Here is a 144179-nt window from a genome sequence, read left to right as displayed (position 1 = left end):
TCAAATGATTTCACTCATCTGTGGAGTATAAGAACAAAGTAAAAACTGAAGGAACAAAACAGCAGCAGACTCACAGAACCCAAGAATGAACTAACAGTTACCAAAGAGAAAGGGACTGGGGAGGATGGGTGGGAAGGGAGGGATAAGGGGAAGAAGGGGCATTATGATTAGCACACATAACGTAAACGTAAGGGGTGGGGCACAGGGAAGGCAGTGCAACACAGAGAAGAGAAGTAGTGATTCTATAGCATCTTACTACGCTGATGGACAGTGACTGTAATGGGGTATGTGGTGGGGACTTGATAATGGAGGGAACCCTGTAACCACAATGTTGCTCATGTAAGTGTATATTAATGATACCAAAAAAAAAATAAATGTATGTGGCATGAGAATGTTCTGTCTGAGAGTCAAACTGAGGTTGTTTTCCATTGATCAGCAGAGCTACAGTTTCATTGAGCCCCTGACCACAATGGGGCATATGAATTGGCCCTCTGGAAAAGAGTCAGAAATAATTTGAGGGAGGACTTAACGTTTCTGACAGCCACAAGGTGACAATTTATCATCATAGACAAAAGTAGTAGCAGAAGAATTCTGGTTCATTAAAAGGAATTGAATTTGCAAACATATTCCCTTAAATAAGAACAGTGATTTGAAGCATACGAGATACAGTTTAATGCACAAATGCAAAGGGGTGAATAAAATTTGAATTGTAATAGATTTTAATGAGTAGGAGAGAGTTCTCATAAATGGTACTTTGTTTCTCCAATCCATTATGCTTGTTTATAAATTATGTACTTCATTCTGAATTAAATATAAGGAGCTATGAGTAAGCCAGGAAGGCTTGGAAATACTGGAATGTTACCAGTGTGGTAATGACTGACAGGTTGTGGTGTTCACAATAATGACCAAGTAATATCATTTTCCAGAGCGTGTTCTGAAATGATATAATTATAATAATTACCCTTATATCCAAAAGAGGAGAGTGAACTATGTAACTACATAAACTCAATCCATTATCTCTTAGCAGATGAAACATTTAGATGATCCTGCAAATAATAATAAAATACTAATAAGCAATATACATTTTTAACAAGGCTAAGAGAATAGATAAATATCATGGTGACAGAACAATTATTTATGTGCTGCTGGTCGTAAAATACATACAAGTAAATTGTTTTAGAGAAAGATGCCAGGTACTAAAAAACTAAAATGTAAGTAAACTTATGAATTTAGAAATGCTTTTAACGTCATAGGGAAGATTAACTCTATGAGGAAAATTCATCCAGATGCCCAGATGATTCATTTTCAATTTAGCTTTTATAAATTTTATAAACAGAAATGAATTTATTAAAAAATATAGATTCTCTGTCAGCTTACCTAAGGTGGAATTGTTTATCTCAGTTCTGGTAGGATTACAGAAATCCTAGGAAAATACCAAAACAAATATAGTTGTATCTCTAAGAAGCTGTGAAAACAAGTATAAAAATAACGAAGAAATAAACTGATTATAACGTTGGTATGTAGAATTGGTCAAGTTATAAGTACAGCAATAAATTTTATATGCTTCAGAATTGTGTATATGTTATATTTGTTGTGATGTGTTTGAAATGGCCAGAAGAATCATCCTTCCAAATGTTCTATTATAGTAAATTATATATTAAAATAATGTTTGTGGTCACTCTTCTCTTGTGCACAAAAATGCCTTGGACACTAAAGAACAAGGACATTTTTTTCATTAATGAGGCCTCATGGATGTCTGGTCAATGCTCCCACTACAGAACAAGTACAAATGCTTGATACAAAATTATTTTTAAAAGTTTTTGTTGAGTATACAAATAAGAAAGTCCTTGTGCATATATTGTGGTGAAAAAGATGTTCTGTCAGTGTGATTGCTTTCTAAAGCAGGCATTTGACCTTTGAGCATATCTCTATCCCTGGTGAACTAGAGAGGTTTAACAGGCGGCATATAAGACAGAGGAGACCCACTCTGGAATTTCACAAGGTGGGAGAAAGTACTAGAAAGTCTTTATTTTTCAGCACAACCCCTAAAATAAAACTCTTACTTGGAAAACAGAAAAAATCATATGTACTTTGTAGATTGATTCATTTTGGTGCTTTGTGTTTTAAACTTGCCTACACATTGAAGGGAACATAAAAAAAATGATTTTTAACCACGTGCTGGCCATCATGTGACTTATATGATAGAAACTATCTTAAACAAATACAAGCCAAGTTAGTGTCAGTTTTGTAGAAGCATAAACCAAAATTATCAACTATCTTTTGGAGAAGAATAAACCAAAATTATCTCTAGCAAGACACATTTTATAAGAAGAGTTCAAGAAATTCCCACAAATAAACTTCTAAGGATCAAGAACTCATACTCAAAAATTAAAAAACTTCTGAGAAAATATGCTATCAGTCATAAGAGTGAATTGAAGCTATAGGATCAAACCTCCTGTGATTGTAGAAATTGTCATTATCAAATGCAGAATGTAACACATTCACAGGTATTTAATGAAAGGACACCAAGAGCATAAAAGAAGTACAAATAAAACATCGCATGAATTGGATTTAAAAAAGAAGGACAGTATCTTAAAAGGAGTCAAAGATATAATACAGATTATCTTCAAGGAAGTAGAAGATTGAAAGTAGATTACTTAGCAACAAAATGGTTTAAAAAATATAATTCACCTAGCATATATAACCAATAAAAATATACTTTGGTAGAAATAGTGAAATAAGAATATTTTCATACTATTCTAACTGACATCATTTAATGTTATATCTTCACTAAAGTTACTATAAAGGATAAGTAAAGAGAATGAAGATTTTGAATAAAATCTAACCAGGAACCATAAACTAATAAAATTACAAATATGAAGATATATCTAAATACACATTTATTGTACAAAATAACATACAAATTTCTAATTTGAGGAAACAAACAGAATAAAAATAAAATAGTGGATGAAATAGCAGATAACATGGGAAAAGTTTTAACTTGTTTAATTAATTAATTAATTCTAATGTGCATTATTGCCTGGTGGAAGATTGTAAATATTGATCAATCTTAAATTTGTCAAATTATGCACAAGGAAATGTTCATGCTATCATCTAAAAATTGAAATAGACTACATAACTGAAAACTAGTAGAAGAAAATTATAAAATAAAAAAAAATGTTTTTAAAAGAATGCAGAATAAAATAAAACAGACAAAGAGACAAAAGGTAAAAAAGTATAATTTATTTCATAACACATAATTAGACATGTGAATATACTACCTGGTCACATTACAACCATATTACCATATTAAACACTACAAAACATAAAAGCAAAAACCAGCTAAGTGCTCAGTTGAACCAATATATAAATGATACTAAAAGATGAAAATATAAAATGCACAAATATTCACCAAAAGAAACATTATATTAGTCTCAGAAAAGTAGTGTAATAATCTTATTTACTGGGGAAATGTAATAATTTTAAACTTTCATTAACCTAATTACATAGCTTTAATTATTATTTTAATGTATAGGATGCAAGGATGAATTGACAAATTCACCAATAAGTAGATTTGAGCATACTTTTTTCCGTTCCTAGTAAATGATATGTCAAATTTATAGGAATCATTGCTTTTGCTATAATCAATAAGTTAGAATTCAATACCAGTATTGCAGTAAAAAAAAAACTTATTTTTCAAAACTTGAGACACACTTAAAAAAAACTCAAGATTCAGAAGAAATGTTGACAAATAGAAAACATATGCATATTATTAATAAGAAACATAAAAGATAAAATATATTATGTCTGTTGGAAGTGGTATTAATGAAGAGAGAATAGTCAGAGAAAGAGAGGCCAAATCAATAGACTAGTTATTCTATAAAATAACTATTTTATTATGGAAATTGCAATATTATAAAGCAGACTTAGTTGATAATTAGAAAACAGTAGTGGTCAGGTTGGAGCCAAGATGGCGGCGTGAGTAGAGCAGTGGAAATCTCCTCCCAACACCACATATATTTATGAAAATATAACAAAGACAACTCTTCCTAGAAGAGAGACCAGAGGACGGAGGACAACAGCCAGACCACATCCACACCTGCGAGAACCCAGCACCTCATAAAGGGGGTAAGACACAAGCCCCAGCCTGGCAGGACCCAAGCGCCCCTCCCTCAAGCTCCCAACGGGAGGAGAGGAGTCAGAGCGGGGAGGGTGAGGGAACCCAGGACTGCTAAACACCAGCCCCAGAACGCAGACGGAGTGCATGCATGGGGTCCTGGATACTAGGGAAACAGGACAGTAAGACCTGTGAGCAGATCCCTTAGGCCGGCTCCCTGGGGACAAAGAAAAGTGAGTGGCTTTTTTTTCTTTTTTTTTTTTTTGCGATCGCTTTTTGGAAGTCTTATAGGGACAGGGACACCACTGCTGGACCAAAGTGTCCTGGGACACTTACTCTAGCAGCAGGGAATTGGGCGAACTCTGGGCACTCTAACCCACTGGGCAGCAGGGAGCACGGAGGACCCTCATGGAGATAAATAGCCTCCCAGCCATTTCCCCTCCAACGTGGCTCCACCATATAGGAGCATTAGCCCGAGGCAAGCTATGCCCACAGCAAAAGTGGACATAAACTCCATAGCAGCTGGGCAGGAATTAGAAGCCCTGTATGCGTGCACATGAGCAGCACAAGCCACTAGAGGTCTCTGTTCTCCCAGGAGAGGAAGGCCACAAACCAACAAGAAGGGAAGTTCTTCCAGCCATCACTCATCTCAGCTCTTCAAACTATTTCTGTCACCATGAAAAGGCAAAATTATAGGCAGACAAAGATCACAGAGTCAATACATGAGAAGGAGACAGACCTGACTAGTCCTCCTGAAAAAGAATTCAAAATAAAAATTATAAACATGCTGACAGAGATGCAGAGAAATATACAAGAGCTAAGGGATGAAGTCCAGAGGGAGATCACAGATGCTAGGTAGGAGATCACAGAAGTGAAACAAACTCTGGAAGGATTTATGAGCAGAATGGATAAGATGCAAGAGGCCATTGATGGAATAGAAAACAGAGAACAGAAACGCATAGAAGCTGACACAGAGAGAGATAAAAGGATCTCCAGGAATGAAACAATATTAAGAGAACTGTGTGACCAATCTAAAAGGAACAATATCCGCATTATAGGGGTACCAGAAGAAGAAGAGAGACAAAAAGGGATGAAAAGTGTCTTGGAAGAAATAATTGCTGAAAACTTCCCCAAACTGGGGGAGGAAATAATCGAACAGACCACAGAAATATACAGAAATCCCAACAGAAAGGACCCAGGGAGGACAACACCAAGACACATAATAATTAAAATGGCAAAGATCAAGGACAAGGAAAGAGTTTTAAAGGCAGCTAGAGAGATAAAGGTCACCTATAAAGGAAAACCCATCAGGCTATCATCAGACTTCTCAACAGAAACCTTACAGGCCAGAAGAGAATAGCATGATATATTTAATACAATGAAACAGAAGGGCCTTGAACCAAGAATACTGTATCCAGCACGATTATCATTTAAATATGATCGAGGGATTAAACAATTCCCAGACAAGCAAAAGTTGAGGGAATTTGCCTCCCAAAAACCACCTCTACAAGGTATTTTAGAGGGACTTTTCTAGATGGAATCACTCCTAAGACTAAACAGATGTCACCAGAGAAAATAAAATCACAGCAAAAAAAGCAGACCAACCAAATACTAACTAAAGGCAAAAAAATAAAATCAACTACCCACTAAAAGTAGTTAAAGGAAACAAGGAAGAGCACAGAATAAAATAACCGACATATAAAGAATGGAGGAGGAGGAATAAGAAGGGAGAGAAGAAAAGAATCTCCAGACAGTGTATATAACAGCTCACTAAGCAAGCTAAGTTAGGTGGTAAGATACTAAAGAGGCTAACCTTGAACCTTTGGTAACCACAAATCTAAAGCCTGTAATGGCAATAAGTACATATCTATCGATAGTCACCCTAAATGTAAATGGATTGAATGCACCAATCAAAAGACACAGAGTAACAGAATGGATAAAAAAGCAAGACCCATCCATATGCTGCTTACAAGAAGCTCACCTCAAACCCAAAGACATGTACAGACTAAAGTCAAGGGATGGAAAAACATATTTCAGGTAAACAACAGCAAGAAGAAAGCAGGGGTTGCAGTACTAATGTCAAACAAAATAGACTTCAAAACAAAGAAAGTAACAAGAGATAAAGAAGGACATTACATAATGATAAAGGGCTCAGACCAACAAGAGAATATAACCATTCTAAATATATATGCACCCAACACAGGAGCACCAGCATATGTGAAACAAATACTAACAGAACAAAAGGGGGAAATAGAATGCAATGCATTCATTTTAGGAGACTTCAACATGCCACTCATCCCAAAGCAAAAAAACTGGGCCAAAAATAAGTAAGGACACGGAGACACTGAGCAACACACTAGAACAGATGGACCTAATAGACATCTATAGAACTCTACACCCAAAAGCAGCTGTATACACATTCTTCTCAAGTGCACATGGAACATTCTCCAGAATAGACCACATACTAGCCCACAAAAAGATCCTCAGTAAATTCCAAAATATTGAAATTCTACCAACCAACTTTTCAGACCACAAAAGTATAAAACTATAAATAAATTGTATAAAGAAAACAAAAAAGCTCACAAACACATGGAGGCTTAACAACATGCTTCTAAATAATCAATGGATCAATGAACAAATTAAAATAGAGATCAAGGCATATATGTAAACAAATGACAACAACACCAAGCCCCAACTTCTGTGGGATGCAGCGAAAGCAGTCTTAAGAAGAAAGTATATAGCAATCCAGGCACACTTGCAGAAGGAAGAACAAACCCAAATGAATAGTCTAACATCACAACTATCGAAACTGGAAAAAGAAGAACAAATGAGGCCTAAAGTCAGAAGAAGGAGGGACATAATAAAGGTCAGAGGAAAAATAAACAAAATTGAGAAGAATAAAAAAATAGCAAAAATCAATGAACCCAAGAGATGGTTCTTTGAGAAAATAAACAAAATAGATAAGCCTCTAGCCAGACTTATTAAGAGAAAAAGAGAATCAACACACATCAACAGAATCAGAAATGAGAATGGAAAAAAAATGACACACTCCACAGAAATGCAAAGAATTATTAGACAGTACTATGAAAACCTATATGCCAACAAGCTGTAAAACCTAGAAGAAATGGACAACTTCCTAGAAAAATACAACCTTCCAAGACTGACCAAGAAGGAAACACAAAAGTTAAACAAACCAATTATGAGCAAGAAATTGAAACTGTAATCAAAAAACTACCCAAGAACAAAACCCCCAGGCCAGATTAATTTACCTTGGAAATTTATCAGACACACAGAGAAGACATAATACCCATTCTCTTAAAAGTTTTACAAAAAATAGAAGAGGAGGGAATACTCCCAAACTCATTCTATGAAGCCAACATCACCCTAACACCAAAACCAGACAAAGACCCCACCCAAAAAGAAAACTACAGACCAATATCCCTGATGAATGCAGATGCAAAAATACTCAATAAAATATTAGCAAACCGAATTCAAAAATATAACAAAAGGATCATACACCATGACCAAGTGGGATTCATCCCAGGGATGCAAAGATGGTACAACATTCGAAAATCCATCAACATCACCCACCACATCAACAAGTAGAAAGACAAAAACCAATAGTCATCTTCATAGATGCTGAAAAAGCATTTGATAAAACTCAACATCCATTCTTGATAAAAACTCTCAACAAAATGGGTATAGAGGGCAAGTACCTCAACATAATAAAGGCCATATATGATAAACCCACAGCCAACATCATACTGAACAGCAAGAAGCTCAAAGCTTTTCCTCTGCGATTGGGAACAAGACAGGGATGCCCACTATACCCACTGTTATTTAACATAGTACTGGAGGTCCTAGCCATGGCAATCAGACAAAACAAAGAAATACAAGGAATCCAGATTGGTAATGAAGAAGTCAAACTGTCACTATTTGCAAATGACATGATATTGTACATAAAAATCCCTAAAGACTCCACTCCAAAACTACTAGAACTGATATCGGAATACAGCAAAGTTGCAGGATACAAAATTAACACACAGAAATCTGTGGCTTTCCTATACACTAACAATGAACCAATAGAAAGAGAAATCAGGAAAACAACTCCATTCACAATTGCATAAAAAAGAATAAAATACCTAGGAATAAACCTAACCAAAGAAGTGAAAGACCTATACGCTGAAAACTACAAGTCACTCTTAAGAGAAATCAAAGGGGACAGTAACAAATGGAAACTCATCCCATGCTCATGGCTAGGAAGAATTAATATCATCAAAATGGCCATCCTGCCCAAAGCAATATACAGATTTGATGCAATCCCTATCAAGTTACCAGCAACATTCTTCAACAAACTGGAACAAATAGTTCAAAAATTCATATGGAAACACCAAAGACCCTGAATAGCCAAAGCAATCCTAAGAACGAAGAATAAAGTGGGGGAGGATCTCACTCCCCAACTTCAAGCTCTACTACAAAGCCATAGTAATCAAGACAATTTGGTACTTGCACAAGAACAGAGCCACAGAGCAGTGGAACAGACTAGAGACTCCAGACATTAACCCTAACTTATATGGTCAATTAATATTTGATAAAGGAGCCGTGGACATACAATGGGGAAATGACAGTCTCTTCAACAGATGGTGCTGGCAAAATTGGACTGCTACATGTAGGAGAATGAAACTGGACCATTGTCTAACCCCATACACAAAAGTAAATTCAAAATGAATCAAAGACCTGAATGTAAGTCATGAAACCATAAAACTCTTAGAAAAAAAAGTAGGCAAAAGTCTCTTAGAAATAAACATGTGTGACCTCGTCTTGAACATATCTCCCTGGGCAAGGAAAACAAAAGCAAAAATGAACAAGTTGAACTACATTAAGCTGAAAAGCTTCTGTACAGCGAAAGACACCATCAATAGAATAAAAAGGTACCCTAGAGTATGGGAGAATATATTTGTACATGACAGATCCGATAAAGGCTTGATATCCAAAATATATGAAGAGCTCACCCACCTTAACAAACAAACAAAAATAATCCAATTAAAAAATGGGCAGAGGAACTGCACAAACAGTTCTCCAAAAAAGAAATACAGATGGACAACAGACACATGAAAAGATGCTCCACATCGCTAATTATCAGAGAAATGAAAATTAAAACCACAATGAGGTATCACCTCACACCAGTATGGATGGCTACCATCCAAAAATCAAACAACAACAAATGTTGGTAAGGTTGTGGAGAAAGGGGAACCCTCTTACACTGCTGGTGTGAATGTAAATTAGTTCAACCATTGTGGAAAGCAGTATGGAGGTTCCTCAAAATGTTCAAAATAGACTTACCATTTGACACAGGAATTCCACTCCTAGGAATTTACCTGAAAAACGCAACACTCGAGTTTGAAAAAGACAGATGCACCCCTATGTTTATCACAGCACTATTTACAATAGCCAAGAATTGGAAGCAACCTAAGTGTCCATCAGTAGATTAATGGATAAAGAAGACGTGGTACATATACACAATGGAACATTATTCAGCCATAAGAAGAAAACAAATCCTACCATTTGCAACAACATGGATGGAGCTAGAGGGTATTATGCTCAGTGAAATAAGCCAAGTGGAGAAAGAGAAATACCAAATGATTTCACTCATCTGTGGAGTATAAGAACAAAGGAAAAACTGAAGGAACAAAATAGCAGCAGAATCACAGAACCCAAAATGGACTGCCAGGTACCACAGGGAAAGGGACTGGGGAGGATGGGTGGGTAGGGAGGGATAAGTGGGGGAAAGAAGAAAGGGGATATTATGATTAGCATGCAGAATGTGAGGGGTGGGAGAAAGGGGAGGGCTGTGCAACACAGAGAAGACAAGTAGTGATTCTACAACATTTTGCTCTGCTGATGGACAGTGACTGTAATGGGGTCTGTGGGGGAGACTTGGTATGGGGGAGAGCCTAGTCAACATAATATTCTTCACATAATTGTAGAATAATGATAACAAAAAGGAAAGAAAGAAAATAGGGATTACTCCCTGACAGGCTATAACTACAAATCAATGATTAATGCATGCTTTATATATTCTTAATTTTGGTCTTTGAAAGGGTGTCAGATGATCAGCTATGGAAGTACATTTTTCTGATAATATTCCTTTCACAGAAAAAAAAAAAGCATTTCCTGTGTGGTTATCTCCAATAAGTTCTTCACAATGGTATAAAGGGCATATCAAAGTGTGGGCAAAGGGTTTGTTTGTGCTTATACAGAGGATCAAAGCCTAATTTGGTTTCACAGAAAACGAATTAAGATACGATATGAAGAAGAACTTCCAACATCAACATCCCCTGGAAGAGTCATTCCAGAAGTTGAACATCCAAAGACTTCAACAAAGATCCTGGCGCTGCTGCAGTTGTAGCTGCAGTCATCCCACCATTTCCTGGACTTGCCATTGGAATGAACAAGGAGATATCTAAGCTGGCCTGTGCATACAGTAAAACAACAAATTTGACTGGATCTATACTGTTGGAACTCAACCAAGAATTAGGAGAAGTGCAAGTTGCTGTGCTCCAAAATTGTGCGACAATAGACGATCTACTGTTAAAAGAACATATGGGATGTGAACAGTTCCCAGGAATGTGTTGTTTTAATTTGTCTGATTTTCCTCAAACTACTCAAATTCAGTTAGAGAATATCCATCATATCACTGATAAGTTTTCACAAATGCCTAGGGTGCCTAACTGGTTTTCTTGGTTTCACTGGATATGGCTGGTAATTGTAGGTCTGCTTTGGTTATGTAGCTGTATTCCTATTATGTTAATGTGTACAATTTAATTAGTAGTTTAAAACCTATACATGCTTATGTTACTCTACAAGAAGATATGTTAAAGAAATAATCAATCTTCCCATGTTTTCTTCTGCCTGCTACTTCTATAGCTTTTCTTCTTCCTTCCTAATTACAACCCTTAAGTAGAATTCGTGCCTCATATTGAAATTACTGAGTATCATAATTCTTCCAAGTGGTAAAGATAACTCGAGACAAGTGCTGGGCATAGAAGCCACAGGGCATAAATCTGCAAAGAAGTAAAAAGCTAACCTTTTCAAACAATATTGCTTCTCTCTCACTTACCAACTTTACATTTCCCTGTATGGCCCCGGAAGATGACTGGTTAGCCAGAGACGGGTAAGATTCCTCAAGGGAGGAACAACCTAAGACAGGCACAGTCGCACGGGGGCCATCAGGTGAGAAATTGGGGATTAACAGAGGTGAGGCTTAGAACCTCACCCCCCCTGTTTTGAGAGAAATCTTCTGCTTCTGTGGATGTTTTGTTGCCCTTGTCTAGCTTGGATTAATACTTAGTCTATAGGCATACACCTGATCATCTACATTTGCCCTCTTACAGCACTAAACTATGTTTTCTACCTTTATCTTGCATCTACCTACCACTGCAGCATTTTATTTAAAAAATAATAATAATAATAATAGTAATAATAAGAGAGTAATGTGGGATTCACATATAAATCAAGTATAAAAATCAAATGAATAATCATATTTGACCTGATTGTTTGTAGTTCATGATGCATGATCAAAACCGAAAGTTTCTGTGATGACTGCCTTTGTACTGTTCACCATGTAAGAACTTATTCACTATGTAAGAATTTCTTCACCATGTAAGAACTTGTTTATTATGCTTCAGAAGATTGGAGACTATTGAGCATTAGGCTTGGGGTTGATAATGATTGTGCATTGAGTCCCCTATACAGAATTTTATTGCTTTTAACAACGATTTAATCAATAAATATGAAAGGTACCCTCTCAAAAAAAAAAAAAAAGAAAAAAAAAAGAGAAAACAGTAGTGGGAACATTGCTAAGCAAGTGGAAAAAAGTGGTAACTTAGAAAACTAACTCATATACGTGTGTAGTTTTTAGTAGAAAGTTAATTATCATTCATATATAAAAAATAAATTCTATCACCAGAAAGATCATAGGTATATTTAAGATTTCTATATAAGAATTCATTTAGAAAGGCAAATTGCCAGGCATAATTGAGGAAGATTAAAGTTGACAATATTTAAATTAGACAGTAATTAAACTCAATAACAAATAAAAATAGGCAAACTGAGTAAAAATAGGCAGAGGTTCTGAATGGACATTTTTCTAAAGACACACAGATTTCTCACAGGTACATGAAAAGATACTCAACATCACTAGTCATCATGTAAATACAAATTAAAAGTACAATGAGATACTACCTCATTCCTCTTAGAATGGCTATTATCAAAAAGATAAGAAATAAGTGTTAGCAAGGAGATGGAGAAAAGGAAACACTTCTGCACTGCTAACAGGTATACAATTTGGTGCAGCCGCTACGTAAAACAGTATGGAGGGTCCTAAAAAACTAAAAATAGAGCTACCATATCACTTAGCAATTCCACTTCTAGATATTTATCCAAAGACAATGAGGAAACTAATTCAAAAACATATCTGTACCCCACATTCATTGTACTATTATTTACAATAACCAAGACATGGAAACAATGTAAGTGTCCACTAATGGATGGCTAGATAAAAAGGGTGTTTAATATAAAACACACATATATATGAATATTAATACATATAACACACACACACACACACACACATATATATATATAAATATATATATATATGAAAAAGAAAGAAATCTTGCCATTTATGACAGAATGGATGGGCATTGAGGGCACTATGCAAAATGAAATAAGTCATACAGAGAAAGAGAAAGACAAATACTGTATGATCAGTTACATGTAAAACCTAAAACAAAGCAAAAAGAAAAAATGAACTTATAGTTACAGAGAACAGATTGGTAGTTACCAGAAGCAGGGAGTGTGGGGGTGTGTTTGAAGTGGGTGAAGGGGGTCTAAAGGTACAAACTTCCAGGTATAAGATAAATAAGTCTTGCAGATATAATATAAAGTATGGTGGTACCTACTGTTAACAATACTGTATTTTATATTTGAAAATTGCTAAGAGAGTTTTAAAAATTCTCACCATAAAAAATAAAAATTTTCATTATGTGTGGTGATAGAGGTCAACTAGACTTATTGTGGTGATTATTTTGCAATGTACACATATATTAAATCATTATGTTGTACACCTGAAACTAATACAATGTTACATGCCAATTATATCTCTATTAAAACAGAATTTTTAATTAAAAAGCAGCATTTATTAAGGTAAAAGAGAAGTAACAATCTGGTAAAAATGTTTCACCTTATATAACTAGAAGTAGAATTTTAAGAGAGCCTCTAAGATCCCTGGAGTGCATATTTTGTAAAATCATCTCCCCTTGAGTGGGCCTGACTGAAGGTGAGTTCTTCTGAAAGAGGGTTTAGAAGTCAGAGACAGAAGAGGTCAGAGATTCGAAGCTGCGGAAGATGCTTTCCTGCTGGACTTGAAGCAGCCTGCCGTCACGTTCTGGAGAGGGCTTGCAGAGTGGATCCCATGACAGAGGCCTTACAGTGGGCTGTAGACGATGACAGCAGCCGACAGGTACCAAGGAAGCAGGGATCTCCGAGATGAGACGTCAGGGAAGTGAATTCTGCGAATGACCTGAGGGCTCAGAGGCGGCACCCAGCAGAAGACAACCTCACTGACCCCTTGATTCCAGCCTTAATAAACCCTGCACAGAGGTCCTGGCTAGATCATGTTGAATTCCTAACCTGCAGAAACTTTGAGATAATTTTTTGTTGATTTAAGCTGCTAAAATTTGTGATAATGTGTTACACAGTATTCAAAATCCAATGTAGTAACCAACAAAAAATTAACATTCAAATACACAGAAATTTTACTAAGAAATAGATAACTGGTAAAATAATAAAGTTATGAGCAGACATTTCAAAGAATAGTCAAAGTGGTCAGCTACAAATGAAGAGAGCTTTAACTTCATTTGTAATTGGCAACATACAAATCCAAAGACCAGTGGGATGCCTTGTCAGAGAAACAAATGGAGAAACCGTTGGATCATACTCAGAGTATGTGAGGCTTTGGTTCAAGAACTGTTTTGTACTGCTTGGAGCAGAAATGTGGAACAGAAAACTGAAAATAAAGATCATATTCCTAATGACATATTCTAAAAATCCCTAACACATATTTTGTAGAAAATGCTCTCAAGAATATTCACACAAATTATACTAGTAAAAGCAAAAGAAACAACTGAAATGAACCCAAATAATAATCTTAGTAGAATGCATGTGCAGTATAATAAATTAATAGAAATTCTACACAGTTGTCAAAATAACTATGTGCACTAACAGGAACACAACATGCACACATCAAGTTGAATGAAAGCAAGATACAGAAGTATGAAATAGAGTGTAATGACAGGCATTCATATAGCAGTAACAAAATTTCTGATAGAGTAAGACATGCACATATCATAAAAGTAGATAATTATGTGATACACTTGAAATTCAGAAAAGTTATTATATCTGTGAATTAGGCCAGGAATGCACAGTGTCAAAGGGACTGGTTATATTGTATTTCTTAAGTTGATGATATTACTGCATAAAATTAAAATGCATATCTATTCATGTTGCTTCAATGAAACATTACACACTTCTCAAAAATAATCAGTCAAAATATAAAACATAAGTAGTCACTTACTGAATATAAATCTGTCATGAAAATATGGACAGCAGAAGAGCACTTTTTCTCTCTCAGGTTTCATAACTTTTATTATTGTTTATTATTATTATTTAAAGTTCTTCTTTACAAAATAATATATAGGACATTCTATCTTTTTTCCACAAATTATAAGATAATCACTAATTGGCTATTTTGACTTTTTATTTTGCCTGGTCATATATCTCCCTAATGTAAATTGTTACTGAAAACATGTAGATTATTAGTAATAACAGGTTCCCATTTCAAGAAAATATAAGAAAAAACAACATTTCCAATTAACATAGTTAAGCCTTTCATGTATATGGTGAGAATAACCAGGCCAAGATAATAAAGAGCAGATATCTGATATTTTAATCATTTAAATGCCTAAAGTTTCACAAATGCTGATCTAATTGTGTGAAAAACTGCCATTAACAAATTTAAAAAATACAGAATGTTTTAACTATTTAAGCCTGTAATTTCCAATATTAAATGACTGTCTTGAATTATGAAACTATTTGGTGATATCCACATACTACAAACATTATCCATTTTCAAGTATGTAAATTTATTGCTCAAATATTATATCCTTATTATCTAGAAGAAGGAACATGAATATCTGGAACTCTGATTTCCTGAACAAATGATTTTATTTGTTCCACAACTAATTAAGATATTTAAGGAATCTCTAATACTCTGCTAAATCTCAGATCTGTGCCTTTGTATGTGAGAACACATTAACTAACTACACTGAATTAAACAAGCTAACCCATTGACTGGAGGTGTTTTATGGAAAGCAGTTTATTTACTTGAGAATTAGCTAAATAAATAACAGTTGGCTCCATTTCAAGCTATAAAACTGCATTGGTTCATTTGTGAACAACATAACAACACTAAAGTGATATCATTGTACATGGAGTTGGAAAGAGATACATAGAGTTGGCTGTTTTGAGTAAGGACAAGCCACTCCAGGATATCAGTGCAACCAAGTAATGCTATAGTGGAATGGTAGAATAGTTTTCTATAGTTAGGTGAATATTGTAACAGAAGACTGATATTGTAACAATTATAAAACATACATCAGAATCATATTTGTGTTTTACTGGGAAGTTTAATTTTAAAAGATAAAAAAGAAAGGTTATTTTTACCCTGTCTGCAAGACACAAATAGAAGAATGATTTGACAAATTAATGCAATATTAATTTCTCAATCCTGCCTGATAACAGCACTAACAATGTAAGTGTTCAAAGTCTTTGCAAATTGTGTATCACATATGTTTTTAAGTAATATCATACAATTTTCACATCATGATAAAGTGATACAAAATATTTTTGCATTGCCAAAATTCTAACCTAAACGAGTTAAGGAACAAAAAGTTTAAACAAATACAGTTGATTTGTTAGTGTTTGTTTTTTAAAGGTTACTTATGACTTTAAGATACATGTACTTCTAGAAAGTTGTATCTTTCCAGCTAAATAATTAGATAAATTACTCAGTAAATTATAATTTATTTAATTAGTTAATTTGTTTATGATTTCCTGAATTCAGTGTTTCCTTATGTCATCACATTTGTCACAGTGTACTGTAATCATCCTTTTAACTGTATGTTTTTTCAAGTGTTTCAGGATTTTTGACAGGAGTTGCACATCTGAATGAGCTATGTAATATGAAGCACACACACTCACACACACACCACATACTCCTGATCCTATACCCAGAAACTGAATCAGTGGATCTGGGAAGTGACCAATATATCATACATTTTTTAAATTACCACAGGGTAGTGTGATACAAATCTTGGTTTAAAGCAGCTGCCCTACAGTGTTGTGGATGCCAGTGAAATTATGTACCCATCTTTGTTTTCATGGAGTCCATCATAGTTTTTGAAGCACAGGAGGTGGTTAGTGTGATTTCACTGCATTTCTTTCCACCTCACTTGAATACAGTCCACCATTGCTTTTCGTAAACAATGATTATTGTAAAAGCTTCCTAAATGTTTTTCTTTCATTTATTTCTTGCTCCTGCCTAATAACACTTTTACCCAATGTAAGAATCAACTTAAAATTTATAACTTTACTGAACTCAGAATTTCCAATGCCTTCTTTGTCCAGTAATGAGTTGAAACCTATGAAATTACTGCTTCTGTAATAAAAACAATCAAATATTAACAATTTCATAGGGTTCAACCTAAGAGAATACAACCCCAAATTCTCAGCATGACCAGTAAGCCATGACATAATTTTATACGTGTATATGCAAACTCTTCTGAAATTCTCCTTCTGGCTTCTCCATGGCAAGGATACATCTGCTCCTTATCAGAGTGATTTTATTCCAGATTCACAGATTCAGTAAATACAATTTCTACTCTGTAATATTTTCTTTCCACTGCTTTATGCCTCACTATCTCTACTCTCCATTAGCATCAGCATAAGTAGCAAATTTACTCAGTGAACTTTGTAAGCATTACATTGGAAGTATCTTTTTCTCCCATGAGTCTATCTCAGTTTCTTATTTATTTCCTTTGCAATTTAAAAGATATACCTAATTTTATCATTTGTCTGTTTTTGTGGCTTTCCATCAAAATAAATCATTTGTGTATTTCTATCTATATATAGTTTGGAGATGTTTTTAGTATTTTTTTTACTATATGCTCCAAAAGTACAATGGAGACCTGGCAAATGTTTTAATAGATATTTATTTAGTAAGTAAACTATTTTAAAAATTATTTTGATAAAGATATAATTGCAATATTATTGTATCACAAAATAGTGACATAAACTGTTACACAAAAAAATCCTGGCTATTTGGAAATAGTAATCTTCACAGATCCTAAAAGCCGTTTCACACTTAGCTCTTTCTTTTCTAGTCTTAAAGTAAATACAGACATGATCTGTAGTTGATTTTTCTCAATATCTACATTGTTATTTTTCCAAAACTTGATTGAAAAATCCTCTTAAGGCCATAGATTAACCCCTAAAATGAAATGCTCCCCTACTGAAAGAGAATTGGAAAGTTCACCTACATAAAGTATTGTTTCTATAGCTATAATTATTCCACCAAATGCTACTTCACAAAGTATCAATAAAAAGATGTATAAGTGCATACAGACATGAAATATTGAGATAAAAATAAAATCCAAAGCAGAATATTTCTGTGAAGCTCAGTGATAGTCATAATGTTGCTTTTGCTGGTGGTATGATGGGTTAAAATTGAGACATGCTTAGTTCATGGCCTGCATCTTGGACTGATATGTCTTAATGTAAAAACATTCAGGACATATGTAATTCATATTCAAGTGCCAAAAAAAATCTGTGTTTTCTACCTATAAACAATAATCCATATCCAAGTAAAACATAGCAGAAGGTTTTGTTTTTTTATCCATGTAAGGCCATGACAATTAGTAATCATGAAAAAAACTACAAAAAGATGTTACATTGTGCATGGTTTTACTTCAGCAAATATTTTATTCCTTTACAACAGAGGCAAATGATAACATAACTAATAGTGGTTTACTTCTTCACTGAAGAGAACTCAAAAGAATTCAGCCTTAGGGCCTAAATTTATAATATATATTCTCAATCTAAGTTATATAATTTAGTGCCTGTGTTATATTTGGGAAGTGAAAAACTGGTTTATTAGTAAAATGCTGCTATTCCCCAGAATTAAAAGGAAAAGCCAATCAGTCCTTTTTTTATTTGAAATCAGTATCTGAAGTGTGGAGACCTTCACAACTGATTAATACAGTTTAAATTGCTGGAAACAATAGGTGATCTGTAGGTTTTCCAGATGCAGACTCTGAAAGCAATCCTGTCCAGAACTTACACAAGATGGGTAAAAGAATAGTGGAACTTAGATGTATCTTGACATATTGCCACTTATCATCAAGAAAGGCCAATGGGGAATGATATCAGACTGTCCCTTTGGGAAATGAGAGGTCACCCAAAGAGAACCCAAAAGACGCCTCTGTTCCCTGAGCGTCCTGCAGTACTCAGCACCGAGAAAGATGCTTAAGCTGGTGACAGAAAACAGTCAAAACAATGAATTTTAGCCTCCAAGAGAGAGAGGTTGAGGATTTAAAGGCATTTTAAGAACAAAATTGTACATATTAGCAAAATGAGGGCAGTAAACACTAAAGTGAAAAAGCAGAAAAAAGGGAGTTTCTTATTCATACTGACATTCCAATGGGTGTTATGTCTCCAGATGAAAGCAGATTTTCTACTGGCAGAGCACAAGAGACCTCACTGGGGAGCAAGGACTCACTGAAGACTTCTAAAGTCAGTCTTCTGTAGATCGGTTCTGGAGATGGGGCTGGGACTGAGCACTCAAATACAAGCTCCTGTTTACAGAAAGATGACCCTATAGAAGATGCGAAAGAAAATAAAACAAGGCTACATCAGCTCAAGAGCTTTTCATTTACTTGAAATAACCCATAATTAGAAAACCCACCATTTTTTCTGCATTTATTTTTCATATAATGGAGTTAGAAAAGAGAAATACAAACCAGATGTAGTATAATAGGGATTAATAAAAGAAATAACTTTAAGAAATGTTCAGCAGTACCAAATACAACAAATAGATTAAGGGATGAGGAAAGGGCATCATCAGTAAAGTCCTAGAGTTGTTTTGGCAGAAATCAGTGTGAAGGAAGGAAAGAAATAAATACGTGATTAGGGAATGAGAGCTGTATTTCTAAATTTTGTAATCTGCCACAAATTTCTTGAATTATGTTTGAATATTTTTATCACCAGCGAGCCTACCTTGGTAGATTATATCTTATTTGGTCTGAACACTTAATAGTCTCACTGACCATAAGTATGATATTTGTAGGAAACAACATCAAATATTTACAAATGTTGCAGTCTACATTTATATCCTTAGGCTTCTTGTTTGAGAAAATGCACATCTTAGATGTTTTATAGTTTATGATAACTTATGACACAGGGACGAAATAACTGGTCAACTTTTTCAAAAGCTTGGTGAAAAGTGAAATGTATGCAGTGTAGGAATGAAAGTTGACTGGACTTTCACCTTTGTTAGGCTAGGTGAGTCAGTTCAGGGGTCACAATATTTTTCTATAATGCATTTTTAAAAATTATTCTTTGAGAATTTATTTTGCTTTTTTTTTCAAATCTCTGAAGCTTCTTGGAAGCTGAAAAAGTAATCTAACAACTCCTTAATGTTAGCCTAGGAAGTTGCTTTATTTACTTATAAACTTTAAGCATTGAAATTTAGTATTAAGTACATGTAGAATAAGTTAGGATCCAAACTTGCACATAACATATGAAGGATTTTTCTAACTAGAATTTTTTTTTTCATTGTAACCTATACTTTACAATATCCAAAAAACATCTATTTCATTTCCATCTGATTTTCATCTAGTCAACATGACGTGCCATGTGACCCTGTATTATTTTTATGTTGCACTATTCCATTTAGATTTCCTAGTGATTATATATTTGTTTGTTGATATTAGAAATCTATGATATTGCATAACTGTATTCTTCATTGCTACAATTTTTATTGCTAAGAAACTACATAAAATGGTATGCTTAAATAACAGAATACATATTTTCAAAATCAGAATGTAATAGAAAAGACTTATAAAAATATTTTTATAAAATTGAAATTATCTTATTTTTGACATTTGTCCTCTCAATGAGATTAATACAAAATATTGAATTCTCATTACCAACTTTGCTAGAAGGCTTTATTCTATGTATTTGCAGCTCTGAACAATCCAGCCTTATCACTTGATCAGTTTCTCAGATTCTGTGAATTAAAGGAACTCTTACCTTTTTAGTCCACTAGTTAAGTTCTCAAATGTGGGTTCATAAATTGATCCTCAGAAGTTCTCGCTAGTATAATTATAGAAGTTAAAAAAAACTGTAATGAGATTTTCATGAAGTTAAATGTATTAAATTGAAAAGCTTCTCCTTTGTTCTGGCATTTTATCTTTCATGCACTTTTATTACTAGAATGTCCTTTATAATATGAAAGTATGATATTTGATACCATTTAAAATTTTTCTAATATACTTAATTTGAAGATTGGTAAAAATTCATTTCCCAAGTCAAAAAAGAGTTTGCTTGATTAAATAAAAAACTGTTAAAGACCACCTAGTTATAATCTGGACATAAGTGCATATACTGCATAGAAAAGTTCTTTTCATTAGTCACACAGAGGTGACTTTTTTAAAGTCAACATCAAGCAAGCAATGGAATAATAAAGGGAAGAGTAAAAGAACATTTGCAAGACCAAGGAAAGAGCAAGAGCTTGTGGAATTGTGAGACTGAAAGAGTGTCCTCCAAACTCACCTCGGGGATTACTCTGTCAGGAAATGCGGAGAAGCTTCTTCCATAGTTTGGAAACTAAAACACAAATGTTCCACTCATAGACTTGTGACATTAAGGAAGTGTTCGTAAAATTAGTTAATAGCTCTGTCTTGCTCTCCAGCTACTAAAAGGGGAAAATAAATCTCGACAAGTTGTAATAAATATTAAATGAGCTAAATAATATGAGAAGCCATGTCATATATCTTAACTAATATTAGTTTCTTCCTTGTAAATGTCCTTCTCTCATTACCATTTAATAAAATCATGCAAATTTCTGTATGGGACAAAATAGAATAATTAACTCCTAAAGGTTTGAGGCCACACTTCCTGCCTATCTGTCTATCTATCCGATCATATACACATGATTTTTGAGTGTATATTATCTTATTGATCTTTATTTTTAACTGTTAAGAATATAATACTAATTCACTTTAAATTATTTAAAACAGTAAAATATATAGAAAAAAGTATAAACAATAATCACAAATATTACTTTTATATTTGTATTTTTCTTTGAGACCAAATGTGTTGTACAATATTAAATATTACAACTATATATGATATATCTTTTTTTTTTTTTTTGAGAGGGCATCTCTCATATTTATTGATCAAATGGTGGTTAACAACAATAAAATTCAGTATAGGGGGGTCAACGCTCAATGTACAATCATTAATCCATCTCAAGCCTAATTCTCGTCAGTCTCCAATCTTCTGAAGCATAACGAACAAGTTCTTACATGGTGAACGAATTCTTACATAGTGAATAAATTCTTACATGGTGAACAGTACAAGGGCAGTCATCACAGAAACTTTCGGTTTTGATCACGCATTATGACCTATAAACAATCAGGTCAAATATGAATATTCGTTTGATTTTTGTACTTGATTTATATGTTGATCCCACATTTCTCCTATTATTACTATTATTTTTATTTATAATAAAATGCTGAAGTGGTAGGTAGATGCAAGATAAAGGTAGAAAACATAGTTTAGTGCTGTAAGAAGGCAAATGTAGATGATCAGATGATCAGGTGTGTGCCTATGGACTAAGTATTAATCCAGGCTAGACAAGGAGAGCAAGACATCCACGGATGCAGAAGATTTCTCTCAAAATAGGGGGGGTGAGGTTCTGAGCCTCACCTCTGTTGATCCCCAAATTCTCACCTGATGGCCCCCCTGCGACTGTGCCTGTCTTAGGTTGTTCCTCCCTTGAGGAATCTTGCCCGTCTCTGGCTAACCAGTCATCTTCCGGGGCCATACAGGGAAATGTAAAGTTGGTAAGTGAGAGAGAAGCCATATTGTTTGCAAAGGTTAGCTTTTTACTTCTTTGCAGATTTATGCCCTGTGGCTTCTATGCCCAGCACTTGTCTCGAGGTATCTTTACCACCTGGAGGAATTATGATGCTCGGTAAATTCAATATGAGGCACGAATTCTATATAAGGGATGTAATTAGGAAGAAGAAAAGCTATAGATGTAGCATATGAAGGAAACATGGGAGGATTGATTATTTCTTTGACATATCTTCTTGTAGAGTACCTTAAGTATGTATAGGTTTTAAACTACTAACTAATTTGCACACACATATTAACATAATAGGAATATGGTGACATAAACAAAGCAAATCTATAATTACCATCCATCTCCAGTGAAGCCAAGAAAACCATTTAGGCACCCTAGGCATTTGTGAAAATTTGTCTATGATATGATGGATATTGTCCAACGGTACTTGAACAGTCTGAGAAAAATCAGACAAATTAAAGCAGCCCATTTCGGGATCTGTTCACATCCCATATGTTCTTTTAACCGTAGATAGTCTATAGTCATAAGATTTTGGAGTGCTACAACTTGCACCCCTCCCAACTCCTGGTTGAGTTCCAACAGTACAGATCCGGTCAAATTCGTTGTCTCACTGTATGCACATGCCAGCCTAGACATCTCCCTCCTCATTCCAATGGCAAGTCCAGGAAACGGTGGGGTGGACGCAGCCACAACCGCAGCATCGCCTGGATCCCTGTGGAGGCTTTTTGATGATCATCCCATGGCATGAGTCCTCCAGAGAGTGCTGATGCCGGAAGCTCCTCCTCATATCATATCTTAGTTCATTTTCTGGGTATCCAAGCTAGGCCTTGATCTTCTGCATAGAAACAAACAGACCCTTTGCCCACACTTTGACATGCCCTCTATACCACTGTGCAGAACTCATTGGAGGTCAGCACACAGGGACTGCTTTTTTTTTTTTAATTAAGAGAAAGGAATATTATCAGAAAAGAGTACCTCCAGAGCTGATCATCTGACACCCTTTAAGTGATCAACATTAAGGATATTTAAAGCATGCGTTGATCTTTGATTTACCAATAGTTTTATCCTGTTAAGGAGTAATCCCCCTTTTCTTTCTTTCTTTCTTTTTTTTTTTTAATTTTTAATCTACACTTACATGAAGAATACTATGTTCACAATGCTCTCCCCTATATCAGGTCCCCCTAACAACCACATTACGGTTACTAGCCATCAGCTTAGCAAAATGTTGTAGAGTCACTACTTGTCCTCTCTGTATTGTGCAGCCCACCCTCCCCTTTCTCCCTCAACCCCATGAATGCTAATCTTAATACCCCCCTTCTTCTTCCCCCCTCTTATCCCTCCCTGCCCACCCATCCTCCCCAGTTCCTTTCCCTTTGGTACCTGTTAGTCCATTTTTGGGTTCTGTAATTCCACTGCTGTTTTAATCCTTCAGTTTTTCCTTTGTTCCTATACTCCTCAGATGAGTGAAATCATTTGGTATTTCTCTTTCTCTGCTTGGCTTATTTCACTGAGCCTAATACTCTCCAGCTCCATCCATGTTGCTGCAAATGGTTGGATTTTTCCACTTCTTATGGCTGAGTAGTATTCCATTGTGTATATGTACCATATCTTCTTTATCCATTCATCTACCGATGGACATTTAGGTTGCTTCCAATTCTTGGCTATTGTAAATAGTGCTGCGATAAACATAGGAGTGCATCTGTATTTCTCAAACTTGATTGCTGCGTTCTTAGGGTAAATTCCTAGGAGTGGAATTCCTGGGTCAAATGGTAGGTCTGTTTTGAGCATTTTGATGCACCTCCATACTGCTTTCCACAATGGTTGAACTAATTTACATTCCCACCAGCAGTGTAGGAGGGTTCCCCTTTCTCCACAGCCTCGCCAACATTTGTTGTTGTTTGTCTTTTGGATGGCAGCTATCCTTACTGGTGTGAGGTGATACCTCATTGTAGTTTTAATTTGCATTTCTCTGATAATTAGCGATGTGGAGCATCTTTTCATGTGTCTCTTGGCCACCTGTATTTCTTTTTTGGAGAACTGTCTGTTCAGTTCCTCTGCCCATTTTTTAATTGGGTTATTTGTTTTTTGTTTGTTGAGGCGTGTGAGCTCTTTATATATTCTGGACGTCAAGCCTTTATCGGATCTGTCATTTTCAAATATATTCTCCCATACTGTAGGGTTCCTTTTTGTTCTATTGATGGTGTCTTTCGCTGTACAGAAGCTTTTCAGCTTAATGTAGTCCCACTTGCTCATTTTTGCTGTTGTTTTCCTTGACCGGGGAGATATGTTCAAGAAGAGGTCACTCATGTTTATGTCTAAGAGGTTTTTGCCTATGTTTTTTTCCAAGAGTTTAATGGTTTCATGACTAACATTCAGGTCTTTGATCCATTTTGAGTTTACCTTTGTATATGGGATCAGACAATGGTCCAGTTTCATTCTCCTACATGTAGCTGTCCAGCTTTGCCAGGACCATCTGTTGAAGAGACTGTCATTTTGCCATTGTATGTCCATGGCTCCTTTATCAAATATTAATTGACCATATATGTTTGGGATAATTTTGGGGTCTCTAATCTGTTCCACTGGTTTGTGGCTCTGTTCTTGTGCCAGTACCAAATTGTCTTGATTACTATGGCTTTGTAGTAGAGCTTGAAGTTGGGGAGTGAGATTCCCCCTACTTTATTCTTATTTTTCAGGATTGCTTTGGCTATTCGGGGCCTTTGGTGTTTCCATATGAATTTATGAATTATTTGTTCCAATTCATTGAAGAATGTTGCTGGTAATTTGAGAGGGATTGCATCAAATCTATATATTGCTTTGGGCAGGATGGCCATTTTGATGATATTAATTCTTCCTAGCCATGAGCATGGGATGAGTTTCCATTTATTAGTGTCCCCTTTAATTTCTCTTAAGAGTGACTTGTAGTTTTCAGAGTATAAGTCTTTCACTTCTTTGGTTAGGTTTATTCCTAGGTATTTTATTCTTTTTGATGCAATGGTGAATGGAATTGTTTTCCTGATTTCTCTTTCTATTGATTCGTTGTTAGTGTATAGGAAAGCTACAGATTTCTGTGTGTTAATTTTGTATCCTGCAACATTGCTGAATTCCGATATCAGTTCTAGTAGTTTTGGAGTGGAGTCTTTAGGGTTTTTTATGTACAGTATCATATCATCTGCAAATAGTGACAGTTTAACTTCTTCTTTACCAATGTGGATTCCTTGTATTTCTTTGTTTTGTCTGATTGCCGTGGCTAGGACCTCCAGTACTATGTTAAATAACAGTGGGGAGAGTGGGCATCCCTGTCTGGTTCCCGATCTCAGTGGAAATGCTTTCAGCTTCTCACTGTTCAGTATAATGCTGGCTGTGGGTTTATCATATATGGCCTTTATTATGTTGAGGTACTTGCCCTCTATTCCCATTTTGCTGAGAGTTTTTATCATGAATGGATGTTGAATTTTGTCAGATGCTTTTTCAGCATCTATGGAGATGATCATGTGGTTTTTGTCTTTCTTTTTGTTCATGTGGTGGATGATGTTGATGGATTTTCGAATGCTGTACCATCCTTGCATCCCTGGGATGAACCCCACTTGGTCATGGTGTATGATCCTTTTGATATACTGTTGAATTCTCTTTGCTAATATTTTATTGAGTATTTTTGCATCTACATTCATCAGGGATATTGGTCTGTAATTTTCTTTTTTGGTGGGGTCTTTGCCTGGTTTTGGTATTAGGGTGATGTTCGCCTCATAGAATGAGTTTGGGAGTATTCCCTCTTCTTCTATTTTGTGGAACACTTTAAGGAGAATGGGTATTATGTCTTCTCTGTGTGTCTGATAAAATTCCGAGGTAAATCCGTCCGTCCCCGGGGTTTTGTTCTTGGGTAGTTTTTTGATTACCGTTTCAATTTCTTTGCTCGTAATTGGTTTGTTTAACTTTTGTGTTTCTTCCTTGGTCAGTCTTGGGAGGTTGTATTTTTCTAGGAAGTTGTCCATTTCTTCTAGGTTTTCCAGCTTGTTGGCATATAGGTTTTCATAGTAGTCTTTAATAATTCTTTGTATTTCTGTGGAGTCTGTCGTGATTTTTCCATTCTCATTTCTGATTATGTTGATTTGTGTTGACTCTCTTTTTCTCTTAATAAGTTGAGCTAGAGGCTTATCTATTTTGCTTATTTTCTCGATGAACCAGCTCTTGGTTTCACTGATTTTTGCTATTGTTTTATTCTTCTCAGTTTTGTTTATTTCTTCTCTGATCTTTATTATGTCCTTCCTTCTGCTGACTTTAGGCCTCATTTGTTCTTCTTTTTCCAGTTTTGATAATTGTGATGTTGGACTATTCATTTGGGATTGTTCTTCCTTCTTCAAGTGTGCCTGGATTGCTATATACTTTCCTCTTAAGACTGCTTTCGCTGCATCCCTCAGGGGCTTAGTGTTGTTGTTGTCATTTGTTTCTATATATTCCTTGATTTCCATTTTGATGTGTTCATTGATCCATTGATTATTTAGTAGCATGTTGTTAAGCCTCCATGTGTTTGTGAGCCTTTTTGTTTTCTTTGTAGAATTTATTTCTACTTTCATACCTTTGTGGTCTGAAAAATTGGTTGGTAGAATTTCAATATTTTGGAATTTACTGAGGCTCTTTTTGTGAGCTAGTATGTGGTCTATTCTGGAGAATGTTCCATGTGCACTTGAGAAGAATGTATATCCTGTTGCTTTTGGATGTAGAGTTCTATAGATGTCTATTAGGTCCATCTGTTCTAGTGTGTTGTTCAGTGCCTGTGTGTCTTTATTTTCTGCCCGGTGGATCTATCCTTTGGGGTGAGTGGTGTGTTGAAATCTCCTACAATGAATGCATTGCAGTCTATTTCCCTCTTTAGTTCTGTTAGTATTTGCTTCACATATGCTGGTGCTCCTGTATTGGGTGCATATATATTTAGAATGGTTATATCCTCTTGTTGGACTGAGCCCTTTATCATTATGTAGTATCCTTCTTTATCTCTTGTTACTTTCTTTGTTTTCAAGTCTCTTTTGTCTGATATTAGTACTGCAACCCCTGCTTTCTTCTCACTGTTGTTTGCCTGAAATATGTTTTTCCATCCCTTGACTTTTAGTCTATGCTTATCTTTGGGTTTAAGGTGAGTTTCTTGTAAGCAGCATATAGATGGGGCTTGCTTTTTTATCCATTCTATTACACTGTGTCTTTTGATTGGTGCATTAAGTCCATTTACATTTAGGGTGACTATTGAGAGATATGTACTTATTGCCATTGCAGGCTTTAGATTCGTGGTTACCAAAGGTTCAAGATTAGCTTCTTTAGTATCTTACTGCCTAACTAAGCTTGCTTATTGAGCTGTTATATACACTGTCTGGAGATTCTTTTCTTCTCTCTCTTCTTATTCCTCCTCCTCCATTCTTCATATGTTGTGTGTTTTGTTCTGTGCTCTTTTTAGGGGTGCTCCCATCTAGAGCAGTCCCTGTAGGATGCCCTGTAGAGGTGGTTTGTGGGAAGCAAATTCCCTCAGCTTTTGCTTGTCTGGGAATTGTTTAATCCTGCCATCATATTTAAATGATAGTCGTGCTAGATACAGTATCCTTGGTTCAAGGCCCTTCTGTTTCATTGCATTAAGTATATCATGCCATTCTCTTCTGGCCTGTAGGGTTTCTGTCGAGAAGTCTGATGTTAGCCTGATGGGTTTTCCTTTATAGGTGACCTTTTTCTCTCTAGCTGCCTTTAAAACTCTTTCCTTGTCCTTGATCCTTGCCATTTTAATTACTATGTGTCTTGGTGTTGTCCTCCTTGGGTCCTTTCTGTTGGGGGTTCTGTGTAATTCCATGGTCTGTTCGATTATTTCCTCCCCCAGTTTGGGGAAATTTTCAGCAATTATTTCTTCAAAGACACTTTCAATCCCTTTTCCTCTTTCTTCTTCTTCTGGTACCCCTATAATATGAATATTATTCCTTTTTGATTGGTCACATAGTTCTTTTAGTGTTGTTTCATTCCTGGAGATCCTTTTATCTCTGTCTATGTCAGCTTCTATACGTTCCTGCTTTCTGACTTCTATTCCTTCAATCGCCTCTTGCATCTTTTCCATTCTGCTTATAAATCCTTCCAGGAATTGTTTCACTTCTGTGATCTCCTTCCTGACATCTGTGATCTCCCTCCAGACTTCATCCCATTGCTCTTGCATTTTTCTCTGCATCTCTGTCAGCATGTTCATGATTTTTATTTTGAATTCTTTTTCAGGAGGACTAGTTAGGTCTGTCTCCTTCTCAGGTGTTGTCTCTGTGATCTTTGTCTGCCTGTAGTTTTGCCTTTTCATGGTGATAGAGATAGTTTGCAGAGCTGGTACAAGTGACTGCTGGAAGAGCTTCCCTTCTTGTTGGTTTGTGGCCTTTTCCTGGGAGAATAGCGATCTCTAGTGGCTTGTGCTGGGCAGCTGTGCGCAGACAGGGCTTCTGCTTCCTGCCCAGTTGCTTTGGGGTTTATCTCCGCTGTTGCTGTGGGCTTGGCCTGGCTGGGGCTGTTCCTCCAAAATGGTGGAGCCCTGTTGGAGGGGGAGCGGCCAGGAGGCTATTTATCTCCGTAAGGGGTGTCTGTGCTCCCTGCTGCTCAGGGGGTTAGAGTGCCCAGAGATCCCCAGATTCCCTGCCTCTGGTCTAAGTGACCTGTCCTGCCCCTTTAAGACTTCCAAAAAGCACTCTCCAAACCAAAACAACAACAGCAACAATGAGAGAGGGAACAGAAAGAAAAAAAAATGGAAAAAACACGCAATTTTTTTTTTTTTTGTCCTCAGGTGCCAGTCCCAGGCACACACTCACTGGTCCTGCTGCCCTGTCTCCCTAGCACCAGGGTCCCTGTCCTTTCAAGGCTTCCAAAAAGCACCCACCCACCGGTCCCGCAGGGAAAGAACGCTCAATATTCTTTGTCCTCAGGTGCTGGTCCCAGACACCTGATCACCAGTCCCACCACCCTGCCTCCCTAGCACTGGGGTCCCTGTCCCTTTAAGGCTTCCAAAAAAGCACTCGCCAAAAAGAGAGTAAAAAAGGGGAAAAATGTGCGATTTCCTCCGTCCTCAGGTGCCGGTCTCAGGCACCCGCCCACCGGTCCCACAGGGAAAAACGCGGGATATTCTTTGTCCTCAGGTGCCGGTCCCAGGCACCCGCTCACCAGTCCCGCCGCCCTGCCTCCCTAGCACCGGGGTCCCTGTCCCTTTTAGGCTTCCAAAAAGCACTCGCAGAAAAGAGAAAAAAAAAAAGGGGAAAAACGCGCGATTTCCTCTGTCCTCAAGTGCCGGTCTCAGGCACCCGCCCACTGGTCCCGCAGGGAAAAACGTGGTATATTCTTTGTCCTCAGGCGCCGGTCCCAGGCACCCGCTCACCAGTCCCGCCACCCTGCCTCCCTAGCACCGGGGTCCCTGTCCCTTTTAGGCTTCCAAAAAGCACTCGCAGAAAAGAGAAAAAAAAAAGGGGAAAAACGCGCGATTTCCTCTGTCCTCAAGTGCCGGTCTCAGGCACCCGCCCACTGGTCCCGCAGGGAGAAACGCGGGATATTCTTTGTCCTCAGGCGCCGGTCCCAGGCACCTGCTCACCGGTCCTGCCACCCTGCCTCCCTAGCAACGGGGGCCCGTCCCTTTAAGGCTTCCAAAAAGCACTTGCCAAAAAAAAAATGCTCCAGTTTCTTTCCACCCGCCGGGAGCCGGGGGGAGGGGCACTCGGGTCCCGCCGGGCCAGGGCTTGTATCTTACCCCTTTCGAAAGGCGCTGGGTTCTTGCAGGTGTGGATGTAGTCTGGATGTTGTCCTGTGTCCTCTGGTCTCTATTTTAGGAAGAGTTTTCTTTGTTATATTTTCATAGCTCTTTGTGTTTTTGGGAGGAGATTTCCACTGCTCTACTCATGCCGCCATCCTGGCTCCGCCCTATATGATATATTTTAAAAACATATTTAAATAAATTATGCATATACATGTTTATGGTATAGAGACATGTTTACATATACATATATATTTTAGATGAGTTTTATAAAGGGCTCAGGTAAAAATGGAGTATCATAAGTTCCCAAGTTATAGATGTATTATACATACTCTTTGAGATAGAATCTTTCATGTACAGCACCTCTAAATTTATTTTAAAATTTTTAACTGCTAAGTTCGGACCAAATCCATTAGGAAGAATCCATACCCATTAACAAATTTATACTGTGTCTGTGTGTATGTGCTGTTTTCACATAATATCATATCTAAGAATTATGAGTAGACTATAGACTCCTTTCTAATTCTTAAACTACAAATTAATTACTTATTTTCTTTTATAGGATTGTAAATGAAAGATTTGAATTCCAAGAAACTAATACCAGTTAAAATAATTTTCAACAAATCTTTTAGCTTATGCTAGAAATGAGGTAAAGCAGCATTCACTTCAAGCAATACTTTTTATTAAACTTTCAACTGGAGAACAAACATACTCCTTATTTTGATGAGTTATGTATTGGCGAACAGAAAATACATTTCCCTGGAGGAATACAAAACTTGAAGTGAAGTGAGATGGCCACATGGTGGTCCAAGATGCAGCGCTTCCCAGCAGAGTCCCCTCTGGAGTGCACACTTCCTGAAGGGAGTACATAGCAGCAGCCGATACCTCAGCACAAGCAAGGTTTTGCTGAGTCTGAGAAGCTCATTTCTCTCTGTGTGAAGTCCTTTCCTACTGCTGGCTTACATGTGTATTTCACATGAATTTATTTACAAAACAGTTGCCATCTCAAATAGAAAGTAACTGTAGGTATCTGGAGCTTCCTGTCTCTCCTGGATGGTCCCAGAGTATGTTTCTGCTCATAATTGAAAGTTCAAGGTAGTATTAAATCCAGATTAGAATATAAAAACTGGTATCAGGGTGGATTTTTTAGTCCAGGCTTATTATAATCAAATAATTAACATCAGAGATACAGGGATCCTGGTGGGAATACCTCGGTGTACAATTTTAGCATATGAAGCACAAAAACACAGGAAGGATCATGTCCACGAAGGCACAGAGAGCCTCAGTCAGGTAGGCCACAATCCAAAGAGCCACCCAGCAGGAATGTTAATTGGATCCCATCCAGGACACACTAAGCTAGAACTCCCTGCATGTTAGTTCGCTTTCACCATCTTTGTAGAAGACTCTGATTTTGTAAATGTTTTTATTCACTTTATGTGGATATTAATTCTGGTGGTGTGAGAGATAGTCTCTTCCTTTCCTCATGTACAAACCAAGGGTTCCAGATTTCCATATTAGTTAGGAAGTGCTATATACACATTCTTAGAGGGTCCAACGTGGTGGTGAACAAATGAAGGAAAATAAATCCTGTTATTTTTGTCTGAAATGGATTCATGTGATGATCCTTCTATTAAGAAGGGAAAATTTTCTATTTGGGTTTAGGGCCCAGAAAAATTAATAATAATTGTTCCTAGTTTTTAATCTGCTTCTCCATATAACATTACTTTCCCTAACGCAACAGGCAGATAACAGAATTCATTTAGAAATAGAAAATCTTATAATTCACAAATGTTCTATTAATGGGACTATAACTTGTTTTTGTACCCTTGAAAGTACTTACTTCTTTTAGACAGGCATAGTAAGTTATTTTAATAGATATACTAGTAAAAAAGAGGAGATCTTTCAACTTGTACATCATGCTGAGCTAAAATCCGATTTAAATGCATGTGGGGCTCCCTTTGCTAGTTGGCTAGCAATTAATCATGATTATAGTGGTTGATTGCCCAGCACCTACAGGCCATTAGGAGGAGACTGTTTGCTAAGTATTGCAGGACCCACATTCTATTGTTGTGTTATTTGATTCAAACTTTCTTTATGATATAAGCTACAATTATAGATAGATAAATAGATACAGCTTTATAGACATATATTTAATAGATAAGGTGATTCCAGGAAACAGTAAGAATTTGATGACATAAAATTTAGCAAATAAAAAATATAGCCAAGTAACAATGTTATAAATCTATTAAAAATAAAGTTTTTTCCTACTGCCTAAAAGTAGTTAGGGATTCTACTAAAGAGTATTTAGTGACTAAGTGACTAAGAATATTAGGAAGAACCTTAGCCAAATACATAGCTGCATAATTAGAGTTTACCCTAGACACATGTAATACACATTTGTACTTCAGCCTCATGGAACAACAGACTACCCTAGTATGCCTGATAAATCGAATGGTTTTCTTAAATATAATATCTCATTACCATTTAATGAAAGTCACATGCATAACTCTGGTAGTTATCTCATCTATATCTCTATTCTATTTATAGCCTGCTGCAAATAGATTTTTTAAAGGCATGATATTATTCTAACGCTATTGACCTTAACTTGATGGAAGCACATTGTCATCACTAATATGATTTTAATTCCACAGTGTATGCAAGAAAATATTCAAATTGAACAAAAATAAATAAATAAAAGTAAGAAGAAAAAGAAGGAAGGAAGGAAGGAAGGAAGGAAGGAGGGAGGGAAAGAACTGCAGGAATTCAGTGGCAGTGCCAAAACATGGAGAATAGCATACATATTAGCAATGCCTTAATGACTATTAGACACTAGGGTAAATATCATTTAATTTATTATTAGGCCACTACATAGAAAATATAATTTACTCTAGGCCATTTGGAAACATTCTTTCAGTGTTAATATGAAGCAAACCAAACATCCCAAGTATTTTAATTTTTTTTTCATTTTCATCAGAAAATTTAGACAGAATAGAAGTGAACTGAGAAGCATTTAAATCAAATAATTTTACTTTCTTTTCTTTCCCCAGAAAATGTGTGTGTCTGTATAAAAAGTCTATATAAATCTGGGGAATTTTACTGTACATGATTTTTGTCAAGGACAATCACCAGGAATTGGAAATGAGTATCTTTATCATAATTTCACTCAAAAAAGGTTGTAATTATTTTTATTCCTATAATAATTAATAGGCTTAATCCTGCCTAGTTAATTTCATTTAAAAAGGGAACACAGCCCTCACATGGAAAAAAAGTTAAGTGTATGAAAGAAAAATGTGTAGGAAGCAGTATAGTTAATATCATTCAGCTACTGTCCTTAGCATCCATTCCATGGGTCTCCTGTGAAATAATTGTAAATTTCAGGACAAATTTTAACCTCATTTCTTGATCATGATACCCTCTCATGATTAAGGCTATATTTTGTTCATGGCAGTGTTATTCAAACATATAAAATGATTTGGATTGTTAAGTGAGTTCCAATAAAACAATCAAACAACAACTATAAAACTGAAAAAACAAATTGTTCACTGATTTATCACAAACGTGAATTGTAAGATTATGATTTTTCATTGGCAATCCTGTGGTATCAGTCTGATGAAGGTAAAGTATGGTGCAAACCAAGCAACCCTAAATTCTCAGTAGCTTAAAACATTTTAAGTCTATTTATTACTCAATCAACATTACAGGGCAAGTTGGCTCGGACCCTGCCTCACAGTCTCGATTGGTGCTTCTTCATAGAACAAAAAGTACACGAAAACGGATTTTTGCTGCTGTTGCTTCTTATGTTGTAAAGCTATTCAATGTCACTTGAGCCTATTTACAGGCAAATAAAAAATCTCAGAACAATGTTTATTCATGTTATATTGTCCAGGATTAAAAATAATAATAATTATTACTCTAATCTACTAGAAACCAAAGTTAGAGCTATTTTCATGAAAATAGACATAATTTGGGTAGAAAACACCTAAAATATTTCTAAATATATAGACTGGTCTCATAAATAATGTGAAATATTTATCATATGAAAAAATACATTTGTATGAATAAGAAGCATATTTACTTATTCATGAAATATTGAGTAACACATCTTAATAAATATTGAAACTATAAGGCATACTTCTCCCCCTCAACTTTTTTTAATCCTACAAAAGAAGACAGAATTTTTCAAAAATCATTCAAAATTTTGACAAGTGCTGCAAGGATGTTTTAACAGATAAAGATGAGATGAAAGAGTTATTTTAAATAGAATAACAAATAAGGCCTCTATGTGACATTTAAGGTTGATACTTAAAAGATGAGAGAAATTCATTCATTTCAAGATACAAGGAGAAAGTATTGAGGCAAAACTAAGCTGGAGGGACTGACATCTTCTATAAATTATCAAAAAGCCCGACTGTTGGTTTGAGATGCACAGCTGAAGAGCTTCCATCCTTACAACAAGGGGAAGCTGAACAATATGGAAGCCAATGACTTTTCTTGGGCTCACCTGAAAATGGAAGTTGTATGGCAAGCTATCATTCCAGTGACTAAAGAGAAAGGCACAGTACCATATAATGAGTTATGAGAAACACATACTTGGTCATTCAGATGACCAAATATATATTCCCCAAGTATATTTGGTCTTCATCCACAGTTCCAGAGAGCAGCTCAGAACCTTAAAGGTGAAATAGGTATCTTGTCATGTTAATGAAAGACTTTGGGACTCTTTCCAAGAGCAGGGATGGAAGGTTGAATTAGCCCATGGCCAATGATTTAATCAATCATGACTATGCATGAAGCCCTCACAAAAACCCAGGGAAACAATATATCACTCTCTTGCATCCTGTTTCTCTGTCAGAGAGAATTTCTATGCTTGGGGAACCAGAAAGTTTGCACATACCACTGAGCCAGACCCCATGCTCCACAAGGATAGAAACTCCTTTATTTGGGACCTTGCCCTAGGTGTCTCTTCATCAGGCTGTTAACCTGTCCTTTATGGTATCCTTTATTAAACTGGTAGATGTGTTTTCCTGAGTTCTGTGAGTCACTCTAGCAAATTAACTGAACCTAAGGGAGAGGTCATGAGAATCTCTAATCTGTAGCCAGTTGGTCAGAAGCACAGCAAATAGCCTGGAGCTTGTGATCAGCATCTGGAGTCGGGGATGGAGTGCAGTCTTGTAGGATGGAGCCCTTAACCTGGGGAATCTGGTGCTGTGTCCAGGCAGGTAGCATCAGAATTGAGTTGAGCTTTTGGACACCTACTGGTGCTAGAGAATTGCTTCGTGTTGTGCATGGGAAGACCCCCTCCACCCCCCAAAAGGAGTACCACTGCTGTGTGCAATACTGCACTGAGGAAAAACCCACACATCTACAGAGATACAACAATTGAGATCTGCTTATGTGGAACAAAAAGCACTAGAGACATGCAATGGTAGGAACACTTTAATGGTAATTTTGATGAACTGCTGCAGGTTGTGTATCTGCTGCCATAAGAATGAGAAACTGCTGAGCCCTAGACTCAGGGGGCCTTTCATCCTTTTACACCAGTATTTTTGGTGGGGATTCCTCCAATATGGAGGACATCCTTTTGTAGCTATTACATGGGAAGGGGGAAATGAAATAAAATACACCCAGACACTTCTCCCTTATTCCAGGCTTAAGAAAATTGCCATAGTACAATTCTAAAACTTTATTTCAGCTGGGGAAAGGGAATTCCCCCCACTTCATATTTCTTGTTTCATCTAAGGGAAGATGGGGGGTTGGCTGGAGTAGGAGAACAACACGGTTCACAATACTTAGGGATTCAAGAAAATAGACTGGAGATGCTGTAGCCAGGGAATAGAACAAGGAGCAGAGGGAAGAAAGCTATGCTAGGTTCAGAAAACCACTTATATAGAGATCACAGTCTCAAGACAGAAGCTCATTAAAGACTGAGATTTAATTGGAAGATTATGGAACCCTTCCCTCACACTTCACCACCACACCAGCAGGTCTCCTGCATAGTGACAGTGGCTGACAGCTGAAGGAGCTGCTTCTTCTCTGGGGAAGAGTACATGAGCGACCCAAAGTCCAGAAAAAAGGAAAACACTTGAACGTTGGAGAAACTGAAGCTTACTGTACGGAGAGGAGAGTTTATAGTTTTAGGGGCTGAGTGAGGAGAACATTACAGTAATGAAGATGTGAGTTGTTTCTAAAGGTGTTAGTGATTTGAGTTAGATGACTTATTATTAATGAGGAAAATGGATATCATAGGAGACCTTGACCAAAGGAGAGTAATTTCTGTGGTGTGCTAGAAATGAGATGAATTGATACAGACTTGCCTGTTTGACGATAAATACATGCAACACCCCAAGAGATTCTGAGATTTTTTTAAATGTTAAGTTTAATCATGTATGTAGTAAAATGATATAAGGGATCTTGGAATGGCAAATAAAAATTGATTTCAGTGTTAACTCGAAATAACAAACTGTCTTTTTTTTTTATCACCCATACACTAAATTAAAGAAGTATGCTCTAAAAGAAAAAACACAGATACATATATATTTATATAAAAGATGAAACGGCATAGATAGCAATCAAGATGGAATTCTTATAATTCTTATAATAGAAAAACTTATGACCACAGTAAGCAATATGGAGGACATACACTAAATTATGAAAATAGTGTTTCATTTAAATATTTGCTAAAATATAACAGTGTCATTACAACTTATTTTCTTCCAGCCACTTTTTCAACATATTGACTATGTATGAATGGAAAGTTGTATATGTACCTATAAAATCAGAGAAATTTTATTTTGTGGACCTTGCCATGAATTTTCCTGATTCTGACAAGAAGGAGAACATCTTTTAGCTCAGTAATAGGGAACTAAAATTATAAGCTTATTCACTTTACATGATTTTCAATGCATTTCCATTTTTAGGACCATACCCATTTCCTCTTCATCATCGACATAACACTTGAAAAAAATAAACTGTATATTTCAGGGTGGATAATCCCACATTCATATTTGAAAGTGAAATAATATATTCTGTAAGTATCATTAGATAAAAACAAACCCAGAATTCATCTAATTGTTTACTGTAGACATAATTTCACTTGAAATGACACCATTTTAAATTTGGCTTGACATGGTCACACTGGCTATGGATAAAAACAATTTACTTATTTTTTGGAATGTGTGTTTTTAGTCATGTGCATTTTCATGGTATGCAATTTAGGTAACATACACACTTCTGAATATTTAGAAATGAGAAGATACTGTAAAATAATGATTTGTCATCCATTCAAAAATTTGTCTTTATTTATTCATATGTTGTGGCAGGTAAAGAAAGATTTAATTATAGCAAACTCTATGTCTATTTCAAATACACCATAAAAAAAAACCCAGTTACTACAACATATAGAAGTTTGTCTTCCTCTGACAGTTCAAGAAATATTGTTTTTATGTTAGAAGGCATTCTCTCTTCTATATATTGAATCAGAGACACAGGTTCCTTCTGCTTTTTGTCATCGCCAAACCTAGGGGCTGAGAAACCTCTTATACCACATTGTGAAATGAGAAAGAGATTGAAGAGGAGGGAATTTTGTTTTTGAATGCTTCCATTCTATTGGTAATAACAAGTAGCATGACTACACCTTTTGTAAGAGAGGTCAGTAGTGTTACTGAGCTAGGGACCTTGTTCCTCATGCTAGAGGAATTAGTTTCAGACTCAAAGTTTGACCTGGACAAGGTTTTACTTAAAATTACACTGGAGCAGAAAGGAGACAGCACAGTGGAAAGAATCCTCAGGCTGACTCTCTCAAGAAGTGGAAAATGTTTTTAAAAGGTCTCACAGTTGTGAATACTGAAGCCAAGATTATCACCAACCAAACTTAATTCAGAACCTGTACTCTAATTGCTGACACAGTCTCAAAGAAATGATTAAATAGAAACAAATGAAGCTTTACAGCCTTAGGTACCAAATGAGCAACACTTGAAATGAATCAAAGATGAAGTACAACTGCTTGGTAAATACACAGGGGACATACCCAAACTGATGAGGCAGTAAGGGCTCCTGATCAATATTAAACATTTAAAAGGGCCAGGTCCTCTTCTATTCTGTCTCAGTGGGGTGGGGTTGAGTTGTCAGGGGCAAGGGGGACAGTTTAAATAAAGCTTTTTGAAAAAGATGAGCCATTACTTTGCAGATAATTCAATATTAATCAGAATGGGGAATGGATTTTGGTGAAGAGTTAGCAATCTTTGGCACATCCCAATCTCTGGTCAGTGAAAATCATGTTTGCCTTTTCTCCAGGGGCATGATAAACAGCCCCTTCTCAAAACAGATGGCCTGAGGTGCATTCCTTTTGTACATGCCAAGGTCTCAGGATAATACGTACTTCACTCTATCGAGTACAGATTTATTTCTTCACATTTTGATAGTCCCTAACTAAAAGACAGGCAAGTTACCCTACTTCCAACAACAGCCAGGTAGAGCAATAACTGAGAAATCACAGTTGACATTCAGACTAGATACAATAAGCATAAAAACACACAGCAGTCACTCAGTGGATTGCCGAGATGTAACCGTATGTATGGCACAGGAAAAAGAAAGAACCTAACCTGGTGGAGGAGGAAGATCCTTGAATATATCCTGGGTCTGTTCTCTGAGGACCTCCATTGCCAACAGCTAGGGAAGCTGTCCTTCTGAGGAGCCACAAATCTTTCAGTTATTTCTTGAATGGGCCAGTTATGAAGAGGCAGAGACTTGGAACTGAATTTGCGAATTCTGACAGTCAAAACCTTTCTAATGACTAAATTCTGAAATACAGAGAATTCCAGACCTTAGTAACCCCCAAATTTTTTACCATATACTATCTAAAATGCCTAGTTTTCAACAAAGAATTCTGGCACATACAAAGAAACAGATCATATGGAATTTGGGAAAAATTAGCCAACAAAATATATCCTTGAAAAGGACCAGAAATTAGACTTAATGGACAAAGATTTTAACTCAGCTGTATAAACATATTTAAAGAACTAAAAGAAACTATGGTTACATAATTTAAAGGGTGGATGACAATTATGTCTCATCAAATATATAATATCAATAAAGAGACAGAAATAATACAAATGGAAGTTCATTCAATCAAAAGAAAAACACTGGACTCACTTTCATAATTTAATACAACCCTTCACTGAGTAAGAGAGTTTGATACTGGCAGAACTATAGACATACAGATCAGTGGAATATAAATGAAATTTCAGAAATAAGCCCTTACATTCATGATTGACTGTTTTTCTACAAAGATATCAAGATAACCTAACGTAAAAAGAATAAGCCCTTCAACAAATGGTTTCTGGGTTAAATGGATACCCACATGTGAAATAATAAACTGAAATCCCTATCTCACATCATATAAAATATTAATTGAAAATAAGGCATACACTGATATGTAAGATCTAAACTACAAAAATCATTGAAAAAAACAAAAAACAAAGAATTCATCTGTACTACTTCATGTTAAGCAATGGTTTCTTAGATCTCAGGCCAGAAGGCCAAATGACAAATTAACTAATTTGCATAAAAATTAAAAGCTTTTGTATTACAAAGGGCATCATTAGGAAAGTGGAAAGAACACCTGAATATGAAAGGCAATATTTGTAAATCATATATGTGATGAGACACATGTTTCCAGAATATGTAAATAACTCTCACAAGTCAATAATGAAGACAAATAGACAAAGGATTAAAAGGGATTCTTTGTGGAGGATATTCATTAAGCTTTGTATTTTACCCTTCTCTTTTCAAGATATTTTTTATTATGAATAGATTTTGAATTTTGTCACATGATATTTCTACATCTATTACAATGATTGACATTTACATTTGTACTCCCAGAATAAATCTCGTGTGATCATAGCATAGCATTCATTACTCATATTTTCAGCTTTGATTTTCTAATATTTTGCCAATGAATTTTACACCTCAGCCCAGAAGGACTATTCTTTCATTAAATTTTATTAAAAAATCTCTTTCCAGATTTGATATCAGGGTAATGCTAACTTTATAAAATGAGTTAGAATATTCTCCTTTATTGTGGGAGAATTTGTACAAAATTGATGATATTTCTTTTTTAAATGATTGATAAAATTTGCAAGTGAGGCCACATGAGCCTGCAGTTATCTCTGTTGGAAGGTTTCTAATTATGAGTTCACTTGCCTTTATAAATACAGGACTATTCAAATTGTCTATTTCTTTTTAAGTCATCTTTGGAAATTTTGGTCTTTCAAGGGAGATGTCCATTGGCTGAAGTGAACAAATTGGTCAAATTTCTGGGCATAGATTTTTTTTTATATCCCCTTATATCTATGCTGTGTAGTCTGTAATAATGCTATAAATTAAACTACATTTGCATTTCATGTTTTGTTCACTTCTTCATTTGTTTCTGTTCTTATTTTTATTATTCTATTCCTTCCTCTTGCTTGGGGATAAAGTTTATCTTCTTTTTCTATTTTTAAGGAAGAAAGTTTGTTTATGATTTTAGATATATCCTTTTTTCAAATATAAGCATTAACTGTTAAAAATTACCCTCTAAGAATTGCTACTTCATCTCACAAGTTATGGCACACTGTATTTACACTTTTAATCAATATAAATAATTTTATAATGTTTTCTGATACTTTATTCTTGAGCAATGGATTATTTAGAAGTATGTTACTTGATTTCCAAGTATTTGTATATTTTACATATACTTTTTACTCAATGATTTCAATTACTTTTGGGCCTGAGAATATACTTTGCATGATTTCAATTACTATAAATTTTTTTATTTAAAATTGCTAAGGTATTATTTATGACCCAGGATATGGTTTATCTTATCTTGGTAAATGTTCCTTGTACACATCAAAGGAATATATTTCCCACTTGACCTTTATTTTCTTTTAAACTATCTATGTCTGTATAGTAAAAATTGTTTTCTAGTCAAAACAGTCTTGAAAAAGAAGACAGTTGTAGGTCCCATACTTTCTGATTTCAAAAATTACTGCAAAGCTAAAATAATCAAAAGAGTATGGTACTGGCTTAAAGACCAAAATATAAATCACCAAAATATAAAAGGCAACCCAGATATAAACCTGAGCATATATGTCAAAAGATTTTTGACAAGGGTACCAAGACTATTTAATGGGGAAAGGACCATGTTTTTCAAAAAATACTATTAGGTACTAGATATCTACACAAAAACTATGAAATATAATCCACTTAATAACTTAATATATGAATGGAGAACAGTATGTTTAATTAATTAATATTTATATTTATAAAGCTATCTATTATATATGCTACAGATACAAATATCATACATATTAAGAAGATAAATTATATTCTCTTTTTTTAAATATTGGTATCATTAATATACAATCACATGAGCAACATTGTGGTTACTAGATTCCCCCCATTATCAAGTCCCCACTAAATATCCCCATAATAGTCACTGTCCATCAGCATAGTAAGACGCTATAGAGTTACTACTTGTCTTCTCTGTGCTATACTGCCTTCCCCATGCCACCCCCTACATTATGTGTGCTAATCATAATGGCCCTGATTCCTCTTCTCCCTCCCTTCCCACCCATCCTCCCCAGTCCCTTTCCCTTTGGTAACTGTTAGTCCATTCTTGGGTTCTGTGAGTCTGCTGCTGCTTTGTTCCTTCAGTTTTCCTTTGTTCTTATACTCCACAGATGAGTGAAATCATTTGGTACTTGTCTTTCTCTGCCTGGCTTATTTCACTGAGTATAATACCCTGTAGTTCCATCCATGTTGCTGCAAATGATAGGATTTGTTTTCTTCTTATGGCTGAATAATATTCCATTGTGTATATGTACCACACCTTCTTTATCCATTCATCTACTGATGGACACTTAGGTTGCTTCCATTTCTTGGCTATTATAAATAGTGCTGCAATAACCATAGGAGTGCCTATGTCTCTTTGAAACTGTGCTCCTGCATTCTTAGGATAAATATCTAGGAGTGGAATTTCTGAGTCAAATGGTATTTCTATTTTTAGTTTTTTGAGGAATCTCCATACTGCTTTCCACAGTGGTTGAACTAGTTTACATTCCCACCAGCAGTGTAGGAGGGTTCACCTTTCTCTGCATCCTTGCCATCATTTGTTGTTCTTATTCTTTTCTATGTTGGCTATCCTCACTGGTGTGAGGTGATATCTCATTGTGGTTTTGATTTTCATTTCCCTAATAGTGATGTAGAGCATCTTTTCATGTTCTTGTTGGCCGTCTGAATTTCTTCTTTGGAGAAGTGTCTTTTCAGCTACTCTGCCCATTTTTTTAATTGTCTTATTTGCTTTTTGTTTGTTGAGGTGCATGAGCTCTTTATATATTTTGAATGTCAACCCTTTATTGGATTTGTCATTTATGAATATATTCTCCCATACTGTAGGGTACCTTTTTGTTCTGTTGATGGTGTCATTTGCTGTACAGAAGCTTTTTAGTATGATGTAGTCCCATTGGTTCATTTTTTATTTTGTTTCCCTTGCCCAAGGATATGTGTTCAAGAAAAAGTTGCTCATTTTTATGTTCAAGAGATTTTTGCCTATATTTTCTTCTAAGAGTTTTATGGTTTCATGACTTACATTCAGGACTTTGATCCATTTTGAGTTTACTTTTGTGTATAGGGCTGGAAAATAATCCAATTTAATTACCTTGCATGTAGCTGTCCAGTTTTGCCAACACCAGTTGTTGAAGAGTTTTCTCCTTTTTCTTCCTCCACCATTCCTTATATATTAGGTATTCTATTCTGTACTCTTTGTCTATCCCTTGATTGACTTTGGGAGTAGTTGATTTGATTTTGCATCTGCTTACTAATTGATTGTTCCACTTTCTTTGCTGTGGTCTTATTTCCCCTGGTGACAGCTATTTAGCTTTAGGAACACCTCCATCTACAGCAGTTCCTGAAAAATACACTGTAAAGATGATCTGTGGGAGGTAGATTCTCTCAGCTTTTGTTTATCAGAAAATTATTTAATCCCTTCTTCAAATTGAAATGATAATCTTGCTGGGTAGAGTATTCTTGGTTTGAGGCCCTTCTGCTTCATTGCATTAAATATATCATGCCACTCCCTTCTGGACTGTAAAGTTTCTGCTGAGAAATCTGATGAAAGCTTGATGGGTTTTCCTTTGTATGTGATCTTTTTTCTCTCACTAATTGCTTTTATAAGTCTGTTTTTATCCTTGATCTTTGCCATTTTACTTATCATATGTCTTGGTGTTGTCTTTCTTGGGTCCCTTGTGTTGGGAGATCTGTGTACCTCCATGACTTAAGAGTGTCTCCTTCCCCAGATTCAGGAAGTTTTCTTCAATTACCTCCTCAAAGACACTTTCTATCCCTTTTCCAATCTCTTCTTCTTCTGGTACCCCTATAATGTGAATATTGTTTCATTTGTATTGGTTACACATTTCTCTCAATATTCTTTCATTCTTAGAGATCCTTTTTTCTCTTTGTGCCTCAGCTTCTTTGTATTCCTCTTCTCTAGTTTCTATTGTGTTTACTGCCTATTCTACCACATCTAATCTGCTTTTAAATCCCTCCATTGTATGTTTCATTTCAGATATGGAATATCTTAATGATTGAATCTCTGCCATAAATCCCTCCCTGAGTTCTTGAATATTTTTTTGTACCTCCATAAACATGTTTATGGTTTTTTATTTGAATTCTCTTTCAGGAAGATTGGTGAGTTCAGTTTCATTTTTCCCTTTTTCTGGTGTTTGTGAGATTTTTTTTGAATCAGGTACTTTTGAGATTTCATATTTGTATGTGGCATCCTCTAGTGCCAAGAAACTCTACTCTCTGGAGCTGCTCAGTCCCTGGAGTGATGTCAGGGGTCACAGGGGAACAGCACTGGTGTCTGGGGTTGGGGGACAAAGAGCTGTTTCCTGCTTCCTGGCTGCAGTGCTTGTCTCCACTGTCAGAACCAGTGGGCCAGCATGCAGGTGTAAGTCTCTGTGCTTTGTGTCTGTAGCTGCAGTAGGCATGGCCTCCATATGACTGGCTGACACCAGGGCAGGGACTGCCGGTTTGCGAGCTGGTGCCAGCAGTCCAGGAGGAAGGCACAGCAAGCTGCGTATCATGATGCGGGGCCTTGTTGCTGAGTAGCCAACCAAGGGGATGGAGCACCTAAAGCTCCTGAAAGTTCCCAACTGGCTGGGCAGAGTGCACCCAGAAAACCTTGTTTACCTATCCCTTCTCCCGTACAGCAAACTCCCTGCAAACCCCACCCCTTTAGCAGCCCTCTGGTTGCCAGGAAGCCTGTCAGACTGCCTGCCTTTCCTTTGTCCCATGGCAGTCAGATGTGGATCCTTGTCCTCCACAAATACCTGGAATCTCAGTCTCTCCAATTATTCCACCTGTCTTAGCTTTCCAACCCCACTAATCTCCAGAGCACTATGCAGTGTAGACTTGTACTCCCTGTTTCGTGAGGTCTGCTCCGTTCTCCAGGTGTATGCAGTCTGGTACAGCCTTCTTTCCTGTTGCTCTTTTAGGATTAGTTGTATTAACTATCTTTTTGTAATATAGGTGGTTTTGGGAGGAGTTCTCTGTCTCATCTCTCACACCACCATCTTGAACCCCCCTATAGTCCCTTCATTTATAGGAGTAAGAGAGTATGTACTGACCAGAACAGAGCATCTGATGTTCCACGTCAAGATAAAATTCATCATTACAGGTGAAGCTCTCCCACTTCATTAATACATCAAGAAGTAGTGCCCTGGACCCAGACAGAGGTTTTTGACTTATTTATTTTTCATACTACAGTTCAAGCCAGGGAAGAAGAGAAGAGATGAAATTCTCCTTCTAGCCTGAGAAGGTAATGCAAAGACTATGACAAACTCAAGCTGGATTTTAATAATAGCCCAAGCTGTAGTCTAATTGGAGAAACAAGGCTTAGTGGTAGATCAGATTCAAAGTCAGAAAAATATGTTAGCAGTGTGACCAGAAATATGACCCCTGGTCTCCACAATCTCCAGTCCAGGAGACAACCCAGACAACCACTTTACAGCAAAATCCTATAAAGATGCCTAGTAGTCAAGGAAGTTTCTCACCCCAATAAGGTTACCTAAGCCACATTTTTTCCCCTCACTCAAATATATAACCACTTTCCAGAAAGGAAGGGGAAGGTCATATGAACTAAGAGAAAAAGAACATGTTTGCTTAAAGAGAACTTATTATAATTTGTCTTGCAATATCAGTTCCCCATCTTTAAAATATAGTCTCTGATTTTTAATGTTGCATATAGCCAAATTTTAAAAAAGAAACAACAAAATTAAAAGAGAAACAATGAAATCCTACAATTCTCAGCTATCTATTCTATCTGTGAGTCCACATGCCCAGGTCTAGCAAGGTGAAAGAGAAACAGGATGGATGGGACCTGAGTTCCTGCATTAATGATGCCAACACACAGCAGTAGTTGCTGAACTTTCAGCCTTGTGCAGGTGAGAAAAAATGAAACTGCTAACCTTGTTCATGTCTCATTTAATTTATTTTGTCATCACAACCAAATATAACCTAATGAATACAAGAATAGTTTAAATGTATTATATCTGTCTCCACTGAGTTTAAAATGTTTGGTTTAAAATTAGTTTATTTTCCTATTACCCAGTAGGTGGAGCATATAAGACAGATCAAGAAGCTAAGACAAAATGTAAAAAAAACTATTCACTTTTCGTATATATATATATATATATATATTATATATATATATATATATATATTCATTTATTTATTTATTTATACTTAGTTTCAGCCTATAAGCATGCAAGGTATTTTTTTCTTTCTGGTCTTATATTCATGAGTTGTATGTTTTGAGGTCAGATGCTGAAAAGTTGTGAAATACCACTTTTAATATCATAGTGAGAATCAAAAACCCAGAAGATAGAAAATGTGTTTTAAAATAAACATCACCAATTTATTTGTTTATAGCTATATTCCCCTGAGCATACAGTTTCTATTTCTTTCTCCTAAATACATAGATCAAGCTTCAGATTTTGTTGTCTTCAGGGAACACATTGTGAGGAATAAACTAAAACAGTTTTTCCTTTACAAAACTTGGTACTGTCCTTCACCTTCTCCATTCTTTGAAAGTTTTGTCTCTCATTCAATCTATTTTATAGCACCTTAGTGCCCTACAGGAGTCTTCCACTGTCCTATTTATCTTTTCTATGGAGGATTAGTTTAAAGTCTAACTGTTTAATAGTGACTAAATATAGTAGAGGGCATGTATTAGGACACATTAAACAAACTTCTAGTTATTTTGGTGTATTGGATGAAAATATTACTACACATTTGATGTGTTGTATTATGTTATTATGTCTGCAAGCCTTTTTAGATTATTCATCAAAAGAATATTTTTAAAACATGGCACTCTATGGAATATATTTTGTTAAAAGCTAGCATTTCAAAGTCTATTAAAAACTGGCTCTTCTTAAATATGATCAAATTGGGGAAAGCATTTAACTGGAAAATCAGAATAAATGCACTTTGATAAGTGCTTCAATAGATCTATCACTAGGTGATATTAGCTCTTTAAAGTAGATATAACATCTCAAAAAGGAGTGGGTAGGGAGAGATTTTTGGAATTGATGCAATGGTAAGTGAAATCCGCAAGAGCAGAATTTAAAAACAGCAAGGAAATTCAAAGGGCTATTGCACCAGAGGAGCTGCATGTGTAATAATGCAGACTCTTGATCAATTATAATGCGTTTTGAGAATTTTTTTTAAAAACCTTAGTTTGGCTGGAAGAAAGCATGCCTGTTATTTAGTAGAGTAATAGGAGTGGAGAAGAGATGGAATCCGGGATTAATTTGTTGAATTAGAAATGTGAATTTTATGCCAATAACTCTTTGGGAAGGAAATGGAAAGAAAGTCACATGATCACATTTGTATTTGGGAATAGTACTCTGGCATCAATGGAAGAACAGTGAAAGGCCAGCCATACAATTAGTGCTCTAGTGAAAATCTGAATTAAGTCAGAGGTGGCAGGAAAGTCATGGATGATATGAAAAATGTAAAGGTTGTGTGATGTATGTGACTTTGCGATTGATAAAATAGTAATAGCAAAGACAAGATCTGGCTTGGGTAATTGTGTGAGGAGGTATCATTCTTAATATAAACTGTGACAGACATATTTTAAAAAGAAATATGATGTTTATATTGGCATTTTGAGTGTATCTATAGACCAAATGGATAAATATATTAAGTAAAAAACTTGAAATAGAAGAATGAAACTGAGTAGGGAGGGATCTAGAGAAATTTCTGGTTTAAAATAGCTAATTATGTGTGAAAATGGTAACTAGAAACAAATTTTTTTATGTTTTAAATGGGGAAATTAGAAAGCGTTACATAGCTACACTAATACCCTACACCAAGATTTACAAAAATTAAAGGAAAAACTTATAGAAAAAAGCCCTTATACTAGGAAAAAATGATTAAAACATCACTTTCTGAACACCAAATAATTAATATGGTTAATATAGCTTCTTTGAATGCTGATAATGTTTTACTGCCTCTAGTCATTTCCAAGGCACATGCTCTTTGAAGCAAATTTTTAAATGTATACATCTATTTTGGAGAACTTAAAATCATACTGTCAAGACCTCTTCCCATGGACTTGACACAACTCTTAATAAATAAACCTTTCCACTGTGAAAAGCTGTAAAACTAGATAAAATATATGAAGGGACAGTGTTCTTGCAGTATACAAGACTGTAACTCCTGAATGAAGCAAAACTTACAAAATCATCATTCCTAATTAAACAAAAATAACCTAGAAAAAAGAGAAAATCTAAATCTAAATACTAGATAACCATAGAATACAACTCAAGAACAAGGTAATCAAAATGAAAATTATACTGTATAACTTCCAACACAGTAGTGGGAAAAATGGAAAAAGCACAAACATCAAGCACAAGAGAGTCATGTTATGTGTAGTCCAACCAGGAGAAATAAACCATAAAGTTATTTAAACAGGGAAAATATGACATACAAATACTTGCTGTAAAAGGGGATTGCAAGGAATACACGTATCATTCACATGGGTTAAAGAGCAAGCGTAACCAAAAACCTAACAGAACACAGAAGTAAAACCATCTCCTCTCATCCCTAAGCTGCAACCTGCAGGATAGGGCGTGAGTGTCTCACTGGATAGCAGAGAAGCTGCTGTGGTTCCTGCTGCAAATGTGCCGCCTAGGGCACGGGAGAAGCTGTGCATCAGAGACACCATGAAACCCACCTGAGGGGTTTCCTTGTCCCTAGATAGTGCTGACCTTGGACATTGTAGACACAAGGCAGAGGAAAGCTGCTTCAACTTGAGTTGCATGGGACACCATCTGCACTGGAGGGACTACTCTGTTGAAAGAGGCCGCACTGGGAAAGCTACCTGTGCTACGTAGGAACCTGTGGACAGAGCGCACCTGACCCAGGAAGGAAAACTCCCTCCCCCTGCAATGTTTCTCCCAGCATCTTCCAGTGGCAAAGCTTAACCTCATGCCAGTAAGCAGAAGTAAATTATTTAGTGACCCAGCTTCATTTTTACAGAACAAACAATGTAAAGTGAATTTGTAGGTAGGAGACAATAAATTGATAATTGACATACTATATGTGACCCAACAATGACACTCCTAGATGGTTACCCAAGAGAATGAAAATATAAATCCATAAAAACTTCTACATGAACATTCATTGCAACTTCATTCCTATAAAAAAAAAAAACTGGGAACAATCTAAATAGCTATCAACAGACGAATGAATAAACAAATCAACGTGGCTCCATACTATGCAATTGTTCTTGGCAATAAATTGAAATAAACCACTGATACTTGAAACAATGTGGATACAATTTAAAAGCATTGTGCTGAAGGAATGCAGTCAGACAGAAAAGAGCATATATTGTATTTTTTGTAAATTTATATGAAGATCTTAAAGTGACAAAAACAATCTACATAGAGAGAAAAGTCAATCTTTGCCTAAGGCAAGTAGTGAGTGAACTGACAGCCAAGCCAAAGAAGGGTGCATTATGGAATGATGAAAGTATTCTAAATATTGATTTGGCTGATGGTTATGTGATTGGATAAGTTTGTCAAAATCATTAAATGGTACATTTATAAAGTATGTATTTTACTGTATATAAACTATGCCTAATTTTAAAATGTCTGAAGTTAATTAGGACAGTCCTTAATTTTTATGGACTTAACATTTTATTCATATCATTGTGCTAGAATATTATACTGAATTTTTGGTATTCATGTACACTGAATTTTGGTATTTATATAAATATGTTTTTATATATTAACTTTGCCTAAAAATCATTATATTGAAAGGTATATGCTTATTTAACATTTGGATATTTAAGACAAAGCTATTTAAAAATAATATAAAACTTCCTAATACATTTTTACATAAGAGGTATATACATAGTATCAAAAGTAACTATAATCCAAACTATTAACTAAGACATTAACAAATTGATCCAGAAAGTATATTAAAATAATCTTAGTATATCATGAACCAACAGGTTTATCCGAGAAATGTAATTCAACATTATTTTATGTATTATTATACAATGCATTAATAAGAATTATTTGATCATTGTAACAGAAATACACACAACTAAAAATTTTCACATCCACTTCTGATTAATCAGTCTTAGCAAGGTTGGGCTAAAATGATACAAGCATGTGTTCTAGTACTAAGAATAATTAATATTCTAAAGGATTCAACCCATCAATTTATCAATAAGATAACTTTGGCCACAGGTAATAGAAAATTGAAACTCACATGTTGAACACTATTGAATGTCATTTTTTTTTTCAGAAAAAGGGCTCTAAATCATTGACTCAGTTGCTTAAAGAGTAAACTTCTTTCCATTTTTTTTACTATGCTTTCTTCAGAGTACCATCTTTGCTCTCTCAGGCTGGCCCACTTCATGGTCAGAAGATACATGGAGCAGTTCTGGGCACCACCCACAGCTTTTGTTCCAGGACACGCCAATGGACTACATGTCAGGTGTCATTCATTTCCCACATCTAAATCATTTACTGCAAGGGAAATGGGATTACTGTGATTTGCTTAGAGTAATTCAAATACACTTGTAGAATGTGAGGGAAGGATAATCTGTAGAGGTTGCATTTTTATCAGCAAAATGAAATGTCAGAGAGTTGGTTAGTTTAGGATGATGCCACATTGATGAAATAGGATGTAATGAAGGAAGAAAAGGTTAATGTTTAAAAAAAGATAAACACAGGAATTATTATATAATCAAGAAAGAATTAGCTTATGAAATTTAATACAATCAGGTAGTGACAGTGGAGCTAAAAAGAGATATGACATTGTCCCTATATAAAATAAATACGCACTAGTAATTTCCATATATACTAAGAATTTAACAAATTTGTATTGACATAGACTCTGAAAATAAACTTAGGAATAATTATCTAAATCTAAAATCTAGAAGCTACAAAACTTTCTTGAAAGTCTTAAATAGTATTGAAATAAAAATACTGTATTCCTAAATAGGAGGATTTGATAATGTGAAATTATTAGTTATAAATTCAATGTAGTTCACAATAAATCAGGAACAGAATATATTGCTTCATTTGGCAAAGTTCTTCAACTGTGTATCTAGAAATGTAAATGAAAAATGCATTACTGAACTATGAATAACATGAGCAGTTAGTATTATAACATCTGCCATTAAGTTAGTGGGAAAAGAACTCTAGTCTTGGGGTCAACAGCAATTTTTTTGTGTGTTTAAAGATCCACAAAGTAGGTCATTTCCTCTTTACCAACCAGACATCTCTGTTACAAATACGTAACTGTTTCAGTGTGGATGCAGTCACAGGCACTAGGTGCACAAAAGGTCATGATGGTGTTGCAGCAAAACTCTCCAACTTGGCCAAGTTACTGCATTTTCCAACCTCTTCTTTAGCCCAATAGTAATCATAGAAATAATTTTTTTAATAGCTTAATGTCCAGATTAAAATATGGGTGATACATTTTATTTTTTTCAACAATTAAAATACCAGTTTTAAGATAAGGAAAAGTATCAATAAGAGCCCATTTAAAACTTATTTTATGGAAAAAAATGGACAAAGGAAACAGAATGATGTATTAAAATTACCTAGGTATTTGTAACATGATGGAATTGATTCAGTTTATTCAAAAACATGTGTCTGTTATTTTATCCCCATTTTGATTAACACTATTTACTTTTAAAAGCACTATTTTTAATATATAGTCACACATGCAAAAATAGGAAAATTATAACAGTGAACAGCAACATTAAAATGATCACAAGATATCTGTACTCTTGTTCCTTCTAGAAATCTCAGAGGATCTACAAGATAGGTTGCTTAATATATTTAATGTTAAAAGTGATTATGTTAAAATTGGTTATAGAATATTAAAGGATAATATATTAAAATAGGAACATTTTGATAGACTATCAACTCAACCTTTATAAATTTGAGAGATAGTAGTAGAGAATACAGGTTTTTTTTAGTTTTTAATTATGAAGTGACATTTTTAGTATTAAAAGGATGACTGGTTGTATTATATTACATCACAGTATGTCAACTTCCAAACACTCCCTTAAGATTAGGTCAAAGAGAGACATAGGCTGACTTCCCGCAACCATGACTAATACTGCTGGCAAACAGTCACAGGTGGTCCAGGGTATCTGTTTGCTTATAGAGACAAGCTAGTGTTTAGAGAGCAGCTTCAGGTGGGTGCAAAACAATGGTATTTCCTCAGGTTCTTGGTATTTTGATTGCATTTATGGTGTGATGTTCTTGAGGTCAATTATTTTCAGTGGCCTTCTCTTGATTTCCCATCTGTCTGAGAGTGGAAGACATAACAGTTTCCCGGGGACAAACAGATTAGTACTGTTGACCTTGGTGTTTTTCCTAGATGTAAGCACAGAGACCACTCTTTCAGCACCTCCAATATATTTATGACTCTCAAATGCATTGTGTTAAATCCCTGTCTCCTGACGTAGCTTCTGGCAGTCAATGACTAGAAAACCTAACTTGAAGGTGAGGCAAAGCACAGTGGGGAAGAAGACTCCGTAAAGGGGTAAACCTTGTCCTGCCAATAGGTTTCAGCCCCGGACATGTTCAGTATGGTTTCAATGAGACAGAAAAAGGACAATGGAACATTCGTGGGGTGAAAGGGTTTATACCCAACTTTATTCCCACAGTGGCAGGTTAGTCACTAGAATCCCATCCACTCAGAATGAGTCTGCAAGCACCAAGCCAGTCTCTGCCTCTGGGCCTCTCTGCCCTGCAGCCTTCTCAGTCTCTGTCCTCAGCACTGCCACTACTCCATTCTCTGCTCTCCCGCAGCCATGCAGCCTGCCACCATGTAGCCCAGAGCACTGGGTAGACCTCTTCATTTAGAGTCAATAATGAGGTATTGCCCACACATGTGTAGTGAGCTGGCTGACTAGGGCCAGGTGGGAATCCTGGCTATAGGAACCTTCACTTTATCCTCAAATCTTTTAAGTGGAAATCCGCACTTCCATAACTGCTTTTATCCTGGGCCCAATCTGGTGGCTGACAATCTGGGCTTTGAACCACCAATGATTTTTGTGGAGGATAACGAAACAAACCAGCAGCTTTTGGCAAAGACATGGGGAACCTCAGGCACACAGTTACAGTAACTTTTCTCCACTGGTTTATTTGCCCAATCCTGAAACTATAGGGCAGAGAGGTAAAATATAACAGAAAGCTGCTGAAAATCAGAGTTGAGATTTTGGACAGGTTGTTGAGACAAATATTAGATTCTGGAGCTATTTAAGTGAGGGTTCTGCAGAAGATACAGGTTCTTAATTTAAAACCTTGGAGGATCATAAGCAAACCAGAGGTAGACTGAGGCTTTCGAGGGCTGTGGTCCAGCTTTGAATCAATCTAGTCCATAATGTGATTAGAACAAATATTTCTATTTGTTTGACATAAAGAATGTTGGGTGCTCTAAGAAGGAAGATAACATATATGGAGCCTCTACAATTATTTAAGCAAAATATTCCACATAGTGTAGGGGAAATGGAAGTTGCTATGGCCAGAATTCTCACCTGACCCTATTATACTTGATAATGTAATTGGCCTACTGTGTAGACCAATGCTTACATACCTGTTGGCAATAAGTCAATATTGTCAGTGTTACTATACAAAGGAGGTAGAGGTGGAGATGGATTGCACACTTCCTGGATGCAGATGTAATTCCAGCACTCGACCTGCCACAGTGAAAATAAAGCTTAGTATAAACGCTTTTATCCCCATCATTCTGTTGTCATCATTTGACCTCACTGAATCCATAGTGAACTTGCTTGGGGCTGGAACCCTATGGTGAGACACATATAGGTAAAACAAAAAGACATTGCAGAAAACAGGACCTTACATGTATAAACAAAGAGGTAGAAAAGAGACCTTTGTGACTAAAAACAAAGGAGAAATTAAACATCTACGAAAACCAAAAGTCATCTAGTTACTAGAATTAACTACAAGGTATTTTACTTTACCATGCTTAAAATTTCAAATAAATAAGAAGGAAATAAATACATCAAATAATGTAGAATCTCAACAGAAAATCTGAATCAATAAAAAAATTTTAAAAATGGAGTTGATAAATAAAATATGCAACATTAAGAAAATAATACAATATGTTTAGAAGTATTTTGGACACAGCAAAAGAGAGCACTTGTGAATTAGAAAACAAGTGAATAGAATACAAACTGAAACAAATAAAAAAAGGAGACTAGAGAAAAATTTATCAGAGAGAATTGATAGAGGTCATGAGATTAACATACATATTATTCGAGTCTCAGAAGGATCAGACAAATGGAATGGGGCAGAAATAGTAGTCTAGGTTTTAAAAGTCACACACATATGTACATGCACATACACATATCTGGATATATTATAGTACAAATCCTGGAAACTAAACCAAAAGCAGAGACAATATTAAAAGTACCCAGAAAATGAAAGAATTATCTTCAAAGAAGCAAGCTGATTTTACAGTAGAAAATAAAAGCTAGATTACAAGAGGATTGTATCTTTCTATGTCAATTGAAAATATCTTTTGAGAATGAAGATGGTCATTGACCTCTCTAATAGCAGTGTGAGGAACATGGTAGCACCTCTCCCCTGTGAAACAGTCATTTTACTGAAATTAAAGATATAGAGAAAAAGTCTCTGGAAATTACCCTAAGAGCTTACAGAAAATGGAGAAACATCTATTCAGCACCATCTACAAAATCTCAGTAAGAATAAGAGTGTGCTGCATTTAAGCTACATCCTGCATACATTCAACCCCTTCCCCTTTGTTCTATTATAGTCATGAACACCCAGGAAAATGGGACTCCCTCTCTTTCTATCTATGTTCCACTCTAAGGAAAACAAAACTATAGAGGAATATCCCTTATGAATATATTAACAAAGGAGTCAAGGACCAGGTTAAAAAATTCAAGCACCATGACCAAATGAGATGTGTCCCAGGAAAACAAGATTGGTTTAGCATATAATCATCAATCAATGAAATGCACCATAGTAACAGAATAAGACAGAAAACAATCACCCCAAAAATAAATAGAAAAAAATTTAACAAAATTTAGTGTATCTTCATGATAAATACACCCAACACACTAGGAGTATAAAGGCCTGTTCTGATAAAGGTAAATAAACAAAAATAACCTAATATATTTAATAGCTAGAGACTAGATGCACTCTCCCTAAAATAAGAAACAAGACAAGGATATCTGTTCTTGTCATCTCAGTTCCACATTGTGCAAGAGGTTCTAGTCAGGTAAATTAATCAAGTAAAAGAAATAGAAGGCATCCAGATTGGAAAGGAAGATACTCACAGATAATATCATCTATACAGTAAATGTCAAGGACTAGATACACACACACACACACACACACACACACACACAGGACCTCTAAAACTAATAAACAAGTTGAGCAAACTTGTAGGATACAAAATAAGTAAAACTGTTAATCATGTTTATTTAACTGACATTTATGGACTATTCTGATCAAAAACAGAATAATACACATTCTTATCAAGTTTACATGGAATACTCACTAAGACAGACCACATCCTGGGCTTGAAACCACTCTGTAATAGATTAAAACTAATAGAAATCATATAAATATGTTCTCAAACCAGAAGGGAATTAAACTTGAAATCAAACAACAGAGATATCTGGGAAATTCTAAATATTAGGTAACTAAAAGGCACACATCTAGATATTCCAAAGGCCAAAAGATATCTCAAGATAATTCCTTTTTTTTAATTTACTAAAAAATAAAATAAATAAAAATGTGTTTCAGTGAAATAAATATTCAGAGGGAAAGTTACAGCATTAAGGGCATATATTAAAGAAAAATCTAAAGTAATAATTGAAATTTCCACTACATAAAACTAGAGCAGAAACAACAAATTTTGGCCTAAAGTAAGCAGAACAAATAATGTAATAAAAATTAGTAGAGAAGAGGAGCCAAGATGGTGGTGTGAGTGGAGCAGTGAAATATCCTCCCAAAACCATATATATTTTTGAAAATTCAAGAAATACAACTAACCCTAAAAGAGAGACCAGAAGACACAAGAAAATAGCCAGACTACATCCACACCTGCGAGAACCCAGTGCCTCGGGAAGGGGGTAAGATACAAGCCATAGCCCTGCGGGACCTGAACACCCCTCACCCCAGCTCCCGGTGGAAAGAGAGGAGTCAGAGCAGGGAGGGAGAGGGAGCCCAGGACTGCTAAACACCCAGCCCTAGCCATCTGCACCAGAGTGCAGACACACAGTGTATGGGGTGCTGGATACTAGGGAAATGGGACAGTAAAACCTGCAAGTTGGTCCCTGCAGCTGGTGCCCTTGGGACAAAGAAAAGCAGGTGCTTTTTGAAAGACTAAAAGGGACAGGATCCCCACAGTTGGACAGAAACTTCCTGGCACACATAGCCCTGGAGCTGGGAATTCTGGGGAACGCCGGGCCCTCTAACCCCCTGGGCGGCAGCACAGCTTGGAGGCCTGTCACGGAGATAAACAGCTTCCCACCGGTTTCCCCTCTAATGCCGCACCGCCACAGGGGAGCAGCAGCCTGAGGCAGCAGGGCAGAGCTTCTTTCACAGCAGTGGGGCAAGAATTAGAAACCCTGACTGTGCACAGCTGCCCAGAACAAGCTGCTAGGGTTTGCTGTTCTCCAAGCCAACACACATATCAGCTCCCCACAACTACCTCTATCGCCATGAAAATGCAGAAGAATTTGATACAGACCAGACTAACCCAGACATCCTCCCCTGAGAAGGAATCTGGGGAGATAGACCTAACCAATCTCCCTGAAAAAGAATTCAAAATAAAGGTCATAACCATGCTGCTGGAGCAGCAGAGAAATATGCAAGAGCTAAGGGATGAAGTCTGGAAGGAGATTACAGAAATGAAAGAATCTCTGGAAGGATTTATAAGTGGAATGGGTAAGATGCAAGAGGCCATTGATGGAATAGAAACCAGAGGACAGGAACACATAGAAGCTGATGCAGAGAGAGATAAGAAGATCTTCAGGAATGAATCAATATTAAGAGAACTGTGTGACCAATCCAAACAGAACAATATTCACATTATAGGGATACCAGAAGAAGAAGAGAGAAAAAAAGGGATAGAAAGTGTATTTGAAGAAATAATTGCTGAAAACTTCCCCAAACTGGGGGAGGAAATAATCGATCAGACCACAGAAGTACACAGAACTCCCAACATAAGGGACCCAAGGTGGACAACACCAAGACACATAATAATAAAAATGACAAAGATCAAGGAAAAGGACAGAGTTTTAAAGGCAGCTAGAGAGAGGAAAAAGGTCATCTACAAAGGAAAACCCATCAGTCTATCATCAGACTTCTCAACAGAAACCTTACAGGCCAGAAGAGAATGGCATGATATATTTAATACAATGAAACAGAAGGGCCTTGAACCAAGAATACTGTGTCCAGCATGATTATCATTTAAATATGAAGGAGGGATTAAACAATTCCCAGACAAGCAAAAGTTGAGGGAATTTGCCTTCCACAAACCTCCTCTACAGGGTATTTTAGAGGGACTGCTCTAGATGGGAGAACTCCTAAGGCTAAACAGATGTCACCAGAGAAAATAAAATCACAAAGAAAGCAGAACAACCAAATACTAACTAAAGGCAAAAAATAAAATCAACTACCCGCAAAAACAGTTAAAGGAAGCACAAAAGAGCACACAGTAAAACACCCAACTTATAAAGAGTGGAGGAGGAGGAATAAGAAGGGAGAGAAATCACCAGACAGTGTATATAATAGCTCAATAAGCAAGTTAAGTTAGGCAGTAAGATACCAAAGAAGCTAACATTGAACCTTTGGTAACCACGAATCTAAATCATGCAATGGCAGTAAGCACATATCTTTCAATAATCACCTTAAATGTAATGGACTGAATTCACCAATCAAAAGACACAGAGTAATAGAATGGATAAAAAAGTAACACTCATCTAAATGCTGCTTACAAGAGACCCACCTCAAACCCAAAGACCTGCAAAGAATAAAAGTCAAGGGATGGAAAAAGATATTTCATGAAAACAACAGGAAGAAAAAAGCAGGTGTTGCAGTACTAGTATCAGACAAAATAGATTTCAAAACAAAGAAAGTAACAAGAGATAAATAAGGACATTACATAATGATAAAGGGCACAGTCCAACAAGAGGATATAACTATTATAAACATATAAGCACCCAACACAGGAGCACCAGCTTATGTGAAACAAATACTAACAGAACAAAAGGAGGAAATAGAATGCAATGCATTCATTTTAGGAGACTTCAACACAACACTCACTCCAAAGGACAGATCCACCAGACAGAAAATAACTTAGGACACAGAGGCACTGAACAACAAACTAGAACAGATGGACCTAATAGACATCTATAGAACTCTACATCCAAAAGCAACAGGATACACATTCTTCTCAAGTGCACATAGAACATTCTCCAGAATAGACCACATACAAGGCCATAAAAAGAGCCTCACTAAATTCAAAAAGATTGAAATCCTACCAACCAACTTTTCAGACCACAAAGGTATAAAACTAGAAATAAATTGTACAAAGAAAGCAGAAAGGCTCACAAACACATGGAGGCTTAACAACATGCTCCTAAATAATCAATGGATCAATGACCAAATTAAAATGGAGATTCAGCAATATACGGAAACAAATGACAACAACAACACAAAGCCCCAACTTCTGTGGGACACAGCAAAAGCAGTCTTAAGAGGAAAGTATATAGGAATCCAGGCATATTTAAAGAAGGAAGAACAATCCCAAATGAATAGTCTAATGTCACAATTATAGAAATTGGAAAAAGAAGAACAAATGAGGCCTAAAGTCAGCAGAAGGAGGGACATAATAAAGAACAGAGAGGAAATAAATAAAATTGAGAAGAATAAAACAATAGAAAATAACAATGAAACCAAGAGCTGGTTCTTTGAGAAAAGAAACAAAATAGATAAGGCTCTAGCCAGACTTATTAAGAGAAAAAGAGAATCAACACACATCAACAGCATCAGAAATGAGAAAGGAAAAATCACGAAGGACCCCATAGAAATACAATGAATTATTAGAGAATACTATGAAAACCTACATGCTAACAAGTTGTAAACCTAGAAGAAATGAACAACTTCTGAGAAAAATACCACCTTCCAAGACTGACCAAGGAAGAAACAGAAAATCTAAACAAACCAATTACCAGCAAAGAAATTGAAGTGGTAATCAAAAAACAACCCAGGAACAAATCCTCTGGGCCAGATGGATTTACCTCAGAATTTTATCAGACATACAAAGATATAATACCCATTCTCCATAAAGTTTTCCAAAAAATAGAAGAGGAGGGAATACTCCCAAACTCATTCTATGAAGCCAACATCACCCTAATACCAAAAAGAGGCACAGACCCCACCAAAAAAGAAAATCGCAGACCAATATCCCTGATGAATGTAGATGCAAAAATACTCAAAAAAATATTAGCAAACCAAATTCAAAGATACATCAAGAGGATCATACACCATGACCAAGTGGGATTCATCCCAGGGATGCAAGGATGGTACAACATTCGAAAATCCATCCACACCACCCACCACATAAACAAAAAGAAAGACAAAAACCACATGATCATCTCCATAGATGCTGAAAAAGCATTTGACAAAATTCAACATCGATTTATGATAAAAACTCTCAGCAAAATGGGTATACAGGACAAGTACCTCAACATAATAAAGGCCATATATGATAAACCCACATCCAACATCATACTGAACAACGAGAAGCTGAAAGCCTTTCCTCTGAGATCGGGAACAAGACAGGGATGCCCACTCTCCCTAGTGTTACTCAACATAGTAACTGGAGGTCCTAGTCATGGCAATTAGACAAAACTAAGAAATACAACCAATCCAAATTGGTAAAGAAGAAGTTAAACTGTCACTATTTGCAGATGACATGATACTGTACATAAAAAACCCTAAAAACTCCACTCCAAAACTACTAGAACTGATATCAGAATACAACAAAGTTGCAGGATAAAAAATTAACACACAGAAATCTGCGGCTTTCCTATACACTAACAATGAACTAATAGAAAGAGAAATGAGGAAAACAATTCCATTCACAATTGCATCAAAAAGAATAAAATACCTAGGAATAAACCTAACCTAGGAAGTGAAATACCTATACCTTGAAAACTATAAGACAGTCTTAAGGGAAATTAAAGAGGTCACTAACAAATGCAAACTCATCTCATGCTCTTGGCTAGGAAGAATTAACATCATTAAATGGCCATCCTGCCCAAAGCAATATACAGATTTTGATGCAATCCCTATCAAATTACCAACAATATTCTCCAACGAAGTGGAACAAATAGTTCAAAAATTCATATGGAAACACCAAAGACCCCGAATAGCCAAAGCAATCCTGAGAAGGAAGAATAAAGTGGGGGTATCTTGCTCCCCAACTTCAAGTTCTACTACAAAGCCACAGTAATCAAGACAATTTGGTAGTGGCACAAGAACAGAATCCCAGACCAGTGTAACAGAATAGAGACTCCAGACATTAACCCAAACATATATGGTCAATTAATATACAATAAAGGAGCCATGGACATGCAATGGGGAAATGACAGTCTCTTCAACAGATGGTGTTGGCAAAACTGGACAGCTACATGTAAGAAAATGAAACTGGATCACTGTCTAACCCCACACACAAAAGTAATTCCAAAATGGATCAAAGACCTGAATGTAAGTCATGAAACCATACAACCCTTAGAAAAAAACATAGGCAAAAATCTCTTGGACATAAATATGAGCAACTTCTTCATGAACATATCTCCCTGGTCAAGATAAAAAGAAGCAAAAATGAACAAGTGGGACTATATCAAGCTGAAAAGCTCTGTACAGCAAAGGATGCCATCAATAGAACAAAAATGCATCCTACAGTAAGGGAGAATATATTCATAAATGACAGATCTGATAAAAGGTTGAGATTCAAAATATATAAAGAGCTCATGTGCCTCAACAAACAAAAAGCAAATAATCCAATTTAAAAATTGTGCAGAGGAGCTGAACAGACAGTTCTCCAAAGAAGAAATTCTGATGGCCAACAGACACATAAAAAGATGCTCCACTTTGCTAGTCATCAGAGAAATGCAAATTAAAACCACAATGAGATATTACCTCACACCAGTAAGGATCAGTATGGATCGTTACCATCCAAAAGACAGACAACACATGTTGGCGAGGCTGTGGAGAAAGGGGAACCCTCCTACACTGCTGGTGGGAATGTAAATTAGTTCAATCACTGTGGAAAGCAGTATGGAGGTTCCTCAAAATGCTCAAAATAGACATACCATTTGACCCAGAAATTCCACTTCTAGGAATTTACCCTAAGAATGCAGCAGCCCAGTTTGAAAAAGACAGATGCACCCCTATGTTTATTGCAGCAATATTTACAATAGCCAAGAAATGGAAGCAACCTAAGTGTCCATCAGTAAATGAATGGATAAAGAAGAGGTGGTACATATACACAATGTAATACTACTCAGCCATATGAAGAAAACAAATCCTACCATTTGCAACAACATGGATGGAGCTAGAGGGTATTACGCTGAGTGAAATAAGCCAGGCAGAGAAAGACAAGTACCAAATGATTTCACTCATCTGTGGAGTATGAGAACAGAGAGAAAACCGAAGGAACGAAACAGCAGCAGAATCACAGAACCAAGAATGGACTAACAGTTACCAAAGGGAAGTGGACTGGGGAGAATGGGTGGGACGGGAGGGATAAGGGTGGGGAAAAAGAAAGGGGGTATTATGATTAGCATGTATAATATGGGGGGGGGGGAGCATGGGGAGAGCTGTGCAACACAGTGAAGACAAGTAGTGATTCTACAGCATTTTACTATGCTGATGGACAGTGACTTTAATGGGGTGTGTGGGGGGACTTGGTGAAGGAGGGAGCCTAGTAAACATAAGGTTCTTCATGTAATTGTAGATTACTGATAACAGAATTAAAATAAAATTAGTAGAGAAATAAATGAAATTGAAAACAAGAAATCAAATAAGATACCATATCAAAGGCCAGTTTTTTTTAACAGATTTATAAAATCATTAAACCTCCACATAAGCTAATAAAGACAAAAAGTGTAGAGAGAGGGAAAGAGAGAATTCAAATCGCCAATATCCAAAATGAAAAAGAGATTATCAATTCTTATCTCACAACATTAAAAGGGAAATAGTGAACACTATAAACATTTCTATTCCTCAGAATTTGATAATTTAGATGAACCAACAACCAAAAACAATTTGAAAGGCACATGCCTGCAAAGCTCTCAAATGTAAAAATTTTCATTTCCACAACTTGTTTCCAAATACTTTCATTTTGCATATGGAGGAAAAGCTGTAGATACCACAGTGTAGATACCCCAGCAGTTAACCTTGCTGTAATTCAGTGCCTGCTTAAGCTTAATCTGTAGCCAAAACTAATCTAAGAGAGAAGAACGATAGGAGCTGCATCTTGGAATCTGGTGCGAGTCATGAGTGCTGGGAGGACTGCAAGCAGTTCTCCTGATCCTTTCTGAGGCAAACCCGGATAAGGAACACACTGTGGGACTCACGTGGCCAGATGACTTAGCGAGACATAAGAGAAACTTTAAGAGGTGATTAGTTTGCAATTGTTTATCTTGATGAAAAAACTCAACCTATAATCATTAACCGATGCCTGTCTTTTTACTTGCTGTAGCGTAATAAAAAAGCAGGGGAGAACTGACTTGGTCCTTAGTCTCCGAGGAAGTCTAAACCCTCTGCATTAAACATCATTCTGACTCTGTTTCTCATTTTTGTGGTCCCCAACTGCAACAAAAAGCACCACATTTAATTCATTGGTTCAAATTACATAAACTAACCTTTGATATTTTATTACCACAATACTTTTGTAATGTCAGTGATGTATCATGATGATACCACTGTGATATTTTAGTACCACAATGTGTTACCTTTAGAGATATCATGTATGTGTCTTCAGTCCACTGTTATAAAAGTCTATATGCTTCAGGTTGACCAGGTACATATTACAGCTTCAAAGGCACAAACATCCAAAGCTCATAAATGGAGTATTGATAACCTGACTAACCCATTATCTACTAAAACATTTAATCAAAATTTACAAATCTTCTAAGAAAAGTTTTAGAAGAAAAAACATCTAAAACCAGGCCCAATGGTTTCACAGATAAATAACTTCAAATATTTAAAACAGAAATCTCTACTAAAAAATAAAAACAGAAGCAGCTTTTAATGGGCTAATGTGATTAGGTTATGCCTACGTAAAGAATTTTCCTTTTTTTTTATTTATTTTTATTTTTATTTTATTTTTTATTTTTTTTTTGAGAGGGCATCTCTCATATTTATTGATCAAATGGTTGTTAACAACAATAAAATTTAGTATAGGGGGTCAACGCTCAATGTACAATCATTAATCCATCTCAAGCCTAATTCTCGTCAGTCTCCAATCTTCTGAAGCATAACGAACAAGTTCTTACACGGTGAACGAATTCTTACATAGTGAATAAATTCTTACATGGTGAACAGTACAAGGGCATTCATCACAGAAACTTTCGGTTTTGATCATGCATTGTGACCTATAAACAATAAGGTCAAATATGAATATTCGTTTGATTTTTGTACTTGATTTATATGTTGATCCCACATTTCTCCTATTATTATTATTATTTTTATTTTTAATAAAATGCTGAAGTGGTAGGTAGATGCAAGATAAAGGTAGAAAACATAGTTTAGTGCTGTAAGAGGGCAAATGTAGATGATCAGATGATCAGGTGTGTGCCTATGGACTAAGTATTAATCCAGGCTAGACAAGGGCAGCAAGACATCCATGGATGCAGAAGATTTCTCTCAAAGTAGGGGGGGTGAGGTTCTGAGCCTCACCTCTGTTGATCCCCAATTTCTCACCTGATGGCCCCCCTGCGACTGTGCCTGTCTTAGGTTGTTCCTCCCTTGAGGAATCTTACCCGTCTCTAGCTAACCAGTCATCTTCCGGGGCCATACAGGGAAATGTAAAGTTGGTAAGTGAGAGAGAAGCCATATTGTTTGAAAAGGTTAGTTAGCTTTTTACTTCTTTGCAGATTTATGCCCTGTGGCTTCTATGCCCAGCACTTGTCTCGAGTTATCTTTACCACCTGGAGGAATTATGATACTCGGTAAATTCGATATGAGGCACGAATTCTATTTAAGGGTTATAATTAGGAAGGAAGAAGAAAAGCTATAGATGTAGCATATGAAGGAAACATGGGAGGATTGATTATTTCTTTGACATATCTTCTTGTAGAGTACCTTAAGTATGTATAGGTTTTAAACTACTAACTAATTTGCACACACATATTAACATAATAGGAATACGGTGACATAAACAAAGGAAATCTATAAATACCATCCATCTCCAGTGAAGCCAAGAAAACCATTTAGGCACCCTAGGCTTTTGTGAAAATTTATCTATGATATGATGGATATTGTCCAACTGTACTTGAACCATCAGACAAATTAAAGCAGCCCATTTCTGGGACCTGTTCACATCCCATATGTTCTTTTAACCATAGATAGTCTATAGTCATGAGATTTTGGAGTGCTACAACTTGCACCCCTCCCAACTCCTGGTTGAGTTCCAACAGTACAGATCCGGTCAAATTCGTTGTCTCACTGTATGCACATGCCAGCCTAGACATCTCCCTCCTCATTCTTATGGCAAGTCCAGGAGACGGTGGGCTGGATGCAGCCACAACCGCAGCATCGTCCGGATCCCTGTGGAGGCTTTTTGATGATCATCCCCCGGCACAAGTCCTCCAGAGATGCTGATGCCGGAAGCTCCTCCTCATATCGTATCTTAGTTCATTTTCTGGGTATCCAAGCTAGGCCTTGATCTTCTGCATAGAAACAAAGAGACCCTTTGCCCACACTTTGACATGCCCTCTATACCACTGTGCAGAACTCATTGGAGGTCAGCACACAGTAACTGCTTTTTTTTTTTTTTTAATTAAGAGAAAGGAATATTATCAGAAAAGAGTACCTCCATAGCTGATCATCTGACACCCTTTAAGTGATCAACATTAAGGATATTTAAAGCATGTGTTGATCTTTGATTTACCAATAGTTTTATCCTGTCATGGAGTAATCCCCCTTTTCTTTCTTTCTTTCTTTTTTTTTTTTTTAATTTTTAATCTACACTTACGTGAAGAATACTATGTTTACTATGCTCTCCCCTATATCAGGTCCCCCCTAACAACCACATTACGGTTACTGTCCATCAGCTTAGCAAAATGTTGTAGAGTCACTACTTGTCCTCTCTGTGTTGTGCAGCCCACCCTCCCCTTTCTCCCTCCCCCCCATGCATGCTAATCTTAATACCCCCCTTCTTCTTCCCCGCCATTATCCCTCCCTGTCCACCCATCCTCCCCAGTTCCTTTCACTTTGGTACCTGTTAGTCCATTTTTGGGTTCTGTAATTCCACTGCTGTTTTGTTCCTTCAGTTTTTCCTTTGTTCCTATACTCCTCAGATGAGTGAAATCATTTGGTATTTCTCTTTCTCTGCTTGGCTTATTTCACTGAGCATAATACTCTCCAGCTCCATCTATGTTGCTACAAATGGTTGGATTTTTCCACTTCTTATGGCTGAGTAGTATTCCATTGTGTATATGTACCACATCTTCTTTATCCATTCATCTACCGATGGACATTTAGGTTGCTTCAAATTCTTGGCTATTATAAATAGTGCTGCGATAAACATAGGGGTGCATCTGTCTTTCTCAAACTTGATTGCTGCATTCTTAGGGTAAATTCCTAGGAGTGGAAATCCTGGGTCAAATGGTAGGTCTGTTTTGAGCATTTTGATGAACCTTCATACAGCTTTCCACAATGGTTGAAGTAATTTACATTCCCACCAGCAGTGTAGGAGGGTTCCCCTTTCTCCACAGCCTCTCCAACATTTGTTGTTGTTTGTCTTTTGGATGGCAGCTATCCTTACTGGTGTGAGGTGATACCTCATTGTAGTTTTAATTTGCATTTCTCTGATAATTAGCAATGTGGAGCATCTTTTCATGTGTCTCTTGGCCATCTTTATTTCTTTTTTGAGGAACTGTCTGTTCAGTTCCTCTCCCCATTTTTTAATTGGGTTATTTGTTTTTTGTTTGTTGAGGTGTGTGAGCTCTTTATATATTCTGGACGTCAAGCCTTTATCGGATCTGTCATTTTCAAATATATTCTCCCATACTGTAGGGTTCCTTTTTGTTCTATTGATGGTGTCTTTCGCTGTACAGAAGCTTTTCAGCTTAATGTAGTCCCACTTGCTCATTTTTGCTGTTGTTTTCCTTGCCCAGGGAGATATGTTCAAGAAGAGGTCACTCATGTTTATGTCTAAGAGGTTTTTGCCTATGTTTCTTTCCAAGAGTTTAATGGTTTCATGACTTACATTCAGGTCTTTGATCCATTTTGAGTTTACCTTTGTTTATGGGGTTAGACAATGGTCCAGTTTCATTCTCCTACATGTAGCTGTCCAGTTTGGCAGCACCATCTGTTGAAGAGACTGTCATTTTGCGATTGTATGTCCATGGCTCCTTTATCAAATATTAGTTGACCATATATGTTTGGGTTAATTTCTGGGGTCTCTAATCTGTTCCACTGGTCTGTGGCTCTGTTCTTGTGCCAGTACCAAATTGTCTTGATTACTATGGCTTTGTAGTAGAGCTTGAAGTTGGGGAGTGAGATCCCCCTACTTTATTCTTCTTTTTCAGGATTGCTTTGGCTATTCGGGGTCTTTGGTGTTTCCATATGAATTTTTGAATTATTTGTTCCCATTCATTGAAGAATGTTGCTGGTAATTTCTGAGGGATTTCATCAAATCTGTATATTACTTTGGGTAGGATGGCCATTTTGATGATATTAATTCTTCCTAGCCATGAGCATGGGATAAGTTTCCATTTATTAGTGTCCCCTTTAATTTCTCTTAAGAGTAACTTGTAGTTTTCAGAGTATAAGTCTTTCACTTCTTTGGTTAGGTTTATTCCTAGGTATTTTATTCTTTTTGATGCAATGGTGAATGGAATTGTTTTCCTGATTTCTCTTTCTATTGATTCGTTGTTAGTGTATAGGAAAGCTACAGATTTCTGTGTGTTAATTTTGTATCCTGCAACTTTGCTGTATTCCGATATCAGTTCTAGTAGTTTTGGAGTGGAGTCTTTAGGGTTTTTTATGTACAGTATCATATCATCTGCAAATAGTGACAGTTTAACTTCTTCTTTACCAATCTGGATTCCTTGTATTTCTTTGTTTTGTCTGATTACCGTGGCTAGGACCTCCAGTACTATGTTAAATAACAGTGGGGAGAGTGGGCATCCCTGTCTGGTTCCCGATCTCAGAGGAAATGCTTTCAGCTTCTCACTGTTCAGTATAATGCTGGCTGTGGGTTTATCATATATGGCCTTTATTATTTTGAAGTACTTGCCCTCTATTCCCATTTTGCTGAGAGTTTTTATCATGAATGGATGTTGAATTTTGTCAAATGCTTTTTCAGCATCTATGGAGATGATCATGTGGTTTTTGTCTTTCTTTTTGTTTATGTGGTGGGTGGTGTGGATGGATTTTCGAATGTTGTACCATCCTTGCATCCCTGGGATGAACCCCACTTGGTCATGGTGTATGATCCTTTTGATATACTGTTGAATTCTGTTTGCTAATATTTTATTGAGTATTTTTGCATCTACATTCATCAGGGATATTGGTCTGTAATTTTCTTTTTTGGTGGGGTCTTTGCCTGGTTTTGGTATTAGGGTGATGTTGGCCTCATAGAATGAGTTTGGGAGTATTCCCTCTTCTTCTATTTTGTGGAACACTTTAAGGAGAATGGGTATTATGTCTTCTCTGTGTGTCTGATAAAATTCTGAGGTAAATCCGTCCAGCCCGGGGTTTTGTTCTTGGGTAGTTTTTTGATTACCGTTTCAATTTCTTTGCTTGTAATTGGTTTGTTTAACTTTTGTGTTTCTTCCTTGGTCATTCTTGGGAGGTTGTATTTTTCTAGGAAGTTGTCCATTTCTTCTAGGTTTTCCAGCTTGTTGGCATATAGGTTTTCATAGTAGTCTTTAATAATTCTTTGTATTTCTGTGGAGTCTGTCGTGATTTTTCCATTCTCATTTCTGATTATGTTGATTTGTGTTGATTCTCTTTTTCTCTTAATAGTAGGGCTAGAGGCTTATCTATTTTTTTTTTCTCGAAGAACCAGCTCTTGGTTTCACTGATTTTTGCTATTGTTTTATTCTTCTCCATTTTGTTTATTTCTTCTCTGATCTTTATTATGTCCCTCCTTCTGCTGACTTTAGGCCTCATTTGTTCTTCTTTTTCCAGTTTTAATAATTGTGATGTTAGACTATTCATTTGGGATTGTTCTTCCTTCTTCAAGTGTGCCTGGATTGCTATATACTTTCCTCTTAAGACTGCTTTTGCTGCATCCCAAAGAAGTTGGGGAGTAGTGTTGTTGTTGTCATTTGTTTCTATATATTCCTTGATCTCTATTTTGATTTGTTCATTGATCCATTGATTATTTAGTAGCATGTTGTTAAGCCTCCATGTGTTTGTGAGCCTTTTTGTTTTCTTTGTAGAATTTATTTCTACTTTCATACCTTTGTCGTCTGAAAAATTGGTTGGTAGAATTTCAATATTTTGGAATTTACTGAGGCTCTTTTTGTGAGCTAGTATGTGGTCTATTCTGGAGAATGTTCCATGTGCACTTGAGAAGAATGTATATCCTGTTACTTTTGGATGTAGAGTTCTATAGATGTCTATTAGGTCCATCTGTTCTAGTGTGTTGTTCAGTGCCTGTGTGTCTTTACTTATTTTCTGCCCGGTGGATCTATCCTTAGGGGTGGGTGGTGTGTTGAAGTCTCCTACAATGAATGCATTGGAGTCTATTTCCCTCTTTAGTTCTGTTAGTATTTGCTTCACATATGCTGGTGCTCCTGTATTGGGTGCATATATATTTAGAATGGTTATATCCTCTTGTTGGACTGAGCCCTTTATCATTATGTAGTATCCTTCTTTATCTCTTCTTACTTTGTTTGTTTTGAAGTCTCTTTTGTCTGATATTAGTACTGCAACCCCTGCTTTCTTCTCACTGTTGTTTGCCTGAAATATGTTTTTCCATCCCTTGACTTTTAGTCTATGCTTATCTTTGGGTTTAAGGTGAGTTTCTTGTAAGCAGCATATAGATGGGTCTTGCTTTTTTATCCATTCTATTACTCTGTGTCTTTTGTTTGGTGCATTAAGTCCATTTACAATTACGGTGACTATTGAGAGATATGTACTTATTGCCATTGCAGGCTTTAGATTCGTGGTTACCAAAGGTTCAAGGTTAGCTTCTTTAGTATCTTACTGCCTAACTTAGCTCGCTTATTGAGCTGTTATATACACTGTCTGGAGATTCTTTTCTTCTCTCCCTTCTTATTCCTCCTCCTCCATTCTTCATATGTTGTGTGTTTTGTTCTGTGCTCTTTTTAGGGATGCTCCCATCTAGAGCAGTCCCTGTAGGATGCCCTGTAGAGGTGGTTTGTGGGAAGCAAATTCCCTCAGCTTTTGCTTGTCTGCGAATTGTTTAATCCCGCCATCATATTTAAATGATAGTCGTGCTGGATACAGTATCCTTGGTTCAAGGCCCTTCTGTTTCATTGCATTAAGTATATCATGCCATTCTCTTCTGGCCTGTAGGGTTTCTGTCGAGAAGTCTGATGTTAGCCTGATGGGTTTTCCTTTATAGGTGACCTTTTTCTCTCTAGCTGCCTTTAAAACTCTTTCCTTGTCCTTGATCCTTGCCATTTTAATTACTATGTGTCTTGGTGTTGTTCTCCTTGCATCCTTTCTGTTGGGCGTTCTGTGTAATTCCATGGTCTGTTCGATTATTTCCTCCCCCAGTTTGGGGAAGTTTTCAGCAATTATTTCTTCAAAGAGACTTTCTATCCCTTTTCCTCTTTCTTCTTCTTCTGGTATCCCTATAATACGAATATTATTTCTTTTGGCTTGGTCACATATTTCTCTTAGTGTTGTTTCATTCCTGGAGATCCTTTTATCTCTCTCTATGTCAGCTTCTATACGTTCCTGTTCTCTGGCTTCTATTCCTTCAATGGCCTCTTGCATCTTATCCATTCTGCTTATAAATCCTTCCAGGGATTGCTTCACTTCTGTGATCTCCTTCCTGACATCTGTGATCTCCTTCCGGACTTCATCCCACTGCTCTTGCATTTTTCTCTGCATCTCATCCCACTGCTCTTGCATTTTTCTCTGCATCTCTGTCAGCATGTTCATGATTTTTATTTTGAATTCTTTTCAGGAGGACTAGTTAGGTCTGTCTCCCTCTCAGGTGTTATCTCTGTGATCTTTGTCTGCCTGTAGTTTTGCCTTTTCATGGTGATAGATAGTTTGCAGAGCTGGTACAAGTGACCGCTGGAAGAGCTTCCCTTCTTGTTGGTTTTGTGGCCTTCCTCTCCTGGGAGAATAGCGACCTCTAGTAGCTTGTGCTGTGCAGCTGTGCGCAGACAGGGCTTCTGCTTCCTGCCCAGTTGCTATGGGGTTTATCTCCGCTGCTGCTGTGTGCTTGGCCTGCCTGGGGCTGTTCCTCCAAAATGGTGGAGCCCCGTTGGAGGGGGAGCGGGTGGGAGGCTATTTATCTCCGTAAGGGTCCTCTGTGTTCCCTGCTGCCCAGGGGGTTAGAGTGCCCAGAGATCCCCAGATTCCCTGCCTCTGGTCTAAGTGACCTGTTCTGCCCCTTTAAGACTTCCAAAAAGCACTCTCCAAACCAAAACAACAACAGCAACAATGAGAGAGGGAACAGAAAGAAAAAAAAAGGAAAAAACACGCGATTTTTTTTTTTTTTTTTGTCCTCAGGTGCCGGTCCCAGGCACCCGCTCACTGGTCCTGCTGCCCTGTCTCCCTAGCACCAGGGTCCCTGTCCTTTCAAGGCTTCCAAAAAGCACCCACCCACCGGTCCCATAGGGAAAGAACGCTCAATATTCTTTGTCCTCAGGCACTGGTCCCAGGCACCCAATCGCCAGTCCCGCCACCCTGCCTCCCTAGCACCGGGGTCCCTGTCCCTTTAAGACTTCCAAAAAGCACTCTCCAAAAAGAGAGAAAAAAAGGGGAAAAACACGTGATTTCCTCCGTCCCCAGGTGCCAGTCCCAGGCACCCGCCCACCAGTCCCGCAGCCCTGCCTCCCTAGCACCGGGGTCCCTGCCCCTTTTAGGCTTCCAAAAAGCACTCACAAAAAAGAGAAAAAAAAAAGGGGAAAAACGTCCGATTTCCTCTGTCCTCAAGTGCTGGTCTCAGGCACCCGCTCACCGGTCCCACAGGGAAAAACGTGGGATATTCTTTGTCCTCAGGTGCCGGTCCCAGGCACCCGCTCACCAGTCCCACCACCCTGTCTCCCTAGCACCGGGGTCCCTGTCCCTTTAAGGCTTCCAAAAAGCGCTCGCCAATAAGAGAAAAAAAAAAGGGGAAAAACGCGTGATTTCCTCCGTCCTCAGGCGCCGGTCTCAGGCACCTGCCCGCCGGTCCCGCAGGGAGAAACGCGGGATATTCTTTGTCCTCAGGCGCCGGTCCCAGGCACCTGCTCACCGGTCCCGCCACCCTGCCTCCCTAGCAACGGGGGGCCATCCCTTTAAGGCTTCCAAAAAGCACTCACCAAAAAAAAACGGCTCCGGTTTCTTTCCACCCGCCGGGAGCTGGGGGGAGGGGCGCTCGGGTCCCACTGGGCTGGGGCTTGTATCTTACCCCCTTCGCAAAGCGCTGGGTCCTTGCAGGTGTGGATGTGGTCTGGATGTTGTCCTGTGTCCTGTGGTCTCTATTTTAGGAAGATTTTTCTTTGTTATATTTTCATAGCTCTATGTGTTTTTGGGAGGAGATTTCCACTGCTCTACTCACGCCGCCATCCTGGCTCCGCCCAAGAATTTTCCTTTTAATAACAAAAAAGTCAATTAATTCGTAACCTTCGTTACATCTACAAATTCCCTTCTGTCATATAATATAACTTATGTATGGATATGATATTTCACCACATTTGCAGTTCCAGAAATTATGCGAGGAAATCTTGTGGGGAGGTTTTATGGAATTCTATCATATTCCCTAATATACATGTAGAAATAAATGGGTATTTATCCTTTCTTAATTTTTGAAAATTCTTCTCCATTTTATATAAATCCAGATATACTGTCCACATTTTAGCTGACAGCAATGGGAAAATAAATGCTGAGAGTCTGCATGCAAAGTTGGCCCCTTTCAACAAACTTTATTGGATGGCATTGCTTATATCTCCTTACATTAATAACAAATGATCAAGTATTGATGTAAAAGCATTCACAAGACTGAGTGTTTCTAATTAAGTTGTTCATTATTTCCACTGCTCCAACTAGGATTCTGTTATTAAGTTTGAAGAGACTCAAGTACACTGTATGGGCAACTAAATGTATCTACATACTTCAGAATTTCCAATTATTTCTTATAATATGTATTCTCTATACATTCAAGTCTTTATTTTTATGTTTGAAGGGACACAACTTAATTTCAAAATAGCGTAGTATTTCTTGAACTTAGAATATATAAAAATAGGAAACTTTCTTTTAATTACCAGTTTGTTCCCATTTTTCTTTGAAGGCATTTGTAATATGTGATACCATTATTAAGCTTGAACACTTTTCTTTAGGGAAACAAGACAATGAAAATTTATGATGAAAGTATTCTACTTTAAACAATATCCCCAAGTAAATTAATATTGTTTTGTTTAGTAATAGTAGTAGAGGTAGTGAATATTATATTAATGATAGCAATAATAATTTATAAAAATTAATCCTTACCAAATAATAGACACCAGTCTCAGGATGTCACATACATTAACTTAATCAATGTTAACATTAAACCAGTGATGTGGGTACTTTTATTATTCTCATTTTACATACAAAGAAGTTATGGAACATAGATATTAAATAACTAATCCATATATTTCAGTATATAGTTTTAGTCCACGGCTAATGTAGTTTACTTTTGTGATAAATATATAAAGAGTTCATATGACTCAGCACACACACACACATGCAAATAATCCAATTAGAAAATGGGCAGTGGACCCGAAAAGATATTTTTCCAAAGAAGACATACAGATGGCCAACAAGCACATGAGAGATGGTCCAAATTACTAATCTTTAGGGAAATGTAAATCAAAACTACAATGAGATATCACCACACGTAAGTTAGGATGGCCACTATCCAAAAGACAAGCAATAGTAAGTGTTGGCAAGGTTGAGGAGAAAAGGGAATCCTCCTACACTATTGGTGAGAATGTATATTGGTGCAGCCACTATGGAAAACATTATGGAGGTGCCTCAAAAAGTTAAAAATAGAAATACCACACAACCCAGTAATTCTACTTCTAGGAATTTACACGAAGGAAAAAAAAATCCCTGATCAAAAAGACATATGCATCTCTATGTTTATTGCCACACAATTTATAACACCCAAGATATGGGAACAACCAAAGTGTCCATCAATAGGTGAACAGATAAAAATGTGGTACATATATACAATGGAATATTATTCATCCATAAAAAAGAAAGAAGTCCTGCCATTTGTGACAACATAGATGGACTTGTAGGGTATTAAGCTAAGTGAAAGACAAATATCATATGATTTCACTTATATATGAAATCTGAAAACAAAATGAAACAAAGTGATAAAATAGCAATAGGCTCATAGACACTGAGAAGTGACTAAGGGTTACAATGGGGGAGGGGTTGGTAAAAGTGGGTGAAATAGATGGAGATAAAGAGATGTAAAATCTTAATCATGATATAAATTGGTCATGAGAATGAAAATACAACATAGAGAATATAAGTCAATATTTCTATAATATCTTTCTATGCTGACAAATAGTAACTTCACTAGTTGAAGTGAGCATTTAATGATGTATATAACTGTTGAATCACTTGTATACCTGAAACCAATATAATATTGTACATCAACTACACTTTGATAAGAAAATAATCAAAAACATAGTTCCTACCAGTTTGAGGGAATTATATTCTAGATGGTTTTGTAGCATGAGCTGTATATATCCAATATAGATTCTTAAATAAAAACTATGGTTACCTCCTAGGCATAAACAGATGTATATTTTACATTATATCAATTTTAAGCCAGCAGATGTGATTTTCAAGTCAATGATTTCATGCAAAGTGGTTTCTGATTGTGCTACATATGGTATGCTTTCATTAATATAATGAGTAACTTCTGGATTAACAAAGCAAATATTTCCCATGATATACGTATTTTATAAACATATAAATCAAGTTGTTGACATATGAAAATAATGACATTTTAGACAGCTTTAGATTCTGACATAGAAACTTAATAAAACTGTTTATATTCAGAAAGAAAACACATTGAACGAATCTTTTAACATGCTTTTAATTCCAGTGGAGACTGCATCATAAAATCTGGGAGCTGCAGTAGTCGCTGAACTCGAGGCATCTATATTTAATGTTTCCTCTTGCTTCTTAGACAATTATGCCATTATAAGCACACTTGTTTGACTTGGCTTAAAGTTCATATTGGCCCATTAAAAAGAATTGTAATCACTGTACTATTTCATGTATAGTTGAATAATTTTATGACTCGTACCATGAAAATAATGAATAGTTTGACACTAGATTTGCAAGTATATTTATCAAGGTCCAACCAGAAAGGAGGAGCAATGCTAGGTATTTCAAAGAGAGATAATTACACTACAGATAATCGGTTACACAATTACCAAGTGGCTGAAAGGGCAGAAACAAAGAGATGTTGAGGTAGCCCAGTTATGAAGAGTCATAGTAACATATGCTTATGTCAAGAGAAAAAAACGTAGAAGAGGAATTCGTAGGAGATGTAGGCACTTGCAGTACAGGGGTTTATACAACTGGGGCTTAGAGGTCACCATGTTACCTATGCTTAGGTTTGTGAGGAAAATGCAGCTGAATCTCTGACTGCCTGAGGGCAGAGTACTTGTCCATACTCAGATCATGTCTATTCTCTCTTGAAATTTATAATCAATGACACAGTTCATAAGGTAATACCTGTTTTGACCTCTTTTATCCTGTGGAATAGGGGAAATTTCAATTTCCAATTTAATTAAGCAATTATTATATGTCTTGGTAATATAAAATCTCAGTCAGCAGAGACAAACGTCAGTCACAGGGAGATGAAATGTAACTTTGCAAATGGATTACTTGAAAGATACAGAAAAACTGCAAATTAATTTTTAGGTTAAAAAATATAGAGTGACAACTTCTATCTCCACAACTGGTTTCCAAATACATTCATTTTGGTTATTGGAAAAAGCATCATTAGTCATTGATTCAGATTAAATTATCCTATAATGTGGCATTTTAACACCAGAAAATTTTGCTTCCAGCAGTATCATAACTGAGTATTCTATAGAAACTGCTACTCTTACAAAAGTCTAACTACTTCAGTATGATCAGGTACAGAATAACACAATTGAATCTAATTATTATCAGACCCCAGTATAAATTAAGTTGTAGTAAAATGGTTTCTTCAGTAAGACAGAAAGTTTAATGGAATCCCATGGCTATGAATACATACTTTAGTAAATTCTAAAAATATGTTCCTGGCAGAAGCATTAAGGGCAGGACAAATCTTTTGCCAATGCTTTGTGTTAACCAAACCCAAAGAGAAGGTAAGGAGTGGCAAATACATCCATTAATTTGATATGACAAATAAATATGAGCCTCCTAGGTCATGGGCTAGTATAGGTAAGTGTAGAGGGTAATCTGGAAGGGCCAAATGAATAATTTCCAGGACACAATAATACTTTCAATGCTGTTAAATAAAGGAAGAAAAGCATAATTGATACATTTGAAGTCTTCTTTATTCCCTGTGATGAAGTTAGTGTATATTTTTATATTCTTGCTTTTATAATTTCTGAAGGCACATATCCACAAACATTGTCTCACAAGTTTCATTTTTTCATGCCAAAGCTATTTTTACACACAATTACATAACAATTTTTATCTATTCGTAAGTATTCATAGAAACTGCATATACTCTTTCAGAAAGATCTAATGAACTCTAATTACAGTAAATTATTATTGCCATTGCGGAATACATTTTATTCTTCAGTTTCCTAACTGACTGATTCTTAGGCAGTTCTCACTGGTCAACTTCTTCTCCTGTCCTACTTAGTACAGTAAGAGTTTCAAGGCAACATGTGTCATAAAATTGCCCGATCTTAGAGTATTTGTATTTCCAGTTATACTAATACTGCCAATTTGGTAACTGCCAATTTGCAACACTTCTTATCCCCAAGAGCAATCTAAAAGAGCTCCATTTCAATCAAAATTTGGATTTATCATAAATATTTGATATTTATTAATATCTGCCAGTCTGATGCAGTGAAACTCTTTAACACTTTCATTCACCAGGTTATTTGTAGACAATCTTTTATTTTGTAGATATCTATTCAATTCATTATTAAGGTAACTTACACCTGAAAGCACCTTCTTTGGATTTGGGGATAACAAAATGAATCAAAAAAAAAAATCACAGCCCACAACAAGCTTACATTCTGATTTAAGGTGGGACATATTCAACAAAATAAATAAGTGACTTACAGTAGTTTAGGAGCTAGTCACTACTGTGTCAGAGTTAGATGGGGGGCACAATGCAATTTTAATCTGGTTGGTTGGGCAAGGCCACACTGGAACTATGAGTTTTGAGCCAATTCAATGATGTGAGGATATTATATGTATGTTATTGTAAATGTATCCTGTTTTTACATGTACACATATTTTTGGGGCAATATGGTGGAGAATGGATGTGTCAAGTCATAGACTGCAATATTTTAAACCTCAACACTTAAATCCCAAATTATTTTTCAAAACTGATTGCAACAAACTTCATGCTAAACAGATATTTATTTTCACTCACATCTATATTAGTTTGCTAGGGCTGTGCGAACAAAATGCCAAAAACTGGTTGGCTTAAACAACATAAATCTATTTTTTCACAGTCAGAATTTGGATCTACCCTAAAGACCTTATTTTAACTTAATTACCAGTTTAAAGAACTTTTCTCTAAATACAGTCATATTCTGAAGTACAGATAATAATATCTATACTGGCTTTTGCCCAACTCACCTGAATATTTACTGACAGATTATTGAAACAGCCACCCATAATACTCGCTGAAACATTATTCAGTGCTGAGAAAGGAGACCAGAAACAGCAACTATTCATTAACTCAGGATTGTATTTTCCCCATTTGGAGCCCTCCCATAATACTTTCAATATAATTCTAGTATAAATCTCCTTTAAGTGTGCATAGAATTTCAAAACCTGATCCTTAAATTCATATGAAAGAATAAAAGAACAGAACTAAATACTGTAGGCAAAATAATGGCTTCCTTCAAAATGTATACATCCTAAGTCCTAGAACCTGTGAGCATGCTATGTGATTGGGCAAAAGGGACTTTATATATCTAATTGTCTTGAACTGGAGAGGTTTCCTCAGATTCCCTGGGCAGGCTCAGTCTAATCACATAGGGCATTCGTTTCCTGGCTGTGGTCAATGGACGTGGCTATAGAAGCTGTGTCAGAGAGATGCTAAATTGCTGGTTTTAAAGATGGAGAAAAGAGCTTCAGAAGCCAAGGAATGCTGCCAGGCTCTAGAGGCACTCATGTACTCACCGTATAACAACACAGTTATGGTCCTCTCTTAAGAATCCCACTTGTAATCTTCATAACAACACATGTACTACATACCTTGATTTTCTCCCATTACATAGAAGGATAATAGAGGCACACAAAAGCTAAATTAGTTACTCAAGGTTCTAGGTTATAACTTCCAAAGTGATGTTTCAAAAAAAATTGTCTGACTCAGGGCCTGAAATCTTAACTACTAGGATAAGTGACAAGATAAACTAAAAAACTGATAAGCACTAGTCAGAATAGATGGAAACTGGAAGCTTTTCTGTGAGAATACAGAGAACCTAAAACAATCTCAGAGCTGATTTTCATATACCTGTATTTTTCCTGCAGGACTGAAGATTCTAGGGACACAAAGATTGTGCAATGTTCTTATTACCAAAGTAACTGTCTTAGATAATATCCAAAAGGATGATTTATTTTAGTATCTGACAAATGATGAAAATTCAAAATTCAAAAGCAATAATAGACTATTTTATGAATATAAATTATGTATATAAAATATACCTTAAGGGAGATATAATATGAAGAATGCACAATGAAAGTTCTTTTATTAATTCTCCAGAACTCATACTTAAAAATCAAGACAAAATTAAAATATGATGCATTTTCTTGGCCTGAGCTTTCCTAAATTTGGCAGGCAGCAAAGAAAGCTAAAATTAAGAAAACACAAAAAAGGAAAAAAAAAATGTAAGGCTCCAAATTAGTCAATATTGAAATAAAGCACCCAAATTGCATTAAAAAGTCATCCAGTGACACAGAGTGTTACCCATTAAGGTTAGAGATTAATTTAAATACATGTCATTAGAAAATATTGTTCTGTAACATTTTCAAGTACATATGTAGAAGCTAGAAGACTATATGAAACCAACATATGAGAAATAAAAGATATTCATTTTGAAAATTATATTTTTGCAAATAGTTTTCTTTTATCAGTGAGAAGTAACATTTTACATATATATATATACACATACACACACATATATGTGTACATCTATATACATACATATATGTATATATGTATATACATTCATATTTTAAAAGTCATCTCTTTAGTTTGACAACCAAAATGTATACATTATAGAAAATGTATGATTTTGCAGGAAAAGAAAATAATGATTTTAAAGTGAAATATATTGAATTCTATCCCAGACAAGATGAAGTAAAGGGGCCTAGATGAGCAAAGTAGTTGGAAAGAATTAAATATCCAGAAAATAATTTAAAATAGCAGTTTTTAAACATTGAACATCAGGCTGTTCAAAACAGTGATTCCTGAGAGTGGGAAAACAATTAAGGAAGCACAACAATTACCTTGTTTTCCACGGGAGAAAATTTCTAGGACACAATGCAGGCCAGAGAAAGACAGGTGGAACCTGGCAAGCTCCTGAGCCGAGGACACACATGAGGAGTGGGGAGGCCTGCGGTCCCAGGACAGAGTGGTGCAAAAGAGAGAGCTACACAGAAATAGCATTTCAGAGATTTGCAGAGTTTTCTACTCAGTTCTTCAAATGCAGATCAAGTTTTTGAGGAAATTACCCGAGACAGGGTAAAGGACCATTCAAAAGGAGCAAAATGAACAATGATTCTCACTTAGGCCTGAAAATAGGTTGTGTTCCCATTAGCCACTCTGAAAAATCTTGTAGCTCAACTTAAATAGGAAGAGTATACAGAAGGGTATAATCTTGGTTATGATGGAAAATTAATCCTAAAATACACAGTGCTTTGATCCACTACCCCCAAAATATCCTGGCATACAAAAAAGCCAAAAAAAAAAGTAATAAAAAGAATGATTAGTCAAAAGATGCAGATCCAGAAATGACATATGGTAAAAATTAGTATATAAAGATAGTAAAAATTATTAGAATAATAATCCATATGTTTAAGAAAAGAAAATTATTTAAATATGTTAACTGGAGTCATAGAACAGATGAAAAACAAACAAATCCAACTTGTAAGGAAGAAAGATATAGTGTCTTAGATAAAACTTACCCTGGATTGGATTAATTGTAGGGTTGATTTGCTGGAAAAAAAATAAATTTAAAGACATCAATGAAAACAGTTCAAAAGAAACAGAGAAAACATCTACTGCCAACATGAAATGATCACTGTGATATGGAAATGCTTCTACTGGCTTGATGAACATGTAGTTGGAAATTCTAAAGGAGTTAAGTAGTTGAAGAGACGGTTGAAATCTTCCCAAAAGTAATACATTTATAAACCCACAGATCCACAAAAACACAAGGAACAAGAAGCAAAAAGAAATCTATAACAAGGCACATGACAAAATGAACACCAGTGATAAGTATAAAATCTCAAAGGCAACCAAAGAAATAAAGAAAAGAAATTAATGAAATGAAGAAATGAAAAAAGGAAGAGAAAATAAGAAAGGAAGGAAGGAAGGGAGGAAGTAAGAAAGAGAAATAGGAAAGAAAAGAAAGAAGAAAGAAAAAGGGAAGGAAGGAAAGAAAGGAAGGGAGTAAGAGAGGGAGGGGGAGAAAGGACATTGTCCAATATTCTGACTTCCTGCAACTGTAAAAGATACTGACTTTCCATTAGTAGGAAATGTCTTATCCTTTGGTGGCCTCAGAAAAAGGTTTGTTCTTTTTGTGAATAATTCTAGCTAAGCAGTTAACACTACAGTCTTAATTCTATATGTCTTCTCCTTCTCTATATTTTCCCAAACTACTGATGTTGTCAATATGTAAGAAACTTTCTGTCGTTGTTATTCAATTATTTTTCTTTTGTATATGCTTGAATACCCATCAAGGCTGACACAAAAGGGAAGTTCACAAAGTGTCCATTCTGATCTGCTTCTGGTTATATCCTAGTCAGTTTAAGAACTGACTCAATGAACTGTGAAAACCAAGGAGAACTCACCCGGGTTCAGAGCACAACATCGTAGCTCCCTCCAACTCTCCTTCTGTGCAAAGGTTTTAATAAGTGGAGGATTGCCAACAATCCCACATGTTGGATTTCCAAGGCACAAAGTTCAAGTTCGAGCTGCTGAAGGAGGCAGATAGCTTCATAAGTCCCTGGCACTCCCTAGTCAATAGGATTATCCTCTAGCCTCTATCATGATTGGTCATTTAATGAAATGATATTAACAAGAAGAAACCTCCATACAGCAGCCAATGAACCTCACCATATTTAAGTCTGTACAATGAGATTATACATGCAGTACCTTTACAATTTTTTGGATCTTCCCATTTCCTGGGAAGAGGATTCTTAAATAAGTAACACCATCTGGGGAAAAAGCTGATATTACTATTTATTTTCCTCCCCTGACATTTCTGGATACTTTCCAAGGCATGTGACCCACAGGTGCTCAAAGGTGAGGGTTTAATTTCCTCATACTGTGATGAAAAACAAATTATTTTGTATGGCACTGTATTTCAGCTCTCATTGTGCCATATAGAAGTTTGGCTTCTTTTTTTATTCCTTTTCCACCCAGGTTACTAGGCAACCATTCAGCAATCTAATGCCTTCATTCTAGACATTCCTTTATTTTACAGTTACCCTAAATATGTTTGCATGTTTCATTTAGGAGCAATCTTAGAGGATGAAATTGACCCTTAGAAACCCCATATGAGGACATTTGAGAAAGATTAGCAATGCACCTAAAACTATGTCACCGCATTGGATGTAGCAAAGCCATTGGGAATTATCCATTGACCCCACTCTAATCCCAAATCCTAGATTGAGGCAAATAAGAGAAAAGGGAGGTAAAGGAGAGCAGAGAGATCAGAGGTAAAGGACAAATCAAAACCTGGAGAGAATTTTCAATTTCTTGATTTCTTATTCTAGTTTCTTAATATGTTTTTTATGGCTGTCCAATTCATTTCTTCATTTATTTCTTGATTAATATTCATCACAAAGATACCAATAATTTACTTGTTTGGGGTAGTTTTTCTATAAATCCCAAGAAGTACAACAATGTGTCCACCTAAGAAAGAACCTTTCTTTGGACATCTCTAAGCCAGTTTTTATAAGTATACCCTTCCCAAAAGTATTACAGTGAAACATGTTAAGAGAAAGGCCTGCCAGCAATATTATATGCTTTCCTCATTTTTTTACCATTAAAGCCTCTGTTGAGCCAGAAGCAATCTTACAGTACCTATTATGTAGTATTACCCAATATTACTCAATAATAACACAAAAGTTTTAACGAGGATTTGAAATTTTCTGGATACCCAATCTCACTGAGGAAGAGTATCTGACAGAACATTGTTTATGGAAACAGTAAGATAAAATGGCCACAAATTCTTCAATAAATTTCCCATCAGAAGGCATCCATGAAGGAATCCATTCCTCATCAAATTTGGTGATGGGGGAGGTGAGTTGAGACCAAAAGAAACTCACCAATCATAAATATAGAATCATCTGATTTCATGAAAAGCACATAGGGGCTATGTTCTCACAGCAAACATATGCTGCTCACCTGCAACCACCACCAGTGTCCGAGGCCATCCTGAGGGCTTCCCCACCCATGGCAGCTCAGGAGATCAACCCAGAGGCAGCCCCTGCATGCAACTGAACATCACAGACAGTGGAGATGGGCAAGGAGACCAGCAAGCAGGAGCGGACTTTCTTCTCCCAGCAGACACATGTGCCACACACTGGCAATAACTTCCATCACCATGAAAAGGCAGAAGAAACCTGTTTAGTTCAAAATCCCTCAAACACCAGAGAGAGGGCCTGGTGGGACCAAAATCACCAATGTTCCTGAAAAAGAATTCAAAATAAAAGTCATAAGCATGCTGATGGTGCTACAGAGAAATATGCAAGAGTTCAGAGATGAATTCTGAAGGGAGATAACAAATAAAACAAACAATGGAAAGATTTAAGAGCAGAGTGTATGAGGTGCAAGAGACTGTTAATGGAATAGAAATCAGAGAACAGGAATACAGAGAAGTTGAGGCAGAGAGAGATAAAAGGATTTCTAGGAATGAAAGAATATTAAGAGAACTGCATGACCAATCCAAACAGAACAATATTCACATTATAATGGTACCAGAAGAAGAAGAGAGAGAAAAGGGGATATAAAGTGTCTTTGAAGAAATAATTGCTGAAAACTTCCCTAAGCTGGGGAAGGAAATAGTCTCTCAGAACATAGAAGTCCACAGATCTCCCAACACAAGGGACCCAAGGAGGAAAACACCAAGACATATAATAACTAAAATGGCAAAGATCAAAGACAAGGACAGGGTATTAAAAGCAGCCAGAGAGAGAAAAAAGATCGTCTACAAAGGAAAACCCATAAGGCTATCATCAGACTTCTCAGCAGAAGCCTTACCGGCCAGAAGAGAATGGCATGATATGTTCAATCTAATGAAACAGAAGGGACTCGAACCAAGAATACTATATACAGCAAAATTATCATTTAAATTTGAAGGAGGAATTAAACAATTCCCAGATAAGCTAAAGTTGAGGGAATTCACCTCCCACAAACCATCTCTGCAGTGTATTTTATTTTATTTTATTTTATTATCATTAATCTACAATTACATGAAGAACATTATGGTTACTAGACTACCTCCTTCACAAAGTTCCCCCCAAAAAAACCCCATTACAGTCACTGTCCATCACCATAGTAAGATGCTGGAGAATCACTACTTATCTTCTCTGTGTTGCACATCCATCCCTATGACCCACCCCCACATTATACATGCTAATGATAAGGCCTCCTTTCTTTTACCCTGCCCTTATCCCTCCCTTCCCACCCCTCCTGCCCAGTCCCTTTCCCTTTGGTAACCATTAGTTCATTCTTGGGTTCTGTGATTCTACTGCTGTTTTGTTCCTTCAGTTTTCTCTCTGTTCTCATACTCCACATAAGAGTAAAATAACTTGGTACTTGTCTTTCTCCATAAGGCTTATTTCACTGAGCATAATACCCTCTAGCTCCATCCATGTTGTTGCAAATGGTAGGAACTTCATTTTTCTTATGGCTGAGTAATATACCATTGTGTATATGTACCACATCTTCTTTATCCATTCATCTACTGATGGACATTTAGGTTGCTTCCATTTCTTGGCTATTGTAAATAGTGCTGTGATAAACATAGGGGTGCAACTGTCTTTTTCAAACTGTAGTGCTGCATTCTTAGGGTAAATTCCTAGAAGTGGAATTCCTGGGTCAAATGGTATTTCTGTTTTGAGCATTCTGAGGAACCTCCATACAGCTCTCCACAATGGTTGAACTAATTTGCATTCCCACCAGCAGTGTAGGAGGGTTCCCCTTTCTTCATAACCTCGCCAACATTTGTTGTTGTTTGTCTTCTGGATGGTGGTGATTCTTACTGGTGTGAGGTGATAACTCATTGTGGTTTTAATTTGCATTTCTCTGATGACAAGTGATGTAGAGCATCTTTTCATGTGTCTGTTGGCCATCAGAATTTCTTCTGTGGAGAAATGTCTGTTCAGCTCCTCTGCCCATGTATAATTGGATTATTTGCTTTTTGTTTGTTGAGGTGCTTGAGCTCTTTATATATTTTGGATGTCAACCCTTTATCGGATCTGTCATTTATGAGTATATTCTCCCATATTGTAGGGTACCATTTTGTTCTATTGATGGTATCCTTTGCTGCACAGAAGCTTTTAAGCTTGATATAGTCCCACTTGTTCATTTTTGCTTTTGTTTCCCTTGCCAGGGGAGATATATTCATGAAGAAGTCACTCATGTTTATGTCCAGGAGATTTTGGCCTATGTTTTTTTCTAAGAGTCTTATGGTTTCATGACTTACATTCAGGTCTTTGATCCATTTCTAATTTACTTTTGTGTATGGGGTTAGACAGTGATCCAGTTTCATTCTCCTACATGTAGCTGTCCAGTTTTGCCAGTACCATCTGTTGAAGAGACTGTCATTTCCGCATTGTAGGTCCATGGCTCCCTTATCATATATTAATTGACCATATATGTTTGGGTTAATGTCTGGAGTCTCTATTCTGTTCCACTGGTCTGTGGCTCTGTTCTTGTGCCAGTACCAAACTATCTTGATTACTGCGGCTTTGTAGTAGAGCTTGTAGTTGGGGAGCAAGATCCCCCTGACTTTATTCTTCTTTCTCAGGATTGCTTTGGCTATTCGTGGTCTTTGGTGATTCCATATGAATTTTTGAACTATTTGCTTTAGTTTGTTGAAGAATGTTGTTGATAATTTGATAGGGATTGCAATAAATCTGTATATTGCTTTGGGCAGGATGGCCATTTTGATGATATTAATTCTTCCTAGATAAGAGCATGTGATGAGTTTGCATTTGTTAGTGTCCTCTTTAATTTTCCTTAAGAGTGTCTTATAGTTTTCAAGGTATAGGTCTCTCACTTTCTTGGTAAGGTTTATTCCTAGGTATTTTATTCTTTTCAATGCAATTGTGAATGGAATTGTTTTCCTCATTTCTCTTTCCATTAGTTCATTGTTAGTGTATAGGAAAGCCACAGATTTCTGTTTGTTAATTATGTATCCTGCAACTTTGCTGTATTCTGATATCAGTTCTAGTAGTTTTGGAGTGGAGTCTTTAGGGTTTTTCATGTACAATATCATGTTATCTGCAAATAGTGACAGTTTGACTTCTTCTTTACCAATTTGGATTCCTTGTATTTCTTCATTTTGTCTAATTGCTGTGGCTAGGACCTCCTTTACAATGTTGAGTAACAGTGGGGAGAGTGGGCATCCCTGTCTTGTTACCGATCACAGAGGAAAAGCTTTCAACTTTTCACTGTTCAGTATGATGATGGCTGTGGGTTTATAATATATTGCCTTTATTATGTTGAGGTACCTGCCCTCTATGCCCATTTTTTTGAGAGTTTTTATCATGAATGGATGTTGAATTTTGTCAAATGCTTTTTCAGCATCTATGGAGATGATCATGTGGTTTTTGTCCTTCCTTTTGTTGATGTGGTGGATGATGTTGATGGATTTTCAGATGTTGTACCATCCTTGAATCCCTGGGATGAATCTCACTTGGTCATGGTGTATGATCCTCTTGATGTATTTTTGAATTTGGTTTGCTAATATTTTGTTGAGTATATTTGCATCTATGTTCATCAGGGATATTGGTCTGTAATTTTCCTTTCTGGTGGGGTCTTTGCCTGGCTTTGGTATTAGGGTGATGTTGGCTTCATAGAATGTGTTTTGGAGTATTCCCTCCTCTTCTATTTTTTGGAAAACATTAAGGAGAATGGGTATTATATCTTCTCTGTATGTCTGATAAAATTCTGATGTAAATCCATCTGTCCTGGGTTTTTTTTTCTTGGGTAGTGTTTTGTTTACCACTTCAATTTCTTTGCTGGTAAAGGGTTTGTTTAGATTTTGTGTTTCTTCCTTAGTCAGTCTTGGAAGATTGTATTTTTCTAGGAAGTTGTCCATTTCTCCTAGGTTTTCCAGCTTCTTAGCATATAGGTTTTCATAGTAGTCTCTAATAATTCTTTGTATTTTTGTGGAGTCTGTAGTGATGTTTCCTTTCTCATTTCTGATTCTGTTGATGTGTGTTGATTCTCTTTTTCTCTTAATAAGTCTGGCTAGAGGCTTATCTATTTTGTTTCTTTTCTCAAAGAACCAGCTCTTGGTTTCATTGATTTTTTCTATTGCTTTATTCTTCTAAATTTTATTTATTTCTTCTCTGATCTTTAGTATGTCCCTCCTTATGCTGACTTTAGGCCTCATTTGTTCTTCTTTTTCCAATTTTCATATTGTGATGTTAGACTATTCATTTGGGGTTGTTCTTCCTTCTTTAAATATGCCTGGATTGCTATATACTTTCCTCTTAAGACTGCTTTCGCTGCATCCCACAGAAGTTTGGGCTTTGTGTTGTTGTCATTTATTTCCATATATTGCTGGATCTCCATTTTAATTTGGTCATTGATCCATTGACTATTTAGGAGCGTGTTGTTAAGCCTCCATGTGTTTGTGAGCCTTTTTGTTTTCTTTGTCCAATTTATTTCTAGTTTTATGCTTTTGTTGTCTGAAAAGTTTGTTGGTAGGATTTCAATCTTTTGGAATTTACTGAGGTTCTTTTTGTGAGCTAGTATGTGGTCTATTCTGGAGAATGTTCCATGTGCACTTGAAAAGAATGTGTATCCTGTTCCTTTTGGATGTAGGGTTCTGTATATGTCTATTAGGTTCATCTGTTCTAGTGTGTTGTTCAGTGCCTCTGTGTCCTTACTTATTTTCTGTCTGTTGGATCTGTCCTTTGGAGTGAGAGGTGTGTTAAAGTTTCCCAAAATGAATGCATTGCACTCCATTTCCTCCTTTAATTCTGTTAGTATTTGTTTCCCAAATGCTGGTGCTCCTGTGTTGGGTGCATATATATTTAGAATGGTTATATCCTCTTGTTGGACTGAGCCCTTTATCATTATGTAGTGTCCTTCTTTATCTCTTGTTACTTTCTTTGTTTTGTTAAAGTCTATTTTGTCTGATACGAGTACTGCAACACCTGCTTTTTTCTCCCTATTATTTGCATGAGATATCTTTTTCCATCTCTTGACTTTTAGTCTTTGCATGTCTTTGGGTTTGAGGTGAGTCTCTTGTAAGCAGCATATAGATGGTTCTTGTTTTTTTATCCATTCAATGACTGTACGTCTTTTGATTGGTGCATTCAGTCCATTTACATTTAGGGTGATTATCAATAGGTATATACTTATTTCCATTTCAGGCTTTAGTTTCATGGTTACCAAACGTTCCAGGTTACTTTCCTTACTATCTAAGAGTCTAACTTAACTCACTTAGTATGCTGTTACAAACACAAACTAAAGGTTCTTTTCTATTTCTCCTCCTTTTTCTTCCTCCTTCATTCTTTATATATTAGGTATCAAATTCTGTACTTTTTGTCTATCCCTTGATTGACTTTGAGGATAGTTAATTTAATTTTGAGTTTGCTTCATAATTAGCTGTTCTACTTTCTTCACTGTGGTTTTATTACCTCTGGTGACATCTATTCAACCTTAGGAACACTTCCATCTATAGCATTCCCTCTAAAATAAACTGTAGAGATGATTTGTGGGAGGTAAATTCTCTCAGCTTTTGCTTATCTGGAAATTGTTTAATCCCTCTTTCAAATTTAACTGATAATCTTGCTGGATAAAACAATCTTGGTTCCAAGCCATTGTGCTTCATGGCATTAAATACATCATGCCACTCTCTTCTGGCATGTAAGGTTTCTGCTGAGAAGTCTGTTGTTAGTCTGATGGACTTTACTTTGTATGTGATCTTATTTCTGCCTCTGGCTGCTTTTAACAGTCTGTCCTTATCCTTGGTCTTTCCCATTTTAATTACTATGTGTCTTGGTGTTGTCTTCCTTGGGTCCCTTGTGTAGGGGGATCTGTGGATCTCCATGGCCTGAGAGACTCTGTCCTTCCCCAGATTGGGGAAGTTTTCAGCAACTACCTCCTCAAATACACTTTCTGTCCCTTTCTCTCTCTCTTCTTCTTCTCGTATCCCTATAATGTGAATATTGTTCTGCTTGGATTGGTCATACAGTTCTTTCAATATTCTTTCATTCTTAGAGATCCTTTTTTCTCTCTGTGCCTCAGCTTCTTTGTATTCCTCTTCTCTAGTTTCTATTTAATTTATTGTCTCCTTCACCATATCCAACCTGCTTTTAATACCCTCCATCTCTGACCTGAATTCATTCCTGAGTTATTGGATGTCTTTCCTTACCTCCATCAGAATATTGATAATTTTTATTTTTAACTCCCTTTCAGGAAGAGTCACAAGGTCCATATCATTTAAATCTTTTTTGGTAGTTGTATTAATAATTTTACTCTGGACCAGGTTCCTTTGGCATTTCATGTTCATATATGGTGCCCTCTAGTGTCCTGAAGCTCTATTCTGGAGCTTCCCATCCCCTGAATCAATGTTGGGGCTTGCAGGGGAGCGTTATTGGTGCCCGGGGGGAGGAAAGAGCTGTTCCCCACCTCCCGGCTTCTGTGCCTGTCTCCACTGTCTGAGCCAGTGGGCCGAGCACACATGTATGTTTCTGTCCCAGAGCAGCCAAATATGGATCCATGCTTTCAAGTGGCCAGAATACCAGTCTCCCCTGGAACTCTACCTGTATGAACTTTCCATGAAAGTCTCATGAAAGCACCAAGAAATGTTGGTTTGTGCTCCCAGTGCAGATCTCTGGAGCAGGTATTCAGCAGTCCCAAGCCTTCCACTCCCTCCCTGCTCCATTTCTCTTCCTCTCACTGGTGATCTGGGGTGGGGGTGGGGCTTGGGTCCTGTGGAACCACAGCTCTGGTACGTTTCCCCATTCGGTGAGGTCTGCTCATTTCCCCAGGTGTGTTCAGTCTGGCAATGTCCTCTTTCCTCTTGATCTCTCAGGATTAGTTGCGCCAATTAAAATTTATAATTGTAGCTACTTTTAGGAGGAAGCTTCTGTCTCTCCTCCAGTTGCCTACAGTGTATTTTAAAGGGACTTATCTAGATGGAGGTCCTTATAAGGCTAAATAAATGTCACCCAAGAAAATAAAACCACAGCAAAGAAGGTAAACCAACGAAATACTAACTAAATGCAAAATAAGATCAGCTATCCTCAAAATCAGTCATGGGAAACTCAAAAGAGTACAGAATAAAACACCTAACTTATAAAGAGTAGAGGAGGAAGAAAAAGAAGGGAGAGAAACAAAGATTCATCAGACTGTGTTTATAACAGTGTAATAAGTGAGTTGTTAGACATAGTAAAAAAGCTCCCCTTGAACCTTTGGTAACCATGAATCCAAAGTCTGCAATGGATTATCTATCAATAATCACCCTAAATGTAAATATACTTTATGCACCAATCAAAAGACACAGAGTAATAGATGCATAAAAAAGCAAGACCTACCTATATGCTCTACAAGAGACTCACCTCAAACCCAAAGACATACTCAAAGACAGACTGAAAGTGAAGGAATGGAAAAAGATATTTCATGCAAACAATAGGGAGAAAAAAGTAGGTGTTGCAGTACTAGTCTCAGACAAAAGAGATTTCAAAACAAAGAAAGTGACAAGATATAAAGAATGCCATTACATAATGATAAAGGGATCCCTCCAACAAGAGGATATAACCATTATAAATATCTATACACCCACCACAGGAGCACCTACATATGTGAAACCAGTAGTAAGCACTATTTACAATAGCCAAGAAATGGAAGCAATCTAAGTGTCCATCAGTAGATAAATGGATAAAGAAGATGTTGTACATATACACAATGGAATATTATTCAGTCATAAGAAGAAAAAAAATCCTACCATTTGCAACAACATGGATGGAGCTAGAGGGTATTATGCTTGGTGAAACAAGCCAGGTGGAGAAAGAGAAATACCAAATGATTTCACTCATCTGTGGAGTATAAGAACAAAGCAAAGGCTGAAGGAACAAAACAGCAGCAGATTCACAGAACCCAAGAATGGACTAACAGTTACCAAAGGGCAAGGGACTGGGGAGGGTGGGTGGGAAGGAGGGATAAGGGGAAAAAAGGGTCATTATGATTAGCACACATAATGTGGGGGGGGCATGGAGAAGGCAGTATAACACAGAGAAGATAATCAGGGATTCTGTAACATCTTACTATGCTGATGGACAGTGACTGCAATGGGGTATGTGGTGGAGACTTTATAATAGGGGAAGTCTAGTAACCATAATGTTGCTCATGTAATTGTACATTAATGATAACAACAAAAAAAATGATTGTATGATAGTTAGGGTGTCTGAAAAAGATGGTGGAGTGAGAAGTGAGGCAGAAACTACTCCAAAAACCACATAAAACACAAAAATAGAGCAAATACAACTAATCCTGAAAGAGCAACCTCAAGACTGCATAACAGACTATCTACATCTGGGGAAAAGATATCTCAGAGGAAAGGGTAAATGAGCTCAGCCACAAGCTGGTAGGGCCCAGGCCCTCTGGCCTCCCCAGCCCACAGGTGGGAGAAAGATAAATGGAACTGGAAGGGAGTAAAACCCAGGACTGCTGAACACCAGCCCTAGACATCTACTTCGAGATCAAAAACCCCCATTATTTGTGGGTTTGGACAGAAAATATGGATGGAATAGTTGGAAAGACTGAGATTCCAGGTGCTTTTGGAGAACAGGTATGTACAATCAACCCCCCAGGAAAAAAGAAGGGTGGGCATTTTGAAAGACTTCCCAGTATCAAGAAGGGCACTAAAGGGGCAAAGTTTACACAGAGCTCTCTGCTGAGGAGGAAGGAAGGTAGGTAAAATTGTCCCAGCACACTCAGCCTGGCAGGCTGGCAACTCTTGGGAGCTTCAGACATTCCGTCACCCTGGATGGCAATACATTTCCAAGGTTCCCCACTGCAGTTCACACCCTGTCACTCCTTCCTTCCAGCAGGCACCAGTCCTGTACACCTGTTGTCCCGACCATTCTGTGAGACCAGCTGGAGGGGTCCCACCTATGATAGCTTCAGGGCCGTAGCACAGATAATCCTCCCTGCATGCTCAGCCCATGGGACCCAGCATTGGAAACAGGCGCTACATCCAGGAAGGCAGGAAAAAGCTTTTTCTGCCCAGCAGGCCCAGTTCAGCTTTTTGCAAACCCCACCATTGCTATAAGTTCTTGGCAGCTCCAGAAAGTAGAGCTTCTGGGCACTAGAGGCATAGGAATAAAAAAAAAAAGAAATGGCAAAAGAATTTTGTCCAAAGAAAGCTGCAGGAAAAGATGCCAGAAAGAGGGCTAAGTGAAACTGAAATCACCAATTTATTGATAAATATTTCAAATTATAAGTCATAAACATGCTCATGGAGCTACAGAAAAATATTCAAGGTCTTGGGAGGACTTCAACAAAGAGATAAAAGTTTTGAAAAATACAGTATCTGAAATGAAAAATACAATGGAGGGATTTAAAAGTATATTAGATGAGATAGAGGAAATGGTAAATGAAATAGAAATTAAAGAACAGGAAAACAAAGATGAGGTACAGAGAGGAAAAATGGTCTCTAGGAATGAAAGAATAATGAGAACTATGTGATTAATCCAAACCAAACAATGCCCATATTAAAGGGGTACTAGAAGAAGAGGGGAGAGAAAAAGGAATAGAAAGTGTCTTTAAGGAAATAATTGCAGAAAACTTTCCCAGTCTGGGGAAGGAAATAGTCTCTCAAGTCATGGAAGTATAGAGATCTCCCAACACAAGGAACCCCAGGAAGGGAACACAAAAACAGATAATAATTAAAATGGCAATGATCACAGACAAGGAGAGAGTATTGAAAACATCGAAAGAAAAGACCACATATAAAGGAAAACCCATCACACTGTCAGCAGACTTCTCAGCAGAAACCTTATAGTACAGAAGGGAGTGGCATGATATACTTAATGCAATGAAACAGAACGGACCAAGAATACTCTACCCAGCAAGATTATCATTCAAATTTGAATCATGGATTAAACGATTTCCAGATAATCTAAAGTTGAGGGAATTTACTATCACAAACCATATCTACAGTGTATTTTAAAGGGACTGCTCTAGATAGAAGTGCTCCTAAGTCTACATAGCTGTCACAAAAGGAAAAAAAAACTACAGTAAACGAGACAAATTAATTATTAAGCAAATGTAAAATTAAATCAACTGCTCACAAAGTTAGTCAAGGGATACACAAAGAATACAATACCTAATATATAAAGAATGGAAGAGGAAGAAGAAGGGGAGGAAAAGAAAGGAAACTAGATTGTACTTGGAATAGTGTAATAAATGAGTTGAGACAGATTGTTAGACAGTAAGAAAGCTCCCCTTGAACCTTTGGTCATCACAAATCTAAAGCCTGCAATGGCAGTAAGTAAACACCTATCGATAATCACCCTAAATGTAAATGGACTGAATGCACCAATCAAAAGAGATAGAGTTACAGAATGGATACAAAAATAAGAAACAGTACCTACAAGAGACTTACTTCAAACCCAAAGATATGCACAAACTAAAAGTGAAGGGATGGAAAAATATATTTCATGTAAATAATAGGGCAAAGAAAGCAGGAGTAGTGGTACTTGTAGCAGACAAAAAAGATTTCAAAATAAAGGAACAAGATAGAAAAAAGGATATTACATAATGATAAAGGGGCTAGTCCAACAAGAACATACAACCATTATAAGTATCTTTGCCCCTAATACAGGAGCACCTAAGTATATAAAACAAATACTAACAGAATTAAAGGGGGAAATAAAAATGGAATGAATTCATCTTAGGAGACTTCAAAATACCACTCACACCAAAAGACAGATCAACCAGACAGAAAATAAATAAGGAGACAGAGGCACTGAACAACACATTAGAGCAGATAGACCTAACAGACACATCACCCTAAAGCAACAGGATACACATTCTTCTCAAGTGTACATGGAGCATTTTCCAGAATAGATCACATACAAAGCCAGAAGCTGAGCCTCTGTAAATTCAGAAGGATTGAAATTGTGCAAACCAGCTTCTCAGACCACAAAGGTATGAAACTAGAAATAAAATGTGCAAAAAAAAACACACAAAAAAGTCCACAAATACATGGAGGCTTAATAACATTCTCCTAAATAATCAATAGATCAATGACCAAGTTAAAACAGAGATCAAGCAATATATGGAGACAGATGAAAGCAACTCAGCAGTTCCACATCTGTAGGATACAGCAAAGGCAGTTCTAAGAGGGAAGTATATTGCGATACAGGCTTACCTCAGGAAAAAAGAACAATCCCAAATGAACAGTCTAAACTTGTAATCAATGAAACCAGGAGCTGGTTCTTTGAGAAAATAAAATATATAAACCCCTAGCCAGACTTGCCAAGATAAAAAGAGAATCTACACACATAAACAGAATTAGAAATGAGAAAGGAAAAATTACTAAAGATACCACAGAAATACAAAGAATTATTAGAGAATACTATGAAAAATTATATGCTAACAAATTGGGTAACCTAGAAGAAATGGACAACTTTCTAGATAAATACCACTTTCTAAGACTTACCCAAGAAGAAACAGAAAATCTGAACAGACCAATCACCAGCATTTAAATTGAACTGAATTGATAACAAAAAACTACCTGAGAACAAAAGCTTTGAACCAGATCACATCACAGTTGGATTTTATCAAACACTTAAAGAAGACCTAAGGTCCATCCTCCTTAAAGTTTTCCAAAAAGTGCAAGGGAGGGAATGCTTCCAAACTCATACTGTGAATCCTAAATTGCCCTTATATCAAAACCACCAAATATACCACAAGAAAATAAAACAACACTTTTATATCCTACAGAAAGAGACACACAATTTCTTTACAAAAATTTAGGTGAGTAACTCCAATAATAAATAAAAGAAAATATATATACTGAACAAATATGTTTATCATTTCTTAAATACCAAGGAAATAGTTGGTAAAATCTATCATCTATTCATCATATAAAAAAGAAAAACTAAATCTCAATAAATGAACAGTTGAAGTTCAATTTTAACACATCTATGAAAAACCTATAGTTATCATGAGACTTAAATGTAAAAGAATAGAAAATCATCACTGATGATCAGGAACATGCTAAGGAAAAATTCAGTGTAATAAGAATGAAAAATAAATTAAATTCTTCTAATTTGGAGTAAGAAAACAGCACTGTCATTATTCACAGATGACATAAAAATCTAAGTAGAAAGGTACCACATCTAATAATACGCATTGCAAATTTCCAGAAAATAGAAGCAATATATAAAAATAACTTATATTTTTAAACTACTAAGAAAGAATTAGAAAACAATTTTTGAAAAGGCATTGAAATTTTAAAGAAAATATAAAATACAAATATATTTGATAAAAAGATATTCAATACCTATACACTAAAAACTATAAAACTCACTTCAAGAAATATAAGAATCTTATATAACCAGACAACTCTACCATGTTTATATATTGAGAAACAAAATTTTCTTCAAATTCACTTTTAGTGTCAACCTAGATCCCACCAATTGACTGTGAAGCTTAATTATAAAATTTTTGTGGGATGGTATGTGATCTAGGAAACCAATATAACTTTGACTAACCAAAGTTAAAGCACTTACACTACCCAATTTCAACATTTATTATAAAGCTACAATACTAAGAAAGAGTGCATATTGATATAAGAATAGACAATAGATTAAAAGCACAGAATAGAGGACCAATAAATAGATTCATTCATATCATGATCAATTGATTTTCAAAACATACCAGCTCCATTGGGAAATGATAAACTTTTCAACAAGCAGTCTTGGAATAATTGCATTACAAAATGTGTATATGTGTGTGTGTGTGTGTGTGTGTGTGTGTGTGTGTGTGTGTGTGTGTGTGTATCAATCATCCTTGACCCTTATGCATCATACAATATACAAGAATTATATGTATCATAGACCTTAATGTAAGTCTAAGTATTAAACCAGTGAAACATATAGAAAAAAACATATATGAATGTATCAGTGAACTTGGATTCAGCAAATATTTTAAAATCTTGGTTGAAAATCATAGAAAAAAATTATCAGTATGTTGGAATTCATCAGCATTTTAAAAACTGTTTTAAAAAAATTATGAAGACACTGTTATGAAAATTAAAGTACAAGCCACAGACTGGTAGAAAGTACTTGTAAGACTCATGTCCCCTAAAATATTTATATCTAGAATATCTGAAGAACACTTACAACTCATTTTTAGCCAAATTTTAAAAAGACTTAGAAAACCATTTAGCAGAAATTATGCTGGCATATAAATATATAAAAACTACTGAACCATTAGGGAAATACAAATAAAAAACCATAATAGAATTGCATTGCAAACCCACTAGACTAGCCATGCCAAGTGTTGGTAAGATGTGCCACATCTGTAACTCTCATAAACTGATGATGGAGATGTTAAATGATTAAATGGAAATTTTTAAATGTTAATGATAACTTTGAAAAGTAGTTCTTCAATGCTTGTTAATTTAGAAATACACCTACCACATGACCCTACCACTTCACCCCTGGTTCCCCAAAAGACATTAAAACATATATTCATAAAAATACTCATACACAAATGGTCATAGCAGCTTTATTTGCAATAGCCAAGAACTAAAACAACCTAAATGTTCATCAATAGGTAAATGGATAATAATTTGTGATATACACATACTACTCACTAGTGTGATATATACATACTACTCAACAGTGGAATACTACTCACTAATAAAAAGCAATATGATCTTAAAACCTACAACTACATGGATAAATTGCAAAATAATCTGAGTGAAAGATGCTAGACAAAAGAGAATGTATAATATAGGATTACACTTACATAAAATTTTAGAAGATGCAAATAACTATATGACAGAAAGCAGGTTAAGTGGTTGGTGATGGAGAGAGAACAGAAAAGAAGGAGAGAGTGTTTACAAAGAGGAAGTGTAATGTATATATACATTAACTTAATTGTGTTGGTGAAAAATGTATATACATAGGCAAAACATTACATTTTACACATTACATCTGGACAATTTAGTGTATGGCAATAATATCCAGAAAAGCTTTAAAAAACATGCACATGAAATACAAATAAATATATTGTCATTAATTGCTCAAAGATACTCAACTGTGGCATATGTAGATGTATAATGCATATATATATGTAATACTGTATAATAATGGATGTGTGATTGAGAAGCTACTTCTAGTTTCAAATGTCAGATTCACCATTGACTTTGAGAAGTTACAAAACAATTTTTACATCTGTATAATGGGAATGAATATAAAAGCTGCCTCATAGGGTAGTCGTGATAGCATAAAATATTAGAAAATTGTTGTAACATGCATATTATACACACATTTTGTTTTTAAGTGTTTCATCAAACCAATTCCATGTTATTAAATAACTTTCTAAAATACAACTATCTAATAGTATTCCATTAAATGGAAATATAATAATCTTATTTATTTTCCATTTTGTGTTATTTAGTTTAATTAGCAGTAAATAAATTTGTGGATACATCTTTGTACATAACAATGTTTAATTTCTGAAGATAACTTGGTGTACTTTAATATAAAGCCTGAGAGTGTCCACTTTCTCCTCTTTTCCATTTTCCCACCATTGTTTAAATCACAATTATTTCTTGCCTGGAATATTCCATTATCAACACAGTAGGGTGATCAATCTTTAAAAACACTAGTCTTATTTCCTGCTTATGAACTTCAGGTATCTTTCCATTGGAATAACAGTAAAAGCTGATTTTCTTTTTTTCTAATCAGCTTTTTACTGCTAGTGGGATGGACAAGCTGCTGGCAGAGCAGTAGTCTTGCCAGAAGCAGCTAGAAAAGCTAGATAACAAAATATGCAATTATTTAAAGGAAGCTGATAGACCTTGAAGAAGGAAATATTAGGAGGCCTAAGACTGCAGAGAAAGACATTTTGAAAGAAAAATGGACTTCAAGATTCTCCATTGAGTGCATTTTTTAATTTGGGTGGCAGAAAGCAGAATTATTTGGAGCCTTATTAAATTACCTTCATGTCATGTGTTTTTCATTTCAAAAATGACCTCAAATGTGTACTGTCAGGATATTTGTAGTTTCATCTAGATTGACAAACAAAACCTTGGATATTAACTAGGCCTGAAGAGTAATGAAAAGGTTAAAGTTGAAGATTAAGCAGATTTTTAATTAATTCACATAAAAATCACAGTTATAAATTCTATTCCTATTGCACTTACAGACAAAGAACAATTTACAATTTCTCTGGCTATGAACAAAGACTAAAGATGTGCAGAATAATTAATTGGGATAAGCATTAAACATCATGTTCCCTACTCAAGAGGAGGAGCAAAATGATGATTATTTTTCTTGGTAGATGAGCAAGTAAGGGAGATTTGAATACCAATTAAATCCTGACCATTGGGTTAGAACACAGTTCATTAAGAATTTTCCTATCAAGTAATTCACAGTATTTCAGGTTTGACTATGGCATTTCCTGTTTGAATCCTCCGTATATAGTTCAAATAAGTCACTAAAAAGGAGGGTAGTTCAAACTTGAATAAATGTGCACTTTGTAATTGAGATACAGGAGGGACATGGGACAAGTCTCATAGTGAACTTTTCCTGCCTATGATGAAAAATGCTGATATAAGCAGTATACTTAAGAACAGGAAGGATTCCATCTTAAAGCTAAGATTCCATTTTAAAAACTAGTGTAACAATGTACGGGAAGGGGTGTAGGTGGAAATATGATCCCAGCCTGGGGCAAATTACCTTTGAAACCAAAATCAGTCAAAGGGAGAAATAAACTGAGAGAAACCCACTTATTCCTTACAAGCAGTCATCCACTTCAGCTCGCCCATGTCTCTCATGACACAGCAGCAAAAAGGGATGCTATCCAAACTCTCTGGTCCAGATATTTCCTCACTCCCCCTTGTAATCACCTATTGATAAGGAGATGCACTAAGAACAGGTGAGACATTCTGGGAATATTGCAAGTTTACCCACAGCCCACCCCTACAGAAATCTTGCCTCACAATCTACTTACTCCATGTCTTCTGCAATGGCCCCGTGTGAGAAAACTGGAGCACTGTAACCAGACTAATAACACACAATAACAACAGCAATAAAATCATGATAATCCTCAAGCCAGGTTCACAGTCCTATGCAGATTAAGCCCATAGCTTGCCCATTCCACAGGCAGTCAGTAGCTGAATGGGTAGGGAATTCAGAGCAATCATCATGCGGCAGCTACAGCCAAGGGGCTGGTGAAGACCACAAGGACTGTAGAAAAATATAACCTTAATGGTGATAAGATACATGTTTTAATGACACCGGCATAGGCAAATCTTGTCCATCAGGTACAATGCACACAAAGGAATGGTCCTATGATAGAACGGTGGCAGGAATGGAATCTCATCCTTATCTGGTATAACAAACCTTCACCTCTCTACCTGTGGGAGTCACAGATGGGTCAATATATAGGGCTATTGGAAGGACATGCACTGGCCATAAAGATAAAATGAAACTTTCTCATAAGGTGCTCTTACCTTCTGGATGTTTTAAGTAGACTACCATGATCTTTGGGAGCCATTTTGCTGTTACTCCAGGAATACACATGAGGCCTTTCCAGACCTTTTCCCCAAGGTGCCAGGAAGGCCAGCCATCCCTGGGCCATGTGTCAAAATGTCCAGGAACATGTTCACTCAACAGAGTCTCCAGGGTTTAATGCAGTTGGGGCTGGCAGCAGGGTGTTGCTCTGCTGGCCATATCCTGGCTTCAGTAGCTCCTCTTTGGTTTGGACATACAGTTATACGGGAGAGACAGCAAGGTGTGTTAGCATAGCCACAGGGCTCAAGGCTCCTTTTCGGGGCTTCTCATTCAAACACTGTAGCACTGTCCATAAACAAATTGACCAGCCAGGAAGTCTACTGGTGTCCAACTTCAGGCCATATTTCCACAAGCTATTGTACCTCTCTATCATGTCTTCCCCAGTAGGGTTATATGGTACATGAAACTTCTACTTTGTCCCTAAGTGCTGCACCCGTTCTTGTAATGCCTGTCCAGTAAAGTGGGTGCTTGATCGCTCTCAATCACCTGCAGCTGGCCATAGGCTGCAGAGATGCTCTAGTCCCCTTTTGGTCATTTGATGATCTGCACGACATGCAGAAAAAGCAACCAACAGTCCAGTAGCTGCACCCACACAAGTCATGGCATACTAATATCCTTCTGATATGGGCAGATAGGCCCAATATACTCTATCTGCTATCTGACAAGGGGTATCAGCCACCTTACTATTGTCCCACGTTGCTGTGGGACTTGGTGTGAATCCCTTTTAGAGCACACAGGCACTCCTTCCAGGTTCTGCTGACCTCTTCAAAAGTCAACAGCCAGCCCCACTGATGGGCTACAGCCCATCTTTGGGCTGAGTGTAACAAATGAGTGTCTTTTGACCTGAGTGTAACAAATGCTGGTATAACCATTGAGCTGCATCAGAGGCAGGCTTTCCTTCTAGCCAGTGTACCTGAGCCAGTATGTCTGCTTCATCATTCCCTGGGGATGCCAAAGGCAAATGGCCAGTGACATGATATATGGTTTATGTATATATATATACACCCAGTGACTACTGGCAGAGCTACAAGTGGTTGCTTAGCATGTTCCCTCAGAACTGCCTTTACCACATGCACCCTCAGTCTAAACTCACCTGCAGTTTTCTGTAATGACAGGCCTACAGGATATCAACCCCAAAAATATATTCAGGAATGAGAAAAATGTACACAGTGTACTCCTTTGGGGGTAAACACCCTATCCCCAATGGGATTTGGGCTTTTTTCACTCTCATTGCCTCATGCCCATAGCCATCTATCACAGCAGGGGTCCCCCAAAAATGCTCATGGTTGCCATAAATCAGAGAATATTCAACTCCTGTGTCCACCAGCACCAGGCCACACTGTACTTTCTTGGGGGACCAATGAATTGCTAATTCTACATGTGTCCTTCAGTCCCCACCATGTCCCCCAAGGTAGGGGCCTTGACCACCCCCTCAGTCAGACCACAATGTCCAATCATCCTCCTGTGGGGATGAGGGCCCAGATGGAGGCTGAGTAATGTCCCCCAGGAAATCTTGCAGGGTTACAGAATATGGGGTTGGACTACTTGTCTCCACCCCTTGGAAACCCCTATTAGCATTGAGATGCACTGAGGCCAGGTGAGAGATTCTGGAAATATTGCAATTTTAACCAGGAAGTAAGGCAGTAAGATTCCTAACAGATTTTTTTTTGGCAAACAAACAAGAAATCAATCCACTTTGGGGGTATGGCAGGTGGTCTTGATTGGTATGTTCCCAGAGGGATGCTGTTATCCTGGGGAGGAACCAATCAGTAAACTTCTTGTGTTAATTTTGTAGAATTACCTGCAGGACTGATAATAAAAGAGAAGAGACTTAATGTCTCTCACTAGAGATAAGCATTTTGAGATCACTTCACAAGTTTATACTTCCTGGCTCATTTTAAAAATCCTTAAAAACGGGAACCCACAGTCTTTTAGATCCTCCTCCTCTCTGAGGATGCCTGCACTTCTTCACTCTTTAAGTGTGTACCTTTAAATAAAGCTTTCTCACTGCTCAACTTACTGCATTTTGTTTTTGTTTTTTGCTATTGCATTCTATTTCCAAGTCTGCAATTTTACCCCTGATAAGTAGGGAGGGGCTGCTGAGAGCTGAGATTTGGGCCTGCAAGTTCCTATCCTTGGGTGACCCAGAAGGAACTGCAGCTGCAGGAGCCTTTGGGAAGTTCTCAGAACATAATCTCACTGCATCCTGTGCTCTGCAGCTCCCTAAATCCCGGGGTGGTAGAGGCTGGCCCCCATGCAGTGCAGATCCTAGCAGACACAGGATGCCAAGTGACCCTGGCTCTAAGAGATGGCAAGGGAATCTGCCCTATACCAAGAAAATGTTCAGCAAACTTTCCCTCTTCATCTCTGCATTTTGCTGCTCTCAGCTGCCTGCAAGGTCGCTGCCATTCATTTCTACTTGTTCTAACGAATTCATTCCTTACCTCCACTCTTCCAACCTGCTCAAGAATTCTTTCTCAGAGTCAAGAACCCTCCCCCATCCTGGTGCATAGGTCTCTCTATGGGAGACACCTTCCAGATGCAGCTGTCTGGCACCATAAGAATATTAAATATATGTAACTGTAGGTCAGCTGATTAAAAAAATATTAGCCATTTGCCTCAAGTTTACATTTATTTTATGGTCATTCAAATAAATATTAGTTTTTATTTTCAGTTAAATAAATAGCTAAGCATGCTCATGTAGTACACAATTTATGTACTAAGAAATCTTATAAATTCTCCGAGAAATTAGTGAATAAAAGAAATGATAGCCAGTTGTTCAGTAAATAAATTACCAATAATTTACTGAGCATGTAGCAGCAGATGGCAGTCACTAAAAATGATGAAACAGTAACTTTGTCAAAGTATTTATCACTTCCTTTTCATCTCAGAAATGAGATAAATTAAAAAGTGTAAACTATACAAGTTAGGTTACAAGTGAAAAAAATGATTCTTTATAACTAAAAGGAGAGATTAGCATTTAGAGGATAGAAGGTGAATGAAAATAGCACTACCAGGAAATGTTTTCTGTAGGACTCAGTTGAAAGAGTTGTAGTTTGAAAGAAGGATTGAATTAGTGAGGGAGGTGAGAAATTGAGGACAAAGGGGAAATATCCAAAGATAAGTTAGAGCACAGTGACTTTCTAGGAGAGAAACATTGTCTAACCACAGGAGAGAAAGCATGGGGCTGTAATGATGGTTGTCAGTGGAAAAGAAAGGGAGAAGTGAAATGTTTGATGGTACATTCAGTGAAATGCCATATTTTTTTCTTTTTTGGTGTTTCACAAATGGTTTGGAGGCTCTGAAATAAGCTGAGTAAGAGAATGTTTACTAGAATCAGAAGACATTTAAATCTTGTGTCTACCATTTGCTAGTTACATGACCTTAGAATGCTACTTAATATCTGCTTCAGAAGGAATAAAAAATGTAAAATAGTGCCCAGCCCTGAGAGCTGTTGTAAAGAATTAAAAGCTTTTTGCCTAATTGTATTAGCTTTCTATTACATTGCTGCCTTAAGGAATTACTACAGATTTAGCAGTTTTGAACAACATTGATTTATTTCCTCACAGTCGTGTAGGTTAGGAGTCTAGGTACAATGGATGCAGCTGGTTCTCTGCTCCAGGTTGCAGACCAGTCAAGGTGCTGGCAGGTCTATGTTACTTTCTGGAGTGTCCGAGGGTAAATCCACTTCTAAGCTCATCCACCTTGGCAGAATTCCGTCCCAGGTGGTTGTATGACTTAGTTCCCCGTTTCCTTGCTGGTGCTGGCTCAGGTCTTAGCTTCTAGGTTCTGACTGCATTTCTAGCTCAGTGCACCCTTTCTCTATCTTCAAAGCCAAGTCATAACCAAATGAACGCTTCTAATCTCTTTGACCTCTTTTCTGCCTCTTCTCTCTTCTATTTTCCTAATCCTCTCTGACTAAAGCTTCTGTCTTCTGGTGCTGCTATAAGTGGTCATGTGATTACATTAGGACAACATGGAAAATCCAGGATCATCTCTAATTTAAGGTCACCTAGTTATATCTGCAAAGTGCCTTTAGAGAAGTAGCTAGATTAGTACTTGACTGAATAACCAGGAGGCAGAATTTTGGGGGAAAGGAATTCTCTCCTAGAATTCTACCCACCATACTGATCAATAGGAAACACATCCTAAATGTTACCTACTAATATTATATTTACTCAAAGAAACTTACATTCGATCTATGATTAAAATATTAGGTAACTCTCAGAATCTCATAGAATCATAGACACATATAAGTAGAAGTTATCTTCTTAATGTGTTCTTAAACATTTATATGCACCATGATTCTGAGCAAACGAATTTAAGCTTTTGTTCAAATAAATGTAATAACTTTACCTAGTAGATATTTTAGATTCATGAGCTTCTTGAATCTGAATGATGTAGACCTTGATAAGAATTAAATTAGCATAAAAATACACTACTCTTATATATGTTTTAAATATATGATAATAAATGAAAAGATAGAATTGGTTGTCAATTCAAATAACATTGCTAATTAAACCTTATCATTTTAGCAACTATGATATTTATCTATATAGCTGTATCTTCAGCTGCTATATTTTTCTCTTAAAATGCATATCATATTATAATTTAATAACTTGAATTATAGTAAGTGTTGGGAAATAAAACAGACCCAAGTTGTCACTTATTTGTAGGTTTATGATCTACTAATACAATAATTTCATCATTGCATGTTAAATTCTTATTCTTTGGAAGTAGACTATAATTAATTAGGATTCCATTGTGGTGCTTGTCTCATTCCTTGAAACAGTTCTAAAAAATTTTGGTTTTGTGACTTCTTCATATCCTTAAAGTTAGTGATGACCCTAAACACAAAGATATTTTGTTTTTAAGGATTATGTATATCAATATTTATCATATTAAGGACTAAAACTAAGAAATGCAAAAAAAATACCAATTTACTTAGAAAAAAACCCCACTGTTATTTAACATAAATAACATTTATTGAAATAGTCTATGTTAAAAAAAAACAATTGGGTTCAAGTGTCATTTTATGCTGTTGTTAATCTCTTTTTTATGAGACTTAATAAAGACAAATGGATTCTAATATCTGCTTCTGCCTTCAATTTGTTACAATATATTTTTTGGCTGACATATATGAAGAAAGTCTGGTTATACATCCATACACACACACACACACACACACACACATAGTGTGTATGTGTGTATGTATATATATATATATATGTGTGTGTGTGTGTGTGTGTATATATATATATATGTGTGTGTGTGTGTATATATATATATAGATAGATAGATAAATATATAATTAGTACTGGGGGATCCTTGCAGAATGCCTGATGCCTGAAAGGTCTTAAAATCCTCAGGGGTTGGACCACATTTTGAGAAATGTTCTCTTAAATGAAAATTATAAAGGAAAATAAACTGTAGATGTGTATATATATTTACTTGGTGTATAAATCAGGTCAACATAGAGATATAGTATGCTCTTGTGGGGTAATTACTCTGTATATATTATAATAGTGGGACATGGAACCATATAGGATACTCTACTTACCAGTAGAATCTTAATGGATAGCTTTGGTTAATTACAAAGTTAATAGAAAAAAGTATAGGAATATATCTTTTTTTACCTAATTCCAAACTAAAATAACACTGATATGTATTGCTTTGATTTTATATGCATAGAAACTATTTACATGGATTTGGGTAATTCCCTTGCTAAATTTTGATGCAGATATACAGAAACTTTCATGTACTATTTTGAGGGTTGTGGAAAGCAGTTTGGCACCAAATAGTCAATACAAGTATTTATATATTAAAAGATACCATAATTATTTTCGTGAGCTATATTAAAGAAATCTCTTTGCTTAGCAACATAATAGATTGAGTTTGTTTTTATAATTTTCAAAGATATTTTTAGTTTTGTTGGGAGGAAGCTAGAGGTAGCTTCCCTAATGAATAGGTAAAATTTTGTGACTATCAAAATACAATATTAAAATAAATCTAAAGTAAACAAATTTGCTGCACTTGTAGTAAAATAACTGGAAATTGAAAATGTATTGCTTAGAGAAGAGAAACAGAATAATAAGTGTAAAATAAAACATTTGTGTAAATAAAATAATGCATGTAGAGAAAACATCACCTATTTTTTAATATTCCATACCCACGTGTAAGAAAATGTTCAAAAACTAATGCACACATTAAACACATTAAAATAGTTGTCTCAACTTGTAAGTACAAGGGGAATATGGTAGAGGAAAAACTTATTCATAAATATAAAAAAGAAAGGGACCTTATAATGACTATCAATGATGATAATAGAACAGTAGGTGATGAGAAAGATGAACTCAAATCTCTGCATCTAAGTTACAAATATAAGTAATGGATGACTAATTCAATTGCAGATGTAAATATGACATACATGATTTATATAGGATATAATTTAATTTGTTTTATGTATATTCATCTTATGTATATGCATCAAAGTATTTAATTAAATCATATATTATATATATAGCTATTACAAATATATACACAAATATAGGAATTTTTTCTTATTTAATAATTTTTTGAATTGCATTCAATGGGGTTATGTCTTAAAAGTATCTTTGTTATATTATTTTCTATTTGCACTTGCTAACTAGATGCTGTTTCCATGGCAAATTCTTTGTCTAATTGTTTCAGAGATGGAGAATATTAATTTGTGGGCTTGTAAAATCTAATAATCCATCACTATTATTACTTAAAAGTACAAATATCAATTATTAGAATGTAGCAGAAGTTTCTTGATTACCTCTCCTTTGTTTTGTGAACTGAAGTAGACAAAACTCTAAACTGCAGTAAATTTGAGTTCTGGAATTATCTTTGGGGACTTACTAATGATAATAAAAAATTTTAAAAGGTTGACTTTTTCACCAGTTACCTGTAAGCCAATGACTTTTGCAGTACTTTGAAAGCACATTTGGTGTAATTCGTATGTAATAAAGTATACACATTTTTTACAATGTACTGTCCAGTGAGTTTTGATAACAATATGTGTCTGTAAACACCACAATGAGCAAGGTGTAGAAACATCATTTGATAAAAATGTAATCATGTAATTTTTACTCAAACATGTCGATATATTTTTGCTCAACATAACATTTTTTAATTCATCCAAGGTATTTGGTAATTTGGTAGTTTCTTTCATTTTTATTGATCAACATTTCATTTCATGATGAACTACGTATTTTTTGTCCATAGACACTGGCTTTTTCACTTTTTGATTACTATGAATAAAGCAACTATGAACATCTAGCCTCAAGTCCATAAGTTTTCTTCTTTTGAACAAAATAAGCAGAAATGGAATTAATAGGCCATATAGTAAATATGAGAACATTTGCATGTATAAGAAAGCACCGTTTTCCATACTGGTTTTACTTTCTCACAATGGATGTAAAAAAATACAGTTGCTTCACAGCCTAATCAATACAGGTATGGCTATAATTTTAATTTCAAACTTTCTAGGTGTTATAGAGTACTATCCCATTTTGGTTTAAATTTTCATTGACCTAATGACAATTAAATTTGACCATCTTTTAATATTTTTATTGCCCATGCACATGGTTTCTTACTTAATATGTCTGTCCAATATAGTGTGCATTTTTCATTATATTTAAATTTTGAGGGAGATTGAACATCGTTATCTATGGATAATCATCATTGCCTTAAATGAGTGAGCCCATTTTAATTATGTTACATTTCTTTTTATTATTGTTGTAGAGTTTCTTTATGTATGCTGGAAAACAAGCTCTTTGTCAAATATAGTTATTATAAATGTTTACTCAAAATTTGTGGATTTTTCCCAGTTATATTTGAAGAGCAAATATTTTAATTCTGTAAAAATATCGTCCAATTTATATTCTGTTATGGTTTCTGCCTTTTTTTCTATACAGGAAAAACTGGCTTTCCAAAGTTTGCATATTTTTAGTATGTGTTGCTAGAATTTTTATACTTTCAGCTTTTATGTTGAGGTCTCATTCATTTTAAGTTATATATTGAGCATGGATTGAGACAAGGATCTGGGTTCCTTTTTTTTTCCAAGTCCCACAGCCAGTTGTTCTAGCCCCATTTGTCAAAAAAAAAAAAAAGTGCCTTTTCTCCCATTGAACTGTCCTAGCACTTTTAGTTAAAAATAAATGGTTGAACATAGATGAATGGGTTTCTTACTGGACATTCTCACTGGTGCTTTTATCTGTCCATCCTCCTGTCAGCACTGTATTGTCTTGATTACCAGAGTATTAAGTCTTGAAATCAGATACTCCAAGTCTAGTTTGGCAGGTCTTTTTAATATATCTTAAAACAACTGCATTATCTTTTGGGTCTACCTTAGTTAAAAATTCAACAATAAATTTAAATATTATAGAAGAGGGAAAAAAAAGAAAAAATAGGTTTCTGATGGCACCAAGTGGGTAGAAAATACAGGGTATCACTGCACCGTGGTCCACGTGTCTGTTCTCTATTTCTTGCCTCCTTTCCATGCCTTCCACTATCTCCAGTAGATACAAACACTATTTCAAGAAAATAAAACTTAAAAAGCAAGTTTAAAATGAGAATTTTGTAAATTTTCAAATGCAAAGTAAAATGAAGCTCATTAATGATGACTCAGAAAAATAAAACACAAGGATTACTATTTGTTGTAAATAGTAATTGTGTCTCATTTATCTCAGTTTATCTGGATACCAGATTGTTGTTTTGCACATGAAGATCAAAATGAAATAAAGCAAGTTATGAATTAATTAAGTGAATATTTGTCCAAATGCTTGATATCACTGTTTTTTAGGGAGCTGTTATTAAAAATAGTTTATTGTAAAATGATCAATAAATATATTTTCACAGTAAGCTTTACAGTATCATGAAAATTTCCACACAATAAGTTGTCAAAGGCATCACTTCATGAGTTCAGTTCTACCTTGATCTATTATTGTATAGCACAAGGTATGCTGGCATGTACAAGAGAGAAAAGCAGTATATTTTCTACATGTCACTAAATTAAGACTTTATATAAGTTTCTTAAACTTTTGTTTTTTGCCTGTATAAGATCACTTTTTGGTACAAGTCACATCTTTTCAAGCTAACTAATAACTTTTTTTTAATGCTTTACATGTACATTGACTAAATCATCACATATTAAATTTGAAAAGTTGGAAAACAGCTAGCTTTATCACACCCATAAAAACATTTTATTAGCAAAAGTTCAGTGTCTTATGCACGAAACCAAAGTTTTGCATGAATAACATGGGTCTTCACAATTTCCACACACAAAAAAATCAAGGTTATTGATGAAACATTAATTTGATCTTAATGTGACAGAAGAAACAAAAAAGAAAACACTTCTATGGATTCTTGAAAGATCCATTTTAAAATGATAATCTTTTTTATCCAGGTGAAATATTTAGCTATTATGTGATCAGAAATTTTATTTATTTCAAGGTATCTTAATTAATTCTATCAGATAATTTCAGATATAATATTCCAATTCATATCAAATAAAAAACCCAGTGTTTAAGCATCACCAGTAAAATTTTTATGAGGATTATACATCAATTAAACTATATAATAAGCAAATTTAGGTTAATTTGTATTCATTCTTTCTGTTTCTTGTTCTTTGACTGATACATTACAGCATTTGGCTATATATGAATGTCAAATGTGTTTGCACAATATGTTTCTTTGCTGTTATACATGCCTTTCTAGACATTTTTAAAACTTCATATTATAAAATAATGTGTCTTATCAGAAACATGTAAAAATGTCTTTGAAATGAATAATCTCTGAACAACTTTTTTAAATGGTTAATATTGCATTTAACTTACAGTTTTTCTCACTGAATGCATGTTTGACATGAAATATTTCAAACATTAAACACACTAGCCATAGTGAATCCTCAAGACATAATGTGTCAACCAGGAACCAAATATAGATTTTCAACCTTATTTATAAATACATAACAAAAAATTTACTGCAACAATCCATAAAGCAAATAAATATTCCTTAATTCATTACCTGAAGATCTGTATGTTTGAACATTTTCATTGTCCTCTGTATTATCAAGAGTGTACTTACAATGAGATCATTACTTGTGTTTTGGATGAATGACTATAATTTATGAACCTCTTTCCATTTCTGAAAGTCAGGTGCACTCTTAAAGTGCTAAGAAATAAAGTATTTGCAGTTAAATAGCATTGTATGTTGAGTTTTGTCATACACAGCTATTCAGGATGATGAATGTAGCCAAGATTCTTAATCCAAATCCATCGTCACCTTCAGTGGGCGCTGCAAATCTTGCTAAGCACTGAGGACACTTAAAGCACACAGCACTTTAATTGTTAGAAAGGCCTTTGACTCCAAATCTCTAGCCATTTCCTCCGGTGATTTGTCAGGGCCATGTGTTGGGTGATACTTGGTATTCCACATAGGATAATAAATTAATAATCGATAATAGGGAAGAAAACATCTCCCAGATGCTATAATCTGGGATCACAGAGGGAAATGGACACAGGAGCATCTGTCCAACAGCAGAATCAGGACTAAATTAGGAAGTGGCTCAACTCCCTCTGTCTTCTAAAATTTCAGATTTGCTGCTGAACAGTGAGTGTATCTCTCACCCCCACTCCCCATAACCCTTTTTGTGAATCCAACTCAATCTTTTGAATTAGCTATTTCTAGTCTGAATTAACCACTGGTAAGTACATGGCCCACAGCAGTTTACTTAAGCTGTCTAACACTTACTTGCCACATGTGAAATATATGGGTGATAATACATAATTTTCCAGGTTGTGAAGTTTAGAGAAAAAGCTATGCATGTAAAAAGTATGCACAATGTCTGCCATATTGGTATTCAAAAAAGATGCATTTTATAATTATCATTCATATAAAAATAATACCCCATGCTCAGTGATCAAACCAATGTGTTCCTTACATAGTACTATCTTTAAAATTTTTTTTCATGTCCATTTGTCATTTTAGGTCAGAACTGTAGTGTAGAAAGTAGCTTTATGACTTAAGATTATACAAATAGAATTAGTTGTGGAGAAAATGCTATATAAAAATTTTCCAATGTTTTGTCTAAACATTTATACAAGAGTTTATGTCACTGATAAGTTATCAATATTACAACATAATGTTAACAATAATTATAATCCTTATATTAAAAACAACAGTACTTAGCTCTTACATATATACATATATCCACATACATATTTGCTCTCTGTCTTTGCTCCAAAGAACTATTTTACATATAACTCAAATATACCCCTTTGATGAACTCATTGTGCCTACACGCAATCCCCATTCAGACTACATCCTAAAACTTTTGCCTCTATGTGGGTAACAAAATACACATAATCCTTCTCTAATTCTTCTGTTCATGTTCATGTGTATTAATTTAATACAAATGCCATAATGGCAGGCTTCTATTGTTAAACTGGCTGGAATGGTGAATATGCATGGCAGCCTTAGCTAAGAATTTGAAATCTAATTGTTCAGTTTCTTGAATGCTCTCATGGTCGTGTTTAAAAGAATGTAATTGATGCTAAGCTTCCACCTTTCCCTCTCTGTTTCACTTTAAACATTCTGGCTGTTGTTTTGGTTTGTCTTGAATTTACAACCACCACCTAAACATAGTGCCCATCCTTCTCTGTCATTCATTAGCTTTCCCTCTGAGTTCTCCATTCTTATTTTTATTTCCCTTTCAACACTGATTTGGGATAAATCATTCTTTATTATCTTTACACTTTTAAGAGTATAACCCACAATCAAAGTTCACATACTTCATCATTGCTAAGATTGCTTTAAATATCCAACATCTCCCTTAATCATTAAAATAATTCATGGTTTAAAATACTTCTTGAAAGTATTAAATGATTAAACAAAGTTTTTGAAAATAGAAATTTTATGTTAACTGTAGAGAAACTCTGAGTTAAAATAGCATATCTAGAAGCCCATGTCAGAAACAGGCTACCCGAAGATTCTGTGTGAGTTAATCAAGAGGTAATATGTTAGCATGTGGAACAAAGAACACTCAGCAACACTCAGACTAGCGCTGGTGGTGGTGAAGAATTCCGTCTCTGTTCCAAAGGCATTTGGGCTTGGATCCTTGGATAGACACTTACTAGATTTGGACCCTGGCAGGGTGCTTCAATTCTCTGATCTGAAATTCATTACGTCTATGGAATGGGGTGGAGGGTGGCAATAACATCAGTCAGTTCATAAATCTCTTACAAAACTTAAGTCGGCTAAGGATGCAAAACATGCCTGGACAGAGGAAGTTCTTGCTGAATTTTTTTGATCACTCTGGTGGCTAAATAATTTTAAAGTGAATCATTTTGGGGCAGAGAAGATCTAAAAGGGAAGCAGACTCAGATTTTGGTGTTCTCAAAGTCGGAGGATCCTGAGTTTGAAAAAAATCCTTTCATTAAACATTTAATGAGGGTCTAACCACCTGCCACTGTGGTTAGTGAGCAAAGACTGATGAGGTCTTTCCTGTTCATGAAGCTTGTGGTCTAGCAGAAGAAGTGAACATGCATGTCAAAATCTCAAAACTAATACTGTTAATTGGCTCCTTCAACAAACATTTACTGAATAGTTATTATTTATCAGGCACATTCAAGGTGCTGTAGATGCACTAGTGACAAACACAAATAAAAATTTGTCTGTCATCATAGGGATGGTAGTACAGCATGGAAAATATAGCCAGTGATTCTGTAACGTCTTCATATGTTGAGAAAAGTAACTGCACTAGTTGGGGTTAGGATTTAACAGTGTGTATAACTGTTGAACCACTGTGCTGTATAGTTGAAGCCAACATAAGATTGCATATCAACTATACTTTAATAAAACATAACCTGTTATTATAAAACTTGCATTCTTTTTGTGATGTCCAAAAATAACTAAAATACATAAAACATGCAATGATTAGTGAAAATAAGGAAAATAAAGGAAAGAGAGGAATAAAATGTTAAAGGGGCTGATTGGGAATTTGACCTTACTGTGGCTTATCTGGGAGGTTTCCGTGATATGGTCACCAGTGACCTGGGACATAAAGAATTCATTGGAATTACCAGGCAAAGAAAAAGAAACAGCCTTGCAGGCAGGAATGATCATGTGAAAATGTCCTATAGGAAAGGTGATATTACTTCTCAAAAAAAAACAGAGTTCTTTGTGTCTGGAGGAGAAAGAGCAATAGAAGAATTTCATTATTTACTAATTCTTGCTATAAACATTTATCAACTGCAGGCCACCGCATTCATTTGTGCCATCTGTGTAGGTCTACATCAGCCTGGCACCGATCTCTCTCATGACTTCATCCATAACTAGCATAAGGAACAAACCTTTGTATGCCTCAAAGGGTTAGACTCTCTATTACGATTGCTCTTTTAATTGTTTCCTTCACTGTAAAGAGGCTGGGCTCTAGAGTTAGACTGGTGTGATGTCTTTGTGCAACATTTATTAGCCATGTTACTTAGACAAATGATTGAATGCTTCAGAGACTCATTTGCTCACCTCTAAAGTGAAAGCAATAACGTTATCTATTACACAATGTTGTGAGGTTAATATGACACTGTTGTGTGAGATGATGCATTTACCACAGTCCTGGGATCATAACCAAGCATTCAAAGATTTGTGACTTAATGAAAATAATAATAGGGCTAATCCCTTATTGCAATAGAATCAGTGTGGCATATGGACTTTCAGAGATCAAACTTTCATAAACAACATCCTCTCTCACTTGCCTTGAATTACAGAGAGGGACTTGAGAGTTTTTATTGGTTTAGTACATAAAACATAAATCTTTCAAATAGATTATTGTCTGGAATATCAACTCTTTCTTTTGTGGCTGTTTCTTGACTCTAAAATATCTTGATTTCTTCTCAGGATAAAAATGGCCCATTAATGAAAAAATGCTCTTATTTAGCAGTGATTTTGATAGCAAAGAGAAGAAACTCCTTTAACTGCTTCATGACTGCTATGTAGATAACTAAAGGTTTTTCTTCCCCAATTTTCTTTGTAGTGTGTGTAGTGCTTTAGTTCTGTCCTTGATAATGAAGACTCTTGCAAAACTAATATTCAGATTAATGGTTATTAATGAGAGAAAATTAAAAACAATGTTCAAATTTAACTTAGAAGAGTATCATTACAGCTGCAAATATGTTATCAATCAATCAATAAATGAAAAATATGACATTATAATTTATTTGAGGAACACATTTTGTAACCTCATGAAGCCATAATGACACTTATTTCAACTATTAAATTTTAATAAGTTAACTACTTTAAACTTAAGTAATATATATAAATGAGCTCTTGGTAAAAGCATCCCATTATTTCAGAGAAATCAGAAAACATGTTATGTGCTATCATACAATTTCTCAAAAACAATATTTTTTACTCCTTATGACATTCCATTTTGACATTATACACACATGGAATTCACATCTCTTTCCAGAAGAAATGAGATTTTCATTCTAAATGGCTTGGGTAAAAATGTAAGGTCAAGCTGATGCAAAATCAATCTGCAGGATACCGGATCTATTACTTGAAAGTGGTGCTTGATATTTCTTGCCTTAGGTGAGGGAATTGGCATTCCGTGATAGCTGAGAAATCTCTATCTAGTTACAATACCTCTAATTTACTGATTTTATCTGAAGATGAATTAGATGTAAGATACACATAATTGGATTTAAGTGATTGAAACTATTTTGCTTCTCCTGAGAAAATAACAATCTTAAGTAAATAACATCTCTTCATAAAATTGTGGCAAAAGATTGAAAAGAAGATTAACGCTTGTTCCAATTATTTTGAGACGGTTCATTATAAAGTAAGAAGACTTAAAGAACCCCACATTAGAAAGTATGAAACTAAAAATATATCATTCACCATAAATATTTCATGTAATATGTTATATTATTTTTTTCCATGATGTAACCTTGCTCAATATATATTTTGAACATGTTTTCAGTGTCGTTATAGCATACGATTATATTCTGGAAATGGAAATCTGTGGTTAGTGAGGAATTTCAATATTTTGACCCAATGTAAAGACATTCAGAGCTCACATTCACAAAATATTGATGGGAGAAATTACAAAACGAAGGGTAATAAAATGAATTAGGAAGTTGCATAGTACTTTTTTTTTTTTGAGGGCATCTCTAATATTTATTGATCAAATGGTTGTTAACAACAATAAAATTCAGTATAGGGGGGTCAATGCTCAATGTACAATCATTAATCCATCTCAAGCCTAATTCTTGTCAGTCTCCAATCTTCTGAAGCATAACGAACAAGTTCTTACATGGTGAACGAATTCTTACATAGTGAATAAGTTCTTACATGGTGAACAGTACAAGGGCATTCATCACAGAAAATTTCGGTTTTGATCATGCATTATGAACTATAAACAATCAGGTCAAATATGAATATTCGTTTGATTTTTATACTTGATTTATATGTTGATCCCACATTTCTCCCTTTATTATTATTATTATTTTTATTTTTAATAAAATGCTGAAGTGGTAGGTAGATGCAAGATAAAGGGAGAAAACATAGTTTAGTGCTGTAAGAGGGCAAATGTAGATGATCAGGTGTGTGCCTATGGACTAAGTATTAATCCAAGCTACACTAGGGCAGCAAAACATCCACGGATTGAGAAGATTTCTCTCAAAACAGGGGGCGGGGGGGTTCTGAGCCTCACCTCTGTTGATCCCCAATTTCTCACCTGATGGCCCCCCTGCGACTGTGCCTGTCTTAGGTTGTTCCTCCCTTGAGGAATCTTACCCGTCTCTGGCTAACCAGTCATCTTCCGGGGCCATACAGGGAAACGTAAAGTTGGTAAGTGAGAGAGAAGCCATATTGTTTGAAAAGGTTAGCTTTTTACTTCTTTGCAGATTCATGCCCTGTGGCTTCTATGCCCAGCACTTGTCTCGAGGTATCTTTACCACCTGGAGGAATTATGATACTCGGAAAATTCGACATGAGGCACGAATTCTATTTAAGGGTTGTAATTAGGAAGGAAGAAGAAAAGCTACAGAGGTAGCATATGGAAGAAAACATGGGAGGATTGATTATTTCTTTGACATATCTTCTTGTAGAGTACCTTAAGTATGTATAGGTTTTAAACTACTAACTAATTTGCACACACATATTAACATAATAGGAATACGGTGACATAAACAAAGCAAATCTATAATTATCATCCATCTCCAGTGAAGCCAAGAAAACCAGTTAGGCACCCTAGGCATTTGTGAAAATTTGTCTATGATATCATGGATATTGTCCAACGGTACTTGAACAGTCTGAGAAAAATCAGACAAATTAAAGCAGCCCATTTCTGGGATCTGTTCACATCCCATATGTTCTTTTAACCGTAGATAGTCTATAGTCATAAGATTTTGGAGTGCTACAACTTGCACCCCTCCCAACTCCTGGTTGAGTTCCAACAGTACAGATCCGGTCAAATTCGTTGTCTCACTCTATGCACATGCCAGCCTAGACATATCCCTCCTCATTCCAATGGCAAGTCCAGGAAACGGTGGGGTGGACACAGCCACAACCGAAGCATCGCCTGGATCCCTGTGGAGGCTTTTTGGTGATCATCCCCTGGCATGAGTCCTCCAGAGAGTGCTGATGCCGGAAGCTCCTCCTCATATCATATCTTAGGTCATTTTCTGGGTATCCAAGCTAGGCCTTGATCTTCTGCATAGAAACAAACAGACCCTTTGCCCACACTTTGACATGCCCTCTATACCAATGTGTAGAACTCATTGGAGGTCAGCACACAGGGACTGCTTTTTTTTTTATTATTAAGAGAAAGGAAGATTATCAGAAAAGTGTACCTCCATAGCTGATCATCTGACACCCTTTAAGTGATCAACATTAAGGATATTTAAAGCATGCGTTGATCTTTGATTTACCAATAGTTATATCCTATCAAGGAGTAATCCCCCTTTTCTTTCTTTCTTTCTTTCTTTTTCTTTTTCTTTTTTTTTTTTAATCTTTAATCTACACTTACATGAAGAATACTATGTTTACTATGCTCTCCCCTATATCAGGTCCCCCCTAACAACCACATTACGGTTACTGTCCATCAGCTTAGCAAAATGTTGTAGAGTCACTACTTGTCCTCTCTGTGTTGTGCAGTCCACCCTCCCCTTTCTCTCTCCCCCCCATGCATGCTAATCTTAATACCCACCTTCTCCTTCCCCCCCCTATCCCTCCCTGCCCACTTATCCTCCCCAGTTCCTTTCCCTTTGGTACCTGTTAGTCCATTTTTGGGTTCTGTAATTCTGCTGCTGTTTTGTTCCTTCAGTTTTTCCTTTGTTCTTATACTCCACAGATGAGTGAAATCATTTGGTATTTCTCTTTCTCTGCTTGGCTTATTTCGCTGAGCAGTATACTCTCCACCTCCATCCATGTTGCTGCAAATGGTTGGATTTTTCCACTTCTTATGGCTGAGTAGTATTCCATTGTGTATATGTACCACATCTTCTTTATCCATTCATCTACCAATGGACATTTAGGTTGCTTCCAATTCTTGGCTATTGTAAATAGTGCTGCAATAAACATAGGAGTGAATCTGTCTTTCTCAAACTTGAATGCTGTGTTCTTAGGGTAAATTCCTAGGAGTGGAATTCCTGGGTCAAATGGTAGGTCTGTTTTGAGCATTTTGATGAACCTCCATACTGCTTTACACAATGGTTGAACTAACTTACATTCCCACCAGCAGTGTAGGAGGGTTCCCCTTTCTCCACAGCCTCGCCAACATTTGTTATTGTTTGTCTTTTGGATGTCAGCTATCCTTACTGGTGTGAGGTGATACCTCATTGTAGTTTTAATTTGCATTTCTCTGATAATTAGCGATTTGGAGCATCTTTTCATGTGTCTCTTGGCCATCTGAATTTCTTTTTTAGAGAACTGTTCAGTTCCTCTGCCCATTTTTTAATTGGGTTATTTGTTTTTTGTTTTTTGAGGCATGTGAGCTCTTTATACATTCTGGACGTCAAGCCTTTATCGGATCTGTCATTTTCAAATATATTCTCCCATACTGTAGGGTTCCTTTTTGTTCTATTGATGGTGTCTTTCGCTGTACAGAAGCTTTTCAGCTTAATGTAGTCCCACTTGCTCATTTTTGCTGTTGTTTTCCTTGCCCGGGGAGATATGTTCAAGAAGAGATCACTCATGTTTATGTCTAAGAGGTTTTGCCTATGTTTTTTTCCAAGAGTTTAATGGTTTCATGACTTACATTCAGGTCTTTGAACCATTTTGAGTTTACCTTGTATATGGGGTTAGACAAAGCTCCAGTTTCATTCTCCTACATGTAGCTGTCCAGTTTTGCCAGCACCATCTGTTGAAGAGACTGTCATTTTGCCATTGTATGTCCATGGCTCCTTTATCAAATATTAATTGACCATATTTGTTTGGGTTAATTTCTGGAGCCTCTAATCTGTTCCACTGGTCTGTGGCTCTGTTCTTGTGCCAGTACCAAATTGTCTTGATTACTATGGCTTTGTAGTAGAGCTTGAAGTTGGGGAGTGAGATTCCCCCTACTTTATTCTTCTTTTTCAGGATTGCTTTGGATATTCGGGGTCTTTGGTGTTTCCACATGAATTTTTAAATTATTTGTTCCAATTCACTGAAGAATATTGCTGGTAATTTGATAGGAATTGCATCAAATCTGTATATTGCTTTGGGCAGGATGGCCATTTTGATGATATTAATTATTCCTAGCCATGAGCATAGGATGACTTTCCATTTATTAGTGTCCCCTTTAATTTCTCTTAAGAGTGACTTGTAGTTTACAGAGTATAAGTCTTTCCTTTCTTTGGTTAGGTTTATTTCTAGGTATTTTATTTTTTTGATGCAATGGTGAATGGAATTGTTTTCCTGATTTCTCTTTCTATTGATTCATTGTTAGTGTGTAGAAAAGCTACAGATTTCTGTGTGTTAATTTTGTATCCTGCAACTTTGCTGTATTCTGATATCAGTTCTAGTAGTTTTGAAGTGGAGTCTTTAGGGTTTTTTATGTACAGTATCATATCATCTGCAAAAAGTGACAGTTTAACTTCTTCTTTACCAATCTGGATTCCTTGTATTTCTTTGTTTTGTCTGATTGCCGTGGCTAGGACCTCCATTACTATGTTAAATAACAGTGGGGAGAGTGGGCATCCCTGTCTTGTTCCCAATCTTAGAGGAAATGCTTTCAGCTTCTCGCTGTTCAGTATAATGCTGGCTGTGGGTTTATCATATATGGCCTTTATTATGTTGAGGTACTTGCCCTCTATTCCCATTTTGCTGAGAGTTTTTATCATGAATGGATGTTGAATTTTGTCAAATGCTTTTTCAGCATCTATGGAGATGATCATGTGGTTTTTGTCTTTCTTTTTGTTGATGTGGTGGATGATGTTGATGGATTTTCGAATGTTGTACCATCCTTGCATCCCTGGGATGAATCCCACTTGGTCATGGTGTATGATCCTTTTGATATACTGTTGAATTCTGTTTGCTAATATTTTATTGAGTATTTTTGCATCTACATTCATCAGGGATATTGGTCTGTAATTTTCTTTTTTGGTGGGGTCTTTGCCTGGTTTTGGTATTAGGGTGATGTTGGCTTCATAGAATGAGTTTGGGAGTATTCCCTCTTCTTCTATTTTTTGGAACACTTTAAGGAGAATGGGTATTATGTCTTTTCTGTGTGTCTGATAAAATTCCGAGGTAAATCCGTCCGTCCCCGGGGTTTTGTTCTTGGGTAGTTTTTTGATTACTGTTTGAATTTCTTTGCTCGTAATTGGCTTGTTTAACTTTTGTGTTTCTTCCTTGGTCAGTCTTGGGAGGTTGTATTTTTCTAGGAAGTTGTCCATTTCTTCTAGGTTTTCCAGCTTGTTGGCATATAGGTTTTCATAGTAGTCTTTAATAATTCTTTGTGTTTCTGTGGAGTCTGTTGTGATTTTTCCATTCTCATTTCTGATTCTGTTGATTTGTGTTGATTCTCTTTTCCTCTTAATAAGTTTGGCTAGAGGCTTATCTATTTTGTTTATTTCCTCAAAGAAACAGCTCTTGGTTTCGTTGATTTTTGCTATTGTTTTATTCTTCTCAATTTTGTTTATTTCTTCTCTGATGTTTATTATGTCCTTCCTTCTGCTGACTTTAGGCCTCATTTGTTCTTCTTTTTCCAGTTTTGATAATTGTGATGTTAGACTATTCATTTGGGATTGTGCTTCCTTCTTCAAGTGTGCCTGGATTGCTATATACTTTCCTCTTAAGACTGCTTTTGCTGCGTCCCACAGAAGTTGGGGCTTAGTGTTGTTGTTGTCATTTGTTTCTATATATTCCTTGATCTCTATTTTGATCTGTTCATTGATCCATTGATTATTTAGAAGCATGTTGTTAAGCCTCCGTGTGTTTGTGAGCCTTTTTTTTTTTCTTTGTAGAATTTATTTCTACTTTTATACCCTTGTGGTCTGAAAAATTGGTTGGTAGAATTTCAATATTTTGGAGTTTACTGAGGCTCTTTTTGTGAGCTAGTATGTGGTCTATTCTGGAAAATGTTCCATGTGCACTTGAGAAGAATGTATATCCTGTTGCTTTTGGATGTAGAGATCTAAAGATGTCTATTAGGTCCATCTGTTCTAGTGTGTTGTTCAGTGCCTGTGTGTCCTTACTTATTTTCTCCCCGGTGTATCTATCCTTCGGGGTGAGTGGTGTGTTGAAGTCTCCTAAAATGAATGCATTGCAGTCTATTTCCCTCTTTAGTTCTGTTAGTATTTGTTTCACATATGCTGGTGCTCCTGTGTTGGGTGCATATATATTTAGAATGGTTATATCCTCTTGTTGGACTGAGCCCTTTATCATTATGTAGTATCCTTCTTTATCTCTTTTTACTTTCTTTGTTTTGAAGTCTATTTTGTCTGATATTAGTACTGCAACCCCTGCTTTCTTTTCACTGTTGTTTGCCTGAAATATGTTTTTCCATCCCTTGACTTTTAGTCTATGCTTGTCTTTGGGTTTAAGGTGAGTTTCTTGTAAGCAGCATATAGATGGGTCTTGCTTTTTTATCCATTCTATTACTCTGTGTCTTTTGATTGGTGCATTAATTCCATTTACATTTAGGGTGACTATTGAGAGATATGTACTTATTGCCATTGCAGGCTTTAGATTCGTTGTTACCAAAGGTTCAACGTTAGCTTCTTTAGTATCTTACTGCCTAACTTAGCTCGCTTATTGAGCTGTTATATACACTGTCTGGAGATTCTTTTCTTCTCTCCCTTCTTATTCCTCCTCCTCCATTCTTCATATGTTGTGTGTTTTGTTCTGTGCTCTTTTTAGGATTGCTCCCATCTAGAGCAGTCCCTGTAGGATGCCCTGTAGAGGTGGTTTGTGGGAAGCAAATTCCCTCAGCTTTTGCTTTTCTGGAAATTGTTTAATCCCACCATCATATTTAAATGATAGTCGTGCTGGATACAGTATCCTTGTTTCAAGGCCCTTCTGTTTCATTGCATTAAGTATATCATGTCATTCTCTTCTGGCCTGTAGGGTTTCTGTCAAGAAGTCTGATGTTAGCCTGATGGGTTTTCCTTTATAGGTGACCTTTTTCTCTCTAGCTACCTTTAAAACTCTTTCCTTGTCCTTGATCCTTGCCCTTTTAATTACTATGTGTCTTGGTGTTGTCCTTCTTGGATCCTTTCTGTTGGGGGTTCTGTGTAATTCCATGGTCTGTTCGATTATTTGCTCCCCCAGTTTGGGGAAGTTTTCAGCAATTATTTCTTCAAAGAGACTTTCTATCCCTTTTCCTCTTTCTTCTTCTTCTGGTACCCCGATAATACAAATATTATTCCTTTTTGATTGGTCACATAGTTCTCTAAGTGTTGTTTTGTTCCTGGAGATCCTTTTATCTCTTTCTATGTCAGCTTCTATACGTTCCTGTTCTCTGGCTTCTGTTCCTTCAATGGCCTCTTGCATCTTATCCATTCTGCTTATAAATCCTTCCAGGGATTGTTTCACTTCTGTGATCTCCTTCCTGACATCTGTGATCTCTCTCCGGACTTCATCCCATTGCTCTTGCATTTTTCTCTGCATCTCTGTCATCATGTTCATGATTTTTATTTTGAATTCTTTTTCAGGAGGACTGGTTAGGTCTGTCTCCTTCTCAGGTGTTGTCTCTGTGATCTTTGTGTGCCTGTAGTTTTGCCTTTTCATGGTGATAGAGATAGTTTGCACACCTGGTACGAGTGCCCACTGGAATAACTTCCCTTCTTGTTGGTTTGTGGCCTTCCTCTCCTGGTAGAATAGCGACCTCTAGTGGCTTATGCTTGTCAGCTGTGCGCAGACAGGGCTTCTGCTACCTGCCCACTTGATATAGAGTTTATCTCCGCTGTTGCTGTGGGCATGGCCTGGCTGGGGCTGCTCCTCAAAAGTGGTGGAGCCCCGTTGGAGGGGGAGTGGCTGGGAGGCTATTTATCTCCATAAGGGTCCTCTGTGCTCCCTGTTGCCCAGGGGGTTAGAGTGCCCAGAGATCCCCAGATTCCCTGCTCTGGTCTAAGTGTCCTGTCCTGCCCCCTTAAGATTTCCAAAAAGCACTCTCCAAACCAAAACAACAACAGCAACAATGAGAGAGGGAACAGAAAAAAAAAGAAAAAGGAAAAAACACTCGATTTTTTTTTTTTTTCCTCAGGCGCCAGTCCCTGGCACCCACTCACTGGTCCTGCTGCCCTGCCTCCCTAGCACTGGGGTCTCTGTCCCTTCAAGGCTTCCAAAAAGCACCCTCCCACTGGTCCCGCAGGCAAAAACGCGCAATATTCTTTGTCTTCTGGTGTCGGTCCCAGGCACCTGCTTACCGGTCCTGCTGCTCTGCCTCCCTAGCACCGGGGTTCCTGTCCCTTTAAGGCTTCCAAAAAGCACTCGCCAGAAAGAGAAAAAAAAAGGGGGGGGTAAAAATGCACGATTTCCTCCGTCCTCAGGCGCCGGTCTCAGGCACCCGCCCACCGATCCCACAGGGAAAAACACGCCATATTCTTTGTCCTCAGGTGCCGGTCCCAGGTACCCGTTCACCGGTCCTGCTGCCCTGCCTTCCTAGCAATGGGGTCCCTGTCCCTTTAAGGCTTCCAAAAAGCACTTGCCAAAAAAAAATGGCTCCGGTTTCTTTCCACCCGCCGGGAGCCGGGGGGAGGGGCACTCGGGTCCCGCCGGGCCAGGGCTTGTATCTTACCCCTTTCGAAAGGCGCTGGGTTCTTGCAGGTGTGGATGTAGTCTGGATGTTGTCCTGTGTCCTCTGGTCTCTATTTTAGGAAGAGTTTTCTTTGTTATATTTTCATAGCTCTATGTGTTTTTTAGAGGAGATTTCCACTGCTGTACTCACACCGCCATCCTGGCTCTGCCCTCTGTACTATTTTTAATAACAATAATATGTAGCTGCAAATCAAAAATAATATTTCTGCTGGGCTCAACCATATTGGGAGGAAATGTATTAAGAAAAAACATTGACTTTTTTTTACTGCAGATGCAATATAACTAGGTATCAACTCAATGTGATTACTATGAAAAACATGTTTAAATTACCTTTGGATTTATTCTATAAATATAATTGAATTTGAACCAGATTTATATATACTAAGATGAAAGGTATACAAGGGTTTTAATTTTAAGATGATGAATTGAGCATATGTTGAAACCCTCCACTTTTTACTTCAAATGTTCTAAAATGATAGCTTATACATGAAAGTAAGGAAGAGAAATTGCCAGGGTCCCAATAGAAGACATCTCTCACAGAGAAAGAAAGCAACTGTCAACCCAAAACTGAAAAACCCTTTACTTTAGTGGCCTCCAGAACCTAAGAGTTAAATTTGAATTTATTCAAATGGCTGCTCTGGGGGTTTTACATACTGTGCAGATCTTTGCAAGAGTAGAGGGAAAACGTGTACTCTCTATAAAAAGCTGGGGATGTATTTTAGCCACAGTTGTGAAACTTGATAACAGAAACCCTACACTTCTATTTTAAGGGACAAAAACAATATCCCTTGACAAACTGAAGTTATTAAAATCATGTCAAATTAATATTGGAATAGAAAAGCAGACTAATAAACAGAAAGAAAAACCAAAACTTTTTAAAAAGCCACAATAAGCCCCTATGTAGTAATTTGATTGGGGCATTGTTGATCAGTTGGTGAATAATAAAATGATCCATAAACATTATTGGAAAAATGAGTTATCCACATTGTGTTACAATGAAACTGGGTTCCTACTTCACAGTCTACAAAATCAATTACAGTGTACTAAAGATTTAAGTATAAAAAATGTATAAAGCCTTTGGAAAATAATATATAAGTTAATTTTTATATCACTAGTGTAGGAAAAGATGCCTTACCTAACGCATAAACAGCACAAATCACAGCCAAAGCTAAATGAACTAAGTTGTAGGATAATAAGAACTTTTGTCCTTAGTTCATCACTGTTCATCAAAGGATATATAAGGTGAGTGAAAATATACTAGTGGATACTATTATAACAGGTACATTTTTAATAACACATAAAAATCAGAAAATGTTTAGTACTTAAAATATATGATAAACAATTAAAAGTCTTAAAAAACTGGCAGCTCAAAGAAAAGTAAACAAGACATGAACATGAACAGGCACTTACATAAACACAATTATGTGTGACTGCACATAGATTAAGGGATGCTCAAATGTAGTAAAATAATTCAGATTAATGAAAAGTAAAATAGTAAAATACCAAATATTGGTAAAATTGTGGAGTAAGATGATTCATAGGATATTATGAACAGTTTGCAGTGAGCCTTTTTTGGTAAAATGTACGTAGCCTCTTTTCCCCAAATGGATGACCCTAAGGAAACATATGCACCCATGCACTAGAATCTATATATATGAATGATTTTCATAAATTTGTCTACATAGGGAAATATGGAAAAAACCAAATGCTCATTAACAGTAGAATAGATAAATTGTGTTATTTTAATAAAAGTGTATTTGTTACACAGTAAAAAAGTAAATGAATTAAGATGCATTAATCTATATTGCTGAATCTCTATATCGCAATATTGAGTTAGAGAAGAATATAACAGAATAATTTATAACATATTGCCATATCTACAAATTTTTCAACTGGTCAAAAGGAGAAAATATTGTTTAGGGGCACATAAATATAGTAAATCTATAAAAACAAAGAATGGTAATGAATAATAGATATCCAAGTTTATGATTACTCTGTGGCAAAGTGGAACTTGGGAACACAAACTAAGGAAATGGAAAATGTGAGTGAAGTATTAAGATGTATGGGAATGACAAAACCTCCCTTGTCAATTGAATTCCATGACCCATTAATGTATGAATTTCAGATACATTTAAATAAAAATAATTATTAATTTCTGTTTGTTTCCCTTTAATGACCTCATCTTCTTAAGACCCTTTGTAGAAACAGTATTTGAAGAATTCTGTGCTTTTGTAGGAACATTAAAAAAGGTTTATAGTATATATAAAATAGGTACATGGGAATTTTACACATGCATATTAACATTGAATCTCATAGGCATTTAATTAAAATGAAATAAATAAAGGATCTACTTAATTTTCTCTCTATAAAATAAGGCAGAATGAACTGTTGCTTGTTTAGCAGATATACCGAAGCTCATTTGGTGAACCATTCATTTAAAAGCAATCTAATAGGTAAATAGATAGGTAGATGATAGGAGGAGAGAGAAGTGGATGATATATAAAAGAATGAAAGAACCAGAAATTCCTTTTACAACCTTGAGGAAAAATAATTAATCACAATTCTATCGTTGCCTAGGGTAAAATGAAGGAATTCCATTGACCTATCTTTCATTTTCTGATATTTTATCTAGATTTTAAAAATTTTGCATTCCTTTAAGAAAACCATCTCTTTTCTCCTTTTCTATCACAGGCTCGACAAAATTTGTACTATACTCATGTGATCTTTAAGAGAGCATGACATAGAACTACAATATGCACACTAAGCCAGATGATAAGAGCTTAAAATGAATAGTTTTCCGGAAAAGAAAACGAACATGTGGAATTATGAGGAAATTAAAATATGTAACAAATAAAATTCTGATTTAGTAGCAAAGTATATAAGGAAAGACAATTTAAAGGAAAGTACTTCCATGACTACATGACACAGACTTAAAAAAAAATTTAACTAGGTTGTAGCAGAAATTTCATCAGTATAGTGGATCTGAGGCAATGGTGAGCAGATCAAGGAACTTCCCATGGCACAGACTTGATTAGCCTCTGCTCTGTCACAGGATTGCTTTGATGTGTTGCTGTCTTGGGTTACTGATTGTTAGAATAGAGAAAAACAAAACAAAGTAGAGGAAAACCCAAGTCAAGGACTGATTTATGCAGAGCCTATGTTACTCACTCTGGAAAGGGGCCAACATAAAACACTTGCGATTGGCGTCATTATTTATAGAGGCTCCAATGATCCACCAGTATTTCCCAAGACCTACCTGTGTTGCATGTGGAACAGTGAAATGCAGAGGTAAACATGTCATAAATGGACATTGCAAAAATTTTAATTCACCCAGGAAAATTGTGGGTTTTTGTTAAATATGATAGAAAATAAAGTGGTAGTAGTTTCCAATTGTCTGTTCCTACCATCATAAAACTATCTCTATAGATCAAAATGCTAGCACAAGTACTCTGAAAGTGCTCACTAAATCTATTCCAAATCTGGGACATAACCACAGTATAGATTTACAGACTGGTAGGCCCTATTGATTGACTTCCTTGTAAACATGGTCAAATTTAAGATTGTACTTAGTTTTATTGCTATTTTAAAACTTATTTTTACATATATACTATAAAAGAAAGTTATTATTTTCCATTTTCTCCTACTTTGAAAAAAATAAAAACTATTATTCTGCGATTAGATTTGCTGAATTAATTTAAGGCAGGGTACCTATCTGGAATTACATGTCCAATTCAAATTAGATTTTGCACACTGAATAACTTGACAAGTATCCTTACTTTCACTGTTGTTTTATTTAGTATCTGGCAAATGATAAGGCTTTAACACTAGGAACTTAGCTATATATAAACAGGGTTAATATTTAATATGTGAAAAACTTTCAAAAATTCAATATCTATTTCTCTTTCATCCATCTCTACTTTACACATTGGTTTCCTACTGTCTAGAATTGGTTTAAATATCATTCCTGTAACATCAGGAAATAAGCAATTGATACTCTGTGTTTCCAATGTTGCTCACTGTTATGGTACTTGTCCTATTGCTTTAACAAGCTATATAAATATGTGTGACAACAGCTAAACTGTGAAGCCCTCAAAAGGCAAAGAGGATATTCTCATGTGTTTTATATATTTTGTGTCTGTGACTGACACACAGGTAATGTTCAGCTTTTTTGATTGCAAAAACCAACAAACAAAATCAAATTTGTTTCTATAAACAAAAGTAAGTACTCAGTATTGGAGAGTACTTTCACTAATTTCATTAAATTCATTAACTGATTAGCAAAATGATAAACACATGGAAATTTGGAGGATGGGAGCTGTGAAAGCAAATTGGCATGATATTTTTTTGGAGAGGAAAACAAAAGTAACATCTTTCTCTAAGAAGCAATTATTAAATTAGTACATAAAGTTAGTATCCACCATTTATCATGGTATTAAGAGGCCTCATGAAATTAAATAGCAAGGGTTCTGCTAAAATACAACAGATTTAGAAATTAAAAATATGTATCTATGAAGAAGCTTTCTTCTAATATATCTAAATGTTCTAAAATTTCTGTTAACTTCTTTCTGTTTGTCCCTGACTTTTCCCCTTAACTTTGTTTTGAATACAAAGTAAAAGCACCATATTGATTCAGCTCTTGAGTACCAAAACAGGTGAAATCATCTGAGATACTTTCACACAGAGAGCTCAAACTTATTCTCCAATATTAGAATTAAATTCACCATTTTGGACTTTATATTTCTTTGTGTGTGTGGGTGAATTTTTTCTTTATTTCATGACATATTTATTTATATTAAGGTATTATTGCTATACAATATTCTGAAGGTTTCACATGAGCCACATTGTGGTAACTACATTCACCCATATTATCAAGTCCCCTGACACCCCACTGCACTCACTGTCCACCAGTGTAGTAGGATGCTACAGAGTCACTACTTGCCTTCTCTGTGCTATACTGTGTTAATCAAATTATGTGTGTTAATCAAAATGCCCTTTAATCCCCTTCTCCCTCCCTCCACACCCACCCTCCACACCCGCTCCCATTTGGTAACTGCTAGTCTCTTCTTGGAGTCTGTGAGGCTGCTGCTGCTCTGATCCTTCAGTTTTGCTTTATAGTTATACTCCACATGTGAGTGAAATCATTTGGTACTTGTCTTTCTCTGCCTGGCTTATCTCACTGAATATAATACCCTCTAGCTCCATCCATGTTGTTGCGAATGGTAGGACTTGTTTTCTTCTTATGGCTGAATAAAAGTCCATTACGTATATGTACCACTTCCTCATCCATTCACCTACTGATGGACACAGGTTGCTTCCATGAGTTGGCTATTGTAAATAGTGCTGCAATAAACACTGAGGTGCATATGTCTTTTTGAATCTGGGACCTTGTTTTCTTTGGATAGATTCCTAGGAGTAGAATTAATGGACAGAATGGTATTTCTATTTTTAGTTTTTTGAGGAAACTCCATTTTGCTTCCACAATGGTTGAACTGATTTACGTTCCCACCAACAGTGTAGGAGGGTTCCCCTTTCTCTGCATCCTCGCCAGCATTTGTTGTTCCTAGTCTTTCGGGTGTTGGCCATCCTAACTGGTGTGAGGTGATATCTCGTCGTGGTTTTTATTTGTATTGACATGATAATTACCTATGGAGGGCATCTTTTCATGTGTCTGTTGGCCATCTAAATTTCATCTTTGGATAATTGTCTGTTCATATCCTCCACCCATTTTTTAATAGGGTTATTTGCTTTTTGGGTGTTGAAGCATGTGAGTTCTTTATATATTTTGGATGTTAACCCCTTTTTATATATGTCATTTAAGAATATATTCTTCCATACTGTAGGATGCCATTTTGTGCTACTGATGGTGTCCTTTGCTGTACAGAAGTTTTTAGTCTGATGTAGTCCCACTTTTTCATTTTTGCTTTTGTTTTCCTTGTCCAAAGAGATGTGTTTAGTAAAATGTTATCATGTTTATATTCAAGACATTTTTGCCAATGTCCTCTTCTAAGAGTTTTGTGTTTTCATGATTTAGATTCAGGTCCACTTCAAGTTTACTTTTGTATATGGAGTTAGACAATAACCAAGTTTCATTCTGTTATATATAGCTGTCCAAATTTTCCAACAACACTTGTTGAAAAGGCTGTCATTTCCCCACTGTATATCCATGGCACCTTTATCATATATTAATTGGCCATATATGTGTGGGTTTATATCCAGGCTCTCTATTCTGTTCCATTGATCTATGGGTCTATTCTTGTGCCAGTACCAAATTGTCTTGATTACTGTGGCTTTGTAGTAGAGCTTGAAGTTGGGAAGCATAATCCCCCCCACTTTATTCTTCCTTGTCAGTATGGCCTTGGCTATTCAGGGTTTTTGTGGTTCCATATGAATTTTAGAACTATTTGATCTAGTTTGTTGAAGAATGCTTTTGGTATTTTTATAGGGATTGCATTGAATCTGTAGATTGCTTTAGGCAGAATGGCCATTTTGACAATATTAATTCTTCCTATCCATGAGCATGGGATGTATTTCCATTTATTGGTATCTTCTTTAATTTCTCTCAAGAATGTCTTATAGATTTCAGGGTATAGGTCTTTCACCTCCTTTATTAGGTTTGTTCCTAGGTAATTTATTCTTTCTGGTGCAATTGGGAATGGCATTGTCTTACTGATTTGTCTTTCTGCTAGTTCATCATTAGTATATAAGAATGCATAGATTCCTGTGTGTTAATTTTGTATTGTACAACTTTGCTGAATTCAGTAATTAGTTCTAGTAGTTTTAGGGTGGATTCTTCAGGGTTTTTTAATGTATAATATCATGTCATCTGCAAATAGTGAAATTTTAACATCTTCCTCACCAATCTGGAAGCCTTTTAATTTGTGTTTTCTGTTTGTCATGGCGATTAGCTCTAGTAATATGTTGAATAAAAGTGGTGAGAGTAGGCATCCTGTCTTGTTCCCAATCTTACAGGAAAAGCTAAAATGTTTTTGCTGTTAAGTATGATGTTGGCTGTGGGTTTGTCATATATGGGCTTTATTATGTTGAAGTACTTACCTTCTATATCCATTTTGTTGAGAGTTTTTATCATGAATATAAGTTGGATTTTGTCAAATGCTTTTTCAGTATCTATGGAGATGATCATGTGGAATTGTCCATCTTTTTTTTGATGTGGTGCATGATGTTGATGGATTTTCAAATGCTGTACCACCCTTGCATCCCTGGAATAAATCCCACTTGATCATGATGGATGATCTTTTCAATGTATTTTTTAATTCTGTTTGTTAGTATTTTTTTGAGTATTTTAAATTCTCTGTTCATCATGGATGTTGGTCTGTAATTTTCTTTATTTGTGGTGTCTTTGCCTGTTTTTAGTATTAGAGTTATGTGGGCTTCAAACAGTGAGTTTGGAAGTCTTCTCTTCTACTTTTGGAAAAGTTTAAGGAGAATGGGTATTAGGTCTTCACTGAATGTTTGATAAAATTCAGTGGTAAAGCCACCTGGTCCATGAGTTTTATTCTTAGGTAGTTTTTTGATTACCAAATCAATTTCATGCTGGTAATTGGTCTGTTCAGATTTTGTTTCTTCGTAAGTCAGTCTTGGAAGGTTATATTTTTCTAGAAAGTTATCCATTTCTTCTAGATTATCCAATTCATTAGCATATAAATGTTTATAGTATTCTCTAATAATTCTTTGTCTTTATCTAGTATCCATAGTAATTTTACCTTTCTCACTGCTGATTCTTTTTATGTGTGTACACTCTCTTTTTTTATTGATAAGTCTGGCTCAGGGTTTATCTATTTTGTTTATTTTCTCATAGAACCAGCTCCTAGCTTCATTGATTCATTCTATTGTTTTATTCTTCTCAATTTTATTTATTTCTGCTCTTTTTTTATTATGTCCCTCCTACTGACTTTGTACCTCATTTGTTGTTCTTTTTCTAGTTTCATTAATTGTGAATTTAGACTCTTCAGTTTGAATTGTTCTTCTTTATTGAAGTAAGCCTGTCTTGCTATATACTTTTCTATTAGAACTGCCTTCACTGCATCCCACAGAACTTTGGGTTTTGAGATGTTGTTTTCATTTGTCTCCATACATTGCTTGATCTGTTTTTATTTTGTCATTGATCTATTCATTATTTAAGAGTATGTGGTTAAGCCTCCATGTGTTTGTGGGCTTTTTGTTTTCTTTGCAAAATTTATTTCTACTTTTATACCTTGTGGTCTGAGAAGCTGGTTGGTACAATTCCAAACCTGGATTTACTGAGGCTCTTTTTCTGGCCTCGTATGTGATCTACTCTGGAAAATGTTCCATGTGCACTTGAGAGGAATGTGTATCCTACTGCTTTTATGTGGATTTCTCTGTAGATGTCTGTTAGATCCATATGTTCTAGTGTGTTGTTCAATTCCTGTGTCTCTTTATTTTCTGTCTGGTTGATCTGTCCTTTGAAGTGAATGTTTTTTTGATTTCTCCTAGAATGAATGCATTGCATTCTACTTCTCCCTTTAAATCTGTTAGTATTTGTTTCACAAATGTAGGTGCTCCTAAGTTGGGTACATAAATATTTATAATGGTTATATTCTCTTGTTGGACTGACCCCTTTATCATTATGTAATATCCTTTTTGTCTCTTGTTACTTACTTTGTTTTTAAATGTATTTTTTCTAATACAAGTCCTGCAACTCCTGCTTTTTTCTCCCTATCAGTTGCATGAAATACCTTTTCCATCCCTTCACTTTTAGTCTGTGTATGTCTTTGGGCTTGAAGTGAGTATCTTCTAGGCAGCATATAGATAGGTCATTTTTTTCATCCATTTGTATTTCTATGTCTTTTGATTGGTACATTCAGCCAATTAACACTTAGGGTAATTATCGATAGATACTGCCATTGCAAGCTTTTCATGCATAGTTACCAAAGATTAAAGGGCAGCTTCTTTACTACCTAATAGTCAACTTGACTCAGTATGCTATTTCAAACACAATCTAAAGGGTTCTTTTTCTCCTTTCTTCTTCTTCCTCCTCCACTCTTTGTATATTAGGTGTTGTATTATGTACTCTTTGTGTATCTCTTGACTGACTTTGTGGGTAGTTGATTTAATTTTGCATTTGGCTAGTAATTAATCGGTCTACTCACTTTATGGTTTTTTTTTTTCTCTTGTGGCATCTATTTAGCCTTAGGTATGATTCCATCTAGAACAGTCCACTTTGAAAAACACTGTAGAGATGGTTTTTGGGGGATAAACCCCCTCAGCTCTTACTCACTTGTAAATTATTTAATCCCTGCATCAAATTTAAATGATTATCTTTCCAGGTAGGATATTCTTGGTTCTAGGTCCTTCTATTTCACTTCATCAAATATATCATGCAGCTCCTTTGTGTTTTGTAAGGTTTCTGCTGAGAAGTTCAATGATAGCTTTATGGGTTTTCCTTTGTATATGATCTTTTTCCTCCTCTCTGGTTGCTTTTAATTCTCTATCCTGGTCCTTGATCTTTATCATTTTATTTATTACATATCTTGGTGTTGTCTTTCTTGGGTCACTTGTGTTGGGAGTTCTGTGCACGTCCATGGTCCAAGAGACTATTTCCTTCCCCACATTGTGGAAGTATTCAGAATTTATTTGCTCAAATAGATTTTCTATCCCTTTTATTCTCCTTCTTTTGGTGACCCCGTAATATGAATATCATCTCGTTTGGAATTGTTGCACAGTTTTCTTATTATTTTTTCATTTTCTCTCTGTGCCTCAGCTTCTTTGTATTCCTGTTCCCTAATTTCTATTTCATTTACCATCTTCTCTACCTCATCTAATCTGCTTTTAAGTCCTTCCCTTTTATATTTCCATTCAGATAATGTATTTTTCAAAATTTCTATTTGTTTCTTGAAGTCCTCCCTGAGTTCTTGACTATTTTTCTGTAGCACCATGACCATGTTTATGATTTTTGTTTTGAAATCTTTACCAAGAATATTGATGATTTTGGTTTCACTTAGCCCTGTTGCTCATGTTTGAGAGATTTTGGTTTGTAAAGGTTACTTTTGCCATTTCAGCTTTCTAGTGCTTACTATGGAATAATAACTTTGTGTAGGTGGCACCCTCTAGTGTCCAGAAGCTTTACTCTCTGGAGCTTCCCAGAACCTGGAGCAATGGCCCAGGTCACAGGCAAGCAACACCAGTTCCTGCCAGAAGGCAAGAGCTCTTTCCTACTTCATGGCTGCAGTGCCTGACTCCACTGCTAGGGCCAGTGGGCTGAGTGCACCAGGAAGAATCTCTCTTTTACACCCTTGTAGCTGCCATAGGCAGGGCCACCCTCCAGCTGGCCTGCAGCAATGGCAGGGAAAGCAGGTTTGCAGACTGGTGCCAGTCTGAAGGAAGAAACAGCAGGTTGTGTGTTGCAGTTTGGGGCCTCAGTGCTGTGTTGCCAGCCAAAGGGATGGAGTGCCTGACAATCCTGAAAGTTCCCAATCTGCCTGGCTGTGTGTGCCAGAACGATTTTGTCCACCTGTCCTTTCTCCTGAGCAGCAAGCTCTGGTAATCCTTGCCCCTTTAGCATCCCTCTAGCTATTGGGAAGTCTTTCAAAGTGTCCACCTTTTTGTCCCATAGCAGTGTGTTGTGGGTACCTGTTCTCCACAAGTGGCTGGAATCTCAGTCTCTCTGAGTACTCTGCCTGTCTTTGCTTTCCAACCCCTGTAATCTCTAGAGCACCATGTAATGTAGTTTTGTGCTCCTGGAGGAGATCTCCAGGTCTTGGTGTTAAGCAGTCTTGGGCTTCTACTCACCCCTTACTCTGTTTCTCTTACTCCTGCCTGTGAGCTGGGGTAGGGGGAATGCCTCAGTTCCACCAGATCTTGGCTTTCCTACTTTACCTTTTCTGTAAGGTCTTCTATTCTCCCCAGATGTAAGCCTTCTATTACAGTCATTTTTCTGGTTGCTCTTTCAGGATTAATTGTATCTGTTGTATTGTTATGTTATATGTGGTTTTGGGATGAGGTTTCTGCCTCACTTCTCATGTCCCCATCTTTTTCCACCTCTCATGCTGTTTATATTTTATATGCCCTTGTAAAAATGTTTTTCATAATTGCTGTATTTAAGAACAATACAAATAAACATCTATAAGTAAAATAATTCAGGCAAGTAGTAAAATATTTGAGGACAAAAATACACTGAATAAAATCTTGAAAATATTGTTTTATTACTGACTTTGGCCAACATTTTCTGGTGCCTTGGTAAATAATTCAGGCCAAGGTGAGTAGTCAGTGAATGCAGAAGCAAATGATATGCCTGCAGTCCACTCCTTGGCCTTTCTGCTCAATTGGCCAGGACACCATCACTAGATTGCTCCAGAAGGACTCAACATCTTTGTGATGGGCTTGATGCAATTGTCCTTCCTTACACAGTGTTGCTGCCTGGGTGATCAACCAATACTGGAAACTCCATTGATTTCAGCCACTTTTGAGCACCCATAATAGCGTTGGCAAGTCACTAAGGTGAGAAAAACCTTCCTCCCTCATGGATGACCCTGTGGCTGCCATCCCCTGGAAGGAAGGGCTGCAACGGCATGCAGTGCTCCTATTAAAGCAGAATTTATAGCACCAGGAAAGGAATCCCCTGACCAGGTCTCACAAGGCCCCTTGTATAACAAAACCACTCTCATATTTGTCCTTTGAAAAAAATAAAGTAGCAGTTTACAGGCTCCCTGTCATGGAGCATAATCCGTGGTGTATTGAAAGGTATGACCTCATTAATTCGTGCTTTACTGTTGAATGAGCAGAGCTTTGAAAACCAAGTTACTCATCACACTGATGCTGTGCATTTGAAAGGTGCCCTAGTAAATCCTGCTTTAGGGCTTCAATGTGATTCATTATGGTGCATATGTATATGGTTTATATACCGTCAGAAAAGCACTACGACTGTTTCTTTCCTTGTGTACCTTTTGAAAGCTTCAAATTCTTAAAACTACAAAAAAAAATTTGTTTCCCAAACTTCTGACAGCTGTGAAAAATATACACATGCATATTAGTTATTTGATTGAATTTTATGATTTTTCCCTCCCTCTCCCTCCCCTCTTTCTCTCTCTTTTTTCCCTCTTTCTTTCTTTTGAATTTCCTGAGACATATTTCCAAGAGTATTAGATCTTTCTCTCCCATATTATTTTATAGGTCTGCTTACCTTGTCAATATCCTTCCAGTTTACACTCCTCTCTCATTTTTGATTCTTTCATTTATTACATTCCTGGTTTTGGGGATTCTATGCTTTAGATTTCATGTTTTATTTCCCTATCCACTAATTTCCTGATAATTCATGCATTGGAATTATATTTACTAATCCCTGTATGTCTAAAAAATATATTTTTTAATTTTTCTCTTGCTCTTTACTGACAATAAATTCAGGTTTTAAATGTATTATCCTTCAAACTTTGAGAAAATTTTCTTCTTGGTTTCAGAAGGTTTCTTCTTGTATTGTAGTTGGAAGTTCAATATGAAGTTTGTATATGGTTTTTAAAAAACTTTCTTCATTTTTTTTTCTGGGACTTAAAGTGATAATCTATCCTAATTTTTCCATTGTTTTTGATAAAGTGTATTATTGTCATATACAGACACACATACACATTATTCTGGAAATTTTCAATTTGAGAACTTATTCTCATTAATTCTAGTTTATTTTTATATAGTATGGTTTTATCTCTCCAATTTCTCCAAATCCAGAAATTTCTGGATTTACCATTCATATCATTTTTCATTGTTTTCACTGAAAATAGCAATGCATTACAAAGGGTAGAATATCTTTTCTCCTCTCTTTAGTCTTGGAGAGTCATTCAGCAAAATAGCATTCTCTTAATTCTAGGACCTAGGAATTCCTGTTCTGCAGTTTTACAAGTTTTTCTCGTATTTCATGGCCTTACATTGCTGCTTCTAGTATAGTCACTTTATCTGGATTCCAGCTTTGAAAAAAGGAGTTAATGAGGAATGGTATATTCCATTTGAGTTGTCCCAGAAGACCAACACCATAATTCTACTCACATTATATATACCTTAGTTAACTAGCTAGATGGACATCTAAGAAATACAGGATTTATTCAGAGTTACTTTTTCTCAGCTAAATGTTTGTTTTCCAGTTTCTCAGGGTTACAGATAGAAGTTTCTGCTATATATTGTACTTAATTGGCTTCACTTTTGTCTCCTAATTTTTATTCTCTTTTGGATTTTCCTCTTAGGAGATTCAATTTCATCTCCCAACATATCTATTGTTATTTTAATATCATTCCTGCATGATTTTCCTAAACATTTGTTTGACTTCTCTGATTTTTACGATTTTAAACAATATATTCTGCTTATTTAATGGATGCATTATACTCTTATTGTACAGAAGTCATTATATAAATCCATACAATGCATTTCTTCTGAGCACTTTGTTTCAGGTTTTCAAAAGCAAGGGTTAAGCTCTATTGAATGAGGGAGTGCATATTATTTGTTGTCTATTTAAAAACTTTATTCTCTTTATTTTACTTTATGATGATGTTTTTTCTTTCTGAATTCATTTTCTTACTCTAGTTTTCCAACTTCTCAGAAAAAAAATTTTGGTTTCCCTTGGATGTTCAAGACATTTAAGTGGAAGAAAGGAAATGTAGAATAAAATTTCATTTGCATAGGTTGGTCTATATTAAATAGAGAGCTTATCTATGGTAGGTTATTGGTATTGGCATATGAGTTGGTGGGGCAGAGGGGCAGGTGGTCATTAACTAATAATCTGATAAACTATCCCTTGGATCTGATATTCCAAGGAGAAATTTTCCAAGTTTCTGATTGAAAAACATACAACAGTTTTTCAACTCTATATTTTTGATCCAAGCAGGAGTAAGAGGCTGGAATTTCATTGTTCAATTGCATAATTTCACTTAATATCTGTAAATCACTATAACATCATGTCCCTCTGTTCTATCTACTGCCCATAATCCCGAGTGTAGTATCTTGTATTTTCTTCCAGGCTATAAACGGGGAATTCACATGGTCTGTGCAGTCAGAAAAATTGTCATAGGGTCTCAAGTTTTCCTCTCCATACATTTAAGTAATCTTTTCTTTCTTAGTCCCACCTGTATCCAATTTTAGTGTACTTCTTACCTTCCACACCCAAGAATGTTCTGGAGTACAGAGTAAAAATAGATCACTATCTTAATAACATAGTAATATAAAAAAGAATATGGACTTTGAAGAGAGTACTTGAGTTTTAATTCTGTCTATTACAGATATTCAGACTTCTCTTGTTTTTCATGACATTGATGGTCTTAATATTTTCCAGATATCTTGTAGAATGTCTTCCAACATGTTTGTCTAACATTTTCCTCACAATTAAAGCTGCATTATCAGCTTTGGGAAAGAATACTATAGAAGTAAAATACCTTCTAGTCCTATCATATCAGGAGTGCATGATATCCTTATGCCATCACTAAGGATGCTGACCTTCATCATCTAGTTAAGGTAGTTAAGTTTTCTTCACTGTAAAGTTACTCTTCTAGTATTTTTTCTGGACTGGAGTTATTAAGTCTAGTCTATGGTCAAAAGGAGGAGTAGCAAAGGTTAAGCTCTATCTATTGAATGAAGGAGTATATATTATTTAGAATTCTTGTGTAAGGAAAAATTTTCTCTTGAAATAAGAAGGGAAATTTTGGCACTGGTTCTGTACATTGTCCCAGTCAGGTAGAACACTCATTAAGGCACTGATTGGTTATGTAAATTGTAAAAGATGATGAAGCTTCTAAGTGATAGAACTAGAATTTGAATGCAGTCCACATGGGAATTAGGTTTTTAAGTATTGCTATTATCATTTCCACTGTCTTCTATGTATGAAATTCTAAAAATAGATTCAAGAAATTCATCTTGAATATACTAGATATCTACTATCAGCAATAATACATAAACAAATGCAATTTATCCTTCAAGAAAAAAATTGCTGACAGCATTAGATTTTCTATGATAATTTCTATTTACTGTTGAGAGCTGAAAATATAGCTGTATTGAGACTCCCATTTAAAATTCTCTATTGGGTAATCTTCTCTCAAAGGACACTAAAACTTTCCTTTCTTTCCAAGTAAACAAATGTGTCCATGTATATTAAAGTTAAGTTGTTATTTATAGCCCTATTTATAAAAGTAAAGGTTTATTGCACTTTTGTGTTTCTTGCTTTATAGGAGCTTATTATTATTCCTCTTGAGGCCTATAATCCCAAACTGTGTAATTTAAAAATAATCTCAGATTTACTGTATTATTTTTCTATACTGTATGCAGCAATATGCTAAGGAAATAAGCCCTTCATTACACATTCAATAAATGCTCATTGGCAATCAGTCAGAAATTACAGAATAGCCAAAAATTATTAAAATATTAAAATAAGGTCTAATCTCATTACCTAGCATAAAATACTTATCCCTGTATAATATATATACATGTGCATATATAAATACACAGATGTATAAGTGTGTGCATGTGTATTTATATTTATAATGTATGTGTATAATACATAGATAAATATGCTCACTTAAAAATGTCATTTTCATACCAGTATATAGTCAAAGTTTTTGAATTGATACATACATTTTTATAAAGGAGTGAGCATAAAAATAATAAAGGTAATAAAAAACTTTTGAAGTGATAAAATGACAACAGCAATACTAAACATATTTTTACTCAAAGCCCTAAGTTCATTATAAAGGAAATTACATTACTGTTTACTATTACACAGTGAAATAAATACTGCATTCAATCTAAATATCAATTTTGTATCAGATGGAAACAAGTATATTGAGAAAATATATAAGCATATAAACATTTTAAACAGAATACAAACAGTTCTAACTCAAAAAAATGAATCAGAAGCTATACCTCAACAAAGAAATATAAAAAAGGGAAAACACTCTGGGCAATAATAGTGCTGAGGGATGTGTGATATAAACACTAAATATGATTCCATATACAGAAAGCACACACTGAAGGAAATCCATTTTCAGAAATTACTCTTCTCTATTAAGAAAATAATAAATTTGGCAAGGGAAGATTATATTGGAGAAAGACATACAGTTTATATATATTTTACTTGAGATGGAAGTACAAGGTAAAATGTAGCTGTTGGTATTAAACATCTAGCTTACACACATTGATAGAGAAATTCACGTTTGATAATAAACACAGGAAAAGGTAAATTAATATGAAAAGCAGTAGAAAATAAAGTTGAACTCCCAGATTAATAAAGGAAAAGTATTAATAAATATCAATTTGATAAAATCAGCAAAATATTGGATAAAATTTTGGAAGATAAACCAGAAAGTAAAATGAATAGCAAATAGAGGTTAGATAAAAGAAAAGAACTGTTATCCACTCTTATACTAAATGCAAAGTGAATTAAATCTCTCATGAAAAGCAATGCTGGTCACATGATAAAAATAGTCTGATAATGAAATGATTAAAGAACTACTTATTTTAAACTAATCAGGTATCTATAACAGAAATAAAGAAGTACATAAATATAAATATTTTCAAATATTATCAATAAATCCCATTTAAGAGATATATAGACACATATTCCTACACTATAGAATATAATTTTTTCTGTTTTATCATATAATCATGTTCTGGGTGAAAGAAAACCTGAATAAATGTCTTAAAAATAAATATAGGATACATCTATTGCTGTAATTCCATAAAGGTTAAAGTAATACAAATAAATTTTCTAAATTATTTTAATATATAAATTTGAAATCTGTATTCCTAGAAAACTCTTGGAATGAAGGGAAACTCAAAATTTTATCCCACTGAAGATAAAATAATTTTATAAATTTAACGAGATACATAGAACTATGAAAAATTATATCAAATCAAATTAGGAGATATAAAACTAGATTCTAATTAAAATACTGTATTTTTGTCTAGAAGAATGAAATATATAGAAGTTGATGTTCCTGAAACAATAATATATATACATTAATATTCAAATTGCAACTGGTGGTTTTCAGTTGTACAATGTCTAAATAGAAAATTTGAAAAGAACTGGTGAAAAGATTTCCTTCACTATATTTAAGAATACATTATGTCATTATGTCATCAGTATTATCAAATAAATTCATCAAAGGATGATTAAAACATTAGTCCATGCCTGCAAATGAAATGGAAAAAAACAAAACAAAACAAATCTGAATCCATTTACTGATCACAGCAAGGGAGAAATACAGTGGTCAGGCAATCTCTCTGAGGTGTGTTCATCCTATGTAAGGTATTGGGAAGCACTGAATTCTAGGATTGGTGAACTTTCAGAGGTGTAAGTGTATTGCCACCATCTATAGAAAAGTGGCTGCTCCAGTGAGTGTCATTGATGAAGTGTCATTCAGAAATGTGTATTTTGGAATGAATCTGTCCTTGATTGGCTTTCAAAAGTGAGTGGCTGACATTAACTGCTTGCAGAACTGAGTTTACTGAGGTGAATTTGTCAATTGAACAAATTTAATCTGGCTCTGGTGACTACTTGTTTCTATGGTTACAGACCAATGAGTCTTTTCAAAGCTTTTAAGTCCTTTTTGTACTCACTAGTCAATACTGCAGGAGAGAACATCAAAGTTTACCCTGCCTTTCACTAACAGTTCAGTTACATTGAAGATGAGGTTTCATCTGTGAATATCTGGTTTTCAGTTTTGCATATTGATCAGCAAGATTTTATCATATTTTAAACTTAGAATCATTTTTTGAATCACCTGTTGAGAACATGACAGTGATGCAGCATTCATGACTCTGGACAACAGAGTCACATGCAAAAGAAACAGGAGTTATAAAATGGATCTATAATAAAATTATAAAATGGATAAAAACTTTGGAACAGTGATCCAAGCTTTCCCAGTTCAGAAGAAGAAATAAGTCCTATGAATTCCTGAGTTGACTTGCTGTTGATGGATACTTTACCTGCAGTATTAATTAATCTGGGGGCATCATGAACTGTTAACAATAGCTGAGAGTCCTCCTTATTATTAACATTGTTAATAATATCCGAGATTATTTTATGTTCTATAATTTGGAGGTTAAGAATATTTCACAATTTCTTTTCTTCCAGTGTTTAGCCTGTACTACTTACTGTGTCAATGTTGTGAAAGAATTTCAACCTGAAGTGAAACCAAAAGATATAAAATGGAAAATCTCGTGCATGTGCTCTGAGGAAAAGAAAACTTAATGACTGAGAGACTCATTTCCCATAGATGCTTGATTTACAGAAAACTAATAATGTTGGATTTTTTTTTAAATGATAGGGAGTTGATCACAGGTTATATCACATCAACCTAGGGGAATTTTTGCTTATCGCTTCCAAAAACATAAACAAGAAATGACTCAGGTCTAGTTGATCTCACAAAATAAGCTTAATTGAGCTTTATTTATATGACTGGACTGCTTTTGCCTGCTTGGGAAATATTCAAATCTGCTCTTTATTTGTTTTTTATATTTTAAGACTCTAACTGCACTCTCCCTTCTTTATATTCCCTGTTCTAAGTACAGCTTAATTCAAACCCCCAGTGGATTTACCTGTAGCTTGATATAGACTGCATGCCCTGAATTACAATTTCTTTGCCATTTCAGAATAAATTCATCCTTTTGACAATTTTGAGCTTGCCTCAGTTACCTCATTTTTTCTTTTTTTTGGTCAACAATCCTTTTTGATAATGTCTCAAATTGTTTTTGGATGGGATCACTTTCCTCAGGAGTTTTCTGCAGAAAGGCTTTTACCCTTTTGGACTCTAAGGAAATAGCTTAGAGTCCCTTTGGTGAGGTGTCCCTTTGAAATACTAGCTTCATAGAACAATTAAATAGGGATAACTGAAGACCCTGATTCCCAAATGAGGAAAATATGTAAGAGATGTACAAAAAATGAATGGTCCTTTGTGGAACTCCGCAATTTCACAATGAATGTTGTATTTTGTTTAGTTTTAAAGATTTTTTCCTTTATGTATTATATGTGAAAGTATTTATTAATTTTGGTAAAGTGAGTGCAAGGTGCTTTGATATGATTTTTCAAACTGACTACACTAAGAAGCTTGGGAGTACTGGATTATTGAGATAGGTGGCTGAATACCTGGAGTAATTATAGCCCAGACTTGGGCAAATAATAGGTCCTAAGGAAAACATGATAAATTAAGTCAGAGTATATAACCTTAAGTTACAGGGGAAAACAAGTGTGAATAAGAAAAAGTTAAAAAGGAGAATTAAATAGGTAAGATAATCCTTTTCTAATGGTTTTGGGAAGATTTCTACTTTGTGTAGTCACCTGTTTGTTCAAGGATCTGAGGCTAGCTGTCAGCTGCTACGGAGTTTGGGCTCCTGTATATTCTCTAGAAAATCTCCATTTAAATTCTTTAATGACACTGATGTCTCAATTCTATTAAGATCCCTCACATTTTCCAGAGGATTATAAATAATAAGACAATGTTTTCTGAGTGAAGAGCAAGGCCATGCTTAAGTCAAAGTCATGAAAAATGATGCTAGTTGAATGTACACCCATATCATTGGATTGAAAATTTGCAGTATCCTAAGTAGGAAGCCACAAACTCTAACACTAGTTCTCTGCTATCTAGGAATATTTTCTCTATCAGTTTTTAATATTGTGGCCAAACCATACCTAAAAAATGAGTTATTTATTGGAAGATATTGCCAAATATCCATTTAAGGTTTTACTTTGAGCTATAAGGTAAACGTTCTGATTTTGCCAGATCTTATTTTTATGGGTCTTACAATATGACAAATCCCAGTATTTTTTTTAAGAATTCAACAGGTCAGGTTTTATGTGCCTATTTTGGAAATTTTGAATCTCCTTTTGGGTTTATTACCTCTTTTTATTTTTGTTTTAAATGAAATCCTTTAGAAGGAATTTGTTGACATCAGCCTACTTAGCATGATAAAATATTCAAATGTGTTTATGCTATATATATTTCTATAGTATTTTTATAATAGAATGTAGTACTTCTGTACTTCTACTATGGAGATCATATACTATATGAACCTAATATTTTTTGTATTATGAACATATAAATCCATATTTGTTTACATTTAAAATTAAGCAAGCTTTTCTATAACATTGGAGTAAGTGAATTATTCATAAAGCTGATATATAAGTATACACGTGCATTTTTATATATGCATTTATAAAATATATATTATATAAATGTACAATATTCTTACATTTTTATTTTAGTTATTTTATATTCCCTAGAGAGGGCCACGGTCCAGTCATTTTTAAAAGTTTAGATTTTGGTAAGGAATTGGATTTTTAAAAACAGTTGTGCTATTTATTAATATAAACCCTGGTATTTTAAATTATTTTTATTTCTAACATGAAACTCTCCAGTAAATAATGTTAAGTCAAAATTTGGTATTAATAATTTTCTAGACAATCCAGAACAAAACAATAGCATAACTTTGTTCAAGTAAACCAACAAAATCAAAACAAAGCAGGGAGCAAGAAAATAATCAGTTTAATGGGGAAAAAATATCTAATAATCTAATGAATTGATCAAACAATCATTCAACTAAAATTACTCTAGGTCTCATTGTATATAAAGTGCTATGTTTGATGTCCTTAATGTGAAAATAAAGGACTAGCTTGACTTACAAATCCAAAGATAAGAAAATAAATTCAGTCAATCACATTAACCAGAGCTCAGGTTGCCATTTAGACTCATTCACCTGGTAGCCAATCTGAAGGACAAAGGGTTTGGACAGAAGGCATTCCTTGAGGACACCTGTTGGTCCAAGGATCTCCTGAAATACTGCCAACTGAGTATTATAAAAGCACCTTCAGTATAATTTCTATAATTTTCACTGAATGATCTAAACTGAAAAGAGAAAGTTGAATGTACTGCTTGTTATAATAAGGGAGAGCTATGCTGTCCAGGCGGTCTCTTCAAGGGACTGTTAATCTTTTAAACTGTGATGGCCAAAATAATAGTACTGACTAATGTGGCTATGGTAATTTAAATGGAAATTAAAATTAAATACAATCTAGAATTCATTTCCTCAGCACACTGGTCACATTTCAGATGTTTAGTAGCCACACGTGGCTAGTAATTAGCATGTTAAACATACAGATAAAAATATTTTCCATCATTGCAGAAAGTTCTGCTGGACAGCCTTGTTATATAGGAATTTTGGGAAGTTATCTGAGATATAAATGGGTTGATATCACCCATAGAAGTAAGGTTACTTGAATGACAGTGTGGAAGATTATTGGAGTTTCTCCCTCCCCGATTTGCTTATTTTTGTAAATAAAGGGTGGATAGGGGAGGGTAGGTGATATTTACCCCAACTGATGGATTAAAGGTACATGTTAACTAAGGAAAGTTATTATCGATAAATTCTGTTAGTAAATTGTTCTGGTGGCTATTTGTTACAATGGTTCTAGAATAATCAGAATTGTTCTGGATATATAAAAACATCTCTTTTATTTTCATTCCTAGAATTGTTAAAACAATGAACAAAAATGTTGGTGGAATGTAAAAAAGAATTTTCAAAACTCCCTTAATTAAAGAAAACAAATACAAATACTGTACAGCAAAAGTAGTCTTTCAATGCGTAGTGTGATTTATTAAATAAAAGTACCTGGAAGATAATAAAAATGTACCTCTTTTTCACACTACATAAATATATAAAAACATATGCATTTAAGCTACCGAAATAAGACATATGTCTTAAGAGCATTTTTAGAATGTGAAATGTACAATATCAATGTAGTGGTAGCTGTTTTTTCCTAGAGAAAAATGCTTTATAGTGTCAATAAACAAATTTTAGATTTACAAAGCAGAAAACTGATAAAACCTATTTTGTGGAAGTGAGGGGCTATTGATCAATTGTTCTTTATGCATCCTTACACTGTTTTTACTTATAATGAAAGCATGTATTACTTTGTAAGCTTAAAGATTGGACGCAGTAGAGAAGGAATTGGTGATGTATTGTTATGCAAAGATTTACAATCCCAAATGTATAAAATAGAAACAAATGTTTTTCATTCATTCATTCAGTGAAATTTTATCCATTGCCTATCTTATTTGAGTTTCATATTTCTACTTGTGTATATTAAACTAATTATGGTCTAGTCTTAGGCATAGGTGCCCATGTTAGAATGAGATGGAAGAAAGTAATGAGGAAAGGGACTCAGCAATCATAGAGTAGTATAAAAATTACGGAACACAAACATTGTTACAGAAAATAGACCTGGGTTAGAAAAACCTGAATAAATATTTACATTATACTTCCACAAAAAAGATGTTTGAACAACTCTGGAAGACAAGTATGACTTATCCTCAATGAAGAGGTGGAAGGCAGCAATCCAGGTCAAGGGCATGGACAGGA

This window comes from Manis javanica, chromosome 14, assembly GCF_040802235.1.
Source record: "Manis javanica isolate MJ-LG chromosome 14, MJ_LKY, whole genome shotgun sequence".
NCBI lineage: Eukaryota > Metazoa > Chordata > Mammalia > Pholidota > Manidae > Manis > Manis javanica.
The sequence above is the reverse complement of the archived record's forward strand: the minus strand, read 5'-3'. Positions refer to the sequence as shown.